Source organism: Artemia sp. Qi Xiang Cuo, chromosome 17 (assembly GCF_049724085.1).
Source record: "Artemia sp. Qi Xiang Cuo chromosome 17, ASM4972408v1, whole genome shotgun sequence".
In the NCBI taxonomy this organism is placed as follows: domain Eukaryota; kingdom Metazoa; phylum Arthropoda; class Branchiopoda; order Anostraca; family Artemiidae; genus Artemia; species Artemia sp. Qi Xiang Cuo.
Window position 1 is genome coordinate 21,792,282 of NC_142810.1, and position 144,179 is coordinate 21,936,460.

Below are 144,179 nucleotides of genomic sequence, written 5' to 3' on the forward strand. Positions count from 1 at the left end.
TAACTACATCAGCGCATTATTTAGATACAGCGGCAAAAATTCATGAAAATGCAGGAGGGAAAGTTAAGGCTTTTTCACAATTTTATTAATGAAGATACAAAAAATAGTACTTTTCAAAAATTAGGGGGCAATTTTTGTTTCGATGAAAATACAAAAAAAATAGTTCCAAAATCTAGGGAAAGGGTTGCTCTCCTTCTCCATTTATCACCCCTCTTTCGCTGAATGTTAAAGAAAACAACCGTGACTTGAAATATCAGTATGAATTTGAATTAAGTCGTGTAAATCATTAACTTAACCACCAACAAAAAGTGGTGGCGACCACCAATAGACAATAAAAAGTCAAAATGGATTAAAAGGCCACAACCCCTGCTGAAACCTCATGGCTTTCAAAAACTATACCTTTTAGTAAAATTTATCCGTCGCAGAATTCACAGAACGAATCCGTGCATGATTTCGTCTATCTTTTAGTAAATACCAAATTTAAAAAATGTTCGGTACTTATGTATTATAGCGAACCTACTCAAGATGTTCGATCTGTTTTGTTTGCGTAAAACTAGTTTTTCTATTTGCATTCGGAGACAATTAGCTTAGGTACAATGAAATAAACTACTATATAGGTATAATTAGTTAAATATTTAATATACAGAGTTGGTATTTTGGTTAGTATATTACTGACCAAATTGATTTATATTAGGCCTACGTGTTCTGGGTGGTCTACTTTCCATAATTCTTTGTTGTAGTTTTTATAAATTTGTATTTAAAGTAATATATTTTCATGATATTTAGGTATACTTCATTAGGATTAACCTAACTTCACTTCTTGAGGGGGGTCGCTATAATACATGAGCACCAAATTTTCCACTCTGTTTAACATCTATCTTGGTGCAAAACTAATTTTAATTCAATGAAGCAATTTTTCGCTTTCTGTGCCCAAGCTTGTTCATCGTCAAAATTATTTTCCTTGGGAGGGAATAAGTTTTGAAAAAAGAAGGGATTTGTATGTCAAAAATAATCAATAGGTTTTATAAATACAAAGGGGATTTACTATATTATTAGGGCTGTAGGCTACTCATAGCTTTGTCGAGTGACATCAATGGGGGGGGAGGGGACTGTGTTCATCTAGATTCTGGAAAATACCTTTTTTGGGGGTATTTTCATTGAAAAATACCTTTTTTGGTATTTTCATTGATAAAATTGGAGAAATGGCAAATTTCTCCCCATCCCCTAGTTAGTGGGGGATCCAGGGGGCGCCCCCCTAACATAGTCTAAAGTAGTGTAATTTACTTAATTAACGCAAATTTGCGTTAATTAAACTTGCTTCTAACGCAAGTTTATCGGATCAACCTATTTTGCCCCCCCCCCTTAAAAAATCCTGCATCCGCCCCGGAATCCAGTAGGCGCGGGAGCTATGGACTTTGTTTTCTACCTCTCCCCGAAAGTCCTCTCTCCCTCAATCTCTTTCCACCCCAGATGTTTTTCTTAGATGTCCGCATTCAAGCATTCAAAAAGTGCCACACAAAGATTCATTGATATTACCACGCTAATATTAACACCTAGCATTTGGTGGGCCTACTAACCAATTAGCAAACGGCAAAAAAATTAATTAGACTGGATGGACCGCCCTGTTTTCATAGGTGTGAGGATATTATGGTACAATATTCTCGGTTTACAACCATGCCTGAATATGTAACGGAAAGGACAGGCTTTGTTACATTGTTTAAGGTCAGAAACAAAATTTAACTTTAAAAAAATATAAAGCTTCAGTAACGGTTCATGAATTTTATTTTTGTAAGCCAGGGAAAAATAAGTTTAACAATAATCCAAAATGTTTCTGAGGAGAACCAAGGACTCCCCTCCATTGTCTGCGCCTGTAGTTTTTTACTTAACAAAAAAAACTATATTTTCGACGGCAATGATTGACGGTGCCCTTTGATGCTATGAAAATTTTTGAGTAAAAAAATCTTCTGGTTTGCTTGAAATATTAATTTAATATTTTCAAGTAAGGGACTATTAACCCCGCCCCACCTCACCTGCAAAATAATAAGTTTGAGAGATGTAAGGCAAAAACCAGCCATGGGTCGGAAGCATCCTCCTATGTTTACTATGGTTTTCGCCCATGATTGACAGTGGTCTTTGATGGTAGCCCATACAAATTTTGAGTCGAAATAAAACTACATTTGGTTGATTTGAAATTATAATTTAATGTGGTCTCTAATAAGAGAATATTTACCCCCCCCCCCCGGAAAAAAAATTTCGGAGATATAAGGCAAAAACCAGCAATGAACCAGTAGTCTCCGGTTATGTTTGCTCGAGTTTTTGCCCGATGTCTTCTCCCTTAATTGTTTAGCTTTAAGTATGTATAGAAGGGCTACAGCGTATTAAAATTTTACTTTAAGCTTATTTCTGACCATCCATACCACCGCTTCTTCCCTTATTCTCCACCATGTTTTTAGAAGTCACAAGGCATGAAGTCGACCTGCGCAAAATATACCATTTGATTTGCTCTTACCAAATAAGACAGTCATTGCCACACAATTTCATTTAGAATCCTAGTATTCTAGGAAAATTTTTGGCTCGGAAATTTCCATACTTTGTTTTTTGAAAGTAAAAATTCTTTTTCAACTTAATTTTTTTTACTTAAAACCATGAAACCGCTGCATTTACCTGTGGATTAAGAATTTACCTGTTAATCTTTTTTTGGCCAACATCAAAAGTGTCAATTCATATAAATCTAGGGAGAAGAGGGGGAGGGGGATCAAAATTGTAATATTAAGCTAGAAAGGGAACAACTTTGTCTTTTTAAGTTTATCAAAGAAAATTTAGGTACTGTTGCATTATGTGGGCACTGCTAAAGAAGCCAAGTTTGGTTAATGCTAATGAAATAAAATAGGATGAATATATCATAGTTTATAAACAAATTCAGGCTATATATTTGCACATTAGGGAGGGGTTGGGGGTAAAGCATACCATATATTAAATACGTAACCTAACCTAGGTACCTTTTCACCCTCCTAAACCCCAAAAACAACAGTTTAAATATCGTAAACGCAATGAAAACCACGCTTTGCATTCTATTTCTCTATAGCAGTCTCTTGCAAATAACCCGTTTGGTGGGTTTCGTCTCTCGTAGAATATATAACAGTACCTACATAATGCGCTAGTACCAAACTGAAGTTAAAAACTTAAAACGAACAGAAATTATTCCGTATATGAAAGGGGTTGTCCCCTCCTCAACGGCTCGCTCTTTACGCTAAAGTTTTTTATTGTTTTAAAAAATAAAGTTGTGAGACAGAGTCAAACTTTCTCGTAAAGAGTGAGGTGTGGTGGAGGGGATAACCCCTTTAATGTACGGAATAGGTTCTGTTCGTTTTAAGCTTTAACTTCACTCCTTACTTTCACTAAAAAAAAACTTTTTTTTTTATTTTATGTCCGAACGTTTTTGAATTAATACAGCTTTGGTCTTGGCTCAATGCAAATGAATAATTAAAACGAAATTCGCATATTAATTTTCCTTAATTTGGCTAAATGTTTTTCACGAAATTTTGTTCTAACGTAACTTACGAATTAACTTACGTAACGAATTCCTATATTCGTGTGTTTTTATTACGTACATTAGGAAGTTCGCCCCCTAGTCAATACCTCGCTCTTTACGCTAAAGTTCGAATTTTGTTAGAATCAAAAACCCCTGAATCACAAAGGCCGGTTAATTAGAATAGATAGGTCTTTTGAAATATATATACGTAATACGTAATCATTTACGTAATCATTTCTGTTTGTTTTAAGTTTTAATGTTGCTCCTTACTTTCCGTTGAAAAAACTTGTTTTTTCATTTAATTTCTGATCGTTTTTTTTATAATGCTATGAAATCTGGCGCCCCCTTCATAGAAATGTCCCTTCCCCCAAAGAAACATGCTCTATGGTCAGATATTCCCCCTTAACCCCTAATCCGACCCCCCCCCCCATCAGAAAAAAAAATTCTCCTGAAAAGGCTTGTATACTTCCCAATAACCAATACTATATGTAAACAATGGGCAAAGTTTATAACTTACAGCCCTTCCCTGGGAACTGTGGGGGATTAAGTCATCCTCAAAGACATATTAACTAGATTTTCAACAATGCTGAACAAAATGGCTATCTCAAAATTTTTATTGGTGACTTTGAGAAAAAAATGAGCGTGGGAGGGGGCCCAGTTGCCCTCCAATTGTTATGGTCACTTAAAAAGGGCACTAGAACTTTTAATTTCCGTTTGAATGAGCTCTCTCACGATATTCTAGGGCTACTTGATCGATACGATCACCCCTGGGGAAATAAAAAAAAAATAAAAAAATAAACACGCATCCGTCATCTTTCTTCTGGCAAAAAATACAAAATTCCATATTTTTGCAGATAGGAGCTTCAAACTTCTGTAGTAGGGTTCTCTGATACGCTGAATCTGATGGTGTGTTTTTCATTAAAGTTCCATGACTTTTAAGGGGTGTTTCCCCCTTTTTTCGGAAATAAGGCAAATTTTCGTAGGTGCGTAACTTTTGAAAGGTAAGACTAAACTTGATGAAACTTATATATTTGAAATAAGCATAAAAATCTGATTCTTTTGATGGATCTAATGATATCAAAATTCCGTTTTTTAGAGTTTTGGTTACTATTGAGCCGGGTTGTCCTTACTTACAGTTCGCTACCACGAACAATTTGATATATGCCACACAAGAAAAAATCTTTGGCTTTTTCTTAGCTGGAAACTAGTAAAGAACGAAACACTGTTTTTGCAAGGAAATTAAATAAAAAAACAAGTTTTTTTAACTGAAAGTAAGGAGCGACATTAAAACTTAAAACGAGCTGAAATTATTCCGTATATGAAAGGGGTTGTCCCCTCCTTAACGCCCCGCTCTTTACGGTAAAGTTTTTCATTGTTAAAAAAAATAGAGTTGGTAGAAAGTGAAACTTTAGCGTAAAGAGTGAGGCGTTGAGGAGGGGACAGCCCCTTTCATATACGGAATAATTTCTGTTCGTTTTAAGTTTTAATGTCGCTCCTTACTCTCTGTTAAAAAAACTTATTTTTTTTAATTTTTGAACGTTTTTGAATTAATGCAGGTTTTGATTTTGGCTCACCGTACATGAATAGTTAAAACAAAATTTTCATATTAATTTACTTTTATTTGGTTAAATGGCTTTCTCGAAACTTGTTTAATTTTATTTGCGAACGTTTTTATTAGTAATTAAATAATAAAAAAACAGTTTTTTAAACTGAAAGTAAGGAGCGAAATTAAAACTTAAAACGAACAGAAATTATTCCGTATATGAAAGGGGCTGTCCCCCCCTCAACGCCTCGTTCTTTACGCTAAAGTTGACTCTTTCTCATAACTTTATTTTTTAAAACAACAAAAAACTTTAGCGTAAAGAGCGAGGCGTTGAGGAAGGGACAGCCCCTTTCATATACGGAATAATTTCTGTTCGTTTTAGGTTTTAATTTCGCTCCTTACTTTCAGTTTAAAAAACTTGTTTTTTTTTATTTAATTTTTGAAAGTTTTTGAACAAATGCAGGTTTTGATCTTGGCTCACCGTACATGAATAATAAAAAAAAAAAATTCATATTAATTTACTTTTATTTGGTTAAATGGCTTTCTCGAAACTTGTTTAATTTTATTTACGAACGTTTTTATTAGTAATAAATATACGTAAGTTACGAATTAACTTACTTAACGAACTTCTATATTCATATATTTTTAATACGTATATTAGGGGGTTCACCCCTAGTCAATAAATTGCTCTTTAAGCGAAAGTTCGAATTTTGTTCCAATTCTTTAAAAATGACCGCTTAATCACAAAGGCCGTTAATTAGAATAAATAGCTCTTATGAAAGTACTAAAAAATATTTGGCTTAAAGAGCGAGGTATTGACTAGGGGGTGAACCCAATCATATATGTAATATTTTCTGTTTGTTTAAAGTTTCGATGTTGCTGCTGTTGCAGTTGAAAAACTTGTTTTTTTTATATTTAATTTCTGATGTTTTTTTAAATAATGCTGGGAAGTCTGGCATCCCCTTCATAGCAATGTCCCTTCCCCCATGAAAACTTCCTTCATGGAAAGATCCGCCCACATAACCCCCGACCCACTGCCCCCCCTCCCCACTACCAGGAAAAATCTCCCCTGAAAACGTCTGTATACTTCCCAATAACCAATACTATATGTTAACATTGGGTAAAGTTCATAACTTTCAGCCATCTCCCCGGGAACTTCGGGGGATTAAGTCATCCTAAAAGACATACTTAGAATATTTTCGAACATGCTGAACAAAATGGCTATCTCAAAATTTTGATCAGGTGACTTTGGGGAAAAAATGAGCGTGGGAGGGGGCCTAATTGCCCTCCATTTTTTGGTCACTTAAAAAGGGCACTAGAGCTTTTTACTTCCGTTCGAATGAGCCCTCCCGCAATATTCTAGGACCACTGGGTTGATACAATCACCACTGGGAAAAAACAACAACAAATAAACACGCGAATTTTGCATTTTTTGCCAGAAGAAAGATCACGGGTGCGTGTTTATTTTTTTTTTTTTGTTTTTTTTTCCCAGGGGTGATCATTAAACTTGATGAAACTTATATATTTGAAATCAGCAGTAAAATCTGATTCTTTTGATGTATCTATTTGTATCAAAATACCGTTTTCTAGAGTTTCGGTTACCATTGAGCCGGGTCGCTCCTTACTTACAGTTCGTTACCACGAACTGTTTGATAAATATACGTAACTTACGAATTAACTTACGTAACGAACTTCTACGTATATTCATATATTTTTAAAACGTATATTAGGGGGTTCGCCCCCTAGTCAATACCTTGCTCTTTAAGTGAAAGTTCGAATTTTGTTCCAATTCTTTAAAAATGAACGCTTAATCACAAAGGCCGTTAATTAGAATAAATAGCTCTTATGAAAGTACTAAAAAATCTTTGGCTTAAAGAGCGAGGTATTGACTAGGGGTGAGCCCAATCATATATGTAATATTTTCTGTTCGTTTAAAGTTTTGATGTTGCTGCTGTTGCAGTTGAAAAACTTGTTTTTTTATATTTAATTTCTGATCTTTTTTAAACAATGCTGGGAAGTCCGGCGTCGCCTTCATAGCAATGTCCCTTCCCCCATGAAAACTTTCCTCATGGAAAGATCCTTCCATATAAGCCCCCCCCACTACCAGGAAAAATCTCCCCTGAAAACGTCTGTATACTTCCCAATAACGAATACTACATGTTAACATTGGGTAAAGTAAACTAACTTTCAGCCCTCCCCCCAGGAAATTCGGAGAATTAAGTCATCCTAAAAGACATACTTATAATATTTTCGAACATGCTGAACAAAATGGCTATCTCAAAATTTTGATCAGGTGACTTTGGGAAAAAAATGAGCGTGGGAGGGGGCTTAGTTGCCCTCCATGTTTTTTGGTCACTTAAAAAGGGCACTAGAACTTTTAATTTCCCTTACAATGACCCCTCCCACGATATTCTAGGACCACTAGGGCGATACGATCACCCCTGAAAAAAAAAAAAAAAAAAAAAAAAAAAAAAAAAAACGCATCGGTGATATTTCTTATGGCAAAAATGCAAAATTCCACATTTTTGTAGATAAGAGCTTGAAACATGTATAGTGGGGTTTTCTGATGCGCTGAATATGATGGTGTGATTTTCATTAAAGTTCTATAACCTTAAGGAGGTCTTTCCCCCTTTTTTCGAAATCAGCCAAATTTTCGCAGGCGCGTAACTTTTGATGGGTAGGATTAAACTTGATGAAACTTATATATTTGAAATCAGCATTAACATCTGATTCTTTTGATGTATTTATTTGTATCAAAATACCGTTTTCTAGAGTTTCGGTTACCATTGAGCCGGGTCGCTCCTTACTTACAGTTCGTTACCACGAACTGTTTGATTAGCATGACGTCATGATGTCAAATAGACAATAATTTGTAAAATACACCAAAACAATGCAGGTTTGGTCAAACGGAAGTGTTATCAAGATAAATTAAAGCAAGAAGCGTAGATGTCAGCATCAGCTTTCAAATTAGCCCTTAAACAACTCTGCGATGTTCCAGTGCCCCTTTAGCAGTGGAGAAAAAAAAAGAAATCATTGATACACAGGCTAAAATATAATAATCTCGGAATTTTAAGATGGAGAGGGGGGCTGAAAACCTCCTGTTTTGATTATATTTTTTCTGATGTCAGGTTTTTTATTTCGTCGGTGCCATTTTCGAGTGGTTTCAAGCTTTATTTCAAACCCCCCAAAAGATTGTTTTTGTAATAAACTTCTGCAACTAGAAAAAACCGAAATAATAGTTACCATTCCTGAATCAGCCCACAATGTCAAATATTTCTCCCTGGATAATTCTTTTCAAGCATTTAAAACTTTTGCTAAACATAGACCATGGTTCACTCTTTACTAAAAAAAAGCAACAACAACGTTTTTTGTTGAAATTTCAAAAAATTGCATCAGCGCACTTCCTCAACTTAAATATCTAGCTGGTTCTGGAAAAAATACAAATAAATGTGAATTGTCAGTTTAATATATACTGATATTTAGTAATCAAAATGTTAGTATTATTTGATTTATTTAAGTTACGAATGTAAAATCATTTATATTTTTTCAGTAAATTGCAAATTATGCTCTGGCCTTGGGAAGGCATAGGGGTTTTGAGCCCTACTCATGTTAATTTCCGCTCGTTTTGACTCTGACTCGGTTATTTATTGTAATTTCTGTTCGTTTAGGGTTTCATTTATTTATCGATGCTGATTTGTGGTAGTTTCACGCTTGGTAGATTATTTGATTTTATTTTTTGCTCAGTTTTGGTTTAATGAAGTTCTTTACCTTTTCTTTGAAAAACTTATTTTGTGGAAAATGTTTTTTTTTTTAAAATTAATAATATTAAAAGGACCTACAAATAGTGTTAGCACAGGAGTAGAGGTTACGGTGGATAACTCAAGGAACAGCCTTCAAGACGTGTTTTACAGTTTCCAAGAATTCCTTTAGTTATTTAATCTATTTAGGACTAACAAGAGAGAGGGAGAGAGAGAAAGAAACCGAAAGCAAAAGATATTGAGAGAGAAAAGAAGGGGTTGAAAGAGAAAAAGCTTGTTATAAAGTGTCAAATAAAACCTCAAGGTTCATCTATTTTGCTTTCAAAACTGCGTCTTTTTGCTGTTAGCTAAATATTTCACACTTTTTTTTATCCTAACAAGAATTTATATAAATAGGATTGCCTTTCTTGATCTGTTTGAGACAACACTGTGGTGTAAAATAAATAAATAGTAAATATGTACATGTCAAACAGGAGGATTAAGTGGTTAAGAGAAAAACAAACTTGAAGTCTCCCCCCCTGCTGTTTGAGACAGACAGTGACGGATAGTTAAATAATCAGAAATGATAATAGGTTTCAAGCCTAATGCCTCATTCGAATACCAAATACCGTCATTAGCTTTTTGTTTGTTTTTGTACTTATTTTGACGTAAATACAAAAAATAAATAATTTTGAAATGCTGGTAAAGTATCTGGAGTCAACAATTATATTCTCTTTTTGTTTTTGCTCCTGGTCATAGCTCTTGTATTAAAAAACGTCCCACGTTGGCAATGAAGCTTGAAACTGTTAATTTGAAATCGGCTCCCTGTGTCTGTGAATGTACTGTCGGTTATGCGCCTAGGCTCCCCCCTAATGCCTTCGTATTATTGCAGTTGCAGCATCACTTGCAACCTAGTAAAGATCGGATTCTAGCCCCTAGTAACAGAAAATTTAAAGATACTAATGGAAATAAACTATCAAGTGAGGAAGAATTGGGATTAGGAACTGATTCAGGAATGGTAAGTGTTATTTCTATTAATCTCAATGGTAAAATTCTATTTCAAAATCAAATTTATGAAAACTTCGAAAAATACCCTGAAATTCCTTGAAAATATTATCAGATGGCGATGAATTGAAATGAAAAATTGCACCACTGGAATCAGGATGGTCAAGACCCCTTTTTAGAAAAGCTACTACCCCCCCCCCCTCTCCACCTTGAACAACAAGGAAAATCATTGCACTGATGTGTCTCCTTTTTTTCTGTTTTTTTTTCTTCACCCCTAGTGGGATACCAGACCATCATATACAGCTGTTTAAGAGCTCATTTGAAAGCTAATTTTTGTATCTACACAATTTTTTTAAGTAATTATAGCATAGGATGGCTCACTCTAAAGTCCCAGACCTCAAGCTCACCGAAGGAATTTCCGCTATAAAAAAACGTAAATAATATGTTGTACGAACCCTCGGTGCGTAAGTTTGCCATACGTGGTACAAAGAAATGTGGCGCAGTAGAAATGGGCCTAAACATGGTAAGAAGCGTGTCAAGCGTAGTGGACCAAGTAGTATTCTGATATGTATACCTGGTTGTGACGGGAGGGCATTTTCTGTCTTCAAAAAAAATAATTCAATAGGACAAGTCCTTATCATTTTTTTGCATTTTTCTTCAAATCATATGAACTCTTTGAGGTTGCATTTGTTGCCAATCAAAAAACTTTTCTTTTGGAACAAGAGGGCAATTCTTCTCATTCTTACTGATCTAAGGAACAAAAAAAAAAAAAAATGTATCACGAAAGAGAGAAAACAGAACTTTTAAGTTATGAATTCCTTTATTTACTCTTATGGCAGATACAGTACCGACGCAGAAGGTTTCCCGCAAAATATATCTACAATATATATTTATTCGACGAACTGTTACTATGTGGAACGATCTCCCAGCAGATACTATCCCAAAACAACTATCTCTTAGTCTTTTTCAGTAAATGTATAGTAAATGCTAAAAAAGTTAAAATAATAATTCTCAGGATTACCGGCAAATCGTTAGGTGATGTTGCCGTGAAGACTCAATTAAAAAAAGAAACAAAAAAAAACTGATCAGTCATTGCCAGACCCATTTTGGGATGGGTCTAGCTCATTCCAGCCATGACTGACCGTGAAAAAACATTTTTGAAAAACCATTCAAAATTATTGATTTGCGCTTTACGGGAAACGATCTATATTTTGATTTCCAGAAACTATCCTGTCTAAGTCGTGCCAATTCACATAATGTAGAACAGGGGGGGGGGGATAAACTGCATTTAATCTAATAGGGCTTTTTTTGTTGTTTTTCGATTTATTTCAACGAATACATGAAAAAAAAACATATTTTTAGAAATCTAGGTAGAAGGAAAAAATGTCTGAGGGGGATCTCCTCTCCAATTGGTGCTACCATTCCAGCTTCAAATATCTTCCCTATAGTTTCGTTGGTGTTGCAATATTTGTTATTGCATATTGAATAATTAAGTACATTAATGATTTACAGCCAAAGTTATGAACAGCGACGTCGTCAAGGGGGGGGGGCAATAATTTTGGGAAATAAACTATAACTTAATAGTTAGCATTAAAACTATTCCTTATTTTAAGTTTAAAACTTGCTCTTTACTTTGAGCAGATAATTTTTTTTTAATTAGTCCAGGCTCGTTTTTAAAATAACGAAAACAAGAAAAATGCGACTCCATTATAGAACACACTCCCAAAGAAAACTGAATAATATGTTCCACATTAATATTTTTTTCTAAACATACTGCCTTTGAAACTTTTTATCAAGTAAAAATGTGAGCCTAGTTAATGGAAAAAGTGAAAAATGTTCTATGCTTCCTGTTTTGCCGCATTTGCTCAGGTCAATTTTTTCCCTGATATTTAAGGGGCTTTTAATTCCTAAAATTTATCAGTTCAAGATTAGATTCCCTTGTTATAAAACTTTCAAAAGTGGAAATGAATACACCATCTACATCTGCAAATAGGACAGAAATGGAATCATTGAAGAATAAGAAAATAAATATACAGTGGAAATAATTTCCTGAATGAAAAAGAAATCATCGAGAGAAAATTAGACTTCGTGCGTCTTATAATGATATTGGTACTATAGCTAGATACTTCAAATCGGCTATAGTTTGGTCATGGAATTTGGTAGAGGGGGAACCGCTCCACGAATCATTTAATTTAATTTCTATTTCCAGTATTTAACTGAAAATTCAATAAAACTCCAAATTCTCTTATTTCTAATTGAATGCCTATTAAGCACTGATAAAGTCCTATTCCTTACGTTTTGGATTCACATAGTAACCCATAAATGTACAACTGCCTCTATGTATAATACCATGCTGACTTTTTGCTATTTTCGCTTTACTTAATTTTTTAACCAGCTCCAAAAAGACAAAAATGTACTAAGAATTATTATTGAAATTAGTTGCGTTTCGCACAATGCAAGCACTACTAGTGGGTTATTTTTTTCGCATTATTATGCTGAACGAAATGCCTGCTGAGAATACATAAAAACAATATTCAGCGTAACCGCCCACCGGAAATGTATACCCCACAAACCCTGATTTACACAAGAAAATCTTTTGTTTAATTTTTATAGAATTCGTTTTTTTTTTAGCAAAGATACAAAAGGGAAAAATAATTTTAAAACTCTAAGAGTCAATTTTCCATTCCAGTTGGCATCCCTGGCAATTTTATTTAATTTAAGGTTTCTGCCACAATGATGGCAAGAAATGTTTAGATTTTCTGGATATTCTTTGCCAACCAATGCCCAATGGATAAGTTAATAATTCTAACTTTATTTTTAAAATGCTTTCAAATTTGAAATACGGTCGCTATTTAAAAGCGGGGAATATCTCATAACATAGTGTTACACGATCTGTGGTAATACTTTGACTTATCCTGTACCTTTGCTTCACAGTTTATATAATATACCAGTAAGTTTACCGCAGATGATTTCTGGCTCTTCATTCTCGGTGCGAACAAAAAGCTCCTCCCACTTATTTCTGTACTTATTGTCCACTTATTGGTTGAGCCGGCCAAGTGGTTTTGTCAGTACTTGTTCCGTAGGTGATTATTCTTTGTCTACCCGTGAAAAGACCTAATGCCGCTTATGTTTATATCTGCAAAAACGTTCTCTGGAGCACTCGCACCTCGGTCCGGGTTTTTATAATGGGTGAGATAGGGAAAGATCATACTGGATAATTATATAAACTGTGCTTTGCTTATACAGTGCTATTGCACTGCCTATGATTCTTGTTTTGGCTTTTTAAGGCCTGCTGATATCAATGCTATTTATTAATATAAATAATCGAATTTACAAACAAGTCAATTTAACAAAAATAATAAGTAATATTTCGATAAATATAATACATTAAGAGTTTAGTACAACAAATTCAAACTTACAGAGTCAAAATCAATTCAAAATTACGATCAAGTGAATTATGCGATACCTGGGGCTATTAGAATAGATCTTGGTTCAATTATGAGTTGAGCATCCTGTGCTGGGTATGGGGATTTGGGAAAGTTGAGGGGGGGTATGTACTGCAGCATTAGTAGTGAATCTAGCTGAAAAAAGGCAGGAGGTATATGACCTTCACCTTCACCCAGCCAAAAGTTTGTTTATGTTATACTTCTGTCGTCTAAAGCAGTTCATTGCTGACAATTTTCGTAAAAGCCAAGCAACAGAACTTATATTTATGATTGTTTAATGCGTGTTTATAGTTTGTAATATATTGCGAAATGTTTTTAAATTCAGCAACCAGCGTTATTGTTAAATAGTTACTTTTCTTCCCTACTCCTTGAATAACACCTACTTCAATAGCCCCCCCCCACAATAAAAATACTGTAGCTACGCTCCTGTGGTTATGAAACCTGTTTATAAAAGCCGAAGAGAAGTGGTGAAAACTCATTTCTATTGTGTAGTTGGGAAGTTGGATAGCCAGCCAGTAGCAGCAGTTAAATCAGCTCTGCCCATTCCCGAGAATGGAGGGAGGCAAGGACTTCCCACGGTTTTCAAAAAGAAGAAAAATTGTCCCCGAAAAACACCAAAAAGGTATTTTTAGAATCTATAGGTTCAATTTATATTTTAAACATTGTCAATATCGTATATATCCACAGAAATCAGTATGCTGTCTGGTTTCAAATCCTGTAACCCCCATTCCCAAGATTTGGCCTTGGCCGTGCCTTCTTTCTTTTTTCTCGTACCAGGATTTTTCACTTAATTCGTTGTTGAATTAGTTTTTGATATGTTGTCTCAACAGTATTCATTTGCGTAATTACAGGAAGCCTGTATATTGCTTCTAGGTCTATATGTAGCTGAACAATTTGGAAAGCTGAACAGTCTCCCAGCAGAAGTTGTTGATTCGGCTAGTCTTCTAATATTTAAATATGAAATTGTCAACATACCCTTTTTTCAAAAGTTATTACGTTGTCTAGTAGGATGTTTTATTGCGTGCATACCCCTTCTCTTATTTCCTTGTCCTATTGTTTTTTTCGCTTAATTCTTTGTTGTATTACTTTATTAATTAGAGTCTCAAATGCAAGTGTTGTTTTTAAATAATTGGAAATATTGGACAGTATTCACTTGTTCAGTGCCATCGTTTGGCAGGGGGGAAAGGGGGTAGTTGCACCCCCCCCCCCAATAATTTGGAGAAAAATTATTATATAGCCAATGCTCCTTCACTCTTCGGATATAGACCCCTCCCCCCACAATAAAAATGCTGGAGCTGCACCCCTGCACTTGTTTATAGACTTTATATATAAAATTTAACAATTTGAACAGTCTGCCAACAGCAGTTGTTGAATCAGCTATCATTCTAATTTTCAAGTTTACAATTGGTAATAGATCATTTTATAAAATTCAATACGCTAAGGATGCTGTATTATGTGCATGTACTTTCTCTCTTTTTTCTTGTCCCAATGTTTTTGTTTTTCCCTTAATTCCTTGCTATATAATGATCTCAAGCATTGATAAAGATGTAATTTTCTCGAAAATCGATCAAAATTTATTGGTTTATAGGGCAGCTGGACAATTTGAACAGTCTGCCAACAGAAGTTGTTGAATCAGCTAAAATTCTAATTTTCAAGTTTGCAGTTGGCAATACATAATTTTATAAGAATCAATTCCCTATACGGGAGGATACTCTGGTATGTACATGTATATTCTCTCTTTTTTCTCGTCACATTGTTTTTGTTCACTTCCTCGCTCGATTAGTCTCATATAATGATCTCAAATGAAGATGTCATTCCTTTAGAAAAATTGGGAAACTAATCGAAATGCTTAGGTTTATGGGGTAGCTAAACAATTTGAACAATATGTCAACTGAAGGTGTTGAATCAGCTAGTCTTCAAGTATTCGATTTTACAACTTTGAATATTCACATTTAGAAACATCAGCTCGCTGTCTGGTAGGGTGTTCTATTGTAGGTAAAACTGCACTTTTCTGTCGTGAGACCTTTTTCGTCACTGGAAATGGCATCTACACGTTTTCATTACCATTGCACTGGTTCGATGCGATCACCCCTGGGGAAGAGAAAGAGATACATCAGTTCTACCCTTGGAAAACTGTGATTTTTCTCGTTAGTCAAAGCGGGAGATAGTAAACCTCCAGCAGGCAACAACGATTTCAGTGATGTACTTCTATTTCAATTGAACGTAATTAATAATGGATTTCAGGAACTCTTTTGAAATTGTCAAAATCTCTTGTTGTAATTACAATCACGGTTTAATTGAATCTGAATGAAAATTACTATTTCCAAAATATTTATATATGGCAAACATTTATTTCTCAACAGTGTTCTAAAAAATAATTTTTTTTACATTTTTTCTTAGAAATTTTATATCGTCAGCGTAATTCAGGTTAAGGCCTCAGTAATTAAATATCTTGCGAACTTTCTTCTGGGCCTCCAGCCCAATGGTGTTGCATAGTGGAGGTAAAGACATTTATAGGAGCTGTGTCGAAAACTATAGATGAAACCCGAATAATGGCACGAACTTTTTTTAATAAAAATATACACAAATCTGTTCCAAATTTAGGGGAGCATTTTTCAATTTTTAAATGAAAGTACCAAAAAATATTTATCAAAGCCAGGGGGCAATCGCTCCCCCCCCCCCATTGGGGCTCCTAAACCCAAATGCTTGAAAGTTTTAAACATTTTGAAGGACACCAAGAGTATAGGACAATTACAGAAAGGAAAGGTCACAGATGACACAGCAGTTAAGCCTATTGCTTCAGTCAACTACTGCAATCTAAATAAAAAGATCAAAAATACCCTGAATTTACATTTTACACTCCAAACTGTAAGAAATACATTTTTTGTCGTCGACGCATACTTTACATTATGCAGCTTTTTGATGCAACTTTTTTTATTGATGTAAATTTTTTGAATAGTGAGATTCGCTGTGCCTTGATGATTTGTTATAGATCAGGCTGACGACAGTTAGTAGCTGCGTGGGTGGCTAGCAAAAAGGCAACTGTTACCACATACAACATCTTTTCATAACAGTTTTCTTCTACAAAGGCGGTGATATCTCTAGATAATCCTGAGGACAGTACCTAGAAGTCTTAACCACGCTTCAGCTATGGACACAATCATTAACATAAGGTTACTAAGATATTACCTATTTTTTATATAACCATTTAAGGAGGGAGGGGGGGGGGGCAATGAAACGTAAAGCAGATCAATTTTAAGGAAAATAAATAAGACTGAAAAAAATCGTGATTACGGAAGGCTGTTGGCAGCCAGCCACATCTAAAAATAAATGCCAAATTGTTTAGGGTATTGAACTGTAAGTAAATCGTCCACAGTTATCACAACTCTAAAATATTTTTTTTTAATATATAGGCTATATACAAACCTTTCATGGTAATTAGCTCTAAGTGGAGAGTAACTTTTGTCAATAGTAAACAAAACTTTAATAAAAATCTTGATAATGATAGACACACAAAAATTTTCATAATGGCATATGCACCAAAAAAACTTACTTTTTTGCAGGAAAATCACAAATTTGCCAAGAGGCATTTTTGTGTGTGTGTGGGGGGGGGGGAGGGGGAGAAAGAAGGGACACTTGCCCCGGGTGCAGAAATTTTAGGGGTGCAAAATTTCAAATAAGTACACACATATATATATATATATATATATATATATATATATATATATATATATATATATATATATATATATATATATATATATATATATATATATATATATATATATATATATATATATATATATATATATATATATATATATATACTTAATTAAAAAAAGCAGAATGTACCATGACAGTAAGTATAAGTAAATTGAATTTGAAATTTTCTATTTTACCATATCTTTGTCGCCATTTCTTAAAAATAAAAGTAAGTTGGGACGAAATAATTAATAATTTTGCAGAGGCTAAAGTGAGAAAAGTCAGAATTAACTAAATGGAAAATTTAGTTAGTTAATGGAATTGTTGTTAAAATTTGGTCAGAAAATGTTCTGGAGACAGGAGGGGATCAATCAAGATTTTGCCCCAGGCGCAAGAGAGGCCAGAACCGCCACTGACTTTGCCCCACACGGCGTCAAAATACTATGAAGCAAGAACTCCATTGTATAACCACAAGTTACATAACATCCCAGGCTTAAATACTATATTGCCTTACAGTGTGAATACTTACTAGAATTTACAGAAATCTGGGGTGGAAGGGGGGGGGGGGCCAAAATTGTATTTTAATAAATTTATTTATAGTAAAAAAAAAATTTTCAATGAAAACACCAAAAAAGGGTTTTTCGTGAAAATATAGAAATTTAAGGGACAGTAAAGCCCTAAGGGCTCCCTGGGTATGTATCTGCTCTGATCCTTGAAAAATCAGAAAATGATGAACTGTGAATTCCAACCACCCTCCTCCCCTCTCACAAGACATTGTTTGTAGAGATTCGCGTCTATCAAGGATAATTTTAGCAAACTAATAGTTAGAGGAAGTAGAGAGAAGGCTCATTTAAACAATTTTTGTCGACGAACTATGAATTCCAGCCACCCCCTCTTTCTAACAAGGAATCGTTTTTGGAAATACGCGTCTATCGATGGTAATTATCAAACCAATAGTTAGAAGGAATGGAGAGAAGACTCATTCAAACAATTTTTTGTCATCTTTTGATACTTTTTTGAATCGCCAAAAAAAAACACGGACTCGAACAAAAACTAAAATCATTCAGTTTAAAGCATTTAAAAACAATAGGAAATTATGCCACTTTTCAAGACCACCCTCACACCCGGTTTTGCGTTTTATTCTTTATTAGAAAATAGCTATGAAATGTATAAAGTATTCATTTTATTGAAACTTAAAATAGACATAGATTAAGTTGAAGAAACAAGTTTTTCCTGGAAGTAAAGAGTTGCATGAACAGGTAACTGTTCATGTAACTAAATACAAACGCCATAAAATGCAAACGGTATGTATTTTGGAGTAAAAACCAGTGTTCCTATTTGTTTTACTTTATAGTTCTTGAAGGAGGTGTCGTATCGGGTCAGATTCCAGGTTCAGACTTGAACGAGGCAATGGACTGGATCTTAGACTTGGATAATAATCCTCTAAAAAAAAGGAGATCTGAATGGATTTCACCTTTTTGACTTTACAGCAATTTTTCATAGAAAGTAACTGAAATAATCAGACATGGAGCTGTGAAAACCAAATTTGAACATTTTTTCCTTTTAATATTAAATGATTTTTTTTTTTTTGCGTAACCCTTATTCTTTTACCAAACAAAATATTTGAACAAGTATACGCTATTATTTATGTGGACACTGATTTGTGTGTGGTTTATTTTATTTTTTCAACAAGGTTGCTGATCTAACTTTGTGGACTTTCTTGAAGAGGTTAAATAAAGCTAAATTGACCAGCTAAAAACGGCTAAATTCACCAATTGCAAACCAAGCAAACACACCGAAATCCAAACCCTCTCATCTTAATACAAGAAATCTTAAAAACCTATTTTACCCAGAACCACAAAAACCATAAAGTCAACACATAAAATCAATTATTCTTCGGTTTTACCCTTTCCCCGAAAAATTTTGTCTGGCCGTAAAAAAATAACAACAATACATGTAAAACAAATTGGTGTGTTTTGTAGTTTTTTGGCCCCCCTGCTCCCCCGAAAAAGAAAAAAAGGAAACCAGCTAAAATCTTTCTCCGGGGTCCTCTTCTTCTTAATCATCTTTCCCTTTCCACCTCAGTTACAGCAGATGGCTCTGCTGCCCCTTCCTCAGGAGCATTATTCATTTTATTGAAACTTAAAATAGACATAAATTAAGTTGAAGAAACAAGTTCTTACGGGGAAGTAAAGAGGTATATTAAACCTAAAATGAACATGTATTACTTTAAATGTGAGCAGGGACACTGTCCCGTCTCGGTGTCTCTCCCTTTATGCGGCTTGCTGAAGAAACAAATTTTCACCTGGAAGTAAAGAGTTACATGAACAGGTATCACTATAAATGTGAGTAGGGACACTATCCCAACTCAATGTCTCTCTCTTTACGTTACCATTTGACTCACGCTTTATTGAAAGCTTTTTAGAGCGTTTCATGTACAGAACGTTGCATGGTCATTACTGGTGAATTTCTCAGCCCCCGAACGAAGATTTTTCCGCTTCCAAAGCTTACACATTTTAATGCCTTTTTAAAGGCACAAGTTAAACTGTAGCTTAGAGATGTAAGGTACTGGGGCAAAGACGTACGCAGGGGGGCCTCCGGCCTGGGCCCCCTCCAAAATCTCACTTTTTTATTTTCCCATAATTTCTTGATTTTACTCACAGAATAATGGGTTTGAAGGATTTCAGCCCCCCAAAACAAATTCCTGCCTACGTTCCTGTAGTGGGGTCTCAACCTTCCTTAATTTTACAGTAACTTGAATTCATTTTAACTTTTAATGTTACCACTTACTTTCAATGAAAAACTACTTTATTCTTTTACTAAAAATTTTGGGGATTTTGAATATGTAACGGACTCATCAAGTTAATATAACCTATACAAAGTTGTCAATTTCATTCGCATGGAAGAATCAGACGGCATATAAAAATAGAGTTCATCATTATACAAAATATACTAACCAATTCAGCGTGTCTAAAAATCTTGGAACAGATGCTACAGTCTCCATCTACTCAAAAAAATTCCTGTGTATAGGTCTTTGCTGCTATTGTACACAAAACGTAGATTTGGGCACCCTCTCGATGGAAATATTAAAGAGTCAACCCCCCCCCCCCCAAAAAAAAAAAATAAAATTCTTCTGCCTCCCTTTTCTAGTGTAGCTTTATGTGTGAACAGAATTTATTTGCGCTTTAGGTCCATAGGCCATGGCACAAGATATAAAACAAACAAGAACTATACAGAAATTACAAAAAGTGGCCGCCAACACCCTTTCCGGTCACATCCCTTCAGCCATGGCACCCGGGGTAGCTTGTCCTTGCCCCCCGCCCTTTGAATGGCTCTGCTTATAATCACCGAATTATGTTCTTTGCCAAGCCACAGCACTTCCCAGCCATGGCACCGGAGGTAGCTTGCCTCGGTTATGCCCCCCTCCCTTTTTGAACAGCTCTGCGTATTATCACCAAATTCTGTTCCTTGGAATAAACAAATTCATATTGTCGAAAATCTATTCTTACTAAATGGCTCAAACTTATCAAGGTTGGTCTTACTCGTAGTTTTATAGTACCAGTAAATTTGTGCCAATAAAATGCTTCAGCATTTTACTGGGAGGCAAGAGGGGTCCATATTTGGATAGTCAGGGGGCACGGACTATATAATAGTTATTTTCTCCGATTTTTTTCTGGGGGGGGCAACTTCCCACCAAAACGACACCCCTGATTGTAATGAGACTCTCCATAAATCAGCCATCCTAATAGTTATTCTTATGTTGTCGAGTGTCTTCTTTCTTTTTATCATGAAAATATCCAGATTTCAGGATAGTGGGAACGGAATGCAGAGTTTCTTACTTCGTATGCGGCCAATTGGACTGCAAAAAAAGAAAAATACGGAAAAGTAGGGAGCACTTATTTTATACCAGCCTAAGAATCAGGGCTGTATCCAGGGGGGGGGTACCCAGTTTGACCTCCCCCCCCCCTAAATGTTTGTCTGACTCGTAAAAACGTAACAAAAACGGATATAAACAAATTTTCTATGTGTTTTTTTGTGTACCCCCCCCCGAAAATTTTTTTGAGTAAAACCCCCTCCGAAACAAAATCCTGGGTACGGCCTTGCTAAAAATTATTGTTAGTTTGGAACCTTGAATTTAGGCTTCTCTGCCAAGTTTTCTCGACAACCTAGTGACTTTTTACAAAACTGTTCATAGTTCTCTATAATTGTTTTGGGAATTTGACTATTTCTTGGTGTTTCAACAAATTCCCTCTCCAATTGAAATAAACTCCTACCAACCTGCCCACTAGTTTATATTAAGAGGCACGAAGTATACCTGAGACAGGGGTAGATTCATCGAATCAAGCACGCACACATGGAAAAGAGATTCAAGTTCGTGATGTGGCCTACCCCAATTTTCTCGAGGTTTACACGGTTGTCCATATAATTATTCTCTTATAATTATTTTATATCCATTTATAATTATCCTTTTATAACTCTTGTTAAACAATTATCCTTTTTAGTGTTGTTTTTTATCTTATAAGATATTATTATTATTAGTTATTGCTGCTAATACTATTAGAAATGGATAGTTGCCCAAATTCCACCAAATATTCAGATCAGTTCCATTGATAATACAGAAAAAAGGAGTTTCCGCATTTGGCTGTCAATTGAAGCCGTCACCTTAAACAAGCCTTAATTGCCGAATAATCTTAGGTCACCCAAGGAGATTGGCTGCCACTTAAACAATCTAATCATGAGACAAATGTTTGCCGTCGGCGCCGTCACCCGTCTCTTCGTTTAGCCACTGTCAATCAACTTAGCTTTGTCGGTCATAGTTGCCGTCAACAAGCGGTGGGAAGATTCTTCCTAAACGGCGCGTTCAATTACTTAAAAAATCTATTGTGTTATTCTTGCATTGAATGTATTAGGCAATACACAGGGGAGGTTCTACTGACCTGTACCCCTCCCTATAAATCTTGAAATATTTTACAATTTTACCGATAACATACCTATGTAATTGACTAATGCCAGTACCTCTTAGAACTGATAACAATCGTCTGACTTTATACAGTGGGTACCTGAAGCCACCTATGAAACACGTTACGTGTTTTTATGCTTATTGTCATATTCTCTATATTAAAAACTGGCCATTAATACATTTTAAGTTGTTTTATGTTCTTGCCCCTTTAGGAATCATCTCCCCCTTCCAAATGAATTCCCGTGAACGCTTCTGGAATAAAGTATTCAATCTATTGATAAATTGTAAAACAATCTATAGCCTAGGCAGTTGAAATCACAGAGCTCGGATCACTATCTACAGATTCTATATTTCTCCATTTTGAATTGGCACAGTAGCTGATCTGGTTTTTTTCCCCTTATATATGTTTCAGTGAGCTTTCAGAAATAATATCCGAAATAGACCAAAGAAATAAGTCAGAGCGCATGCCAGGTCCTTGCAAAACATAAGACACAGAAACTTTTGCCCTTCTACCTTTTTCGGTTTCGTCGAACCTAAGCCTAGATAGATCAGAAATTCGCGTAATTAATTAGAGGATCACAAATTCACATTACTAGCAAAACCTGAAAAAGAAAATTTGGACCAATATATATAAACTAATATTCATACAAACTAACCGTGGAAGAACTGAAGAATATGAATAGAGGAAACAGACATTTTGTACTTATCATATTTCACTACACTAAGAGGGGGAGGGGTTTAAACATTATGAAAATTCCTTCGTTTTATCGTATTATTGAAAAGTTTTTTTTTCATGAGTTTTGGCTATGAGAAGGACTTTTTAGGAATAAGCTTGAGAAATCTGATTGGATATGTTGAATAAAAATTTATAAAACTGCATATTCTTAAAAACTCTGAAAATTGACAATTCAATTTTTTATGAAAAAAAAAAACATCATATGCAGATCTAGTGTTATTGGTCGGAGCGAGCGCCAACTTAAAAGATGAATACAATTCAATAAAAGCCAAAAAATATAAGAATTAAAACCAAATACCTAACAACCATAAAAGCGAGTTGTTCGCCAATATCCGCGATTGGCGAATAACTCACTTTTATGGTTGTTAGGTATTTGGTTTTAATTTTTATAACTTTTGGCTTTTATTGAATTTTATTCATCTTTAAAGTTTTTGGTTTTTTCTTTGGTTTTTTGGTTCTTTTCACATTGACTTTCCGCGTTTGTTTTTCGTTTTTTTTTCTTAGGCACTTTCCTTGGATACATTATTTCGTTTCGCGCTGAAGAAGAGAGGCGTTTGTCCTCTCGAAATATTTGCTTTGTTGTGTTTTTCAGTATTTTCATGTGGCCTTCAAAAACCTCATTTTTTCTCGTTTTTCTTTCTTTATGTTATGTCAGGCCAATGTGGTTTAAGAAATTATCATTGGTGAAAAAATCAGAAAAATAAGCTAAAACCATCTGGCACGGTGACACCAGCACCGAACACCTTAAGAAGGCATAGCTTTCCTTTAAAGGTGGAGTTGTATTTAAGAATCAACAGATTGTTAATATTTGAATTATTACGGATCAAAAGTATTGTCAAGTTTAAACAGTTTGTTTTGCTTATGTATTTTCACGGTTCATAGTGGCAACACTGATGAAAATTTGGTAGTGCCTCTAAGTTTCATAATTTTGCAACAATTGGAAGACAAACCTCCGAAAAGCGGGATTTCATGAAAGAAAAGACCCAAGATGGGTTGGGGGGGGGGGGGAGGGTAAAAGCTATTTCCATTGTGATGCCCATGGAACTTCAAGCAATGTGTGATTAAGCATTTGAGAACAGTTGGGAAGAACTGGGCGAAAAGCAAAAAAAATACTAGTCATGAAATGAAAAATTAGCAACCTTCTAGGATATATAAACAAAAAACGATCAGAAATTGGGTTTAGGCCTAACTAAAATACTAAAAATTAAAATAAATATTTTGAGAGGTAAAGCGCATCTCTTTTTTTTAGCGCGAACAGAAAAAAAAATTTCAAGGAAAATGTTAAAAAAGACAATGAAAACCAAACTGGAAAAATCAAACAAATAAAATCCGATAAGATACAATAAAAAACAAAATTAAAAGATGAATAAAATTCAATGAAAGCCAAAATTAGTAGAATTAAGGCCAAATACCTAATTTTGGCTTTTATTGAATTTTATTATCTTTTAATTTTTATTTTTTTATTGGATTATATCAGTCTCTTTTTCACGTTGACTCGTCGCTTTGTTTTGGTTTTCTTTGTCTATTTTGGTATTTTTTTGGAAAAATTCTTTTTTTCGCGCTGGAAAAGAGAGGCTGTTGTCTTCTTGAAATATTTGCTTTGTTTTTCAGTATTTTTGTTTGGCCATAATAACTCTATTTTTGATCTTTTATCTTTATATTATGGCAGGCCAATGTGGTTTAAGAAATTATCCACCTTCTAGGTTAAAAATTATAAACGCTGTGTTATAGGTACCGACCCGCTGTTTATAATGTTAGACAGGTTGACATGATATGAACCATTTTGCGTTGAAGGATTTTAGGTTAACGAAAAGTAGGTTTTTTCATTCTGGTTGACCTAAACCAAGATTAGGATTTTCTGTAATGAGGAAAGAAGAAAACGTAAGAACAAAAATTTCTAACAAAAGAATTTTCCTAGAAGAGGATAAAGAGAACCGTCCTGAACATAATTGCTGAATAAGGAGCAGGCACAATTGAATTAACTTTAGTTGTTTTTTTTTATTTTTTTTAATAAAAACAAAAACGCAAAAAAAAAAATTTTACATCCATTTTTGTTACGTTTTTACGAGTCAGACAAACATTTCGGGAGGGGGTTCCAACCCCCCCCCCCCCCGTATTGCCTTTTTACTCTAACCAAATAGAGTAAAAAGGTTTGGTGAAAAATTCCTCAGTTGTGTCAAAGCAGATACTCTATTATTTTCTGCGTGTACATATACCGTTTTTAGATATAGGAGGGTTGACCAAAAATATTATATTTCTATGAAAGATTTACGAACAAATGAAAGCCTTAGGAATTTTTGGAAAACTAAGAAAATAAAAATAGGGTACTTGTCTAGAATCTGAGTACCCACGAAAGAAAAACCGCATCGAAATCTCAAAGCCACTATTGATAAAAGGGTATGTGAGGTGTTGCTCACTCCGTGACAAAGATTTAAACTTTAGTTTTTTGCGGTTTAGGGGGACTAATTTGGTTAGGTTAGATTATGTATTTAATATATGCTATGCTTTACCCCCACCCCCTCCCTAATGTGCAAATATATAGCCCAAATTTATTTCTAAACTATTATATTTTCATCCTATTTTGTTTTATTTCATTAGAATTAACGAAACTTGACTTCTCGCGGGCGTACCCACAGATTCTAGACAAGCACCAAAAAATAGAAAAATGGAAACAGATAAATCAAGAGACTTATTTTTTAAATATTTAAGGTTCCGGGAAGCTGGACATTGGCTCTTTCTGCCGTAATTTTGAAATTTCTAACAACTTTATGGTTTTACCTTTGTATCCTCAAATCCAGTAGTAGCCTACTCCGCTCCATTGCGTATATGTGACTGATATCTACAAAGTTAAGCTTGAATTGGCAATCTTACTCGGTAACCAGTAACCCAGCCAAAGAACAGTCTTGGTAAAACCTATTGTACCCCATAACATTGGCGTTAATTTGTAGGGGGGATTTTTTCTCCAATATTATTGTCCGCCACCCACCTTGGTCTTGAAAAATACCTTTTTTGGGACATTTTTTTGAAAATACCTGTTTTTGGTATGTTCATATTTACCCCACGCCCTAAATATTAAAAATGTATATTTAGCCCCCCCCCCCATTCCTTTAACCATAAATTATAAAGGTGGGGGGGCTCACTACCAGAACATTTTTTCAAATAATCAACTTATTCTACTGGACTCTCTCCGACTCACTCCGCCACCACAATGAATCTCTTTTATGTTCCTAATATACAAACTTTTTGCCAAGGCCGTATCTTTGGGGGGAGGGGGGTTAGGATGTTTGAACCCCCTCCCCCCCCCCCCGAAATAATTGTCTGACTCATAAAAACGTAACAAAAATGGACATAAACAAATTTAGTATGCGTTTTTTTTAGTTTTTTTTTGTAACCCCCCCCCCCTCCAAATTTTTTTGAGTAAAACCCCCTCCGGAAAAAAATCCTGGGTACGGCCTTGATTTTTGCATCTACAGACCATAGGGATTCCTATCGCATATCTACTTACCAATCAATGGAAAATCTAAAGTTGAAGTGAAAATGCTATAATTAAATTTTGGGACTTTCAAACTTTCAAAAAAAAAGGTATTTTCAAAATTCCAAACTATTTACAAGTTTAATATGTATATATGCAAAACCGTATTCAAAGGAGGGGGTACCGAATTCGACTCCCCCCCCCAAAAAAAAAATCCAACCATCAAAAAAGTAACAACATAACAAATTTTTGATGTGTTTTGTAGTTTCTTTTGTAGCCCCCCCCCCCAAAAAAAAAATCTTGGATAGGCTACATTCCTTGCTTCTCGATCGATTGGCGAAAATCCTTGTGCAAAGAAATACGTTCGATCATCTAAATAATTTACCATTTTGTTTTAACTTTCATTAAAAATTAACTATGTACAAAATATAGGTTTTTTGATAGTCTAAGTATGTTAAAAGTATTTATTTTATAAATCTCTAAGAAATTTGCACTATATCTCCACTCACCAAAGTAAAGGACAATCATCTTTTCAAAAAACGTAGAATGAATAATTAACGTTCAATGAAAGTCTGAAAGGAGGCCTATAGAAGTTACCCATGAAGCCCATATCCATATATCAAGTTGACTTTATTAGACACAAAATCACTCAGCCTATTTTACAACGACAATAGCAACACCAAATCGACCGCATAGCTAGGCGTGAACATTGTTAATAGAGGCGCCTAAGTTTCCACCTTTCTTCTTTAATTGGTTAAATTTAGCCAAAACCCCGCCTGCTGCAATAGGATTGGTTGATTTGAGCGAATAGGATTAAAGCTGATGAATTAGGCGCGAGAAGTGAAGTGATTCGGCTTCAGCGCTTCGAGTGTTGGACAGTGTCGCCTAGGATGGTGTTTAGAGTCTAGTTCAATGGTGTAAACTTAGTAATGCGATTCAGTGAAGAGAGTTCTATGGCTTTTCACCCTTTTTTAATGCAGAGACCTTCGGATTTCAGTGTTAGTTCTCTGCTTAACCCCCAAGGACAGTTACCCCCAAATTTCCCGGGGCTTCCTACCTCAATCCCAGGATTGCCCGTACCAGGTACAATAGCATTAATATTTATAGGGTTAATTACAGTTTTATTTTCATTATACTTTGAAAGGGCGTAGCAAGACATAATTTCTAAACTGAGCCGTTTCAACCTAGCCTAATGGTACTTTACAAGTAGGCCTAGGCTATAAATTCTTGAGAATCCCATAGTAGTGGTTTATGCCTCATAATCTGGGGGGGGGGATATACCACGGGAGTGTGAAAAATATAAAAAAAGAAATTTAATTTTAGATGTCAGAAAAACTGGGGGGTACTCCCCACGCCCTAGGCTAAAACTGCCACTGCAACCCCATACATTATTTATAGTATATTTGCATTCCTTTGACCTCATCTAAAATATGGAATTAAAAGTAATTATTAGTAGAAGATAAAGCTTAAAGGCTTTCTTCTTTGTCTGACAGACTTGAAGCCTTTTTAGGGTGTTAAGTACATGTTAAGTTCTATAGTTGAGAGGACTTTTAATCTCTGTCTATTAATCTAATTATATTAAATTCCCCAAAAAACTGATGAAATTTGGTCCTTACAAATTGGCTAAACGGTTGCAATATTATCCCTTTATTTAATTTGTTGCAACACTGTAAAGTTGAAGAATGTACAAACAGCAAAAATGATTTTTTTTTTATTTTTTTTTATCAAATTCTCCGTCGGCGACGACGGGCTTTAAACACTATTCCCCTCTGAACCGTAAAGAGATTTATAGTTAAAGAATTTTAAACACTTATACAAAGGTATGACAAGGTCTGTCTCCCAATAAGAATGAAAGTCGGTTAGACGTTGCCGTAAAACACCAAATCTCCATTTAATCTTCTATAAAGTAATGTGTTGGATTTGCTTAATATCTTTTTATACATCAGTTATTTTCCTTAGTTTTTAGGGTTATTTAGCTATTTAGAAATAAACATATCCTATATCGAGGGGATAATATGGCAAAATATTTAAATTCCCGATATAGGGAAAAAATCCCTATATCGAGGGGATAATATGGCAAAATATTTAAATTCAAAAATATCGTGAAGAGTTCATTTTTTCATAGGACATGGTCCCAACTATACCCCCCCCCCCCCTCCCCTTCCTCTTTATATGTGCATTTCAGTAAAATAGCCGAAGTCATATTTTACTCAGGATATTTCTGTTAGATTGTATCTTCTTGTAGGAGAGAAGATATTTATTTATTTTTTTAATCGCTATTCCAAGCCCAGAAGGGCCGAATTTTAATTTCAGTGAAAAAATAAAAAATGTTTGAAAACAATAATACACTTACAACTGGCTAAGGAATGTTAAATTAAATTGGAAAATAAATAAATCATTCATCAGTCCAGATACATGCCTTTACATTTTAACTTAACAATACTTTATATTAACTTTAGGCTACTTTTGTTGAAGCATTTATTTTCCGAACACCAGAAGCGTTAGTTGCTAAAGTTATTTTTCCGAATCATATAGGACGTATATTTTCCGTATATAATGTCCATCTTCAGATTTAAAGCAAGTAAGCAAGTTCAGATTTAAACCGGTGGGGGCTAGAAAAACAAATTCTATGGTAATTTGAATAAGAAATTCTCCAGAAATTGGGAAAAATTAGGATTTTTGAGCCCTGGGGCACGAAACCCTGTCTCCTCCTGTGTTCTCCCCTTCACATAACGATTTATATATTTCTATTTATTTCTATTCAATTAATATGGTCATGTATGAAAGTTACAAAGCCTGCTTTCGTCAGGTACATCGTCGGTAATTCATTGTTTTTCATCTTCCGTCGGTAAAAGTTAAAAAAATTGTTCTCTGAATTTTACAACGGGATAAAATTCTGTAGTCCATAATAAAATGATTTTTTTTTAGTTTTCTGATTTGCACAAGGTTATAGACATTAATGTTTGTATTTTTTGTTCGTTGCCCCCCCCCCCTCTTTTTGTAGGCAAAATTTGAATCATGTTTTTTTATCAAAGATAACTTCCATAAAGTTTGTGGCATTTTGAAAATCCATATATGCTTACAAAAAATCCCCGTTGAACACTTGGAGGGTCTTATCCCTCCTCCCCATTCACTGGTATTCCACTCAATTTAGGACCTTCTGCATGATCTAAGGCAATACATTAGGAATTCCACTCTACTCTATGTAAGTTAAGAAGTTATTTAATTTTTGTGGTGTAGATAAAGGAAAAGTTTGGGAATTTCAGACATTACCCCTCCCTCTACTTTGCAAATGAGTCACATTTCTCACGAAGCAAATTCTTGGCTTGGTTCGTGCTTAGACAAGCGCCAGGAACGAGGTAATGCGATCCATGTAGCCCAACGCATCGATCCCTCAGAGCCCCTCCCTCCAACTCCGTCCCTACCTCTACAGCAAGTATATGAGAAGATTTACGTTTCTTTTACTTCTTATGTTACAATTACCCTCAAAATGAATTGTAAAGAAATAAAACTAAAAAGAGATGGAAATTACCTGAAACTTTTGATTTGAGAAACTTTTAATAACTATGCTAATTGTATAATGCGAGGTAAAAATTATAGACTTGTGAATTATTTCCACTGGCATCAATCTGGATGGGGTTGGGCATTTTTCCCTCCTCAAGATTTTGAAAACTTGATTTTTGGTAATTTCTTTTAAGAATGACTTTTGTTCATTGAAAAAAAAAATTGTCCTCATCCCCCTGGATTTAGACAAATCCCTCCCCCTTTATTTCCATCAATTGACATCACTGCTTATTTCATTAAAATAATTGGGAAGTCCAAAAGAATTTGATGCTAGGTTTGGAAAGGGAAACAAGGAATTTACGTGTTGGACGTTTATCGCGTTTATTTTCGGTCACCTAGAAAGCGTATGGGTTTAAACGATATACTGCTCAGCATTATATACCATATATATGCATTATATACCATATTATATACGATATATATGCTCAGCATTAGCCATACCATGGGAATATCGATAACCGAAATCATTCGTACAGAGATTGAAAGTCAATTTCAATTGAAAGTCCAGTCTTATTGAGTCAAAAATTTAAAATAATAAAAAGTTTGCATAAGGAAGACTAATAATGAACATTATTCAAGGCAAATAGTTCCACGTGAAAAGCTAGCGTAAAACCTCCATTAACAAAAACAATACGGCCGTTTTTACCCTGAATATTATCATTTAGCCCGGTTTTGTACTTAGTAAAAGTCCAGTTACTAATTTTAATTAATTGATTGATTTTAACCTACTTGTTTTTTTAACCAACTAGTGTTCTCTAACTACTTCTATGTATTTTGGTGTGATCAGGAGGTAGACGAAATGATTGGTATATTAAATTCCGATGGGTAATAGTTTGAAACTTACAAAAGATGATAATTTTGCTATTCAGCGATCACAGGTTTGCTATTTCAAACAGTAAAAATTTCGAAAAATTAAAGTACACAGGTAGATTAAAAAAATGCAATGTTTCATTTAGTTGAACTATCGCCATTATTATATTATTATCGTTAAATTTTAATTTTCTTAAATTAGTTTTTATGGAATTTATACTACCTGGTCATTGCAACCTCAAATAGATCACATAAGTGCATGGCTTCGTTATCTTATCTTACATTTATATAATTTTTTATTTCTTATAATAATCTGACTCAGTGGCGGATCCAGAGGGGCGGGTTAGCTCCCCCTCCCCTAACGTAGTCTAAAGTAGTGTAATTTATTTAATTAACACAGGTTTGTGTTAATTAAACTTGCTCCTAACGCAAGTTTATTGGATCAACCTTATTTGTCCCCCCCCCCTAAAAAAATCCTGGATCCGCCTCTGATCTGACTTATGGGTATAAATCGCCATGCGGATATCAGCCCTTGGATAATTGAGCTTAATTATTCTTTATTAATTAACAATTATAATCATAGTCCAATCTTTTTTCTTGTAACACCATGGTTAACTTTTCTAAACATTTGATGTGCAATTTGAATTTTCGGATATCATGATTTTTTCCATGACCTAGTTGTATGGGCCAAGTTTGGATGCTTTTTTAAACTATAGTTTTCCCTTTGTAGTCTTAGACTAAAGTTACCAATGATAAGGGTAACAGTGGATGGGGATCTTCAGTAAAGTTGTTTCAGAAGAACTTTATCTTAGGATGTTTTAATTTACACTTTTTCTCAGAAAATTTCAAGCCAAAACGAAGAACCGTGTTCTCTTATTGTTCGCACGGGGTTTTGACTGAAAAATAGATACCCCGAAAGTTTAGGGTTTATTATAACCTAATGTTTCTCAGTTCAACAACAGCTCATCTCCCATAACCTGTTCAGTTTCGAAATTTCTAATAAAGATAAACAAATGGAAAACGGCTATTGTATCTGATTTAATTATATATAATTAAATTTTAATGGTAATACAAAGATGATATATAATCTGTGGTTCAGGTTTCTTAAATGATATTTTTGAGGACAAATTTAGTGTTTGGGCAAAGGTGTAGGAGTTTGATTTAAGTGGGATCTGGCAAATTTTGGGAGGGGGCACAATTCTAAAAAATACAAGATAAGAAGGGTGGAGTAAAATATATGAAAAATCAAAAAATATTCAGATTCTTGATGGTACAGGAAAACTCCCCTTGCCGTGAATTTAGCTGTGTCTAGGTCATCTTAAAATTTGAAATATAAAATGTAGGCCATATTCCTTAAAGAAATATATTTGTTTTTGTTTTCTGTTCTAATTGTCTTCAATGTCAAAAGTGACCTACAATATAGTGTTCGGTAAATATCTTTTTCCAACAACTTGCTTTAATACTAATATCTTGGGAATCACTCTAAGTTTGGTCTTGGTTCATGCCACGCCAGTCATCAACTACTAGCAGACTACATCGCCTATTTTAATTTAGAGTTCTTTTCATGAATTCGGGTCAGTAAATCTTTTTTTTACTGGTGCTAGTCCAGCCATGTGCCCAAAGGGAGAGGATTAGGGCTTGTATCCTTTCCCTGGGAGCAATATTTTCCCTAAGTTTCTCAAGTTTTTCTCATAATTTACCTTTTCTTGTAATCTTAACCCCCCCCCCCCCTCTCCCTGAAACCAAAATATTGGGCACGTGTTTCTTCAGCAGGATGAGCTATTTAAAACAAAGTCAGTTTATACCATCATTAACTTAGGTTGTAATTCAGCCATCACTTTTTTTTTCTTTTTTTTTTAAACTTGAGAAATCCCTAAAGATCAATGGTTTTTCTATATTACAACATATTTTATTATTGCTTTATATTAGAACCCGTTTGTATTTTGTTTCTTCCTTATGATTGCTTTAATAGCCTTTCTCATCAAATCATACAAGAGCATTTAAAAGTAGTTTTTTCCAGCTATGTTGCACAACCGTACCCGCTTTTAAAAGGTGGTTTATAAGCTTTTACATTTTTTATATGACGCAGTAACATGGTTTGTTTGCAGGGTGGCTTCGAAGTAACTATGCCGCAGAGGGAAAATAGTCATTTTTGCTTTTTCTCTTACTACTAATTCCAAACAAGTTGAGGTGTGAAGCAGCCTTAAGGGGACAACAAGGTAGTACCCAGAGAGGCCTTAGGGCCTGAACCCCATTTTAAATCTTAAATCTCCCTTTCACTTTTCATTGACATTATCAAATATTTTTTATTATTATTGAGCCTCCACCAAAAAGAATCCAGTGTTTCTTTTTCGATTGCATGGACTTCCCCTTCCCCCCTTGCAGGTTGTTATATTTAATAAAAATGGTGAAGGGACATCGTCTTTGGTCTTAAAAAACATATTCAAGTCATAAAACGTGCAGAAATTTGTTTGGGGAGGGGTATGGAAAATGCTAAACTCATCACGTTGAAAAACATGGAAAACGTTCACACCTATAACAACAAATACCCTTATATATGTCACCAAATAACAACAAAAAATCCTAAATAAATTAATCTACGCTATTCAAACTAAGTTACATTAAAAAATATTTGAATATAGATATATATATATACATATATATATATATATATATATATATATATATATATATATATATATATATATATATATATATATATATATATATATATATATATATATATATATATATATATATATATATATATATATATATATATATAGAAACTCAGCTAGGAATATTAGTGAAAATGCTTCATGTTTAATATAGAGCAGGAGGGGCTTGTACCAGAATTATTTTGAGTGATATATTATACGAAAATGAGAGGAATGTAAAGCAAGTGGAGAAAGCATTAAAATGTGAATTTAGGAGGTGTGAAGTGGAGGCCTTGGATAAAATTGTCGAACATTTAGAAGATGGAGGCAGCCGGTATAATAGTAAAATATTGCACTGGCACGTTGATAAATTGAGAGGGAATAGTCAATCTGGACGTGTTCCAGTTAAGGATAGGAACAGTGCCACAATTATTGATTTTGTGCTTGAAGGGCCCTCTTCAAAATCAAACTCAGAATTCATAAGACCACGTTGATTGGACTTAGCCTAGCAAAAAATGGAATACAAATAAAATACCATAAAATACAAATGAAACTAAAATGATGCAAACAATTAGTTGTAATCCAATAAAAGAAAATGATATTTAATGAAGTTCGACGCTCAAAATTAAAAAGCGACGCTCAAAATTATTAAATAGTGCATTCTATAGTATCAGAAAATCAATAAAAATGAAATTTGATGCTCGACTAAACGCATCAAATTTTGGGATGCAAAAGCGTAAAAATGTATTGAAAAGTAAAAAAAATGGGTCTCTCTTTGGGTCTCTTAGCAAAAATTGTAAGTAAATGGCTAAAAGAATATACAATATGAGCAAATAAAATGTATATATTGTCGCACGGTTCTGTATACGTTACTTTTAATAATATTATTTGAATTTACATTGGATTAAATTTATTTTGTAGCTGTGACCTAGATTTTCTTACCTTTATCATTTATTTTTACGTTTTACTTTTCGTCTGTCCCCGAGGAAGTACCCTGCTTTTAAGACATTTATTTCTTTCATTATATTATAGTTAGTTTATTTTTAGTTCTTGTTGTTATTTGCTCCTAATCTCTACCTTGAACTGCAGTTTCTTGGGAATAAGAGAACAAAACATATTGCAATAATTTCATATATTTTCAAGTGGTTATAGACATCTCATATCTTTCAATGAGATAAAGCAGTAATCTAATATAAATAAAGTAATTTTAGAATGAGTGTTTGCAATATAAGACGAAGGCGATTTGAGTATGATTTGCTAACGATTTCTTTGGAAATATTGATTTTCGATAAAAAGAAAAATATTATAATCAGAGCTTACAAAACAATTGAACAAAAGAATGAAAAGAACAAGTTAAATTGGAAAAAATGAAGTTCACAGCTTGAAGCTTTTTGACCAGGGCTAAAGGCAGCTGATGCCAGGGGAGGATCTACAGCAAAATCTTGGGGGGGGGCAGTGTTATAAAGGTGCCAATAATTGGCCAAACTGATAAATTTTATTCAAAAAAAGAAAAAAACAGGATAAGAGGGTGCCAGAAAAATCTTTGGGGAGGGGCAGGGTCCACCCTGGCCCCCTGGATCCACCAGTGGCTGATGCAGTTAAACGTGGCTGAAGGCAGTCGGCTAATTGGGTGCGACTGAAGACTGCACAGTAAATACTATTTTGATGCAAAGAATGTGTTTCACTTACCAGGCAAATCGAGGTGGCCATAAAATTTAACGGTTCAACAATGAAGCTTATCTGATCAAAAAAAAAGTAAAAAAAAATGTTCTTTTCACCTGATGCTATTAAATATTTCAGTGAAACTTACAAAAGGGGCATTTGATTAGTTGGTAAGGTCTTGTAAATGCCCTATGGTGACTAAGTAAAACTTGATAGCTTTGCAAACTCTGTAAGCAAAATAATTTAGAGGTATAACATATGGTTTGCTACTCGTTATTAGAAATAAAATATTTAACAGGAAAAGTAAAAGTCACCTTGTCTGTATTTAACTCAACGATATCTGTATTTAAAACATACCTTGACACGGTGGAGTGATGGAGAAACCCCCCACAATTGGTCTGAAGGACCGTCAGGGAAAATCTCGAAAATTATTGTCTTTCGTTAAGACTCAGTGTTTCCTAGGACCCAGAGTTTCGCAAATTTTTGACGCAAATTACTTGCTTAGTTTTGTCTTCTTGTTTTACAATGAAGCTTACTGCTAAATTCGCGAGGAGCTCGTATTTGTCTTGATCGATCTTCAAAATATATACGTGCATCGCCATTTCACATAGAAAAAAAGAGAGATTACAGTTCTGTATTTCCACATTAAAGCGTATGCTTCAATTCCATTGGCTTATTGTTTTGATGTGTTTTCGACAGCCAATCGTATCATTGTTTAAGCGTATGCCAGAGAGAGGAGCCAAATAATCCCACCTTTCTTACCCATTGTTGCTATGTTAACTTTTGAGTAAATAAACAGCGCTCTAAGTCTAATTGGCTCTTTGGTATGATATTTTAAGCCAATAAATGGGACGAAATGTGTTTAAGTTGCAAAATTTTTACATGTAAACTCTTTGTTTTTCTGTGCCAAATCTCTGTACTTAACTCGTTTGAATTTAGGTATGCAATTAAATAAAAAAAACAAGTTTTTTAAACTGAAAGTAAGGAGCGACATTAAAACTTAAAACGAACAGAAATTATTCCGTATATGAAAGGGACTGCTTCCTTCTCAATTCAGCCCTCGTTGAGCAAAATTTTTTTTATAGTTTTACAAAAATACAGTAGAGATAGAGTCAAACTTTAGCGTAAAGAGCGAAACGTTGAGGAGGGGACAGCCCCTTTCATATACGGAATAATTTCTGTTCGTTTTAAGTTTTAATGTCGCTCCTTACTTTCAGTTTAAAAAACTTGTTTTTTTTATTTAATTTCTGATCGTTTTTTAGTTAATGCAGCTTTTATTTACAGAAAAATTTTACTTTTTTTTTTGCTAAATGGATGTCTACAAATTAACTTACGTTACTAACTTATATATTCGTATATTTTTCTTCTGGCAAAAAATACAAAGTTGCAGATTTTTGCAGATATGAGCTTGAAACCTATGTAATAGGGTTTTCTGATACGCTGAATCTGACGGTGTGATTTTCATTAAAATTCTTTCACTTGTAGGGGAGTTTCCCCCCTCTTTAAAAAATCGAATAAATTTTCTCAGGCTCGTAGCCTTTGATAAGTAATACTAAACTTAATAAAATTTATATATTTAGAATCAGTATTATAAACACATTCTTTTGAAACATTTATTGACATTAAAATTCCGTGTTTAAAAGTTTTGATTACTAGTGAGCCGTATCGCTTGTTTTTTTATTGTTTTTTTTTTATTAAGTGTATGTTATTACGTATATGAGGGGGTTGTCCCCGTAGTCAATAACACGCTCGTTACGTTAAAAGTAAAAAAAAAAATTGATTCAAAAAACCTTGAATCAAAAAGGCCGTTTATTTAGAATAGATAGCTCTTTTGAAAGCACTAAAAAAAACTGTAGCGTAAAGAGCGAGGTATTGACTAGGGGGTGAACCCCCTCAAATACGTTATAATTTCTGTTTGTTTTAAGTTCTAATGTTCCTCATTACTTTCAATTGAAAAAACTTGTTTTTTTAATTTAGTTTCTGATCGTTTTTTAAATAATGCTTGAAAATCTGGTGCCCCCTTCATAGAAATCCCCCTTCCCCCAAGGAAATATCCTCCACGGAAATATTCTCCAGAGTAACCCCCTCCTCTAGCCCCCCCCCTTTCCCCTCCAGAAAAAAATCCTTCCTGAAAATGTCTGTATACTTCCCAATAACCAATAAATAATGCTGGCAAGTCCGGCGCCCCCTTCATGGCAATTTCCCTTCCCCCATGAAAAATTCCTTCATGAATATATCCTCCAACATAACCCCCGACCCACCCTTCCCTCCCACTACTAGAAAAAAAACCTCCTAAAAACTTCTGTATACTTCCCAATAACCAATACTAGGCCTATATGTTAACATTGGGTAAAGTTCATAACTTTTAGCCCTCCCTCTGGGGACGTCGGGGGACTAAGTCATCCCAAAAGACATATTTATCATATTTTCGACCATGCTGAACAAAATGGCTATCTTAAATTTTTTATTTGGGGAGAAAATGAGCGTGGCAGGGGGCCTAGTTGCCCTCCATTGTTTTTGGTCACTTAAAAAGGGCACTAGAACTTTTCATTTTCGTTCCAATGAGCCCTCCCACGATATTTTAGGAATACTGGGTCGATACGATCACCCCTGGGGAAAAAAAAAAACAACAAAAAAAAAAATAAACGCACATCCGTGATATTTCTTCTGGCAAAAAATGGAAAATTCCACATTTTTGTAGATAGGAGCTTGAAACCTCCATAGTAGGGTTCTCTGATACGCTGAATATGATGGTGTGATTTTCATTAAGGTTCTATAACTTTTAGGGGGTCTTTTCCCCTTTTTTTGAAAATCAGTCAAATTTTCTCTGGCACGTAACTTTTTATGGGTAGCATTAAACTTGATGAAAGTTATATATTTGAAATCAGCATTGAAATTTGATTCTTTTGATGTATCTATTGGTATCAGAAACCCGTTTTCTAGAGTTTCGGTTACCATTGAGCCGGGTCACTCCTTACTTACAGTTCGTTACCACGAACTGTTTGAAAGGTTTGCAAGCAAGGTCGGAGAGTGCAAGTAACGTCTGCAGCAGAACTCTCATACAAATCATTAATTGTAAAAAGAAGGAACTATTAAATCCAGGGGGGAGATGCCATGATTTTATCATTGATTTCGACCGGATTACACCCCCCCCCCCTTTCACCCCAAAAAATATATATATACATCATTGTTGCACCATTTCAGTGTACGTTTTTCCGATTTGTGACAACAAAATCTTACAATTTGTAATTTAAATACTTTTCAGGTCCAATGGGTTATCCTGCATCTTTACTGGGTCCAAAGTTTCCCCACCCATATACTACAGCAGAGGATGTCCTAGCTTCTGCTGCAGCGCATTTACGAGGTCCTTTGAGATCGTTGCCTCCGGAAGATGACGGGGTCACAGACGATCCAAAAGTGAGCCTTGAATCAAAAGAACTGTGGGAACGATTTCATAATCTTGGAACTGAGATGGTTATCACAAAGTCTGGAAGGTAACCTTGATAGTAGGCTATTATAGTACGAGGGAGGGAGATATGATTCCAAGAGCCCTCACGGGGGAAGGGGATTTTGAACTTTTCAAATTGTTAATTGTGCAATCTGGTTGAATCTAGACCAGCTAAGCCATTGCTTAGAACGGTTATTTAGTTGGAAATAAAATGGAAAGAGAATTGGAGGAATTTTAAAGCATCCAACAGTTGCTTTTAAATGTAATGTCTAAATAATTAAAGGTACTGTTCAACAAGGCCGTATCCAGGGGGGGGCCTACTCGGTTTGCCCCCCCCCCCCTCCCCCCGAAATGTTTGTTTGACTCGTAAAAATGTAACGAAAATGGACATAAACAAATTTTGTATGCGTTTTTTGAGGTTTTTTGTGTACCCCCCCTAACAAAAATTAGTACCCCCCCCCCCCCCCGAACAAAAATCCTGGATGCGCTTCTGCTGTTCAATTAGCTAGGCAACACGCGAGACAGCCTCTCGAGAAACGCAAAGATCAAATAGGTATTACTCGGCAATTACCATGAGACACTGAATAAACAAAGGGTTTCTCACTCTGGGAACTATATTTAAACTTTAGTTTTTTGGGGATTAGGGGGGGAAAGGTACCTAGGTTAGGTTAGGTTACATATTTAATACATGCTATGCTTTACCCCTCACACCCCTAATGTGCAAATATATAGCCGAAATTTGTTTCTAAACTATTATATTTTCATCATATTTTGTTTTATTTCATTGGCATTAATCAAACATCACTTCTCGCGTGTTGCCTAGCTAACAGAACTGTACCTAATTAAATATAACCGGTAAAACATAATTCCAACTCTTATACCAAGAAATGATGATAGTGCTTGCCCTCCTCCCATGTCTTTTGACCTCGGGACGGCGGTTACACTAAAGGGCTGAACACGCGTAGCTGATTTCGGGAACTGATTTCCAAATCAGCGCCGATTTTAAAAGAAATTGGCGTCGATTTGACCTTGAAGAGTTTTCTAGTTTTTGGCGCCTATTTTCATCATGATCATCAGAATAAAATAGGGATACAAATAAATAGTCAGCCAGAGATGTATGTGGTGAAAAACCCCGTCACTGAGCTGAGAACTAAGCTGAGATCAATCATGCATTTATTAATAGACTCCAGTTGACTGTTTGTGTCCATGATTTTTTGTTTTGAAAATCTCGCGTAATAAATTTTTCTTCCCGGTATTGTTTGTCCACTCATCTGCTGAAATCGGTTCCCGAAATCAGCTACGTGTTCCCAGCCCTTAAGTTCTTTTAAGGATATGACTGTAAGTAAGGTTTTGGTGATAAGTGACAAACATAAATCAATAGATAGAGCTACCCAGTAGTTAGAAGATTTAGAAGTTTCATGAATTTTTGTCTTTTTTTATATGAACTACTGGGGTTCTGAAAAGGAAAAGGTTTTTTTTACTACTTGAAAAATTTCAAATTATAGAATCTCGAAAACCCAAGGCTTCTGATTTTAGTTCAGAGGCTTCAGAGGCTTCGTCAATTTTCTTCTTTTTTAATAACTTTGAAACTATTAATAAACAAAGAGTGCTGCAATAAACGTCTAACTGAAATTCTGATTAATTTTTATAAACCGCTTTTATGTTTGGAACAAATATGAAAATTTTTTTAAAGTCTGTGCGTAGGTGGGGGGAGGGGATACTGATGCCTCCAAAAACTTCAATCAAAGTCAAGAGAAATTTTATTTTAATCTTTATTTTAAATAGTTAGTAAATGAACGTTGATAACCTGAGCATACAATTTGCAAACAGTTAAGTTCACCATTATGATTGACGTCGGCTGATGTCTGGAGGTGCCAGGATTCAATCAAAACATTAATTTGACGCTACGGGGGTCAACACATAACAATAACAAAATGGACAAATGTTAATATCAAACTGCAAATATGCAATTGCTGTCATGTCTACATAACGCTTTGACTTGAAGCTGAATCCGTATCCGCGTTTTCGTTTTCAAAACAACCTTTAAATATTTCTTTCTAGTATGTATTATATTCATTTAACGATATTTTTTGAATAACTTGGAGCATAAGCTATAATATTATTCAGACATTATGTCTAACTTCTACCCGGGGTATTGAAATTATTTTCAAAAATCAGCTTTTTCAAAAATAAAATCCCCATAATTAAAACACGCACTAAACCCAAATCACTTAATTATTTTAATTAAATGACTACTAAAACACTTTATCACTGCTAATCCCTAATCACAAATTTAAACAAATACAATCATAATCACTGCTTTATTTGCGATTTTTTTTTAATCCCTTCTATATGTCCTTTCTGTAATATACTACTTTTAACCTGTTCTAATTACTCTTGGGATTCCTAGACAAAACGCGAAAAGTCAGCATATCAATAAAAAAGGAAAGGTTCTTTGCCCTTATAATTTTCCAAATCAGAAATCTTCCGTCCAAAAGTCAAATCCCATTTAACAAAAATGTTGTTATATAATATATAATCTTCTTGGTCAATTGTTGAAACCTTATAAGTAGCCAGATTTCTAATTTTTTTTTTCTCTGTTTCAAAAGCTGTACCAAAATATTTTCATAGTTTTTTACTTAATACTTTTTGATTTTCAACTGCCGGAATCGCCCTGGAAGTATTCATGTAATGAAAGCGGCGTCACAAATTCGCAGTAAATTCCGGTATGTCATCCGTGCATCTTTGCTAGTCACTGTATTTTAAAAGCGATATGGATTTCTCTAATTTTCCAAATCAGAAATCTTCCGTCCAAAAGTCAAATCACATTTAACAAAAATTTTGTTATATAATATATAATCTTCTTGGTCAATTTTTGAAACCTTATAAGTAGCCAGATTTCTAATTTTTTTTTCTCTGTTTCAAAAGCTGTACCAAAATATTTTCCTAGTTTTTTACTTAATACTTTTTGATTTTCAACTGCCGGAATCGCCCTGGAAGTATTCAAGTAATGAAAGCGGCATCACAAATTCGCAGTAAATTCCGATATGTCATCCGTGCATCTTTGCTAGTCTGCTGTATTTTACAAGCGATATGGATTTCTCTTGTAGTATGCAACAATAGAGAGGGGGATATTATTTTCCTGACGCGGGGTACTCTAGACAAAAGAGATCTGGTCGCTAAAAGAATGCCGCGGCCACAGATTAATAGGTACCCGCATCTCACTTAAATCTGCTTGAATCCCATACCGCCCGTTTTTCCATTTGAACAGTTATGCAAATGATAATTCGCAAAGTTAGAAAATTGGCAAACGAACAGTTTTTCATGGTAATATTATTTTTTTGCTCCACTTACCTACTCTCAGGTTTTATGCTCAAACCTGCTCTCCTCTCCGCTATATACTTTAACTATATCATTGAATGAAATAATCTTATGTAGATGGTGTTTGAGTCGTTGGCGCTAATGTACACTCTGAAAGTATATTAGCTTCTTTTGTTATAATGGTTGGAGAAGGAATTAATTTAGTCAAATAATTTTTCTTATTATTTATTCTGCCAAACAGTCGTATTTGAAATTTCTAGTTTAGACTAGCCCCATTTCTGACATCCGAAAATGCGTTTATCTAAATTATTTACCAGGATAGAGTCAGGATGATGTTTTATTTAAGCTCTTTTTTTTACCTCCCACACAGTTTTGCAAGAGAAACACTAATCAAGGTTTTTCTAATAAGATAAAATTATATAAGGTACTTCACAGAAATTTACTCCGAGGGGGAGGGGAAGCCATCAAATAGGAACGAAAAAGGCGAGTTGATGATCAATGCAGAAAGTTCTGGGAAACTGCTAAAAAAAAATGCAAATTTGGATGGATAAGCTTTGGAAGCCTCCTACATACTAATTTTCTAACGTTCAATGCCATATCCAGGGGGGAGGGTAGGGTTTTGACCCTTCCCCCCGCCCAAATTTCTGTCTGACTCGTAAAAACGTTGCAAAACTGCATATACACATTTTTGATGCGTTATAAAGTTTTTGTTGTTGTAACCCCCCTCCCTAACAAGAATCCTTGATACGATCCTGATAATTATGAACTGCTTCTGGTAGGCTTGACCTTGTAGATGCGGCCCTATCAAAATGCTCTTCATTCAGAGTGTGTTTCTTTGGGGACGAGACAGATCAATTTTTCTTGAGGAGTGTTGTTTCTTTGTGCCTGTGGGGGTGATGGCGCGGTGTTTCCTATTGGAATCCAATGCTTGAAAATCTACTTTTTAGCAAGAATATTCAAAGATTGCGTTGTTTAACAAGCTTTCACAAGAGTTTCCGGAGGGAGGGGGGAGGATATCTCCGTATCCCGTATCTAGCCTTCTTTGCTGGTATACTTCCCATCTAATATAGAATATTTTAGCATAAAGTATTAAAGAATCCTTAGATAAATTATAGCGTGTAGTCTATATGTACTTTGAATCAGTGTTGTGTGTTTTGTTTTAGAAACATTGCAAAAAAAAAATTAAAACGTTTACAGAGAAGATTCTTTAATTAGGGAGACAAGAAAATAGCCTATAGATTAAAAAGGATACAATCAATTAGCAAGTGTTGCTGCTGTGCAAGTGTTCCTGCATTAGGAGAGAGTGGGGTCTAGAGCATGGGCGTAGGGAGGGGGGCAGCTGCCCTTCCCCTCCCCCCCTAGACCTTCAAATTTACATTAGATATGGCTGAAAAAGCAGATGGTTTGGAAAAAGCAGTTGATAAAACTCCATCACACTAGCGACTGCCCCCCCCTAGACAATATGCTGCCTAATGCTGCCTACGCTCATGGTCTATAGTCTGTAAAAATTAACCCCTGCATGCCAAAACTAAAGGTAATAAAAACAATCTTAAAGAAGATTTAAGGATAACGACCAGAGAATGTATACCCTCCTGTTCTATCCAGGAGGGGGGTGTTACCGGGTTTGAACCCCTTTGAAATTTTTTCTGACTCAATAATAAGTAACAAAAATGCATATAAACATAATTCGGGTGCGCTTTTAATTTTTTTTGTAACCAACCCCCCCCCCCCAAACACACACAAACCTCTCCCCCCACCCTAGAACAAAAATCCTGGATACCTCCTTGACCCTGGGTTATATTTTATTTACATGAATGTTAAGGAAAATGTGTTTCATCGTCAATATATCAAGGAAAGTACAAATTCCAAAGTTCAGATAACAGTTGTGCCAAAATAAATGCACCTAAATAATTTGGATGTTCAAATTAGGTGTATTCGGACACGTACACAGACTTCCAGCTCATACCAACCTGTAAAAATTTCAAGATTTACGTAATTCTTTATACTTTCTCAGTAATTTACCTATTTTTGGCATCTTTAGTCCCTCCCCCCCTCCTATGTCAAAATGAAATCCCTTGTAGATACCAGCAAATACGCTTAAGATGAACATCTGGTCATCGATTTTGATCACCGAAACCAATTTTGGTTTCTTGGAAAAAGTAATCACAATTTTTTCAGAAATGCAACTTTCAATGCATTTGTTTAAGGGGGTGTGAGGATAACTTGAAAAAAAATATAAAAAATTGAGAAATTAAATAAAAAATATTAGACATAATAGGAAAAGTCTTGAAAATATACGATTTTGTAAGATTCACTGAAGTAAAACGTATCCCCCCCCCTCCTCTGCTACTTCCATTTAATAGTGATTCGGCCCTGAAGAAATAAACCTCGTGTTTTTGTTAGAATGTTTGTGAGTAAAGCTTGATGCTATGCTCGAAAGTTTAAATCAATATGTATAATAATAATCTAACAATAATATAATTGAGGGGTCACACCCCCCTTGATTTTTTCTGGTTGAAGCGTATTTAGTAAAAATGTATTGACTTATTTACGGGGTTGTTTTCTTCACCCTTAAGACTAAGCTTAGCATTTATGGAATAAGCTAACGAGATGCATACTTTTTCCGACTCAATAACAAAGCTGTCGCTTATCAGTACATACCCGTCAGCCCGAGAATTATCCGACGCCAAAGATATACCTATGTTTACCATGTCAGCATGAAGGCTATCATTATAAGTCTAAGCCCCCTGTGTCACTACCCCTCCTTTTGTCTCGCCTTTTAAAAGAATCACAGACCCGTGAAACAGTTAACTATTGAGGGGGCAAGAAGATGACCGCTTGGCCTGTGGGTGATGCTACTATTTCCTGGATTAGTCCATCTGTCTCCACTAGTTTACCTACTGGACTATCAATTCCTCCTTTATGGATATACAGTTGGACATATTGATCTGATGCATTTTTAATTAAATTTCGTTATGCAAATATAGGGTGTTTGTAAGACAATTATTTGTAATCTAATTTATTTTTATTTTGTCTTCATTTAGTTTAAAATATTTAGGAAAAGAGAAAAAGCGAGTTTATTTTCCTTGAAATTTTAAGCCACTAAAAAGAACAAAGGGTCAAATTCCATATAGTAATTTATATTCCATTAGTAATTATAGTCTTGATACATACAGACACACACGCGTGCACACATAGATTTATACATGTGTGTGTGTGTGTTTGTGTGTGTTATTTGGTCGTAAGAAGTTTTGTTTTGGGGTTTCATCTAGCAGGGATACGGGGAGGGATACAATGTGACTCGTTAGAATTTTATCTTTGTGACTACTAATGTGAATACTAACGTTAGGATTTTATCTTTGTGAAACAGGTAACAATATCAAACAATATCAGGTAACAATAATTCCAAATAAATAGTTACTATTGGGCGTAAAGACGTACTCCTCAAGGAAAATTCCCCCAATAGAAATAAAAAAAAATGTAGTTGGTTACTAACTCCAGGTGGAAAACAAAATTTTAGTTCAACCATTTCACTGAACCCAATACTTTTGGCACATGAATTAGGTTAAATTTCAATCAAAGCATTTGATGGGAGGACTGGGAAGGGGTAGCATGGTAATAAAAACCGTTTTCATAACATTATTTCAAATTGTTTCCTTCTCTTACTGCCTTTCTTTTTACTCTTGAGGGGATCATGACCCCACTGGCCAAATCCAAATATGGTGTCTCTTCTATGGACTTTTTTTATATGCCTGTCGTCTTACTGTAGTATAATATTTTCATGTCTTGGTCCTTGGAATCGGGCGGTAATTATCAAAGCTAAGCCCCTTGCTGAGGCGATAAAGACCCATTTCGTCAATTTTGACTATGGTATTTACCAATTGGAACCATGGACAATTCAATGAAGTTCAAAAAAAATTCCAAATATGTTCTTTCTAATCGGATTTCTTTCTTAACTTTAAAGAGGATCCATTATAACTTTTTTCCTATTATTGCATTAAGCTAAGACATTCATTGTGAAAATATATGCCATTGCAAGGGATTGTTAACTTCCCTTTATAAGTGCACAGGACGGGGATACTTTCAACCATGCATTGGTCTTTTCCTACGGTTCTGCCGTTACTGTCTACCAATCTGTCTTGAGATCTATGTTCTTCCCCTTCAGTTCTACCACCTATATTAGGTGCACGAAAACCACCAAAACTCGTAACCCCTTGTGCCATCGGCGCTTTAAACCGTTACAAAACAATAGCTCTAAACCCATCTCTGTCAACAACCACTTGAGTTCGTCGCGGGGTCTTAATCCCTAAGCCCATCTGCCCATTCTCACTACGAGTGTTGGTATTAATTTCTTCTACAGTAGGATGTTACTACGACAAAGAGACCGAAGGCTTTTGTAGGCTGAGGGATATTTTCGGATGGAGGCTTAAGTTCAAATATGTGTTGACTGTCGCTGAAAGGTAAGCATTCATGTGGAAGAGAAGAGCTTTTACAACGGAGGCGACAGCATCACGCCTTAATGGGTAGCCAGATAATATCGCTTTTAAGTACTGATATCTCAAATATAAATCTAAAAGGATTGACTAAGTTTTTACGGTCTACCGAGTCGAGCTAAGTTTTCCGACAGTAAATTTTGGTTTTTAATTTTAGTGTTTTTGAGCCAGGGAATTTAAGGGGGCGGCCAAGGTAAAGACTAAAGATTGTAACTGCCAGATGCCGTACAGCATTTTTAAATTGTTTTTCTCCAATAAGAAAAACAAGAAAGTGACATAGGAATGTTCCTCTTCTAAATCAAACTGATCTTAAATATTCTTTTTTTTTCTGTTTGCCAAAAATGACCAGATATCTTTCAGTTCTTTATGAAACAGTCTATACCTGTCACCCTTCTGAGAAATAGGGAGAGCCAAGGCCATCGCTTACCACTTCCATCTCAAACGGTATTATATTTTCTTAAAACAACAGCACATAAATTTGGGCGATTTGATATTTCTTCAAGTTGTTATACCATTCGGATTTTATTCTTAAAATAACAGCACAGAAATTTGGGTGATTTGATATTTCTTCAACTTGTTACATCACTCGGTTTTTTTTTTCTTAAAACTACAGCGCAGAAATTTGGGCGATTTGATATTTCTTCAACTTGTTACACCATTCGGATTTTTTTCTTAAAACTACAGCGCAGACACTTGGACGATTTGATATTTCTTCAACTTGTTACACCATTCGGATTGTTTGAAGAAGTTCCTTCATCTTATAAGCCAAATCAGGGTTAGTAAGTGAACATAAGAAACAGTTATTTTATTAAGTGAAATCAAGAAACTAGAAAGTATTCAGCTTCTAATCTGACTTACTAAGGTCTACTTAACTATGTCCCAAAATGTAAACGTTGCCTAAAGAGCTTTCTTTCTAGAAATGCAATTAGGGTGTTATCCGCGTAAAGGAACTGAATACTACACGCACATGTACCCTTGTGTTAATTCGGATAAAGAGCCAGGAAGCGTTAATTTTATTAAGTGAATAATTTTTCAAAATAAATTAACTGTTTGATTTAAAAATACTTATTGTTCATGCTAGTTATATGAAACTTTTGTTAAAAGGTGTTAAAAATCTTCTAGTATTTTGAACAATGCTTCCTAACGTCTTCATAAAATACCAGCAGAAACTCAAACAGTCCTAACCTATATAGAAAATAGCTTAATCGGATTGTCATACTTGTTCCAGGTCATTGGCAGTTATCAGCAAGGTTTGTTTCCTGGCACTAATCCCTCACAAGGAATAAATTGAAGACCTTGTCTCAATTGAGGAATTACATACTGTTCTCATTGTGGGCGAGCCAGGACTGAGCGATGTCTTAGGAACTATTGAACGGATCTTAGGAGGGATATTAGGCTTTGATCTTGGGATTTCTGTTCATGAAGTACTATATCCTCTTCATCTTCTCCTCACCTTTTCTGTGAAATAATATGATTGAATCCTAACAAAAAGAGCTGAAAATCTCTAAAGCTGTCTTGAAAAAAAGTGATTCTGCTGGGTAAATACAAGAGCTTTATTTTCTCTTATGGGCAGAAAGAAAAACAGTTCTTTTCTAACATAGGTTCATAATTTCCTGTGATGGAAAATGACAGTTTCTGAAAATAAAATAATAATGGGAAAGCGTCAACATCTAACCGTCAGGAGCACTAACGTCATTTCGTCTACAAAATCCGTCATAACATCGACAAAAAAATCTATCAGAACCACTAACCGTCATAACATCTGAAATTTTAAAACATTAGTTTTTTGGGGTTTAGGGGGGAAAAGGTGCATGGGCTAGGTTTGGTTATGTATTTTGCAAATACTCAGCTTTACCCCCACCCCTCTGATGTGCAAATATATAGCCGAAATTTGTTTCTAAACTACTATATACTTATTACTATTATATAAACTTATATTTTTTTTATATGTTATGACGGTTAGTGGTTCTGACAGATTTTCCTTTTAGATATTATGCCGTTTAGGGGCTGTGACGGTTAGTCGAAATGGTAGCACCCAATAATAATATGCAGCAATTATACATTTTTTAAAGTCTACCAGAAAAATAGGTTGCAACAAAGAAAGGGTATGCCGCTTACTTAGATATTTGGTCAACACTTTATTGAAAGAGTCTTTAAATTGCACGAATTCATTAAAGATTCCATGTTTGATAGGATCGTTTGACCTCTTTCTTGTTACAATTGCAAAATTTAAAGTTTATTTTTCTGAAAGGTTAATAACATATATGAATAATCCCGCTTATTTTTTTTAAGGCAAATGTTCCCCCAAATGAAGTTCAGGGTATCAGGACTAGACCCAAAGGCAAAATATATCCTTTTGCTTGACATTGTTGCAGCTGATGATTACCGATATAAATTTCATAACAGGTAAGTCAAATAATTTACATTCAGGTTACAGACTTGTTACCAGCATAATACCGTTTCATCAGTGAAACTCTTTGTTTTATAGTGCGGGGTTTAAGGGGTTCCGGTAGATGGTCCACTGATGATATATACCGTACGCCGGTAGATTAGATGGAAACGTTGCTTATACAAATTTAAGAAATTTTCAAAGCTATTTTAAATAAACTATTTAAATTCAAAATCGAGTTTATACCGGCTGGAAGCATACTACTTGAAAATGCTTGAAGTGTAGTTGGTAGAGAATTAAATTGTTAAATATCGTTTGTATTTCATGTCTGGTATTTTCCAGGTCATTAATATATGATTTTCTATGTACATTTATAATCTTGAACTAATTAATTTGTCTAATAATTGATTAATTTAAGATGTAAACAATTGTATAGCGGAAAATAAATACAAATCAATTGTTTGTATATAAAAATGAATGTATAGAGCAGAAATTCTGTTCTGAACAACCCAATTCCAGCAATTGACAGAAAAATTTAGACATTTGAAAAGAAATCGCACTTTCAACCCATTCATTGTCTCATTTATTTCAACTAGCCTATTTAGTTATATGTATATTCATGTTTTATTTATATTTAGCTCATTTTATTGAATAAAAGGCGAAAACAGTCCCAGCACTCCAAAAGACTATTGATGGTGAGTCCATGCTGTGATAGTCTTGATCATTCGATATATCGCTTTATCGATGTGTCGGTCGATATATTACTTTGGTGGTTAAAGAAAAAATGTGCGTTTTTGAACTAAGTTTCCGAAACCTAAAATGTTTAAAAAATACATAAATCCTTATATTTAGAAAATTAACTGCGAATTAGCTCATTAGAACTGGGTGTAAAGTGATAATATCCGTTCTATATGAATCGATTATATTATTATAATGTCATTTTTCAAAACACATTTTATTGTTATTACCAGCTATAAGTAAGTTTATATATTTTTCTCTATAATATTAATAAAAAAACATATGTGTATTTAGGCACGTACATCGGGGCCAAGTATCCTTCGTAATCACGGAATTTTCGCATAATGGCGTGCATCTTTCTAAAGTATATTTTAAAACTGAATTTTAATATATTAAAAATTTCGTTTCATTGTTGTAATTACTTATAGACAAATTAATTGATTGGCTGATAATATAAACGTGTTTGCAACAATATAAATATATTTTTGAAAATTATTAAAATACTAAATTTAGTATGTTAGATCCTTCCTATTCAAAATTAATCTTAAAGCATCATCAGTCAAAGTTTAGCCGTTTTGCGTTTTTCATGTATTGTTTTGAAAATAGACTAATCAAATAGTCACTACAAAACTATATACTAACCAAAATATTTATTTTCATTTGTTATTGCTATGATTACGGTTAGTAGGCACTAGTACGCAGTCACTCTTATTACCAAGTTTTGTTTAAATAGCATATTTAGAATTTAAAACATGTTTTCTTTTCTTATGCTTTTCCCAAAGACGACATGAGACACTTTTCCATAATTCCGTGGTTGTAATTTAATGGTATAATTCGTAAGGCCATTTATTCCAGGAGGATACAGTTTATGTAGGAACAAATGGACCCGCCTCTTAAAGCTTGATTGGCTCACCTGTATCTTATATGAAGCTGTAATCGAATAAAAAGAACGAGAAGTTGAATTTCAGATGATTGGTTCTTCTGTTTAAAATTTTAAGCCATTAAAAAGAACTAAGATTTTGTGAGTCAAAAGACGTCCTTCTGTGGCCAAACGAATCGTCGGCGAATGGGGTGAGAAGACGTCACAAGGAAGGATTTAAAGAAAAATTTCAGTTCATGGGAGGGGGTAAAGAGTGAAGCTTTGAATAGATTGAAGTGGAGGAGGGGCGAGTGTAAATTTGCTGGCTTTAGGTGGCTTGGTGTTACTAAAACTGTCCCGTGCGTCGTTACTTCCTTGCGTAACAAAACTTCAGATTTTAGATGTTACGATCCACAATTTACTTCTAACATGAGCTTCTGCAGCACTGCTCTCGGATCGAAGGAGTGTAGCCTATCACAAAAATAAAAATTTTATTCTGGCACGAACACAGGGCGGAATTTTTGGGCCTAAACCCTTAGTAATCACGAAGTTTTTACGATTAAATAATTACTTATGTTTTACCTCGCTGTTATTTTTCTTTTAATTTGACCTCCCTTCCTCTCTAAAGACTCCTACCTCCGGTTCTGATTACCCTACATACATTGTTCCTTCAATGTTGCCAGATTCGGTACTTATCTAAAATATAAAACACACTCGAGAACTTCTATTGCGAATACCCGGTTTTTCACGGTGTCTATACCAGACAATAACCTTCGTCTCGTTGAGAAACCACATTAGAGCCTTTTCTTATTAAATATTTAGTTGATATTTTGGTTAGGTTAGGCCCCAGATTCTTTTATAAGATAGGGCAGTAAAGAAATTCACAATGTGTCAAGAATTATTTGAGCGAAAATGCCCCTAAAGTGTATTATTCTTAAAAACTTGTTTTGAAAATAGAAAATTGGATGAAGTGAATTTAAAGCATTCAGAGCTCTACTTTAAGCAGTCCCCATGTGTTAAAAACATCTTTAGACTCGTTAGGTTATGCGTTTAAGTCTAATAGTACAATGTCTTAGAGTTTGAGCAACAGAATTTTCAGCCATGATGTAAGGAACGACTTATGACTTATAAACAAAGATGTCGACAAATCGGCAAGATTTATGCTTTGAACGTATAAACTCTTTAATTAGACAACCAATTATTCATGTGACTCTTAACAGTATCAGCTCCTGGGAAAATTTTTATCATTAAGGGTATACTTTAATCGATAACTATGTACAGTCTAATTAATATTCTTAGCATGAAGTTGAAAATTTCGATGTAATTATTAATTAGTAGCTTCTTCAACAAGGTTGACCATACCAACGAATGGGTATTTAGCGGAAGTGGATAGTATTTACTTGTGGTAAATGGTTTCATTTTTGGCACTCCTATGGTAATCTTGTGGTAACTGATTCGGCAAAGAATTGTACATGTGAAGGCGATGGGACTCACACGCAAATGGAAAATATCACTCTTGAATAGCTATAATGTAAATATTGGACTTAGTAAATGGCTCTAATTACCATGAAAGGAAGCGTTAACTTGAAACTGATGATCTTCGATTTAACACGCAAAGTCTATTTATCTACAATTTTATTTCATTTTTTCAGCATCGATATTTAACTATGCATTATCGAAAAGACCTTATGAAATGAGCGTTTTCATATGCTATACCAGGGATTTTTTAAAGGATTTTAAGGGGGCAGTCAGGAGGAGGCAGGGATTTTGGATTCAAAAAGTCTAAAAAAATTTAAGAATTAATTTAAAAGGGCTTTTAATTTCGTAACGACAAGAAAAGCTCCTTTCAGTAGTTGACCCTGTCTCTCCAGTTTAGTGTTAAAATCAGTGTTAACTATGAGCTGAAAATGTCTAATATCTAGTGGATTATAAATTATGAACGGTCTTGTAGATTATAAAGGGTAGCTCATACTTTTTAATTAAAGCAAGACTTAACTAGAATATTGCGAGTTCAAGATCGTTTTTACTCATTAATTGCAGATACTTTCCTAAAGACAACAATTACTTTTTGCATTTCAGAAACGCTAATATTGAAACACCGATTCTTGCTTTTTCTTCTGCTTCCCGGTGCTTTGATGTTTATAATCTGCTGTGGTGGCTTATTCGCATAAAAGCTGTCAAAAACTGCAATAACTAGCAGTATTCTATTGAGGGAAACAGCCTTCGAAACTAAGAGGGGGGATGTATTAAGGTGGGCAGGGTAAGAACTTCACCATAATAAGTGTAAGGACTTTTAAAACTTTCTGCAATTTTGTATTTTTTAAGTAATTTGTCTGCGTTTGTGTAAAAATGGTCCCCCAAAATGCTGCCCTCCTTAAGATTACACCTGATATAAGTATCCGTAACAAGCGCAATGTAAGTTTAAATAATTATAAGGGGGAAGGTAAGTGAATGTCATTGACACGATTGTCACGCTTAAGCCCCCCCCCCCCACCAACTAATCATTCTTATTACAAAGCCCAATAATAGTATGGCTCTCCATGTGTCTAGACTGTATTCGGTTTTGGAAATAGAAGTGAAACTAGACTGAAGTTTTCAGTCTCCGAAGGTCTGCTATTCAAAAACATTGCCGATAACGCGGTTAGTGTTATATATATATATATATATATATATATATATATATATATATATATATATATATATATATATATATATATATATATATATATATATATATATATATATATATATATATATATATATATATATATATATATATATATATATATGGGCTGCTTAAAGATGACTCTGGAGAAATGATTTGTATATTTTAGTTCTATAGAAAAAAAAATCCTCTCAAGTTTTTTGGCTACTGTAATGTATTAAATAGGCCTAAGCCTTTGACTTGCTGGAGAGAAAAAAAAACTATGTTAAACAGTTTAAAGTCATTTAATGCTATATCACCAAAAGCTTTCATATTGATTTTTACACCTTGTCTAAAGAAATCTCGACGCTAAAACTTAGCTTGTTATGAAAACTTGTTTGATTTGGGACTCCTTGAAGTTCTCCCGACAGCTTTCTTTAAAAAAGAAGCCTCACTCAAAAGCTTTGCTTTTTCTGATGAACGGTTTCGTTGACTCGTGACAAAAAAGAAAGTTTAATGATAAATGAAAAAATAGCTAATATAAAGTGATCTTTAAGCTATATCTTTAGGGGGCCAATCGTAAGAGATATCGGGGGGGGGGGGTGTCCGATGACTTGAAAAATAGGCTCTTGGAAATTTTCTTGAAGAGGGGGGGGGGAATAAAATCTTTTACTATGAATTTTATTTACCCACTTCAGGGGTGTAGGTATTGGTTCCAACAAGGTGCGTTCACAGGGATTTTTTAGGGGAGCATTAATAAAATACTAAATTTTATTTGATTATTTTAAAAAGAGGGGTCCAGAAACTATGGAACTTTAGGGTTTTAGGGGAGTGAATCAGAGGGCCGCCCCCTTTACGTATATTCCAAGATTTAGAACTTGGGGCATTATTAGTTTTTGCATGCCTCCTTAGACAACGTAAGTGTCTTTCTTGAAATATATCTAAATGGTGCCCCATGAAATGTTGCACCATAGGAAAAATGCACCCCTCCCTCCCCTAGTTGAGCCATAAACCCCTACTACCCCAAGATACGCAATCATTAATCCAAGTTATTTTCTTATTAGAGTAATTGGAAATAAGGTTTAGAAAAAAAGGTAGGCTCTTTTTTAAATACGTTTTCATTTAGTTTTTTGGTTGTAATGTTATAATTTCATAGCTTAGTTTTAGTTTGTTTTTATTAATTAGTTTAATTTTATATATTTATTTTAGTCGGTGGATGGTAGCTGGTAAGGCTGACCCCGAAATGCCAAAGAGAATGTATATTCATCCAGATAGCCCCTCTACCGGTGAACAATGGATGCAAAAAGTAGTTTCGTTCCACAAATTAAAACTGACGAACAACATTTCGGACAAACATGGCTTTGTAAGTAGCCATAGCCAATTTTTGGTAATTATCTGTTTATTTGAAGGGCTCTGATTAAGTGAAGGTGCTATAAGTTCCAGGGGGAGGAATATTTCCCATTTATTGAGTATCATTTCGAAAGTTGCTTCGTTTCAAAACTCAAAACTGACTATCAATATTTCAGACGTAAGGTTTTGCTAGCAGACGAGGAATCTATTTGGTAATTTTGAATTTACTTTGAAACTTGTTATGGATTTAGCCGTAGCCAATTTTTAGTAATTATCTGTTTATTTGAAGAGCTTTCGTTAAGTTAGATTGCTACAAGTTTGTGGGGGAGGAATATATCCCATTTACTGAACATCATTTTGAAAGTTGCTTCATTTCAAAAGCCAAACCTGATTGTCAATATTTCAAACAAACAAGGTTTTGCTTCGACCTTTTCGAATTTCGAACTTATTTTGAATTTATTTTGCTTTATTGAATTTATTTTGACTTATTTTGAATTTATTTATTTCAACAACTATATATTATTTGGAGGAAATATTCAATGCTTTAAAATTTATTACTTTGTGCAGCTTCAAATTCAAAACTGAATATCAGTATTTTGAACCAATATAACTTGGTCAGTAGACACGCCTGAATTTTGGTAATTACATGTTTAATGGGTAGGCTTCAATTAAGTCTTACAGTCAAACAGTTTTCAAGGTGGGCGGATATTTTATTTATAGAATATTATTTCAAAAGTTGTCCTAGTTCAAAATTTATAAGTGATTCTTAATGTATGACCCTGTCCTGTCCCTCCCCCTCACTATAATATCTTTCAGATAAAATAAGAAAACTATCGTTGATTTGAGATACAAAACGCATAAATTATTGTAGGCCTACTTACTTAAATGATTCTAAAACATATATATCTTCACGTTCTGCTTATTTAATTTTTTTGCCAAATCAACCCGTAAAGATTTGTTTACTTAAGTAAATTCAAGCTGGCACTTAAATATTTACCCAGATTCGTTTGGGTTCAAGTATATTGACTTTGAAGGTGTTATATACGATAACAGAGGGCCTTGTAAAATGGAACACCGCCATTCTTGTACAAACAGAGCATTAAACCAATATCTTTGACGCCAAAATTTACAACCCCCTAATGAAAAATCAATTCTACAACCCGTGAGGGGGTCTTAACGTAAGCCAGTTGTGTACAATGACAAGTCTTTTGTAATACTCAGATGTTCCAACCTGTGAATCTTGAATGTATAAACTTGTTATTGCCGCTGAGAAAAACTTTCAACGATTAAAAAGAAATACCATCTTGTTTTAGTGGAATCTTAACATTTCGAGGCGTATTTACTTTTATAAAATTGTAGAAGATAAGCTATTTATTTTTTTATATGACAAGTTGGCTATTCATTGAAAAGTGGTCTTTTAAGTATCGCTCTCAACTGACGCCTTCATCTTGTCAGGCATTTTAAAAACTGTGAACGTTTATATTCACTAAAAACCTGCAATATCTTTAAACCATTTGGTATTTTTCCATTATATGGGCCCTTCTAAAAAGTCAAGTTTGGTTAATGCTAATGAAATAAAATAAAATAGGATGTTTATATAATAGTTTATAAACACATTTGGGCCATATATTTGCACATTAGGAGGTGGGGGGGGGGGAGTAAAGCATTGCATATATTAAATAAGTAACCTAACCTAGGTACCTTTTTCTCCTCCTAAACCCCAAAAGCCAACAGTTTAAATATTGTAAATTCAATGAGAAACCACGGTCTTCGATCAATTTAGATAACAAATACCCGCTTTACGAGTCTCTATCACTGCATTCATTCGACTGTCTATAGCCGAAGTGCCCATATAATGGGAAAGTACCAACCATCTTTTATTCTTCACCATGCCAGGGGAAAGATGTGAAATTTTATCAAAAAATGAACAAGCAGTAACCACTGTTACTGTGTTTGAATCGCGTGTTTGAATCCCATTCTGTTAGGAATTTGCGTGGTTTGATCGTACCTAGGTCCAGGGATAGAGAGTGAATTCCCCTAAATGCGTTACAAAGGCTCCAGGGGATGGTTGTCTTGGCTTAGCCACCCCACATTTTCTTTGCCCAATTTATATCAGTTTAAATACGGGTATTTTTTTAAAGAAAAGTAATAAGTACGTTTAAACCGTCCATTCAGCTTTTTTCCAAAAAAAAAATCGCTTCTACGAAGTATCAAAATGTGCATTACAAAGTTTTACCTGTTGCCTATGCATCGATGGAAACTTGAATCACCTGACTGTTTACTACTCGTTTTACCTAAATATAAAAATCCCTATATCGCCATCATGCCAAACATAATCAAGCATAGTTAAGAGAGGGGACTATTCTCACAATAACTCTGTTTGGAGTAAGCCTAAGCATGGAGAATTAGTGAAAAAACTTTAAATAAGAAAAATATAACTACTTCTGTACAAAAGGTGTTAATTCTGTTTTCCATAGAAAAAATTGTAAATTCCTCTAGTGGGTGTTATCCTATGGTTGCATTTCCAGAGTCGCATTTGCATTCTTTGCTTACTATGTTGAGATTTTACTTCATTGTAGGTAGGGGACACTAGACATGCTTCAGTACTTCTAATTCAAAAACTGTCTGACATAGTTTTATGGACTATATAGGTTACAAAAATAAAGCGACATTGTTCAGCTATACACTGTATTTATTCTTATTTTTTCTCTTTTTATTTAAATCCCCGAAAAAACTGTTTTTGCTCTCTGGAAATATTTAAATGAAACTTTCAGGAATGGGTCTATAGGCTAAAGTATGTCCCGTGAATGTATTTTGAAGTACCTACATCCACTCCTTCTCCCTCTAGAGGATCCTGACCTTTGATGACCTTTAAAAATTTGTGTGGTATAAAAGTATAACCTTGCAACATAAATCTTCTGCTCAAATGAAGCGCAGCAAAATTGTTTTCAGCTTCACAACTTTGCTCAATTTCAATTTACAAGGTTTTAAGATATGCAAATACCTTTTCTAAATAAAAAAAAATTGATATGGCTTATAATTCTACTCAAATAACAGGAATTGCATGTTCAGAACTAAAGCCAGAGAAAAAGAAACTGATAACCTAACTAAAAATTAAGGTAAAATGTTGTTTTGTTAAAATGTCAATAGGTAATAGACCTGTCATGTGGGCAAATTTCAGGACCCTCTTGAGGGAGAAGGAGTGGAGGTAGGTACTTCTAAATATCTTCCTGGGACATACTTTAGCCTTTAGACCCATCCCTGAAAGTTTCATTTTCCTAACCTAACACCTTTCCAAGATAGCCAAAAGTAGCTAAACTAGACTTTTACCAACAACTTATAAAAGGTGTAAAAATGATATTTCGTCGTTTCACACCTAATGTTGCATTTGATATGCTCACACCTCTGAAATAATCGCCAAAAAACCATTTGACAGGCTTTTCTCGCAGGTAGTGACGTCAAACAAGGGAGGATAAAATTTCCCCATTGATATTTTGCCCCTCCTAGATTTTGAAAATTACCTCCTTCTTCCTCATTGAATATAGGCTACCTTCTTTTGGTATTTCGATACTTGTCAGTTATCCAGGCCACACTCAAGTTCTTGTCCTGAGTAAAACCAGTTTTTGTGTCTGCATTCAGAAATAATTAGAGATAAACTACTATTCAGGCATATTTTAATTAAATATATGATATATAGAGTTGGTTAGGTTGGGTTATGTTAGGTTATAATGCGTTCTGGGCGGCCTGCTTTCCATAATCTTCTGTTGCAGTTTCTATAATTTTGTTACTCAAGAATTATATTTTCATGATATTTTGGTCTATTTCATTATGATTAACTTAACTTCAATTCTTGAGTGTCGTCGGGATAACTGACAAGTACTGGCATTTCCATTGAAAGAATTAAAAAAGACAAATATGCCCCCCTCCCCTAGATTTTGAAAAAATTAATTTTGCCACTCCCTCTCCTCCAATTTTTTTTTTAATTGATGCCACTGCTTGTAGGGAGGGTCCACTGCTCATAGGGAGGAACACAGATGAGAAGAGTCAAAATGAGATCGAACGTACATTATCCTGATAATACTTCCCTTGAGAAAAGCTTACCAACCCGTTTTTTGTGATCATTCAAAACTCAAAAGTGTGATCAAAACTTCGCACTCAAAAGTGTGAAGATGTTAGATGCAACCTTATTGCATAACAGCAACGATTTTTGCTCGCCTGTAGAGTTTAGAAAAACCAAACTTAACCCCTCTACTCATCTTGGTTGATTTGGGCTCAAAGAAATCCATTTTCGAAGCGTCAGACCCCTTACCTATGAAAAATATGCTTATCTTAAGGCTTAAATTGAGTGCACCTATAGTCATAAGTATTTAACCCCTCAGATTTCAAAGCCAGACTTTATGACTTATCATGAAAAAAAAAATCAATAGAACTTCTTTAAATACTCAAGGCGAGAGTGTAGTAAGTAGGTATACCTGACTGTATTTAGGACGTACCCCAATTATACAGTGATTGTTTGATTATACTTATTTCAGCATACCAGATAAACCGTGTCTATTTAAACAAAGGTTGTGGGTTATGTTATCTGTAGTGTGAGACCTTTGACGTTTTTAAATATTAGAACCGTGATAGGTAAGTCTGGCGTTAATTGTAGTATCGCAACTTCAGACCTGCCTAAGTTTTTTGGCCGAAGTCCACGCACTTTTAATTTCTAGTCCTAAAAATCCCCCCCACGAAAAATTGCGTATTTGGAGCTAAAATAGCTAATCCACTTTTTTTACCTCTAAGAATAAAAAAAAGTGACTAAAATATGCCAAAAGTTTCGATTTGCAAACCATAAATGACTATCTGTCAAACTACAACACTTTAAATTGGGGGGATATCTGCCCCCCCCCAATAATGTTAAGAAAAGAATTATTATATTTTCCATGCCCCTTTACTATCCGGATATGGACCCCTCTTGCCCCCTCCCCCAATACAAATTCTGGAGATCGCCCCTGGTCCTTCCCAAAATTCAATATAAATAAACTCTTTGAAATTGATTGCCTTTTTGCTCAATTTTATGTGGCGAGTTCTAGATATGGAACCCAGGAATCATACTCGAATATAAATTTTATTTTTTAGCCTATGGCCCTATTGAATTGAGCTCGGAAAATAATAGTTATCAAAAATCTGATTTATTCCACATGAGACATGCCCCCAATTTATCCCATAATACGCTGTGATCATTTGTAAATATTTATATTCACTTATGAAAACTAGGTCAACTGCCAAAACTGAGAATTACAACACCGAAAATTTTTTGACAAATATTCCCCCAACTCTCTAGACAAATTTGATAACCCTGTTAGCAAATATTGATTGGAAATTGAAGACTTCTGACCGCAAATTCGTTTATCTCTATCTGCTATGTCTCGGTAATTTATCAACCCCCACCCTCTCTAACAGATGTCATTGATATCACCCGGATCAAATAGAAAATAAAAGACAGAAGGCTAAATATATCCCCTTGGTAAGATATTCGACAGATAACCTCCATGCTTCGTGGAGTCGCAGTTCGGCGGCTAATAACACAGCTTTCAAATTGACCATAAATTTTTATCAGGAAATGTTCTTAGCGTGAATACAATAAAATAAGGTGGGTACAATAAAATAGCATGGATACAATAATAGCTCTCTATCTTTCATTTTTGTTTCTAGAACGAGTTTCCAGTACTAGAGGTAAAACAGTTTTGTATTACCTATGAACTCATCTTTTAGCGGATTTGACAAAGAAATGGAGTCGCGAACGCTTTAGCTGCACATAGACGAATAAATGAAGAATTTTTCCTTGAAGTCAGTCCGAAGGACTGTTCTAAGAAAGTTCTAGAAACTTGGGCTTAAAAAAAGGCGCTTCAGATTCGCGAAAAATCCCCTTAGATTTCCCGATCTAAGTTCGGTAGTATATACCTATAGTCGTCACGGTGCGCAAGGAAAGTACTGTTTCCTGGTACGTATGCAGGGGGAGGGCCTCCGGTCCCGGGCCCCCCGAAATCTCATGATTTTTATTTTCTCATAATTTTCTTATACTCCTCACAGAATAAGGGATTTGAAGGATTTGCCCCCCCCCCCCTGAAACAAATTCCTGTGTACGTGCCTGATCGTTTCCGACTCGATGCACAAGGAAAGTAGCCAACTGATTTGGGTCAGATAGATAATGGGTATCTACAGGGGGTCAAACTGGGCATTTGTCCCCCCCCCCCAAGGGGATTGACGTCCTGCAAGATACTAAATTTTGCCGCATTCAGAACAAATCTAACACTTATGGACAACAGCTTTTACCCCCTTTTCATAGAAGGATTGTATATTTTCCCTTGGCAGCCGCATTTTTTGTGTGGCTGCAAACGTTCAAAATTGCATAATTCAAAATCTTTGTAGATGGGAGCTCGAAACACCTACCACAGGGTTGTTTATCGTGGCGAATTTGCTAATGTAGTTCTTATTAAGATCACTTGCACGCTTAGTTTTTTTTTTTCTCCTTTTTTCAAAATCTGGCAAATTTTCTTGGGCTTGTAGCTTTTGATGTGTAACTTTAAACTTGATGGGTGTTATATATTTGGAATCACATGCTTAAGCGGGATGCTCCTTCAAGAAGAGTCATATACAAGAAAAAGAGCGATTTTAAGTCCAAATATGCAGTATTTGTATATTTTAACTTTTCCAAAGAATTTCCTCATTGGGATCAATCGAGTAGAATTGACTTGTGGATGATAAAAAAACGACAAGAAAAACAATACTAGCTGGGCTAGTGCATACAAAATTGATTTTGATGTATTTAGTTAGTTTTTTTTTCTTTTTATCTTCTTCCGCGAAAAAACTCAAATCCTCCCCACTAAGCCATTGATTTTTCTCTGTATATCCCTTGCAAATATCTCAATGAGACAATAGTTTTAAAGCTATTGATTTGGTATTAGGATATTTTCTTTTTGATATTGTTATTATTATTCAAAAAACATGGGACAAAATAGACTTATTGGATGTCAGAGATCGTTGTCTTACTGTTATTAGGAAGCCTAATGGCCGTATTATGTGCTTGCAACTTCTCATGTACTTGGAAAATGCTACTCAGAAGTATGCTTAACTACATCGTTGACATGTCATTTCACGTTTAGGAAGGTCCGTTATACTTTTCTACTTATTCTGCAAACTGCCAATACGAAGCCGGAAAAGAAGTCGCCATTGAAATAAAATTTGCAGATTGGCGGTGCAGATTTGCAGAATCTGCCAAATGGAGACTGGTTTTAAGGCAAAACACCATGGGCGTAGGGAGGGGGGGGGGAGCTTCCCCCCCCCTAGACCTTCAAATTTACATTAAATATGGCTGAAAAAGCAGATGGTTTGGAAAAAGCAGTATATAAAACTTCATCACACTATCGACTGCCCCTCCCCTAGACAATATGCTGCCTAATGCTGCCTACGCCCATGCATAGCACCCATTAAAAATTTTGGGAAACGATGTTTAAGACAAGAATTTAAACGTGTTGCTCAAAGGAAAAGCATCTTAGTTAATTTATTTTTTCACATGATTTTATTTTATATATATTTTTTGGGGCTTTTCAAGATACCAGTAGTCACGCGTTAAGTGAAGTTTCGTTAATACTAATGAAATAAAACCAAATACGATGAAAATATAATAGTTCAGAAACAAATTTGGGTTATATATTTGCACATTAGGGGGGAGGGGAGGGGGTAAAGCATAGCATATTAAATACGTAACCTAACCCAACCTAGGTATCTTTTATTCTCCCTAAACCCCCCTAAAAAGTTAAGTTTAAACATAGTTCCCAGAGAGAGAAACCCTTTGTTTTACAGTGTCTCGCTGGGTGATGCTACCTGATCTTCAATACAATTCCTGCGTGACTACTGCTATCTTGAAAAGTACTTATTTATATACATATATATATATATATATATATATATATATATATATATATATATATATATATATATATATATATATATATATATATATATATATATATATATATATATATATATATATATATATATATATATATATATATATATATATAATGATTTTTTATATATATATCAGAAGTGTTCCGTCAGAAAAATCTTCCAATCATCTACCACATGACAGATCATGACTTAGAATTGTGGGTGTGATAGTAAGGAAATTGGTTAAAACAAAAATTGAAAGAGGCACGATATGCACTTAGGCTAAATTTATTTTGGAAGGGGACTCTACACTTAGGGGGATATGTTGGTAATAATTTTCAAGATAAAAAAATGCTATGTGAAAATTTAAACTTTTATGCGACAAATCATATAAACATTGATGTCTCCAGGAGTGGGAGGGAAGGCAAAGGTACGAAGCCTTAACCCTGCCTATTTGTATTATAGGAAGAGTACGTACAATGTGTAATTTTTTGGTTCACTTTAGAGGGGGGAGGGCTCACAAAACAGTAGAACAGGAGGTTGTATAAGAAAATCATAGATAAGCGGAAATCATCGTAAAGACTGATACCTCAGGTAACTTCAGGCAAGAGCGTATCCAGGATTTTTGTTCAAGGGAGGAGGGTGGGTACTTTTTGTTGGGTTGGGGTATGGGGTACAAATAACTTTAAAAGATGCATCAAAATTTGTTTTGTATGCCTTTTTGTTATGCTTTACGGGCCGAATATTTTTTTTTTTACAGGGGCTCAACCCCGATAACTCCTCCCCTCCTGGACATGGTCTTGGCCTCAAGTATATTCTTCAAAGAATATAGAAATATAAACACCTTACTAATTAAAATTTTAAAAATAGCAAAAATACAGATTTAAATGTGAATTTAATAAACTAATAGTTAAAAACTAAAAGAACGAATAATCATTATAAAGTCAAAGTTGGTTTACCGTCCTTATTTTTGTCTGTCCCCTCGCAAAATCTGATTTAGCGCAAAGCATGATCAGTTAAAAGACGACTACATATTAAAATGTTGGTATCAGGTGTTAAAACCGAAATTGTACACCAGATTACAAGACAGAAGCCCCTGAAGGTAAAACGGCAAATGTTAAGACCGGTTCAATTTTGATGAGCTAAATATCGACTAAAATAGCTCCCTTTTTTGTGTTGTAAATTGACTTTTTCAGCACATTAAAGTTGAGTTTGTGTGTGGCAATCGTGGAAAAAAAGATTAGCTCGCTAATAATCTAAATTCTCAAGTAAGTTTCCCAAGTTTTAGGACTTCGACTTTTTGCTCTTTGTTTGGCAGACTTTGACTTGACCCATATTCAGATATGGAAAATTTATATATATATATATATATATCAGTAAACTTCGAATCTTTGCCTACGAGATGAGGCAAAAGGTTTAACAGACTGATAAGAAGAGTTGAGTTTACCATTTAAAATTGAAAAATAAATTTTCCAAACTTCAAAGAAATTTGGGTATAGTTTAACTGTTGAATTTTTGGGAATAGGAGATCTTATTTATTTATTTTTACTCCACTTAAGGTTTTTTCATCAGTACAGTAGTTGTAAATTGTAAAGTGTTGTAACCGTTTGGGTGAGTACCTGTGAGCAACAAGAGGCAATTTTCGCCCCTCATAGATTTGAAAAAAGGTATGTGATAAATACTAAAATTTATAGTTAAATTCGAGCCTAATGAACATAATTAAATTACCTAAAGACCTTTTTCTAAGCCAAGCCCTCTGTTGAGGAAAATTAAGTGAAGGCTCACGAGTAGTGGGTACAGCAATTGTAAAAGTTTGAATATAAGCTCCTACCAGTTAAACTAAAACCGGTTTTAGGAGTTATCACTCTCTACCAACGCTGTCAGATGCGCTACTCTTTTCACTGTACATCGCACATTACCACCAAACTGTAACTATCCACTCAGCGCAGGCACGTACGCAGGAATTTGTTTCGGGGGGGGGGGCTAAATCCTTCAAACCCATTATTTTGTGAGAAAAATCAGAAAATTATGGGCAAATGAAAAAAATCGTGAGATTTTGGGGGGCGGGGGCGGGCCCGGAGGCCCTTCCCCCTGCGTAAGTCCCTGGCTCAGCGCATTAGACACTTCCAACATGCACGACACGTGCCACCTGGTATGCACAGTTTTTGAAAATAGGTAATCTTTCGGGTCGGTCCAAGATTACAAAACCTGGTACTCTTATGACAAAAAATTTACAACCCTTTGATTGCTACTGCGTCCACAGACTGAACTCCGATTTTATAATTTCAAGTTTATTGTTTAATATTCAAAACCATTTTAAGTTTACCATTCAATAATAGCTGTTCAATACAATTAATATTAGCATTACTATTTTCAATAAAATTATATTAAATAATAATACGTTTAGATTTAAATCCGTCTGTAAGACGCCACTTTTTTAGTCGTCTGATTAAACGCTGATAAGGACGTGTTTATCCAAACTCTTTAAAACATGCATTTTTGTTTCGGAAGTTTTTGATCATGACAAACTTGACATTGATTTTAGTTAGCGGCAATTTTATTCTGTTTAAGTGAAAAATAATAAGATAATTAAATAAATAAAATTCTTGGATATTACTCCTTTTGCAATACTGTGAAATGTTGACACGGAGAAAAAATTATGATTTTACTATCAACCAATAGATGAATTCTCTGTCCTTTGCAAAAACGGACAATTAACTTGATATTCGTTTTCCTTACTAAGACCCAAAATTATTCGGAAGGGAGAGGAAGAGTTATTGATTTTTGGGCACTTTCCCATTTTATGGGCCTTTCTAAAAAGTCAAGTTTGGTAAATGCTATTGAAATAAAATAAAATAGGAGGAATATATAATCGTTTAAAAACAAATTCGGGCAATATATTTGCACATTAGGGTGGGGGGGGGGGGGGGGGGGGGTAAAGCATAGCATATATTAAATACGTAACCTAACCTAGGTACCCCCCCCCTAAACCCCAAAAAACAGCAGTTTAAATAATATATACGCAATAAAAACCACGCTATCATTGTATTACTCTATAGCAGTTAACCCGTCAAAAACGGGTTTTTCGTGACTGGTTTCCATGTAAAGGCCCATATAATGGGAAAGTACCTAAGTACCAATTTTAATCTGTTGACCAAAAAGGCGATTAAAGTCACAACAATTGCTCAAATTTGAACAAGGTTTTTTCAACGTTCTTTTTTTTGCAAAAAAAAACTAAGACAAATAACTTTATATTTCTTTAACACTTGAGATCTCTGGGGGGGAATTTTGCCACATAGTCCCCCTAGGTTTTCTCCAAAAACAAATAATTTGGGCTCATCTCATGGGAAAAATTTGAAATTGTAGGAAGTTCAAAATGTTTAGAAGATTGATGTTTACCGTCTACCTTGTAATTCGCGTTAGAAACATTTTAATGATACAAATAATACCCATCAGAATAGTGCATAGTAATAAATTGACCTTAAGCCAAGGCCGTATCCAGGGGGGGGTTACCCGGTTTGAACCCCGCCCCCCCCCCCCCCGAAATTTCTGATCGAGTCGAAAATTAGTCTAAAAAATACCTGTAAAGGTATTTTTACAGGTAAATACCTGTAAAAATCGGGTAACCCCCCCCCCCCCCGAACAAAAATCCTGGATCCACTCTTGCTATAAGCAACCAGTAAATTCATTCAATTTAAAAATCCTTTTATTTTCATTTTAAGTTTTGCCAGTGTTTTAGTTATGTCATTCACAAGATCTGGCCTGAAGTAGCTAGAAAATCAGTTGATGAACATTTACAGGAAAATAAAGGTTTCGAAATTTATAAACATGCAGCATATACATTGAACCATTTAAAAGCAAGTAAGCCACAGTTGTTCCTTTTCAAACAGTTCGTGGTAACGAACTGTAAGTAAGGAGCGACCCGGCTCAATGGTAACCGAAACTCTAGAAAACGGTGTTTTGAAAAACGCTCAAAAATTAAATAAAAAAAACAAGTTTTTTTAACTGAAAGTAAGGAGCGACATTAAAAATTAAAACGAACAGAAATTATTCCGTATATGAAAGGGGCTGTCCCCTCCTCAACGCCTCGCTCTTTACGCTAAAGTTTGACTTTCTCACAACTCTATTTTTTTTTAGCAATAAAAAACTTTAGCGTAAAGAGCGAGGCGTTGAGGAGGGGACAGCCCCTTTCATATTTCCGTAATAATTTCTGTTCGTTTTAAGTTTTAATGTCGCTCCTTACTTTCAGTTAAAAAAAACTTGTTTTTTTTATTTAATTTTGAATAGAGCCGGGTCTAAAATGAAAAAAAAGAATTAAAATAAGATTAAAAAAAAAACTGAATTTAGCATATTTGGGTGAGAAATAAGGCATGATTACAACCCTTTGTACAGGAAAACTAAGTTTTAAAGGTCTCGAAATTGAAAAAAATCCATCATATACAGTGAACAATGTTCAAGCCAATAAGCTATAGTCTTTTTTGCAGAGAGTTCTGGCTAAAAACGAAGGAAAGATAAACAGAAAAAGAAAAGAAAAAAAATTGTAGCTTTGGGGGAAAGACATAATTGCAACCCTGCTTAAGCCACTCTCGTGACAAAGGAAACAAACATGAGCATACTGTTTAAGAAAAACATATGGTTCAGTTTCAACAGCATCATATTTGCTTATTTTTGGGGGTATTTTCTTCAGAAAATGTATATGTGAATTCGTTGAACTTCAACTGCAAACACTCAAAATTCAATTAGCTCAAGTAACAACCGTATCTTAAACTCGGCGCCGAAAATTAATGAATTGTCATTAATATTTAACCACTGTATTTTATGGCAGTACAGTAAAATTACTAAAAAGAAGAGAAGGTAGGATAATAAAAATACCTTAAACTTTACTAATTATCTTTACACCAGCTAAAGTCAAAAATGGTTTATAACAGTCTTCCTGGGTATTTAAAAACATGATTGTAGGAAATAGACTATTTTTCAGACAGTTCTTACATTAAAGAGGTAGTATTTTGTAATTTTAGGATCAATAAAACTGTTAAATGAACTTTTATGACTTCCCACCAGTTTTAAATTCTCTACGTGAAAAGTTCACACCAGCAAATCCAATTTGTCACAGAAGAGCATCACGCTGATGACATGACCTTAGTTTTATGACGGTGATGGTGATTAACTATTTCTCGGAAATTTAGTGCTTCCGCTGTAGTTTAACATACCATTAACAGGAATATGAACCTTTAAGCACGAAGGACATCAAAATAAAATCAATTTTCCCCTCGAAACCCACATTAGCAGCGGCGAAATTTCGTCAAAATCCTGGGGATGGGGGCAAATTTGGTGCCAATTTTCCCAAATCAAGTTAAAACGACATTGCAAACTAAAAATGAACCATATAGTGCCATAAAGGTAAAGATATAATAAAGAAAACTGACCCATTTTTGTGGATGCTTGAATTATGCAGGCTTATCATAGTTTTGACAAGATTTTTGAAGGCAGTTTCCCCCTGTCCCATACCAAATTACGCCCCTACATATCAGGTCTATTCATACCTAAGAAACGGAAGTTTTTAAGATAATTCTTTTAGTTGTTTGAAGTTAAATTTTTTTAGGCCAATTTCAAACTGTCATTAGTGTTTCCACTTTGAACTGTCAAAATAAATAAGCAGAACTGAATAATTAAATTTGACGTCACTTTTCTACCATAAAAATTTAAATATCAACGATGTGTTGTTCTCCAAAGACAACTACACCTTTATTCAAATGAAAGCTAGAAGACCTTCTTAAGCAGTTCGATGCCATAGGCTTAGCTGTTTTTTTGCTGATTTTTCGTTCATGTTCATTTTTTTTTTATTTCACTAAACAATGAATTATCAATTTTTTCCAATTTAGCAAGATAGACCTATATGTAGTTGTGTAAGTTTCCACTTCCCATCCAAACAATTGGATACCGTTTTCATAGTCCTTGGTGCTTCAAGGTTTATATTCTCTGTGCAAATTTTTGGTATGTTGTTTTTTTTTGTTTTTGTTTTTTGCAGTCTTACGGCTGTAATGTTTGAACGACAATTTTGCTATCTTTCCGTTAAATAAGAACAGCTTTTTCCATCTACAGAATTTTTATGGCTCTTCTCGTTTTAGATTGTAAAACATTCGAAATAGGCAAAATATGTGATAATAGGATAATTTATGCTAAAAATATGAGTTTCTGTATTACACAGCAATTAACTGAATGTTGTTTTAGTAATAAACTTAACTTTATACAAAATATAAATAATAAAACCATAAATAAAAACAATTTTGTAAAAAAACAATTGAATAAATTAAAACAATAAAAACAACTTATAACAATTCAAAACTTTAAAATAATAATTAAAATTAACTTGAAGTTCTGAGCTACACTACATTCCATGGACAAAATATTATTTAGGCCTTTTTTCATAGATTTTTGTATTTCTTGTCCTTAAATATGTTTTCCACCACACTCAAGAGACAAAACTGGATGACGGTGATGCTTATGAAAAAAAAAATGTAGAAGATTTTCGAATAGCTGGAGCATACTTTGGGAAATACCCATTACCCAGTTATATCATACAAGGCATATAATAAGTGATTAGATGTGCAAAAACGGCATTTCTATTGTAAGTAACTACACACATTTACCCAGACATAAATAAATAAATAAAAACAATTTTGTAAAAAAACAATTGAATAAAGTAAAACAATAAAAACAACTTATAACAATTCAAAACTTTAAAATAATAATTAAAATTAACTTGAAGTTCTGAGCTACACTACATTCCATGGACAAAATATTATTTAGGTTTTTTTTCATAGATTTTTGTATTTCTTGTCCTTAAATATGTTTTCCACCACACTCAAGAGACAAAACTGGATGACGGTGATGCGTATGAAAAAAAAAATGTAGAAGATTTTCGAATAGCTGGAGCATACTTTGGGAAATACCCATTACCCAGTTATATCATACAAGGCATATAATAAGTGATTAGATGTGCAAAAACGGCATTTCTATTGTAAGTAACTACACACATTTATTAAAATAAATTATTCTTAAGAGGACGTCGTTAACACCCTTCTTTTGTCGGTGCCTGAGGTCCTGTCACTTAAGAGAGTAAAACACCTATTTTGCACAAGGAATTCTTCCCTTGTTTATGATGCTAAAAGTAAAAACTCTAGACATAGCGGAAGTATACGATTAATATATTCATTAAGCTTCACTGTGTTTCTTCTACAATTAATATTTATAAACTGAAAGTATTTACTAGCATTATACTCTTACGAAAGCTGCCCGACCGTGTAGAATTTTACCAGTTAGATATTTCTAAATAGTATGAAAAAGGGGTTGCACGATTTCCAAGTGTGACATGTCAAATATAATACAGAACTTAACATGTTGTCCATCTGTTACATGAAATAAATGAATTCTTAGGTTATACAAAACGTAACCATCCAAAATCTGAAAACATTATTTAGATGATTTATAGTCCTCAGTTGCAATATATACGGTTATCAGAAAGTACGCAAAGCTGTTTCCTTCTGCCCTTACGCCCCCGATCTCCCAAGATGTTTACCGTTTTTCTATAATTTCCAATATTTCATGTTTTTTTTTAATTTTTTCGCCCCTTCGAAACGCTGGGCTCTCCTAAAATAAATTATAATTGCCTGCCTCATGTTTAACGGTGTCTGGCGTTTACCCCGCCCCCTCCTGAGTTTACTCCCCGGAAAATACCCCCCCCCCCTCTGGAAAATACGGCTTCCAAACTTGAGGATTTTATTTGAGTTGTTTTTGTAGGGGGAAGGAATTTCGGTACTTGTGTATTATACGCCACATTTTTGCCCGTTTTAGGTTTTGATGTTGCTTCTTAGTTTCAGTTGAAAAACTTTTTTTTAATTTGATTTCTAATCGTTTTTAAATAATACCGGGAAATCCGTTTCTCTCTCCATGAAAAATTCCCGGTACTTGTGGATTATACGCCATTCACTCAAGTTTACGATGTGTAAAACTCGAGAACAAACTGGTTTCTTTGTTAGTTTCTTCGTTACTTTAGAAACAAATTTGGGCTTTATATTTGCACATTAGGGGGGGGGGTAAAGTATATCGGGTCTACATGCAAAATGTGCAAGGTACAATTATTCTGCATATTATGAAGTAAGAACGGTTTTCTGACTTCACACTGTCCAAATACTTCCCCGCCCCCATTTTGTGCAAATATATTGCCCAAATTATATATTTCACATCTATTCTGTCACTTGTCTTTATCTTGTCTCACGCTAAGCTGAAAGAAACTAACGAAGATACCAGTTTCTTTTCGGGTTTTACACAGCGTAAACTTGAGTGGGTGGCGTATAATAAGACAAGTAACAAAATTCCTTCCCCCTACGAAAAAAAAATAATCAAATAATATTCTCAAACTTGGAAAGCCTTTCCAATGGGGGGGGGGGGTATTTTCCGGGGGTGTTTTCTGAGGGGGGATTTCCACGTGTGGTATTTTCCGGGGATAAACGCCTACAACCGGGTTTATCAATCACCTTTGGCTTAATAATATGTGCCAAACAATTCAAATTGTTCAACTAGATTTAAACATGTAAAATTGCGCTGCTCTTATGACATTTTAACACTGTCTTGTAGAAATTTCGGCTTGGAGTTTGTTCGTCTAGAATTTATATTTTTGGCCTTGATTTCATAAATGTTATTGTTTTAGTATTTATTTTTATTCGTCTATACTTTTTAATTTTTCAGAAGCCAATTCAGTCCCCCTTCGAGATTTTTTTCCATATTTTAATTTGAAAAAAATTATAGTGTGTTAGTTGCAGTGTCTTAAAGTATAAAGGACAGTGAAAAAAGGTTAGATTGTGTGAATTAGACAAGCGGAAAAATCGCTATATAGGCCTACCCTAAAATAGGAAAAAATTCGGATTCAGTTTTTAACGAAAAAAAACAGCATATGCAGTTTTAGGCATCAAATAAAAAAAAACACGAAGCGCGCGTGAAGAAACAGCAAAAATTCCAAAAAAAACACGTGAAGCTTAAATATTGTGCTTAAGCTTAAACATGTGAAGCGTGAAGCACGCGTGAATTTTAAGAACGTGCAGTTTTCCTGTGAGGGTGTCTTTGGGAGTCAGCAGATTGTTAATATCTGAATGTTACGGAAAAAAAGCGTTAAAGATTTGACTAATTAGTTTTGGTTATTCATTTTCTCGGTTTCACCTGACAACACTGACGAAAAAGTAATACTGTCCTGAAAATTTCATAAATCTGAACCAACGGAAAGAAAACGTAGTTTTCAGGTATGAATAGACCTAATAAGGAACGATTGGGCAAAAAATGCTCGTATTGTTGATGCCCTTGGCGCTTTAAGTTCGTATTTCAATAAAGAATTTCTTTAGAAGGGGTTATAAGCTTTAAACGCTAAATGATTTTTTATATTCTAAGTTGTTAATAACAAATTTTAGCCCTTAAATACTAAATACTATTTTAAATATTAAATAGATGGTCAATAATATAAATTAATGATTCCCAAAGTTTAGTTTCAGAAGACCTCATTGACACCAATTTCTACGTCAGTAAGAATCCCAAGAAGTCTCAGAACGTTTATAAGATTAGTAATCATATCTCATAATCTCATAACCTTTGAAAAATTACAAAAGGCTTTTTGACCCTGAAATGCTAAATAAACTAAACATGTTTTTTTCGAAGATTTAATTATAAAACCCCTTCAATGACTCTAAAGTTTGTGTCTCAATAAGGTAATCGCGCAGAAATGAAACTAAAACCCCCTAAAAATGACAAAATTACTTTGACCTTTAACTGTTAAATGATACTTTCTTAGAGACTGAATTTGCACCTAAATGTCAGCGTTTGTCATGCTTAAGGAAATGAGCATAAAAAATCAAATCTTTGCCCTTCCATAGTTTTGGTCGCTTAAAAAGGGCACTAGAGCTTTTAATTTTCGTTCGAATGAGCCCTCTCACAATATTCTAGGACAACTGGGTTAATAAGATCACCCCAGGAAAAAAAATAAATAAAAATGAACACACATTCGTGATCTTTCTTCTGGCAAAAAATACAAAATCCCACATTTTTGCAGATAGAAGCTTGAAACCTTTGCAATTGGGTCCTCTGATACACTAAATCTGATGATGTGGTTTTCATTGACATTCTATGACTTTTAGGGGGTGTTTCCCCCTTTTTTCGAAAATAAGGCAAAATTTTTTCAGGCTCGCAACCTTTGATATGTTAGACTAAACTTAATGAAACATATATTTAGAATCAACATAAAAATCAATAATTCTTTTGATCTATCTGTTGGTATCAAAATTCCGTTTTTTAGAGTTTCGGTTACTATTGAGCCGGGTTGCTCTTTACTTACAGTTCGTTACCACGAACTGTTTGATAATAAAATCTCATATTGCATCTCTTGTGATTTTTGTTTATATGTGGAATTAGTCACTTTATTCGGTTTAAAGTCACATTTACTCACGATTTACTTTCACCCGCACAGTCTTAAAGCTAACAGGTCAATCAAGACTGACATAGTTCAAGCAACAATTGTTTTTGGCGACAGGCGGCACAGAGAGACAGAGCTTAATATGAAAACCATCACGGCACTTGAGAACAAGGCTATCGGCGCCTTGCCCACCACAGAGTAAATACCCTTTTGGGACGGTGACAAGCCAGAGGGATCATTTTGACAAACACAGCGGCAATTTTGAAATTTTAGAGGTGTGGTATTTACTGAAATTTGATACTATTTCAGGTGACAAGAGAAAGTCAGTCAAGTCACTTTAATAGAAGAATAGTAAATAGACAGTAACAAATTGAAGAATAATAGTTATGTGGAATGAACTTTTTAGCGTGGCACTTGCTTGAAATATTGAAAGCTTTAAATTATTCACTTAATTTTCATAAGCAGCTGACTGGAAGAAAATTTTCAAATGATGGATAGATTTCATAAATTTAGGAATCAAGTTTCTTTTAAACACAATATTTACAATAATCAGATATTCAAATTTTGTGTCAATTAGTCTTTTAGGCTAATTAGTCAATTAGCTAATGTGACAATTAGTTTCTTATGACTAATTAACTAATCCTCTATGTCGGGATCTTGCATAATTTAAGCCGAGTATGAGCAAATTTGGTCCTTAACAAAAAATGTATATGCATGAAGCACCAGGATACTTCACTAGCAATAATTGGAGTTGGATTTAGGGGGAGAGGTGGTGATCACCCCACTTGACGCTGGTGCAGTTTACTTTTTCTGGAGTTTTAACTTTTATTTATAAAAGTACTTCTAGAAAATAAAAGGCGTTCAAAGTTTTAGATATCCTCACAGATCCCCCCCCCCCAAAAAAAATAGAAAAAATTGGATCTGACACAGGAGTTACCGAAACAAAAAATTGCCTTTCTTTGGGAAGGTAGTGATAATTTAAAAAATTCCAGGAAGATATAAGAAAACGAACCTTCTCGAGTGATTAGTGTTGTTTCCTAAGTGAAGTTTAGAAAATATTACTTTCTGATTAAAAAAAAAAGTTTTAAGCTATCAGCCATCGGGAATAAAAACAAGTTCCCTGAAAAAAAAAAAATCGTCAGGAACCGTACACATGGTTGCCAGCCCTGGTCTACCAATTTATGACGTCTTTGAAACCACTAGGTGTCTTTTTTGTATATAGGCTAATCATGTGTGAAACCCATTATTTGTAATCATTTCCCATGCAATCTCGTAATTTCAAATCACATTCATTCGAATAATTTTTTCTCCCTTTTTTACTTAGAATGTGTTTTAGTTTTTGGACATCAATTTTGAAGTTTATATTCTAAAAGAATGGAATATATTCAATGTTGAATCGTATTAAATAAAAGAGGAATAAATGGATTTTGGACGGCATTGATTACAGTTACGATTTTTAACGTCAGGTGGTTCCTTATACTTGTCTGTGTATCTTCTTATCCAATGAAATGCTACATCTTTTTCTGTACAACATTTCCTAGCCTGTTTACGCTAGCTAAATCTCCGCTAAATGTCCTTAACGGAGATGTATTATACTACATAAATATATGTTTTCAAACACCTCTGACAAACCGGATATATAAAGAAAAGTAACGAAAATTTTCTCTTGTTCGATGGTGACCGAACATCCGTAGATTTCAACCAATCAGATGTGCGCTTTGCTGAAATTAATACCCTTGTCGGTGTGACGTCCCCCCTTTCCTGGGTATTTTATTTTTTATACCGGCTCCGTGATATCAAATTTAATCAACTTCTGTACAATATAACATGTTCGTTGAAACTTTGAAGTCTGGTGGTTAAAATTGCCTTGAGGAAAGTGTGGATAAAAGATATAGGAGTGACCAGAGGAACATTGAATTCGATATTTGTCAGAATGAAAGCTATTTCTAAACTTCAAGATTGCAAGCAGTCCTGGAATTAATGTTCTGATTTAGACGGGGTCAGTGGGAGACTGAGGATGTGGTGGCAGCAGCAAATTTGCGGCTGCCTCTTGAAGCCGTGGGTGCCTCTGGAGGTACAGACGAATATAAGGTCTAAGGTAAGGATCATCTCTTCCCTGGTCTCGCACTAGTGGGTGAAACGAACTAGACATTGAAAACGCGCTAGATGACCCCCAACAATGTTCCCCAAATAATGTCCTTGTTGAGGTAGCTACTTCGAAAAAGGAAGACGAACAAGCTTTGAAATAGTATTGCTTTAAATTGGATATGATAGGAATAGTAAATTCTTGAAAGTAAGAGTCTTGACATGAAATGAAGATGAACGGAAACTATCAATGTTACAATTACAAAACTCCTATGGTTGTGTAATGACGGTCAGTTGAAGCTAGAATGCCGGTAGATATACACGTTTTTGGGGGCGAAGATATCTTTGTTGAAACAACAAAAACAGGTGAATTATGTCAGAAAGTAGGAAACTAAAGAATGAATTGTTGGATTTCAGTGGGGAATGGACCCTCCCCCCTTACATCACTACCTGATTGAAGGTGCTCCATAAAAACTACCAAATACTTCTATGAAAAGTTTTTTTTCAATGGTTGTTTAAAACTTTAGATTATATGGTAACATCGATTGAATTTTGATTTGGCAGATCGATATATAAATCGATTAAATAAAAAAAAACTTTTCAACTTTTTTCAACTGAAAGCAAGGAGCAACATTAAAACTTATAAACGAACGCATATTATTACATATTTTCAGTTGCTCCTTACTTTCAGTTGAAGAAACTTGTTTCTTTTTATTTAATTTCTAATCGTTTTTTAAATAATGCCAGGAAATCTGGCCCCACTTCCACGGTGGAATCCCCTCAGGAATATCCACCAGACAATTCAATCCCGGTGAAAACTTACCTTGGACAACTACTCTTAACCACTCCGCGCGTAAAATTGAGACGGAAAAGAGAAAGCAAGACATAAAAAGAATTCTGTACAAGAATTTTGGCAACTTCCCCCAGTATATATTTTTTCCACTGATAAGTTCACTCCCTGGAAACTTCCTTCCCCATGGAAAATTCCCCCGTGAAAAAACTTCCAGCAGGAAATTTGTCCCACCCCCCACCCGAAAATGTATGCCTACATCGCAATAACAAATACTATGCGCAAACAATGGACAAATTTTATAACTTAAAGATCTTCCCCCTGGGCTTTGGGGGTCATGTTATACCCAAATGCATGTTATTGGGCCTTTCAACTATGATGAACAAAATGGCTATCTCAAACTTTTGATTAGACGATTTTGGGGAAAAGGGGACAGGCGAGGTAGCTTAGCTGTCCTCACAATGAGCCCTCTCCCAATATTCTTTTACTATTAAGTCATCAAGATCACCCCTGGGGAAAAAAAAAAACACGCATCCGTTATCTTTCTTTTAGCAAAAAAAAATACAAAATTCCACATTTTTGCAGATAGGAGCTTCAAACATCTATAGGAGGGTTCTCTGATGCGCTGAATCTGATGGTGTGGTTTTCATTGAGGTCACTTGACTTTTAGGGGCTGTTTCCCCTTTTTTCGAAAATCAGGAAAATTTTCTCAGGCTCGTAACCTTTGATGAGTAACACTAAACTTATTGATATTTATATATTTGAAAACAGAATAAAAAGTCGATTCTTTTGATATATCTATTGGTATCAAATTCGTTTTTTTTAAAGTTTCGGTTACTATTGAGCCGGGTCGCTCCTTACTTACAGTTCGTTACTTCGAACTGTTTGAACAGGATGCATCCAATACTCACCACACACGGTAGATCTAACTTTTTTTAAATGTTGTTTTTTATTCTTTCTTTTTTTCTAGCATATTTTTAATTCATTAGTGAATTTTGTTCCATTCCATTGCGTATTCTCCGTTGGTGTGTTTGTATATATTTTGTAAGTTAGTGTAGCCTACTGTTTACTGTGTTATCATTATTACTAGGCACCAATAAACTAGGCTTCTTGGGCCAAACAACTGTTAGTAGTGCTTGGAAAATAATGTTCTAGAATGAATAAATTGAGAGGGGTGACGAACTAAATGGCCGTTATTCAGTTCTGATTCTGATAAAGGTCAAATAGCTAAGAGAAGAAAATCAGTTTAGAAGATTACGTTTTTATTTGAAGCAGGGCCGTTTTCAGGATGTTTTTTCAGGGGGGTATTTTTTGGCGGTGGGGTATAAAAACTTTCAAACGGTGTGTTTATGCATTTTTATTACTGTTTTACGAGTCGGACAAACATTTCAGGGGCCGGGGGGGATCAAAACCCCTAACCCCTCCTTGAATACGGTTTTGATATGAAGTTGAGACTTAAAACACTAAGTACTAGTAGTTTTGATACTCATTTTAAAAATGCCCGTTGTAACTACGCCTCTTAGGGATGACAGAGACCGTTTAGTTTATAAAAAAAAAAATAATACAATACTTGAAAATAGTGCAAAAAAATATTTTATTTAATGTATTTTTAGATGGATAATCACGAAAGAGCTCCCTTAAAACTTGAGGTTCCCGTTTTAATTTCCATGTAATTCGTGTGTCTTTGGAATTTTTACCACTCATGATTGTCGAACCTCCGAAACAAAATCCATGCATGTTTGGTATGAGAATCACCTTGGAAAGTATTAGGATTTAGAACCCTTCATTGACCCCCATTAAAACTAAATCACGATAAATCGTATCCTTAGACAATTAGATTTATCATTCCCTCGTTAAATCTCTCAACGTTCATGTTATAAAATTCCCTACATGAGACTAAATTAGATCAAACCTAAAACTCAGGAAATTCCTTTCGTCTCAGCTGATTCAATTGAGTTTGCCTATTGTATATTGTCTATATTTTTACCTAAATAGATACCTCAAACTAAGATCCCTTTATTAACGCGATTCAACGGAAGTCTGTCCCAAATTCCATGGTAACTCTCTGATTGATTTAAGTACCCGTAACCTCCTGTCAACAACCAATGAAGTATTATATAAAGAGCTTGTCCCCCAGGCCGGCGCCTATAAGCCCCACCCAATATGAATTTCGTCGCGCCTTCTAACCAGGGGGGCTTGCTATCATGTCAACCCTAAATACACAGTAGTAAAATTTATGGGATATCCTTCATTATTTCAGAACTATTCCAGCTATTAAATACGTCACGGATGTATTATCAATAAACCTTAAGAGGTTATAATTTTCTAAGGGAAGGTATTTGAATTAAAAAAATTATACTATGTGCTCTAAGACTGTAGCAATTAATATAAAGAATTAATGTTATTACTAATTGTTTATTATCATCCTAATGTTGATTATTAACTATAAATAGTCCATTCATCTATATTATACCAGATATAGAGAATATGGGAGCATAAAACTAGCTAAGAACCTGTCTAAAATTTATTGGTATAAATGTTGACTAGGCGGATGAGGGGTAAACCTACCCCGCCCCGCGATGTTAGTCTGGAGGACCTCTCTAAGATCCCATTTGGAAAAACTAGCAAAAAATCATGAAAAATTCATGTATTTATAAGTTTAAAGGTATTTTTTAAACGATTCATCCCTCAAATACTTGGGGAAAAGTATATTTTCCCCCCTCCTTAGGGGTCTCTTTCCATATATATTTTGGATAATTGTCACCGTTGCGGTTTTTTTTTATATTTTATATTAAAAGACAATTTTGAACAGTAATCCCAAGCCTTCCAATTAATCCCACTGTCCAATTAATTCCAAGTAATCCCACTGTCCTGGGGCTGTATGTAATAAACTTTTTTTGCACTTGTAAAGTGTTGCAAGTTCTGGTTAAAAAAAATAATAAAAAGTATTTATTATTGTGGATTTTAATTTAGTGGATACTAATAAATTTCTGTCTTATTTCAGACTATATTGAATTCAATGCACAAATACCAACCAAGATTCCATCTAGTTCGTGCAAATGATATACTCAAGCTACCTTATAGTACCTTCAGAACCTATGTTTTCAAGGAAACAGAGTTCATCGCAGTCACAGCTTACCAAAATGAAAAGGTAAGACTCTTAAGTTTCTAAGTTGCACGGATATTAATTTGCCAGTTTATTAGCAGTTACAATTTTATCCCAGAGAAATGTTTGCAACTCAGGTCAGTGGAGGGTTCACTGTCTGATACTTATGTTGAAGAGGATTTTGTTTTAAAATACTAAAATGGCAGTTTTTTCATTAAAGGAAAGAAGGTGATAAATTAATCATCTAACAGCTTACTATTAATTAGCCATTAATTAATAGCTTACTATTAATTATATTAATTAATATTAATATATAATTAATATAATATTAATATTAATAATATTAATATTATTATTAATATTATTAATATTAATAATATTAATAATATTAATATTAATATTAATTAATAAAATTAATATTAATTAATATTAATTAATAGCTTACTATTAATTATTTGGGTCATTTATTAGCCACTGCTCCCCCACCTTTCTGGTAACCAGAGAATGCCATGTCGAAAGAATGGGGTCTTCTGAAGCAATCGACGGAGCTTATCACTGACTCACGTTTATTCAAGAAAATTCAATGGGGGGGGGGTTCCAATTTCTAGAAGGCCAAGTATGTTGCTTTCAATTTATTCAATGAAAATACAAAAAAAAATGTTTTAGAATGGAAATACCTTCCCAGATATTAAAAGATATTTTAATATCTGAGTGGGAAAGTCTAAGGGAGAACAGCTCATCTCTAATTGACAAGTGTTTTGATTAAATTAATCAGGAAGGTAAGTTCTGCTTGGGGATAGAATTTGCATCGTCAAATTTTTCCCATTGACTAGCTTAAACAAGTGTTTCGGCAAATAAAATTAAAGAAGATCTATTTGTATAGAGATTTAAGTTCAAGTTTCAAAAAAGTTGCAGAATTAGGTATATTGCGAAGTCGCAATATTAAGTTCATGCAAAACTTCACCTGATAGGTGGTGTTGCCACATAATAATCTTTGTTTCTTATTTATTTGACTTTCACGGTGATTGTAACTTTTAATGTGGAAAAGTAATAAATAAGGCTTGAATCTCGCTTGGAATAAACACCGAAGGTTCTCATAGTTGAAAAATGAGAAACGTTTGGGAGGATACTTTATAATTAAGATGAACATCTACCTATTAAATGTGACTGTAGCTAGTTTCCGTGTGAGCAATTAGCCGACCAGGAGAGGCAAATTTGCCTTCCTCTGTGAGAAAATGATCCCTTGTTTTGTCGCTGATAAACAGTGGTGCTATATGTATTATCCAAAACACACTCAAGAAATTTGTTTTGTTTGATCTGAGTAAGCCGGTTTTTCTCTCGCATTCGGTTATAACTAGCTTATTCTTTCGTAAAAGAAACTACGATGCCGGTATATTTTAATTTAATATTTAATATATAGAGGTGGTTAGTTATATAATATAATGCGTTCTGGGCGGCCTGCTTTCCATAATTCGAAACTATCCCATTTTTCGGGCCTCTCTAAAAAGTCAAGTTTGGTTGATACTAATGAAATAAAATAAAAAAAGGATGAATATATAATAGTTTAGAAACAAATTTGGGCTATATATTTTCATATTAGGGGGAAGGGGGGCAAAGCATACCATATATTAAATACGTAAGCTAACCTAACCTAGGTCCCTCCCCCCCCCAAGAAAAAACAAAACAAAAAACAACGCTTTAAATATCTTAAAACCACGCTATACAATGTATTTCTCTACAGCGGTGTATTGAATCATCTCGTAAAAACGGGTTTTTAATTGTGTCTCTCCCGTTTGACTGTAGCATCTCTTGATGGACTTCTTCAGAGAGGCCCGCAAAATGGGATTGTACCCATAATTCTTTATCGTAGCTTCCATAATTTTGTTTCTATAGTAATATATTTTCATCCCATTTTGGTATATTTCATTATGATTAACCTATTTTTACTTCTCGTGTGTGTTCTGGATAATGTGTAAGTACCTACGAAACTTTTAGACTCTAATTCAAAGAACTTTTCTTTTTTTTGTGATGCTTCCTATAATGTGTGCACACAAGAACGCTTTATCAATGGGAGAGGGAGTACTTTAAAAGATTATATATGGCATACACAGTAAAATAGTAAAACCCTTAAGATTTTAGCCCTTTTTACTTGACTAAGTCCAGCAGGGATGGATCCAGGATTTCTTAGGGGAAGGGGGCGCAAAATAGGTTGAAACTTGCGGTAGGAGCAAGTTTAATTAACGCAAATTTGCGCTAATTAAGTAAATTAAACTATTTTAGACTATGTTAGGGGGGCGCGTGCCACCCTCGCCCCATGGTCCTGGCTCCGTCATTGACGTCCAGGGGAAATTAAAAAATGTCAATATGTTGGAATTTGGCTGACGTGTGTTTGGTGGGCAATTTTTAGCTGAGAAACAAACTTGTTGAAATACGTGAGCACTGTAATTAAGCCCTTTTTGATATGTTCATTAGGCTAAAAAGAAGGAAAAACTATTACTTTGGGCCAATTTTTAGACTACAGCCCGCTTAAGGTGCTACCCCAACACTTTGGAAATTCACCTAATCTTTGTAATTAATGATTTAACTCGTTAAATTTAAATAAAAGAAATGACGAAATAAAGATGAAGTATTTCAAAAGCGTTTAATTATCTCCACACCCAATCATTCACAAATAGGCTTTCAGACACAAAAAACTCACTTCACATCCAGCACATTAAAAAGATAGTTAATTCATATTTAGTAAGTATTAGTATTCAAAAGGTAGTGGCTTTGTAATTAATAGAGCTATTTCTAGGTACAATAAAATGTTACTAATAAATAAATTTGAACTTTGTATGTAAGTCACATGAACAATTTCCACTTTAAGACTAGTATTACTAAAAGCATTAGTAATAATTTTGTATTAGTAATTTTCATCTTGGAGGTAATTTCCCTTCGACTAAATATGTTAAACATTTCGGTTAGAGGCTAAAGATTTGAGGGGGGTAGGGCAAAGAAAAATAGACAGTATATTTTAATTGTGGAAACATCGCCCATACACTAATATTTTGCGAGGATCACTGACCCGCCCTCTCCCTCCTCTACGCACGTACCTGAAATGTTGGACTAAAGGCTATAAACTATTTTAAGTTTCTCTACTTTCTTGTAATTAAAGTAATTGAACGAAAAAGCTATTCAAATAAAAAAAACATGCACTTCCCCTCCCTCAACAAAATAAAATTCCCTGCCCGATCCCTCGTTTGCACTTGAGATTTTTTAGTTGCCATTCCATGTCCCTAGCCTGAGTATTTATAGGAACAATCAAGTCTATTTAGGTTTCAATAATGTTGAAGATAGGGACTCAAAACGCGAATAACTCTGTTTTTGCAAGAGGTATAAGTTAAAGATTAGTTGCATCTATATATATTGAACCACATTTTACTCTATTTTCAAGAATATCAGACCCACATCCTGTAGTGGGTCAATCAGGGGGGCACAATCAGGTCCACATCCTGTATCAGACACATCCTGTGTGGGTCTGATACAAAATAAGAAACGTGATGTGGTGACCGTCTGGAAAAGATGATGTTTTACTTCCTTTACAGGACTTAGGGGTCTAGTTAAAAACGAAGAAGATAATGCTAAAATTGTTATTACCATTTTTTTTATCAAATAAGCATTAGTTTCATTCTTTTTTTTTAGATAACTCAATTGAAAATAGATCACAATCCGTTTGCAAAAGGTTTCCGAGATACTGGAGCTGGAAAGCGGGAAAAGAAGTAAGTATACAACTCTTTGCTTAAATTCAAGTTTTTAGTAATTCCAGATCACTTTCTTTTTTCTAAATGCAATAAAATATCCGTAACATCAAAAAATTTTTCGTCACAATAGATTATGTGCAACATCCTTGCCATATCTTTTTTTTTGGGGGGGGGGGATTCGCTAAAACAGCAAAATAGGTTAATCATATAATAATAGAATACATTGGCAGAACTCTGATAATCTTAAGACTTCAAGAAAAGATGTCGGTTCAGCGGTCCTGCTTCTGCGTCTATCGCTGTTTTCTTCTGGTATTGCCTAAATCATTTATTAGACGTCACATTACTAAAGTTTCTTTGTTTGTACTTCTTAGGAACCGATTTTTAGTTTCAAAAAGACTGAAAGCCTTAGGCCCAAAGGTTCACTTTGTGATTCTTAACTCCGTTTCTTCAACCTTTCAATTTTTAATTCCCCGCCTCTATTAATATGAAATTGCGTACATGCCTAGTATAGAAGCCCTCGGTGTGTAATAAAGGGACACATATTTATACAAATTTGTTTTAATAAAAGTGGTTTACTACTATTATAGTTGCTATAGTGCAGATATTTATATTTATCTGAAAAAAAAACATATTGAATATAGTATACCTATCCCATTTGTAATAGTAAGCCAAAGCACTTTTTTTGTTATATTATAATTAATATATAATAATTTATTAAATGCTACTTAGTATATAAATTTCTTTACCCGTGGGCAATCTCTTTGCAAGTAAGGTACAATGTCACAGCTTCTTTCGAATTAACTTTTTCATTCATTCATGAGGACATCGATCAATAACCTTAAGCTTTGCCCCTCCTGATCTCCATTTTCTTTGGTTTTGGAGAATCGAAGAAATTTCGTAAAACATGAGTATACATGAAAATCCCTTTCTCAGGTCGAAAGTTTTGTCCTCGACTCTCTGGCATGCATTCCCACTTCTCTGTTTTTTCCCCGGATAACATCCTTGATTGTGGAGTCATACATCTTCTAATGTCAAAACTTGCCCCCGTACAAAAGTTTTCCTTGTCCTGACAGCAAAAAGTTTGTAATTTTGACCCTATTGGGTTTATGTCGAATATTAAAGTAATAAATTTAATCTTATATTTACTTCAGTTAAATGTTGAGTCTTAAGTTTAGTATACAATCGATCAATTTGAAGGAAAAAATCAAGAAAAATTGTCAAAAGAAGTCTTATGATTGCATTTAAGTACTTTTTCTGCTTGAACATTACCTAAACATCGTTTTACTGGAATACTTAAAGCTTTTGTGAATGACGTTTTTCCAGTTCGTTTAATATTACAAAATCAATCGACTGCTAAAGCGCAAAAAAATTCTAAAATTTCATTAGCTTGGTAGTTGGAAATACATAAGAATAATCGACTTTTCACCAATCAATAAATTAGAAATCGCTTTTCGTCATTCCCTTGATTTCTTTTCTAAATTAGGGCTCTAAGGTATAGTCAGCCGAAGGGTGCAAGTCCTGACCATGGCCCACCAAAATCTCGCCATACCCCACCGGTGGGACGTGCGCCCCGCGTTGGATCACTGTGTTAGAGCAAGATATAAAATCATTAAATTTCGGGTTGACCTGGGTCCGTAATCCTCTTCCCCCTCGGGAAGTGTCTAATTAGGGACTATATATGAATTATCACCATTGCGCTAAACATAAGACTATAAACAAGTTAAACTAAATAAAAAAAAACAAGTTTTTTTAACTGAAAGTAAGGAGCGACATTAAAACTTAGAACGAACAGAAATTATTCCGTATCTGAAAGGAGTTGTCCCCTCCTCAACGCCTCGCTCTTTATGCTAAATTTTTTTTTATTCTTTTATAAAACAGAGTTGTGAGAAAGAGTCAAACTTTAGCGTAAAGAGCGTGGCGTTGAGGAGGGGACAGCCCCTTTCATATAATTTCTGTTCGTTTTAAATTTTAATGTCGCTTTTACTTTCAGTAAAAAAAAAAATGTTTTTTTTATTTAACAACATAAAAAAAATCGGGTTTTATTGGTTGACTTTTGCAGTTTACGTGATTAGGTAGCTATTCAAATGCTTTTGGGTTGAGGCTTGTCTTTACATTTCGGTTCGAGGAATTTTGAATTATTTTATGTTTGCATTTTTTTTTATTATTTGAGGTCTTCGCATTAATCTTGGTTTTCACTGGCTAAAGTTTTCCCTCGTTTATTACTTCGACGTTTTTTTCTTTATGTCATCAGACTATTTATAAGTAATTGCTCCCAGCAAATTTGAAAAGAGCCATAATATTTTATTAATGATCACGTGGGAGGTCAGAGTCACTCTCGAGTACAGAATAGAAAAACTGACTCAAATAACTCAAATTACGAAAGTAACATACTTGGTTAAGTGAATCAATGGTGTTTAGGAAACCTTCAAAGGCTGCCGCCCTGTAATTATGCATAGTGCATATGCATAAGAAAAATATTATCGGCAGGGAAGTCAAAGAGTAAAGGCGTTAAGGGGTATACATCAACTGATGAGAAGTTGGGAATTGGTTTCTGCAAAAAGTGTTGCGCTAAAACACACAGAACTCGATTAACGTTACCGATGTATGACCTTCTATTAAGATGTGATATTTTTGATTGCATATTTGAGTTTTTGCTTTAAAAAGTAAAGAATAGAAGTGTATTTGACATCATGAAATATATTGTTCAGCAATACTATATATTTTAATGCTAAATTGGCATAACTTGCCACGCCAACCTCTTTAAAATTGCCCCCCATTTATGGGACACTGCGGGACAAGACTAGGGCTTATACTTTCTCCGATTATTATGAACTCCCCTGAGTTTTCGCGAAAGAAAATTAGGTTCTCCAACATCAATCACAAAACTAGCGTTCATAATACCCGAACGTCAACACGAAATACATTTTAATCTTGGGACAAGTTTGGACCCGTTTTCTCCGAGTATTATGAACTTCCCTGAGTTTTTCGCAAAAGAAAATTAGGTTCTCCAAAATCTATCCCAAAACTAGCGTTCGTAAATACTCAAACGTCAAGATGAAATAGATTTTAATTTTTGGACAAATTTGGACGACCCGTTTCGGTACTTGTCTCTTATATAATTAAATAAAAAAAACAAGTATTTTAAACTGAAAGTAAGGAGCGACATTAAAACTTAAAACGAACAGAAAGTATTCCGTATATGAAAGGGGCTGTCCGCTCCTCACCACATCGCTCTTTACGCTAAATTTTTTTATTGTTTAAAAAAATAAAGTTGTGAGACACAGTCAAACTTTAGCGTAAAGAGCGAGGCGTTGAGGAGGGGGCAGCCCCTTTCATATAAGGAATAATTTTTGTTCGTTTTAATTTTTAATGTCGCTCCTTACTTTTAGTTTAAAAAACTTGTTTTTTTTATTTAATTTCTGATCGTTTTTTAGTTAATGCAGCTTTTATTTTGGCTCACCGTCATTGAATAAGTAAAGAAAATTTGCATAAAAATTTTACTTTTCTTTTGCTAAATGGCTGTCTCTAAATTTGATTCTGACGTAATTTACAAATTAACTTACGAACTTCTATATTCGTATATTTTTCTTCTGGCAAAAAATACAAAGTTGCAGATTTTTGTAGATATGAGCTTGAAACCTATGTTGTAGGGTTTTCTGATACGCTGAATCTGACGGTGTGACTTTCAATAAAATAATTTCACTTTTAAGGGATGTTTCCCCCTCTTTAAAAGATTAGGTAAATTTCCTCAGGCTCGTAGCCTTTGATGAGTAATACTAAACTTAATACAATTCATATATTTAGAATCAGCATTATCAGTCAATTCTTTTTATGCATTTATTGACATCACTACTTCGTTTTCTAAATTTTTGCTATCTGTTGAACCGTACCGCTTGTTTTTTTTTATTGTTTTTTTTTATTAAGTTTCTATTATTGCGCATTTGAGGGGGTTCTACCTTTATTAAATATCAAGATCGTTGCGTTAACAGTAAAAAAAAAATTAATTAACACAAACCAGAATCACAAAGGACTTTTAATTAGAATAGATATCTCTTTTGAAAGCACTAAAAAAAACGTAGCGTAAAGAGCGAGGTATTGACTTGGGGGAGAACCCCCTCATATGCGTAACAATTTCTGTTCATTTTAAGTTCTAATTTTGCTTCTTACTTTCAGTGGAAAAAACTTTTTTTTAATTTGATTTCTGATCGTTTTTTAACTAATGCTTGGAAATCAGGCGCCCCCTTCATAGAAATGTCCCTTACCCCAAAGAAACATCCTCCACGGAAAGATTCTCCCGAGTAACCCCCTCCTCCAGCCCCCCCCACCAGAAAAAAATTCTTCTGAAAATGTCTGTATACTTCCCAATAACCAATACAATATGTAAGCAATGGGCAAAGTTCATAACTTGCAGCCCTTCCCCTGGGAACTGTGGGGGATTAAGTCATCGTAAAAGACATGTTTATTAAATATTCGACTATGCTGAACAAAATTGTTATCTCAAAATTTTAATTGGGTGACTTTGAGAAAAAAATGAGCGTGGGAGGGGGTCTAGTGGTCCTCCATTTTTTTTGTCACTTAAATAGGACACTAGAGTTTTTAATTTCCATTCCAATGAGCTCTCTTATGGTAATCTAGGACCACTGGGTCAATACGATTACCCCTGGGGAAAAGAAAAAAAACAAAAAAAACAAACAAATAAACACGAACCCGTGAACTTTCTTCTGGAAAAAAATGCAAAAGTTCACATTTTTGTAGATAGGAGCTTGAAACCTCTACAGTAGGGTTCTCTGATAGGCTGAATATGATGGTATGATTTTCATTAAGGTTCTATAACTTTTAGGGGGTCTTTCCCCCTTTTTTCGAAAATCAGCCAAATTTTATCAGGCGCGTAACTTTTGATAGGTAAAATTAAACTTGATGAAACTTATATATTGGAAATCAGAATTAAAATATGATTCTTTTGATGTATCTATTGGTACCAAAATTCCGTTTTTGAGAGTTTCAGTTACCATTGAGCCGGGTCGCTCCTTACTTACAGTTCGTTACCACGAACTGTTTGAAACACACTCGAGAAGTGAAGTTTGGTGAATGCTAGTGAAATAAAACAAAATTATGAATATATATATAAAATATAATATATATATATATATATATATATATATATATATATATATATATCCGCGGAAATGATCAAAGTTACTGTTATGACCTGCATCAAGTTCTGGACAGCGTTGTTCGCAGTAATCTGGACGACCGCCAAAATCCCTTGGGATTGGAAACGCAGCACGCTTGTGAGGATCTTTAAGAAAGGCGATACGTCCTTCCCAGACAACTGGCGAGGAATCTGCATGCTTTCCATACCTAGCAAATTGCTGACGCACATTTTACTGCAGAGAATCAGCTCGCAGCTCGACAGACACCTTCGCAACGAGCAGCATGGATTCAGACCGAACCGTTCATGTGCAGACTTGATATTCACTCTACGGCTACTGACGGAAGAAAACAGTGAGTGGCACTCCAAAATCTGTGATTTTAATCGATTTTCAGAAGGCATTTGACTCGGTAGACCGCCAAAGTCTGTGGATGATCCTACTGCATTATGGAATCCCTGAAAAGATAGTTTCACTGATTTTTGCGTTTTATGAAGATAGCGAGTGCTGTGTAAAGACACCAGATGGCCAAACCCGTTTCTTTCGCATTCTGTCAGGAGTTAAGCAAGGTTGCGTATTGTCACCGCTACTTTTCGTAGTCTGTATTGATTACATTCTACGAAGTACACAGATGAAATCAATATGAACCCAGAAATATGCCGCAGCAATGTAGATCTTGCTGATGAAATCATCGTCTTGGGATCATGCAAGCAAAGAGTACAAAAACACCTTGGCTAAGTGAGGGAGAGAGGTGGCCATGTCGGCTTGAAAATATATAATGAGAAAAAAAAAATGCATGGCCACCACAGATTCACCCCTGAGCACCACTTGCGGAGACCAACACATATAGCAAGTCGTCCATTTCAAATACTTGGGAAGCATAATAAAAAGTACCGGATCGACCACAAAAGAATTGCTCATAAGAATCGGCCAAGCCAATGGGGCCTTCAATAGATTACGGAAAGTATGGCGGCGCCCAAAGCTTCTCTACACGGATAAAGTTACGACTCTTCAATAGTAATGTTATGCCAGTGCTACTTTACGCTGCCGAAACCTGGCACCTGAACCAGGAACAAGAGCGAAGAATACTTGCTTTCGAAAACACATGTCTCAGAAGAATTCTCAACATCCGTTGGCAGCAGAGAATAACAAACCAATCCATCCGTGACAAGACTGGCCAGCCTCTTGTGACACACATCATAAGAGTCCGCCGATGGAGATACCTTGGCCATGTACTACGTATGGACAATCTCCGACTACCAAATGCAGCGCTCCATTGGCAGCCATCGGATCCACGCCGCAGGGGCAGACCAAGAAACACCCTGCGTCGAACGTACCAGACCGATCTACATAACCTTCACACATCAATCCAACCTCTGTGGGTGGACATAATGGCAGCAGCAAACCGGCGGGAAGATTGGCGGCTCCTTCTTGATGCCCTGGGTGCCTCTGAAGGCACAGGAGGATCTAAGGTCTAAGGTAAGGTTACATTTCTACTTACTTTTAATTTCTCTCAGCTGGCTCCTGTTTCCTCAATACAAATTTTCAAATTGAGGAGATTCACCTAATCACCTTGGGTGGTTGGCTTTTGTTTTGATTCCAATAGATTCCCAATCATCACAAATCCAAGCGTCATTATAGCTTCATTTTTAGTTGGTAAGATTTGATACACAGAAAGCTGATTTTGTCGAACTTTAGACGCCGGAAGTGAAGTGTCTGTTTTCGAAAATAGGGGACTGTTTGTCCCTCTCTGAGACAGACAAGCAAAAATGTAAACTGTAAAACAGAAAAGCAAAAATTGTACATTGTCATGTCTTTACGATAATTTTTTTCTCTGAATTCATGGCAAATAAAAAAAAGTTTTGTTTACTATAAATCATGACTTTTACTAGTTTTTACTAGATTTCGGGAAATTTACTAGATCCTCTAAATTTACTAGATTTATTTTTTTTACGAGATCTAGTAAAATCCTACTGACGGTGGCAATCCTGGATCAGTGACTGTTAAGTCCAGTGCCGTATCCTTTACCTTTTACGTTTATATTGTTTTGTAAGCTTGACCAACAGGTGTGCCCCCCAAACTAAATTTGCGCATAAAAACCTGATTTTGAACACTAATCGTGTTCAAAATCAGGTTTTAAAAAATAGAAATTATTTAATGGTGTTACACCATTAAACAATTTTGTACTCCATAAAAAAAAATAAATGAAAGGACAAGGCGAAAATGTTACACTTTCACCCATATTTTTGCTATAGGGCTCCTCTGATGAAAAAGTAAGGGTAAAGACCACTAAAACTGTAACTTAGACCCACGTATTTAATAGCTATTAACTTGGGGTACAATTGTTGAATGTTGGGCCTTAGAGTCCAGCGTTTGCGCGCTTTTATACATAAGGTATTTAATTATCCACAAACTAACGTATAAATATTTGGACGACAAAAATAAAATCAAATATATCCACAAAGTCTGATATTTAATTGGACCTTTGTGCCGTTCCAACACCAGCGCTTAGGTTGGAAGCATCAGCGCTTAGATCGAAAAGAAGGGGGATATGACAAGGCCCATGTTATGCGGGAAAATTATTTTTGTCGCAAATTGAGGTGGCAGTTTGTGATCTAACTGCTAAAAATAACTTTAAGTAGAATGAATTCCAGTGGTGTAGTTTCTTCAAAGTCCTTGGGGGGAGGGGGCAAAGCTGGTGCCAGTTTTTCCAAATCAAGTGAAAATCACAGCGAAAACAAGTCATATAGTACCATAAAGGTAGAGATACAGTAAAGAAAACTGACCCGTTTCTGTAGATGCTTGAATTATGTAGGATTATCTTAGTTTTGACAAGATCTTTGAAGAAACTAAATTTCAGCTGAGAAAGGGGGGCAAACTGGGTTCTAGGAGGGGCAGTTATCCCCCCTGCCCCATAGAACATTACACCCCTGGTGAATTCTAATTTAAATTAGGAAGCTTAATGAGGATGGTCATTGTTGCTTTTTTTAAACCAAAAACAAATAACCACATTTAAAATTATTTTGCGAGGGATATAAAATTCAACCTCTTCCAACCCAACCTTGGTGCTAGTACGCTAGTATTCATCATAAATATGTTTTTACTGAATTATGTATGACCCCAGAGATAGTCACATTTTGGTAAAACCGCAGTGATTTTTTTTATATTTCTACTATCTTTGGCTTTTTTCTTTACAGTGAAGCTGTGTTTTATTCTGTAACATTTTTTGTACATTTCTTGTATTTATGGTAGTACAAATTGAATTCATACCCAAAAGGGGTGTTTGCACATTAGGGCATTCCTCTCCCATCGAAAAATGAAATAATACGCCAAGTACCACCATTTCATTCAGTTATTCAGTGGCTGAAAAATACCTACAATAGATCGTTAAATTAGTTACACCCTCCCACCTTAAATGGCTTAAACCTCGCACACTTTGGATCGCAACCCTTGGTGGAGCTTTGCATTGACTCCTCTTCCTCCTCCTCTATCAACCTTCCTCCTCCTCTTTCTGTGCTGCCACTCTCGAGCGACAAAAACTTGACTCTGGACGTAGTTTTATAGATTTGACTCGGCATTTTCCCGATATTTTGTTGAATACTTTCGTGGCTTTAAATACCCCTATCTGTAGCTATGACGAAAAAAGTTTGAATTTAACTTTCCAATTTTTTCCTTTGTTATTAAACTAAACTATCAGAAAAGTCTGTGACCCTAATTTCCTTTCTAAAGTTTTCCCTTTTTAATCCAAAGTTTTGAACAATTTCCTAGCGTAGCCGCCTTCTAAAATCTTTTTAGAAATGTAAGAACCGGAAAAGACTTTAAGACCAACAAATCACCGTCAGCGCCTGTTATAATGTCTGCTAGCAAAGATTTCCGGACTTGTTAGAACAGTCTCAGAGGCTAGTAGTCGAGACTATATTTCTTTCACTCCCCTCAGAACATTAGAGATTAGAGTCACTAGGTCAATAGCAAAGTGGACCAGAGAAATGTTTCAGCTTCTAGCACTAGTAATTTAGCTGACGATTCTTGCCCTCTGATATATTTTTTCATACCGAATGTGTATAGGTATACTTCCTTTTCCGTCTTGGTGGATTGCATTATTCACTAGTATATGGAAAATAATAATCAGAAAGGACTCCCGTTGGGTGTTTTCTAAGTGGCCTAAGAAATAAATTAAAGAAGGAAAATACAAGCAAGGGGCTTCTTAATTTCAAACATAGCGTACTGGTTGGCGCGCTGGGCATGCAGTTCTGTGTCCGTAACGGCAGGGGTTCGAGTCCTGGTATCGCTTATTATTTGCTTTGGGATGGGGGTCAGCAGTGTGACTGTAAGTTCCGCCAGAGTTGACCCATTTCCTGATGGTTACCTGGAGAAATCTGCTGGAAAACACGGGAAACGTCGGATGATTTGCCCCCACCCACATATAGCACTCCCCTCCGAAGGCAGAAAATCTGGAGATCGGTACCTGCGCTACGCAGATTTTTGTTTGCAGGCGGAAAAGTTTTTTACTTGTCTATGCACCAAAATTGACGCAAAAAATGTTGCACGTCTTTGTTTGATGCTAACACGGGCTAATTCTTTGGAGTAAGACTTTTTTCTAAGAGGAGCGAATCAAAACTCAAGAGAAAAATATTTTTAGGCCCCTATCTTTTCTTGATGAGACAGGGGCTCTTCGGGTCAATTCTTATTCCTCTCACTCTGACGTCCCTGTGTAGAAGCATTTATATACAGACACACACACAGTTGGCTATCACCTGATAAAGAATTCTTGTTTTTTTTTTTCTAAATTTGCTAACAAAACTTCATATTGCGCTCCTAGCCAGGCATCTTCATAAGAGGCCCTAGCTATATGATCTTCCGGAATTCTAAGAAATTGTGCGAGCAGCGCCACATAGTAGTGGTGGAGCCAAGTCCTGTACCTTTAATATCGTCAAAATTGTCCAATCGTTTTTCTTTTTTTTCTTTTAAGTAAATTCCCACACACACATTACAACAACAATTCTCTAATTTTATGCTTTATTTACTACATTACTCCCAAAGAAGTTATTACTTTTTGATAGAATAAAAATTGAATGATCTATAACAATAAATTATAATATTTGATTCTACATTATAATATATAGTATTTTTGTAATGTCATAAATCATGCCCGAAAACTTTTGATTGGTAAAAAAAAGATGTTAAAATAAAAACGATGTTTTTTTTACTTTCTATACAGAGTCGTATCCAGGATTTTTTTTCGAGGGGGGGGGACAACAAAACTGTAAAAACACATCAAAATTTTTTATATTCATTTTTATTATGTTTTTAGGAGTCGGAAAAACTTTTCAGGGGGGGGGGAGATTCAAACCCTCTAACTCCCCCTTCAGGGTACGGTCCTGATTCTATAGTCTATACTTCCAGATTTCCTTTTAAAAATTGTCGTGTATGTAACAACATATTATGATTATAAGATGAAAGTGTCGTCGCATCGGTTTAAAGAAGAAATAGAAAAAAAAAAATTAAATGTTCCGCCAGTCATTTTCTCCTCATTGGTTGGAATTTAATGAAATAAAATTGGGTCAGAAAGCATTGAAGATTACAGAAGAGGTCTTACTTAAACATGACCGTCCTAGAGCGTTTAATGTATTTAGATAATTTTTAACTGGAGGTATGAACTCCTGGGAAAATCTGCATCTCTAACATACTTACTACCAGGGTTGTTACCCGGTGAAAAAAATCATTAGGTCTTAGGTAGTTTTGGTGGATTTAGTGACCTACTTCAATAATCTAGCGATTTATGTGCTGATTTAGTGACTTTTTTTTTGGGGGGGGGGGAGGAGGGAATATAATAAATCACTAGGGGTGACAACCCTGCTTACCATCCCTAGGGGGTAAGCTTTTATTTATTTATTTTAAATAGTGTAATAAAACCGATACTCTTACAACCTTGAGTTCCATTTTAAAAATGTTCATGTTGTTGTTTACCTAGAAAAGATAAAAATATATTTACATATGCCGTGACTAGATAAAAGCTCAGAAAAGGGACTTCTTCATTTTACAGTATTATTGAAGAGCGCAAGGTAATATTTTGGCTACATTGTTTAAACAAGAATAGAGCTAGGGTAAGGGAATGAAATGGGAACTGGTGTAAACATTCACTTCGACTTTTAGAAGTTATTTTTAGCGTGCTTAGTTTCGGAATAATTTCTATAATAGAAATGAATCGGAAACTGAGAAAACCATTTTGCTTGCAAAGCGAAATGGCTCAATCCCTGAATATAAGAATTGACTGAATAACAAATCCCGCATTGACAAAAACCTTAAAAATGGAACTATGATTTAAAGTTAGAAACATTGAAGTGTTGTTTTTTTGCCTGCTTAGTACCTGCAATTTTTGGCACCTGTTTCGTTCCTAATCTGCAATTTTACCCTAATCCCAAATCAAATTGATAAAATTCTAGATGAGCTGCTTTTTGCTACCTTGGATAGGCGTTAGGTTAGGAAAATGAAACTTTGAGGGATGAATCTACAGACTAAAGTATGTCACAGGAAAGTTTTCTGAGGTACCTACCTCCACTCCTTCTTCTTCTAGAAGGCAAGGCCGTATCCAGGGGTGGTTACCCGGTTTGAACCCCCCCCCCCCAAAATTTTTGACCGAGTTGAAAATGAGTCGAAAATTAGTAAAACCTAAGTAAAAATCAGTAAAATTAGTCAAAAACTGAATCAAAAATTAGTACCCCCCCCCCCCCCGAACAAAAATCCTGGATCCGCCCTTGCTAGAAGGCACCGACCTTTTATGACCTAAAAAAAATCTTCGTGTTATAAAAGTGGAATCTTTCAAAATAAATCTTCTGCTTAAAGGAAGTACAAGAAAAGTGTTTTCAGCTTCACAACTTCGCTCAATCCCAATTTATGAGGTTTCAAAGATTTACAAATACATTACGACAAATTTGTGAAAAAAAAAACCATTGACATGGCTTAAAATTCTGCAGAGACAACGAGACTTAAAACTGAAAATTAAGCTATAATGTTGTTTTGTCCAAACTCCTATAGGTGCCTGTCAATTAGTGAAATTTCGAAGACTTAGAAATCAGACGGGGGTTACCATAGTAGCTGGGAAATACCTTCCCGAAGTATTCCTTAGGTCCTGGGTTCATTACCGAAAGTTTGAGTTTCCTAACTTAACCAGTTTCCAAGAGAGTGAAAAGTGGCTTGTTTAGAATTTTACCATTAATAGTTTCTAAGAAAGTTCTTAACCCAAAACTGCAGGAGACTTGTCTTTTTAGGTTGGGTACTTTAGAATGTGCAGGAGGTTAAAGAGCCCCAAAGGTTGTCACCAATGTCAGCTTAAAGTTTGCTAGTCTGTTTAACCAGCCTATGTAAAACCAGCCTCTTCTAGTCTGTAAAACATCATCAGTTTTTCTACTGATGACGGTCACTGCATATGTGACCGAAATATGTGGTATTTTTGTGAATTTCTATCACTGTTTGTGAAAAACTATCTATTAAAAGGATTTTATCCCTATTTTAACTTTTATTTAACTAGCCATGAATTTCCTAAGTTAACCTATGTGTGTTCTATGCAGATCCGATTTTGAGCTAAAGTAATTCTTGAAAAAAAATTAGTCTGGTTTATTGATTGGCTACTTACCGAAAAACTTAAGCTTTAGCTCGATCAAAATGCATATTAATAATATATATTATTCAAGTGTTAGTAATTTCTTAGGCAACGCTGCCCTTCCATTTACAATTGCATGATTTTGCCCGTTATAATATATTTGTATTACAATTGTAGTTTAATTATCAAATTATCTTTGAAAATCTATAATTTTTTTTTAATGGAGTTGCCAAACGCTGTAGCAAAAGTGGTGCTATTGTTTTTTTGTTTTTTTTTTTCATCTTTCTACGTTAAGTTGCCAAGGTTCGGGCTTTTTTCACTTTTCTGATCCTAATTTGTAGGGATATAGAAACAAGGTAGTATGGAATTCTCTAGACTATGCCATATTTTTTCAAAAAGAGTTAATCGGACACCATAAAATAGACAACTAACTTAAAAAGGACTCAGTTGTTGGACTTACCACTGTAGCTCGCACTAGTTACAAGTTACTTTTATTTAGTAAATTCACCTGCAACTACAATTTTAGGTAGGATTTCAAACAGCTCTAGATTGACTAAATTAGGCTGAAACTGACTAAATATAATTTTTCCCTTTTTTATATTGTTTATCATTGACTATTTTTATATTTACTGTTGACACAATTGACTTTTTATTGTAGACAATTGACCATGTATTTTCTTTCTTCAAATCTAAAGTTTAAGTGCTTACAATTTGCAGTTGAATTCAGCATTTTAAGTAGTTGTTAATGTTGACTATTTAAATAGAATTTACAAATAGGGGTGTAATTTTCTTTTGGGCAGGGGACAGTCCCTTTCAGACCTCGGACCCCACCCTCCCCCAGAACCCAGTTTGCTCTCCCCAGCTGAAATTTAGTTTCTTCAAGAATCTTGTCAAAGCTAAGTATATTTCAAGCACCAACAGAAACGGGTTGGTTTTGTTTAATATATCTTTACCTTTATGGTATAATATGGCGCATTTTTTAGTTTTCACTATCATTTTCACTTGATTTTGGAAAATTGGTCCCAACTCCCACCCCCCAGGATTTTGTCAAAATTACGCCACTGTTTATAAATGTAGAATGAGACTAAACTCAGTTTATCCCACTCCCAGTGCAAACACCGTTGTAAGCGGTATCAGAGGTATCTGGTTCTGAAAAAAGAACAAAAAAACGGGTTTTTCAGGTATTTAGTAAACAATACAGGATTTTCACCGTTGTGCCTGACTGGGCTCTTAAAAGAGCTGTCAAAAAGACATTTCACAAAAGTGAATAGCAACAAAAAAAAAGTTTTGTGTAATAAAAGTAAACATTTAGAGTCCCTTGTGACTTGATCTTTATCTTGATGACAGTTATGATCATAGTTAAGCACGAACGTAGGGCTTAAAACACCCTGAAACGAATTTCTTAATCCACTTCGTCCTCTCTAATTTAAGGCTCAGCTAAACTTTTCGCCTTGAAACTCAGGAATATACTCCCCCACCCCTCACCCCTGCGTATGTAACCCGAAAATTTTTTGGGAAGCTTGTTCACCTACCCGTGCGAAGGATAAGATAAGTTGCTCTTGCACGCTATCGTCTAAGGAAAGCTTATTAGAGAAATATAAGTTCTGTTATTAAAGGTTCAGCCATACGTATCTAAGTCCAATAAATTGTCTGCCTCTTAGGCGACAGAGAAAATAGATGTTGAACTGCAAACAAGGGTCTTCGTAGTTCTCTACGGCGCCAGTTTTCGATGTGTGTCACGAATCATCCCCCTTATCTTCCTGTTACCCTTTATTTACTCTAAAACTCTGTTAATCAGTGTTTCTGTATCATCTTACAACGACACAGTTTGTCAGTCGGTTGAATAAATAAGGAATGATGTCGGTTTCTCTGTGAGGTTGATCTCTTGGGATAATTTTGAGATAGCTTAAGGTTGAAAGGGCGGCCACTAATCAAGCTTTGGCGCACGGGCGGGACGGCAGTGATCTCTGAAACCGAGAAATTTTCTAAGCTAATGAAGCTATTCAAAAGTAATGAACCTAAATGGATATTCGGACGGTCTTTAAGGGGGAACAAAATAACAAGTAAATCGGATGGTGTGTTTGTTGTCTTTTTGGGGGGAATAGGTTCTCATGTTTTTTTTCTCGAATTGATGTCCCACACTGTATAAGAACTGGCCCAGCTCAAAAGGTCCTTCAAGTTATTCGTTACAAATTAGGTCCTTCGTAACATCTGAATGGACAATCACAGGTGAATTTACTACACAACTAATAATGCTTTGGACCTCGTGATCCTAGGACTATTTGCTGAAAGTTTTAAGTTTCTAGTTTGAATAGTGTAGCTGCTAACCACTGAAGAGATAAATACATAAGAACTTGAATTTAACAGATAAATCTGCTATCTTACAAATAATTACCTATTTTGAATATACTTTAAATGCATGAAAAAAATTTGTTTTTTCATAACATTATATTTCCCGTTAGTACTAATTCTCTCTGAAGTATGGAAGCCTAATTTGCATTCTCATAGTTCTAGGATTATATGAAGAAAACTTCGCTTCCAGCCAGTGACGTTATTTAGGAGGGGGCTTGGGGCCCTTAATCACCCCTCTCCTTTCAAGTATTTTGCTCTTCTCCTAGGCTTTGAAAATTACTTTTTTTGTGTGTTTGCATTGAAAAAGGGCTTTATTAGTATTTTCATTAAAAAAAAAAAAAAAGACAGTTTGCCCTCCTTGATAGAAGTATATTTTTGGTCTCCTCTCTCTAATTTACTTAAATCTACTCCACTGTTTCTAGCTTGATATATATATATATATATATATATATATATATATATATATATATATATATATATATATATATATATATATATATATATATATATATATATATATATATATATATATATATATATATATATATATATATATATATATATATATATATATATATATATATATATATATATATATATATATATATATATATATATATATATATATATATATATATATATATATATATATATATATATATATATATATATATATAGAGAGAGAGAGAGAGAGAGAGAGAGAGAGAGTATAGAGGAATCTACTTCTGAACTTCAATTTACTTTGTCTGCATATTTTACCAAAGAAACTTATGTTTGTCTCAAAATCAAAAGTACTTTGATTAGTTTTAACTTCTAATGTGCTGATTCCAAGTGCTGTACCATGGTTCTATCAGCACATCATAGCATGTGCTGATTCTGTGATGTGCTGGTTCTAATGTGGTTATACCTTTTCAGCTTTCAAAATATCTTTTACTCTAAAGACAGAGTTGTAAATCAGGTGTTGGATTGGATATTTGCTTCTTTTTTTAATCTTTAATCATGTTCATGATTAAAGTTAAAATAGCAGAATGTTTTTGTTCTTCCATTTTAACTTTAAGGCGCCTAAGTTGAAAAATATGGCTTTCATAATCAGAAATCCAAAAATAAAAGTTCGTCATACACGCAATAGTGCTTTCCAATCTTTTTTCTAAAATAGAGAGTTAATGTAAGAATTGAAAAGTTTTATTGACAGCAACTTTTAACAGAAAAAAAGTTTTGGGAAATCTGTAGAAAAAGTAGTTGCCCAAGGAAGATAATAAAGCCCAATTTTGAGTTGGCTGAGCGTGAGACCTTGAATTGGAAAGCAGATCACGGAAAGCTCGCGACGTCATGTCTTCACTGAATATTTTAGAAAGTTATATTGAACACTGAGAATGACTTTTTTGAACTCTGTGAATAATTTATCTTGTTAAAAATCAATTGTTTTGTAACAAAAATACCATGCTACAAACTTTAAACACGGATATGTTTTTATATCAGAAGGAAGATAACAAGGAATAGGGTCAATCTATAATATGAATCATTCAGAAGATAGTCTATTAAAGAAAAATAGTGAAATTCAAAAAATAAAATACCTTACTGATTTGACATGAATCGATTTCATCATTCGAGCGGAAAAAAGGTCAGATTTTTGGACGGTATAATAAAAATTGACTTAATGGCTGCTTTCACCTCTTCAAACTAGTGTAAACATAATTAATCTCCGGTATATTATTTTAAGCCTCCTGTTATTTTAACCGTGAGAAAAATATTACCGATTTTTAAATAAATTAACTGCTTACTACAAAAGAAGAGATAAGAGTAGTGGCGTAATTTTGTCGAAATCCCGGTGGGGGGGGGGGCAAAGTTGGAGCTAATTTTCACAAATCAAATGAAAATTACAGTAAAACTAAAAAATTAGCCATTTAGTACCATAAAGGTACTATTTAGTACTACAAAGGTAATTTATAGTACTACGGAGACAAATTTGTACTAAAAAATACGGATTTGCTTCCGTTGACGCCTGAATTATACATTTTTATCTTAGTTTTGACAATACTCTGTATAAACTTAAATTCTAAATGGGGAGGCAAACCCAGGTCGGAGGAGGGGGACAAACCGATGTCTGGGAGGGGATGTTTCCCCCTTGCCCCATAGCAAACTACGCCCATGTATAAGAGCTCAAATTTAAACGAGGCATGAAGCTAAAGTTTTTTTTTTTGAGAATTCAAATTTAAAAAAAATCGAACATCGAAATTACTAATATTCAGAATACTTGTTATTAATTTTTTGCTTTTAACTTTACAAAAAGTAATTTTGTTTTATCCTCTAAAATGTGTCTTCTGGTCAATACAAGTTTCTATAATATTTGTATCAAGATTCAATGTGGTTATGCGAGCCTCAGGGCTATTAGTGGATTTTCGGTTACTTTGAACTGTAATTTGATTCCACCTATTCCTGGAACCGTGATAATAATAGGCCTATATATTAGTCTGAATGAATATCCTTTCCTTACCATGATGAAAAAATTTATATTTTCAAAACAAATTACTGAATCTGTGGAAAATTAAGAGTAAAATTCATTAAAAAAAATCGATTTTAGATATACGCCCTTCGAAAGTTTCTGAAAGTGCATACCTAAAGATTTTCTCTTCTCATGCAGCTTGCGATGATAGAAAAATGGAACTTTTGTAGATTAATGGGCATTTTGACGCTAAACTGGAATATAGCCAATTTATATCCAGTAACTAGTTTTTTAGCTGTCTTCTCTAAATAATTGATTTGCCGAGTTCCACAATCTGGTAGGAATAGTAGAAGTCGGGTTAAAATACTTATTTTTTGTTAACATAAAGTTTGTAGCAATAACAATAATGTTTATTGTTAAAATACTTAATGCTTGTAAAATTAAATGAAAGCCCGTGCGAGACTTTAATGAGACTTTATAAGAACAGAAGTTTTTTAAATTTTTCTTTCCGATTGACTAAGATAAATACAATTCAATATTATCATCAACTACTACTAATAATAATAAAAATAACTAACCACAGGACCAAGCCGCTTGAGGCCAGCACAGCCTCGCCCGCTTCTCCTCCATCCTAATTTATACAAAGCCTCCTTCCTTACACCCTCCCAGGAAGTTCCTATTTCCCTTAAATCTTTCTTTACGCCATCTTCCCACCCCAACCGCGGATGACCTACTTTCCGTTTAGCTCTAGATATTTGGCTGAAAAGGACAGCCTTCGATCATCTGCACAAATATTAAATGGATTACAAAACTGGACATAAAAATGAGCGTACTCGATCTGGTTTCGTAAAAGTATAAGCTAAGTATTTATATAAACTCTAGGATTTACGGAAATAATGTGGCTAATTCTGATATCTCTCTAACAAGGAAATCTAATAAGAGCGCTCACAGGGAAGGCCAAAGGCTGGAACATAGCCCCTTCCTCCTGCTCTTCTAAAAAGTACAATATTTGTAATTTGAAAAGGAAGGAAGGAATGGGTGGATGGGGTGGTAGGGTGAATGGATATGGCAGGGAGGAACGGGTGGATGGGAGGTCGGGAGGTAGAGATTAATTTGGATTTGATAATATGAAGGAGTTTGGTTTGCTTTTTTCCCCATTTTTTAGTTTATTTAGTTGTTGTTTGTTCGTGTGTTTTTTAAATGGCTAGCCGTTTTACTGCACGTCAGCAAAAACTTAAGTTTTTTCATTAGTGCAGTAGTTGTAAATTGTGAAGTGTTATAATCGTGTTTATTAAAAAAGAAAAAGTAAAAACGTAAAATAAAAAAATATGGCAACTTTGGAAATAAATCATTTTTTAATTTTAGCCCCATCTTCTAAAGCGGTTTGAAGCCCCTCCCCCGCCTATTAACACTTCTATGTGTGTCTTTGGAGTCTAGTGTCTCATGTCAATATTATGAAAATTTAGTTCAGTAGCTGGTCATATAGCATTTATGACAGGAAAGATATAATATTTCTTCAACTGGTAATGTTTTAATCCGACGGGACTGTTTAATAGTTGTTGTTTTTCTTCTTTTTTTTTTACGGAAATAAGTTAACTGCTGTTTCGTTTCAGACGTTAGGTAGATGACATTGTAGTATTGTGATAAAATGTTTATATTACTACGTTTATGTTAATGGTCATATGTTTCATAGAAATTAGTTTTTCTAGAAGGCAAGCCATTCTGGCCACGCAGAGACCCGACGAGACAAATCAACTTCGGAGTAACTTCACTAGTCCTACCGCTGGAAGATCTAGTGCACTGGAAGACGAGGAGAAGGTTGACGTTGTCTCAACGGATGATAATCAAGCTGAATCTAGTTTCTCAAGTCAACATCCTTTAGATAGTGAGTTTTGAAATTACTTTTTCGTTTTATATTACATAGGCTATTATTTTCCTTTAAATTCAGCAGCGTAGCTAAAAAAGGTATTAAATTGGCTGCAGCCAAAAAGCGTCGAACAATTTTATTATTTTTTTTATTATTATTATTATTATTATTAGATTTACTTCCCACTCTCTAAGAACAAGTAAGTTCTATTGATCCGTTGAATCTGTATTATTGCATTTTACATGGTTTTAAGGTAGCCTATTTATGCGTTTATCCTCTCTTTTAAGTTACTAAAATACGTTACGGATTCCTTTCTCCCTTCTAGAAATGTTTTGAAATTTGAAGTTTGACATCGATTTGTTTGTAGTTTTTGGATACAAAAGCGCATTTGGAAGGACAGGATACTGGTGCGAACACCCCCCCCCCCTCTGAAAATTTGTCCGACTCGTAAAGAAGTAACACAAATGTAAATAAAAACAATTTTATGCGTTTTTAAAGTTTTTTTTTTAATTTTAATCCACCCCCTCTCGGGACAAAAATCCTGGATCGGCCTTTGTTTGGATGGCTAAAAAATGTCATCAGTTTATACGCAAGTGTATCTTAATCTCATTGAAAAAACTCTAAACGTATTTTCCAGTCCGCTCTCCGATTAACGGTGTCGATTCACGTAAACATCGGGAAGGGGGCAAAATTTGTCTGTTCAAATCTGGGAGAGGGCATTTTTTTTTTTTTTTTACTTCTAAAAGGAAAATACGCAAAAAAACATCTTTCCATGAAAATAACCCAAAAAAGGTTCATTTTAAATTCAGAGGGTCAAAAAATCTAGGGAGGCAATCCCCCTGGCCTTTCCCCAGTAGACTACACTGTCTTGTGTAGAATTGATGAAGTGTAACATAGTATTTTTTGAATTAATGCAGTCGCATTGCTTAAACAGCCGTTTTAAGAAGATATCTACTGTTTACTATGCAAAGTGAGATACGGCTGTTGTTTGAAGTTCCTAGTACTGATAAACCCAAGAAATAAAGGAGATGCGCCTAGGATAGTGTATTAATCTTTGTTTTAACACGCGAATTATCTATAGTGATAAAGTCATCAGTGCAATGCAATATCTAAGGCACAAGTTAAAAAAAAACACATTTTCACCAGTCTTCGCGCTGTTCTAATTTGTTCTTGTTCTTCTCATTGGGGATAATTATGTCATTGGGTTTATTAGTTTCATACGTATCCATTCAATGAGCCAGAATTATGATGTTACTTACGACTTTTTCTTAGAGATTGACTCCTAACTTGCTTAGAAAATAGGAAAACTTTTAACCACTTAACCATGTATTTTTTCAATAAATAAACACAAATTACACAAACTGAATTTCTAAAATGTTGTTCGGTGGGTAAAGCTGAATATCAGCTGCCAAGTGACAGCAAAATTGTGGAATTACGTTGAGAAATTAAAACCTTGGAAGAAAAAACAATATACCAACTTTTTTGTAGGGAATGTAAATCTTAAGTTTGACTGGTTTATTTAAAAAAGAAAGACAAAAAAACGCCATAATGGGATACAGTCTGTTGAAGTCAGTTGTAACACGCCAGAATATCGCTTTCGTTAAACACAGTTTGGACGGATGGAACTGAACTTTTGCAAAATTTTAAGCTTTTAGCTTAGTCTTTTGGCACTCCACTGTCAAGTTTTTTTTTAGTTAACAAGCTAGGGGTGTGCTATTGTCGAAAAGGGTTTATTTGTCATTCGCTGTAAGTTGACACCCATACCACTTGCAGAACTCAAATAAAGTATCCATATTTGAACTAGGTCTAAGCTGAATATACATATACCGTATATACATTATACGTTTTTACTGCAGAGAAACATGGATATTAGTTGTCTAAAATCAATATAAAAAAAAAAATCTGAAAACATGTCTGAACTTAGTCTTTAAGAATGAAGTCGTCAAGAGATTTGATAAGCTTCGCCTCTTAAAAATTTATTTCTAGGTTGACCATTTCTTGAGTATTTTACTTGATGGACTAACGTTCGTTAGCCCTCTTCTCCCTAAAACCAGGATAAATGTCTGTATTTGGACTGTTCTATATATTATCAATCGATACATGAAACACATGGCAATGTAGTTTTTTTTACGTTTTTTGTTATGGAAAAATTCCTTAGAAACAGAAAACTAAGTACTTTTACAAACTTCGAAATGTTCATTAAAAATTTTGGATCCCTTCGCATTTTACTCTGGATTTGCACCCGTGAATAACAGGATTCGCTGTTTCTCTTCGCGCCACTGTTTGTCAAGGCGAAATTTGGAACCATCTCCTATGAAATACACTGATTCTTTGCACAAGCGAAGTCAAGCGAAGGGTTAACAGAGGTGTGAAATGCAGCAATAAAATAAATTGAAAGACTAGCGGCATATCGAGCGTTTTTGTGTGCATGGAGCTGTGATTTGTGCAAGGTGGAAGAAGCAAGTTAAAAAAAAAAAAAATAGAAAAATGCAAGAAAACCATCTAAAATGCGCAAAAACAAGTAATGTCCAAGGCTACTATATTCTCTAAAAATGTTTGGCAAGTCACCTGCCCGAGCTGCATGTGAATCTGACTTAAGATCGTGGAAAATATGATAAATGTGTTGTGATTTCAAATTGGCAAGGCTAATAAATAGGTCCACTATCTTTTCCAATTTCCAAATGCAACGAAGGAGGATCGTAAGGAAGTCAACCCCTCTTAGGAGGTTTTTTTTTCTCAAGACATTTGAACTACAAAGGAAACAATGTTATGAAAAATAAATAAAATAATGATTAACGGAAGCATTCAAAGTATTATTTCTAGATAAAATTAGTAGTATATTGCGAATTTAGGCATTCAAATTATTTTTAGTTTATGTATAGAAATTTCCACAAAATGAGCATTGAATGGGTATTTAGAATTAGTAAGTTGCCCTATAGTATACTGCAAAGTGTTCATATATGTATTAGAACGTAAATTTATGCCAAGATAGTCAATATCTTATACTTGTTCTTTATTAAATAATTATTCAGTATTCTTAAATATTTGACAAATTTTTTGAGTGGGGATCATTGTGGATCTCTATTTTTTTGTATAATATTCTCAAGTCTTTTTATATGTCCTACATGTTCTTCTGGATATGGAAATCTTTTTAAATGTTTTTACATTCACTGTTTTGCGGTATGCTAGTCTAAGACAATTTATTTCATTTATTAGTAGGATACTAGAAGTACAACAATGGTGTTGTGTTTTGTTCACAATATTGTTTTCTTTGTTGCTGTAAAAAGCGTTTTTTCAGCCCTGAATTTTTCTAACGTCATTAAGTTAACATGGAGGAGGGGGGGGAACAGTTTGTCCCATAGCTGGTGTTGGGATAATCTACTTGTTGATGAATGCGCCATTTATCCCAGGATAACCATATTTGCAACATTCAAAGCATAGATACAGTGCAAATACAATGTCTGACGCCCTAATATACTTTAATAAGGAAGTGTTTTAGGGGAGGGTAGGGGCTATGGATAAAAAAGCTACAAAAACCAACAAAATAGAAAACATAAAAAACGAAAAAGAAAAAATTCCTAAAAGCATAAAACAAAGATGTAAGAAAACGATGATGGCAACTCGCAAAATCAGGTACCATAGGAATCGAATTGAAACAGATTGCTAATAATGCAGCCCCATTAATTGATCGCATGATGTATAGGTGGTATTTTGTCAACAAGGAAATATTTATAGGTGCTTTGAAAATTTATTGTAAAACAAAATACGAAGAGAAATATTGGCTGCTGATCAGAGTCTCAAATAGAGAAGCAAAGCAGAAGGAAACCTAAAATGATGCGCAGAGTGCAATATAAATCAACGCCTCCTCTGCTTCAATTTATCAGTAAGGTTAAAGAGATTAGTTGCTTTTTTTAGTCCAGAGGAGTTCAATAGACAGCAAAAGTGCAATTAGGATTAAGGACTTTGGACTTCATTTGGCTAAACCAAACAAAGGAAACCGTAACAGGAAAATGTTGAGAAGCCGGAATCAGATGTTCCCACCTACAATTAGCTATTTTTTTCACGGTAAAAACAAATTGTGGTGACGATAGTTACTTGAGTTAAATAAGGATCAACCTCAATCAACGAGTCGAAAAATATTCGTCTCATTTTTTCACTTAAGAGCTTGTTGGATGGTTTGAATTTTTATTCCTCCCTTGTTGTCGTCTAAGTAACTACCATCTCCTAACATGTATACGTACATGAAAATGTGTTTTTACAACTTTGAAAAGAGACTTTCCAGGAATTAGCTGCCCTCTGCAAATGCCAAGTGAGGTATCTATCCAAAAGTTCAATTTTGAATTAGAGATGGACCTCCCATAAATCCAACACTGCTAGGTCAATGAGGAAGTCAGAGTTTTTCTATCTACTACACTTTTTGAGATAGTGCCTAGTATTTACTAGGGTGGAAATAGAATTCATAGTCTTTCCTCAGCAAAACTCTAGAAATACAAATAGTTTACATCCAACATAAATCAGAGAGGCAAGAGACGGGAATAACGGCATTCGAGAAACCCTTCTGAAGAGTTTTTTCGTCTTCTTCAGTTTTTTTTTTGGTCCATAAATAAAAAAAATTATTCCTTCGTGATTTCCTTAAAAAGTTGAAAGATGCAGATGCTAGGTTTTGGCTGAGGGCACACAAAATAGCAATAAAAAATTTAGTTTTTATTAATATTATAATACTGGCAGCAGTCATTAACGACGCGTTAAGACTCAAGTTTTTGCCCTATTAATCTAGATATGGTGGTTCAGTATATTATGGAGTATTTATTGTCTTATTTCTCTTTTTGCAGATGAAATGAAGACGGAGCACGGAAGCATGTCCGACATTTCTAGTCAGGCCGGGTCGCTTCATCACATCGACTCTGACAGTGAAATTGACTTGGATAGTGGCAACGAACATTCTAGTTATAGTGTTGACACACTATCCAAAAGTGATAATAAACCCCAATCACCTGTTTCTTCAAGTATTGGGGAGCCCAGTTCAAAACTAGACGGACAACCAAGTACAAATGTGTCTGTAGGCCCACCATTACCTCCACCAAATTTTCTGCCGTACCTTTATCCTGGTGCTTTATATTCTGGTGCCCCTGTGCATCCCTTCTTTCAACCACAGAACATTACTGCAAGTGGCTCAAATCTAGCAGCCATGAGTCATAATTTATTATTAAATGCTCAGCTACAAGCACTGGCAGCGCAGCATTCCTTATTAAGTGGCGGTGGGTATCCAAACCTCGGTGCAACGCTGGCCGCCGCAGCAGCTGCAATGAGCAATCAAGTTCCAACTACAGATAGGCTGAAGAGTCATCGCTTTGCGCCATATACTTTGCCTACATCTCCTTCTGGGTCAGGTTCGTCTTTTGAAAATGTGACCAGCTTAGCAAAATCTTCTCGTGAAGCTTCGCCTCCTCAGTCAAAAATAGGCACAAGTAGTGAGCTTAAGAATATTGAAAATATGGTAAATGATTTAGGAATGGACCTGAATTCAGTTCGAAGGTCTGATAAATAATATTTGAGATAATCAAAATGTGCATTTTTTTTATTGAATGTTTTTTGGTTATTTATGCCAAGGATAGAAAGGAAAATAGTGGCTAAAAGGATTCATCAATGGAGTTTCAATCTATTGTTTAAGGAGCAGATTCTTTAAATTTTGACCGTTACGGCGTATTTTTTTTTGTTTTCCATGGGAAACAAAATCTTAGCAAAATAATAGAGCTAAACAGTGCTTATAAATATTGACAGTAGCTTGCAATTTTAGCATTATTGGTAGTAAAAATTAAAGTTTATCTAAATCATTGCAAGTTTTAAATTGAAGCCTATTTGAGGAGAAACAGAGTAAACATTTTCTCAATATAAAAAATTAGTTTTTGTTAACTTGAAAAATATTGTTGGAATACAGTCAGTAAAAGCAGTTCTAAATAATTTTGGGCTTAAATTTTTATTGAAATGGAAGACTTGTTTCATTTAAGAAACTTCCTTTCGCAAAGGAATTGGAAACTCCGTTGAAATTTAAAAACAATTTCCTTGGTTGTTGATACGTATAACAGATCTCGTTTTGGCAGTTATGTGTTTAATTGTAACTGGGACGTAATAAACAGAATCGTGGGCGTAGCCAGGACTCTCCATAGGGACGGGGGTGCCTTTTTTTTGTTAAGAGAGGAAGTATTGTTAAAAGCTCCCATTTTGAAGAACTTCCCTGTTCTGACGCAAATTTTAAACTTTGGGGGAAGAGCTGCCCCTCTTTTGCTCCCCTTGACTACGCTCATGAGAAGAGGGAAGGCTTATTGCGAATAGTAAATGCAGTTGTCAAACTTGTATTTTAACTGCCATCTATTTTATTTTAATGTCAAGCAGAAATCCTGTTGCTGGTGTGTTAATAACGTCATACTTTTTTTTGTAGCCTGCGATAAAAATTTGTTGCGCGAAAGATGCGCGTTTATACCAAAGATGTTTTAGCTGTAGGCCTATAGAGTATGTGCACTTTCTCGCGTCTTGTAGTTTGTTAATATTCGTCTGCAGCTCTTGAAACACAGGTTCTTCATAATAGAAGAGTAAAAGGGGAAATTTTTAATGGGAAGAAGGCGGGGTAAATTCAGAGGGATTAGTTACTCTTCTGAAGTTTTAAGAAATGTCTAAAGCGAGAATGAATCGAAGTTAAGCAGAAATTTTAATGAATTATTTTTATTCTTTCTTTTTTCCCGGATATCTGTATATATATATATATATATATATATATATATATATATATATATATATATATATATATATATATATATATATATATATATATATATATATATATATATATATAGTTTCCAGAGCTGCTGATCTAATTCTGAGTTTTATTTACATCACTATGTACATAATATTGTAAACTGTTATATTTGCGTTGAAAATGTTGCAAACTATGCTCTTTTTTGCAGTTGGTTAAGATTAATTGATCAATAAAAATGTGATATGAAGAAAATTGACTGCACTTTGGAAAACACCAACGAATAAAACCAGGCATGTTATTATGATTTTATATCAAGGGCAGAAGCACATGGACAAACACAAAAACAGGCGTTAAACACAACTCTATAAAGAAAATGACCGGGCCCATTCAGTATTTTATTATGAAATTTTCGCTTACATGGGTTTGATAGGCCCTTTGAGTGGACAAAGACCCATTTCTATGATAACTTTAGATTTCCCCTCAACCAGAAAAATTAAAGGAATGAAGATACGTTTTGTCCCCTCCCTCCCTTCTTGGGATCCATCTTCTTAAGGGTAAATTCAATTACCCTAGGTGGTAATAAAAAATACAGACCCCTATGATTAGTTGTAATCAAGCCTCATCTGTGTTTTCGTTTTCTGTTTAATTAGTCCCGTGTCTATTATCTTATAGCGAACAGAAACAGACTATCTGTTTTGACCCTGATTTTTTTTTTTTTTTTTCAGAAAACCGAAGCACGGGAATTTTTTTTTTAATTTACCCGAGTGATTTTATAGTGTTCCTGTTTTTCCAAACGAGGAAAGAAAGCAAAATGCATGACTTAAAGAATTTGTTACAATTTTATACCACTTCATCTCGAATTAGTTTCTAGTATTTTGTTGCAGAGAAGGTTTTTCTTATTAGTTTTCATAATGCCAATTTGATCTGACAATCAAATTCAACCATTTGGCTCCGTGTTAAGATTATAACTTTAAAATTTAAACATTAGCTTAAAAAACCTAAATACGAATCGAAACAAATATGTAATCAGGTTGATAACCTAATGTGCAATCCAACATTCAATTTCAATGTTGAATTGAGTTCTTAGTTCTGGAGATGTAGAGTAGGTAGGACATGTTAATACTATCGACCAAATATTAAATCTGTCATTAAACACAATGGCAAGATAATAACAGTAAGTTTGAGTGGCTTCTTGACAAATCGCTTTCCAGATGTCCTCGGTTGATGAAGCTTTCAAAACATTACGACTATAGTTGGGGATTATTGCTACCATTAGATACGTTATGATTGCATTTGTTACTTGGAAGTTGGAGGAGATTAAATGTTCTTTCCCTTAGTCTGCTGAAGAAGGTCGGGAACCTCATTTTATCATCATTTTATCGTTGCAGCGGTAACTAGCAACCTAGTAAGAGACGATCACGTCCAATGTTTTCCAACCTAAGGCGTAACTTGCTTCTATTATGCTCAAGAGCTTATGTCATCACTTGCCTGACTTCGTTTTTATCTTTTCTGGCGCCTTCTCTTCTATTTACATTCCTGCATTATCTTTTTGTCTTCTTCTAAACTTACAGGGTTTATGATAATTAATTAATATAGTTAATTATCTAATTAATGGAAGTAATGTTGGCTGCATAAAGTTCAGCTGAAATATAGTGGCCTGGTTTGGAAGTCTTGATTCTAGACCAGGGTCTCCGTTTTAAACAACAAAAGCGAAAAAAGAGCCACACCTTATTTCTGCTGGAATAGAGATAAAAAGGTAAAATCCGGAGGAAACAAAGATTTTTTCGAAATTAGAAAAAAAAGAACATCGAATTTTCAAGGTCTCTCAATTTTTTCATTGAGGAAGTGCTCCAAATTTACCTAAAAGGGATGAAAGAGAAGTAATAACCACAAAAAACACGAACTTCAAATCCATATCCATCCTAGGTAAAGTCGCAGTCCTCCAGAACGTTTCCATGACGTAGAGCAAGCCGAGTTTTTTGAACCAGCTTAACTAAAACGCTGGAATAAATTTTTTAATCCCAACTATGTCACAAGATTATGGTCTTTTTCTTCTAGTCTTGCCTCCTCCTCTCCCCGAGGGAGTTGAGGGATTGAAAAATCGACCAACAACAAATTAACGAGCAATACATTTAACAATGTTCCATTGCTATTTGGGAAAGTAATGTTCCCCAAGTTTTACGACTCAGAAGGTTTTAGGGCTTCATATAAGAGAAGGATTAATTATCCGACAAATAGCATCGACTTACGTTATGATTCTGTTGAATTGGATTCAGGTTTATCGTAAAATATTGTCCATATGAAAGGTGGTAATCGTATTCATTCTAAGAACTTGTTTTTGCTTCGCTTAGGGCTCTGTAAATAGCCATACAATATCCCATGACTTCAAAACTATTGAAACTGCCTATTGGCAAGTTAGGATAGGCCTACTGCTTCGGATGAGTGGGGGCCTAAAATCACGATAGGCCCTGTGGTCCCAAAAGACCTAAATCATGCTTGTAGTGTGTCCAGTAATCAAATATGGTATAAGCTATTTTATTTCAGAGCAGAAAATGGTTAAGTTCATATGTCTGAGAGCTGCAAAAAAAGAAATCAAATGTTGTTTTCTTACCTTTTGCTTTGTACACAATGGGTCACTGCATATATACCAAAAGATTAGAACCCTATGCTGGGTAGATTAAAAGGTATAAAATTGAAAGCTTTGTTGTAGCCCCCCTCCCCCCTAAATAAAAACAATCTAGAGGACCAATCCTCTTGGGTAGGAACATATATATATATATATATATATATATATATATATATATATATATATATATATATATATATATATATATATATATATATATATATATATATTCAAGCGTATGTCTTTTCATATCAGCTATAGTTTGGAATTCCACTGTAGCCAACAGCATAGAGAAACGACCAGGGTTACCATCCAGGGTACTAATGTATAATTTATGGTGGAGTGATGTGGGCTGAATTACAGTTCTTTCTGTTGTACTTTCTGTTTTTTTTATTCTTTTTTTTTTTTTCACCATAACCTAGTACTTTTTGTGTGATTAGTACTTCTGCTGTTGATGTCGTACAAGCAGCAGTGTTCCTACCTGTAGAAATAAAGCTCTTAAATAAATTTGTTTCTGCAATAAGCGCATGAATCATTGATACCGTCTACAGCAAATAGCGTGAGGATCATTGTAAGTTAAACGAGATGAATTCAAGGGTGAATTCCTCCTCAGTTAATTTAGCTATTGCCTTATATGTCTGAGTTTTGAAAAATAACGCCTCCCAATATAAAGAACTGGAGACTTATGGCCTTTTCAGCAGTAGTATGAATTTTGGAAACGCAAGAGGAGGGGTTGGGAAAAAAAAGGTGTCGAAATCTAGGGGAGGAGTAATTTAGCTCTTTTTCAATTTGTTTTTCGTGGGAAACACAGAAATGAAAATACCAAAAAGGTATTTTTAAACTCTAGAGTGCGGTAAAAAAATCTTTTGGAAAAATCCCCTCTTCACGCATTACTGTCACTGCATTTCAGTGAAAGCTACTTCAAATATATAGGGGTACATTCAATTGAAATGCCTCGTCTTGAATTTTAGTGTTTGCTAGTTGTGTGGTAATTGCTAATATTTGGTAAACTCGTTCAGCTTTTTTGAACCAACTTAACTAAAACACGGGATCTTCAAAATGACTTGTATATTGTAGCCAGGCCTTAGAAACTGAAATTTTAGTCTGACCTTCGGTTTATTTAAGGTATCTTTGTCTTATTCCTAAAATAATTTCAGTTTTCTAAAAATTTTAAGAAATATAACAAGACAGAACATTTACAAGCACATTACCTATGAGTATGTGTACACATTAATATAGAATATCCCCCAAGAACGGACTCAAACTTCTAATAGACTACTTACACAAAGATAAAGAAAGTTTAGTTCAAGACCTGTATAGTTGCAATTTAAGAACTTTTCGTTCGTTTAAGTGAAGTAGAATTTCAAACAAAAGGACCATACGGGTTTTGTGATTTTTTTTTATTATTTGCTCAAAATTTGTCTCGCTGATAATCTAAATATAACATATACTACGATAATGCGGAAGTTGTGCGTTAAAATAATGCGTAAATAACGTATATCAAAATCATATAGTTCTGGCACTAAAATAAACCAATAGAACTGAAGCATACTTTAACATAAAAGAGTACGACAGTGATCTCTCTTTTTCTCTTTCCTTCAAATATTTTTTAGCTCACAGTTTAATATGACATGCATATGTTTGTTTATTGATAGCCTATTACTTATTTTGCATTTGCCGTTAGATTCAAACGAAGAAAATAATCGAACTATTGAAAATACCTTATCTATATATGATTTGGGCTATATATCTGTCTGTTACGAGGGGGATTGGCGCAAAGTGAAGGAAAGTGATATTTTGTGATGATATATAAGCAAGTGCTTTAGGAGGTTCAAAATTATTTTTCTTCATAATCTTATAGCGTTTCCTTCATAAGTGGTCATGCAAAACACTATAGTATGGCCTCTGAGACTGGAAGGCTATGACCTTTTCGACAGTTCTCAGAACTTTTTCTCAATAACAATTTGACCCTTTTCAGCTAGAATGCTAAAATATGGAACTTTCCAGTGACATAAGCAATACTAGAACCCTATTTGAGCCTACTATTCTTAGGGTACCACGAGAAGCTGGTCACCACAACCCCCAACGCAGTTTGCATATTCAGAACCAGCATAAGTATTTTGTCTTTGCATATTTTCTTTTTTTTCCTTTTTTTTATTGAAAAGGGTTTGCTCTTTGCTTGTAGTTTGTTACTAAGAACTGTTTAATTCAAGGCTCTTTTAAAAGTGATAGATTCCATGTTTACATTCAAATCCTAGAATCGTAATACATGGATTCCCAAATTGTAGCCTAGCAATCGCTAAAAAATTGGTTCCCTTAAAATATTTTTCAGCAAAGGGGTGGGGCTCTGAAATATCCTAAATGAATTAAAGAGTTATCATTTCCATGGTTTTCAAGGAAATTCTTAGAACGAATTTTTTTTTGCAGCGATGTCTCCTATGGATATCAGCAGGGAAGGGGGGTAAGAGGGATAATGCCCCCAAGACGATCACATTAAAAACGGAAGTTGGAAATATTCCCATTGAAATCTTGGTAAAAACAAAGATCCCATTACAACTCCTCCTCTCTAGCAAATTTTTTGGATGCATTCATGGCCCCCCTCCCCGTCCCCGTCCCTTGTGTCCTGGTTAGTATATGAACATCATTTTTTATATCCCTTTAATGGTAGGAAAGTTATTACTCCGCAGCGCCTATATTACAATCTTACTCCTAAAATACTCCCGTGAATCAAAGAAGATTATATATTCTTCTCCCTTCCAAACCTCCTTCTACACTTATTTGAAGGATCAGTGATAGCTAGGAAATTTTAGCTTAAATACAGAAAACTCAAGCACAAAAACGATCTTCCTGGAACTTCAGAAACACTCCTCCTCCCCTTGGTAGTTGTGCGGTAAATTTGTTCAGCTTTTTTGAGCCAACTTAACTAAAACACAGGATCTTCAAAATGACTTGCATATAGTAGCTAGGCATTAAAAATTGAAATCGTAATCCGACCTCCGGCTTATTTAAGTTAAATTTGCCTGATGCCCAAAATAATCCTCCTCCTTCCACACGTACATGGAGATGCAACGGCCATCCTCCATAATAGTAAATGTGCAATTATATACCACACAACTTAATTTATTATTCCTCAAAAGAAGCAACTTAGGTAAATGAAGGGTACTGTTGCGCTTAATGCGAGGGGCTAATAGCTGACCGTTGCAGGTGTCCCTTCCTTCGTGCCTCCGGCTGTGCCACCGTGCCTCCGACACGGAGGCACGTGCCTCCATGCCTCCGGCACACCTGAAGCAGCGTGTTCCTGGACGCGAAGGAACACAGTTTTATCTTTGGCTTATGGAAAGCGTACGGCGCGTTTTTCACGACGGCAAACTTTCTCCTCTTGAGAGGTTATCTTTACTTGGTCGTGTTGTTTCCTGCGTTCTACATTGGAAATCCTGGGTCCTAAAAAGTGGAAATTATGCTTTGAACGAGAATTTTATTGCCACAAACTTTTACCATTGCCTAGAGATAGATATGCATTCTCTAGTGCTTCTCATTCGTCGATTCAATCGTATTGGGCTCGAACGTCTTTTCAAACTCTCCGACATGAATAGCCAACCGTGTGAAGAATTTTTTTAGGAAGATGCGGTCTCAAACCAGCACTTACAGTACTTTAATAAACTTTTCGTTCCTCCAACTTCTACATCGAATTCGTCGATATGAAAGTATAACGGATTTTGAAGCTGAATATTCGAATGAACAGTTGTCCTGGCCCAAGGCCAAGCAAGTTAGATCCATTGGTGTTGTGTCTGTCAAGTCCGATTTTTCTTTGCCCGGGGACGATGAAATCAAGCTCGAGCTAGGGCGAGCTCGTATTAAAATCCAGCGAATAATGAAAGTCTTGATACCCGACGACGTACTTTCTGCTTTCGGTCACCAAGTACCGAATGTTCGTCTTTCTGTACTTTACGACAGTGACTCAGACGATGACTCAGAGGAAAACACTCTGTCCGATATGCAGGAAAAGGCTTCCGCGACTGACACTGAATCGGGCTCGGAAAGTGACGGCATCTTTGAAGATTTGCCAGTGATTGCTCACTGTGTGAAACGCCAAGTTGAGAAAAATTGGGTTAGTGAGCCTGTGACGAACATGAAGAATTTTAGGTTTTGTCTTGTCAAGACTTCTGACGTTCCATAACACCAATAAAAAATCCACGCTAGTAGAGTAAGAGGTACCATTTTGCTTAGACGTATAGGCACTACTCTTTTCTTCTTTATTGGTTTAATATCATGAAGAAGGTTTAACGGCGATTCCGTAGATATGATAGTTTGAAGTCTGTGGAAACAGTTTGACGTGTTCGGTGAGATTACGTTCCTTGGCGTTTGATAGACATTTGCAAAAAAGGGGTAATTAGTGATTGGATATTTTTTAACGTGAAATCTCTGAATAAAATATTTTTGGAGCATGTACTCGACGATGGATAAAAGGGTTAAGGTGATTAGCAATTACGAGCAAGGATCCACTGGTTCCTGGCAGTAGGCTACGCATATCAAATTCCTGTACTGTGGGTTAGGTAACATGATTAAACACGCTTTTACAATCGGAATTCATTGATTGACATTTGCAAAAAAGGGGTAATTAGTGATTGGATAATTTTTTAACGTGAAGGGTCAATTTTGGAGGGAAAACCAAAAATACTCAGAATCGAAAATAAACGGGATCTGCCTCAAGGGCAAGGCTAAGAGGCCCTTCGTTCCTCATTTCTGAGGGCACGGGAGGGGGGGGTCAATTTTGGAGGGAAAAACAAAAATACTCAGAATAGAAAATAAATAGGATCTGCCTCAAGGGCAAGGCTCAGAGGCCCTTAGTTACATCATTTCTGAGGGTAGGGGAGGGGGGAGGGGGTCAAATGAGGAGGGACAAACAAAAATACTATGAATAGAAAATAAATGGGATATACCTCAAGGGCCAGGCTCTGAGGCCCTTCGTTCCACCATTTCTGAGGGCAGGGGAAGGGGGGGCAATTTTGGAGGGAAACCCAAAAATACTCAGAATCGAAAATAAACGGGATCTGCCTCAAGGGAATAAAGTTTTAACAAGAAATGTCTGAAAAGTATTTTTTTGGGGGGGTGGGGCGATGACAGAGTGGATGTCTTAGACTAGTTATAGTGCTGTACTCTGGCAGGAATTGCTTTCGAAAACCCGGATGAATTAGTTGAAAATAAAGTTTTAACAAGAAATGTCTGAAAAGTATTTTTTTTTTGGGGGGGGGGGGTGAGGGCGATGACAGAGTGGATGTCTTAGACTAGTTATAGTGCTGTGGTACGAATTGCTTGTGAAAAAATCGGATGAATTAGTTGAAAATAAAGTTTTAACAAGAAATGTCTGAAAAGTATTTTTTTGGGGGGTGGGGGCGATGACAGAGGGGATGTCTTAGATAGTTATAGTGCTGTACTGTGGTACGAACTGCTTGTGAAAAACCCGGATGAATTAGTTGAAAATAAAGTTTTAACAAGAAATGTCTGAAGTTTTTTTTTTTTGGTAAACACAATTGGCTGAAATAAAAGCGGAAGTCTTAAAATCACAACTCAAGTTCAGTAAATAATTTCTTTGTTTTTTTTTTTTTTTTTTTTTTTTTTTTTTTTAAACACGATTGGCTTAAAAAAAAGCGGAACTTTTAAAATAACAACAACTAAAGGTCATTAAATAATTCCTTTGTTGTTTTTTTTTGTTAATACAGAGCTATTGTAGAAAATAATCTCAAAGTACCAAGTCACATGATAGTTACTCTATTATAAAATATAAATTCAAAGTACCATGTACCATGATAGTTAAACTTTTATAGAAAATAATTTCAAAGTATCAGGTCACATGATAGTTATGCTATTATAAAAAAAATTTAAAATTACCAAGTAAAATTATAGTTAAGCTGTTGTATAAAATAATTTCAAAGTACCAAGTCACATGATAGTTACGCTATTATAGAAAATAATTTCAAAGTACCATGTCACATGATAGTTACGCTATTGTATAAAATAATTTCAAAGTACCATGACACATGATAGTTACGCTATTATAAAAATAATTTCAAAGTACCAAGTCACATTATAGTTACGCTATTGTAGAAAATAATTTCAAAGTATCAAGTCACATGATAGTTACACTTTTGTAGAAAATAAATTCAAAGTACCAAGTCACATGATAGTTATGCTATTGTAGAAAATAATTTCAAAGTACCAAGTCACGTGATAGTTACGCTATTATAGAAAATAATTTCAAAGTACCAAGTGACAAGATAGTTACGCTATTGTATAAAATAATTTCAAAGTATCAAGTCACATGATAGTTAAACTATTGTTGAAAATAATTTCAAAGTACAAAGTCACATTATAGTTACGATATTATAAAAATAATTTCAAAGTACCAAGTCACATGATAGTTACGCTATTGTAGAAAATAATTTCAAAGTACCAAGTCACATGATAGTTACGCTATTATAAAAATAATTTCAAAGTACCAAGTCACATGATAGTTACGCTATTATAGAAAATAATTTCAAAGTACCAAGTCACATTATAGTTAAGCTATTGTAGAAAATAATTTCAAAGTACCAAGTCACATGATAGTTACGCTTTTGTAGAAAATAAATTCAAAGTACCATGTCACATGATAGTTACGCTTTTGTAGAAAATAATTTCAAAGTACCATGTCACATGATAGTTACGCTTTTGTAGAAAATAATTTCAAAGTACCAAGTCACATGATAGTTACTTTTTTGTAGAAAATAATTTCAAAGTACCATGTCACATGATAGTTACGCTTTTGTAGAAAATAATTTCAAAGTACCAAGTCACATGATAGTTACGCTATTATGAAAATAATTTCAAAGTACCAAGTCACATTATAGTTACGCTATTGTAGAAAATAATTTCAAAGTATCAAGTCACATGATAGTTACACTTTTGTAGAAAATAATTTCAAAGTACCAAGTCACATGATAGTTACGCTATTTTAGAAAATAATTTCAAAGTACCAAGTCGCATGATAGTTACGCTATTGTAGAAAATAATTTCAAAGTACCAAGTCACATGATACTTACGCTATTATAGAAAATAATTTCAAAGTACCAAGTCACATTATAGTTACGCTATTGTAGAAAATAATTTCAAAGTATTAAGTCACATGATAGTTATACTATTTTAGAAAATAATTTCAAAGTACTAAGTCACATGATAGTTACGCTTTTGTAGAAAATAATTTCAAAGTACCAAGTCACATGATACTTACGCTATTATAGAAAACAAATTCAAAGTACCAAGTCACATTATAGTTACGCTATTGTAGAAAATAATTTCAAAGTATCAAGTCACATGATAGTTACTCTTTTGTAGAAAATAATTTCAAACTACCATGTCGCATGATAGTTACACTTTTTTAAAAAATAATTTCAAACTACCAATTCACATGAAAATTGCGCTAACATAGAAAATAATTTCAAAGTACCAAGTGACATTACAGTTACGCTATGATAGAAAATAAATTAAAATTACAATGTCACATGTTAGCTAAGGTATTATATAAAATAATATCTAAGTCCAAAGTCACATGATAGTTACGCTATTATATAAAAAATTTCAAAGTACCAAGTAACATGATAGTTACGCTATTGTAGAAAATAATTTCAAAGTACCAAGTCACATGATAGTTACGCTATTATAAAAATAATTTCAAAGTACCAAGTCACATGATAGTTACGCTATTATAGAAAATAATTTCAAAGTACCAAGTAAGATTATAGTTACGCATTTGTAGAAAATAATTTCAAATTACCAAGTCACATGATAGTTACGCTATTGTATAAAATAATTTCAGATTACAACGTCACATGATAGTTACGCTTTTGTTGAAAATAATTTCAATGTACCATGTCACATGATAGTTACGCTTTTTTAGAAAATAATTTCAATGTACCAAGTCACATGATAGTTACTTTTTTGTAGAAAATAATTTCAAAGTACCATGTCACATGATAGTTACGCTTTTGTAGAATGTAATTTCAAAGTACCAAGTCACATGATAGTTACGCTATTATAAAAATAATTTCAAAGTACCAAGTCACATTATAGTTACGCTATTGTAGAAAATAATTTCAAAGTACCAAGTCACATGATAGTTACGCTATTGTAGAAAATAATTTAAAAGTAACAAGTAACATGATATTTATTCTTTTATATAAAATAATTTCAAAGTAAAAAATCACATGATAGTTACGCTATTCTATAATATAATTTAAAAGTAAAAATTCACATTATCTTTACTATATTTTATAAAATAATTTAAAATTAAAATGTAACATAATAGATAATCTATTATAGAAAATAATTTCAAAGTACCAAGTCACATGATAGTTACGCTATTATAAAAACAATTTCAAAGTACCAATTCACATGATAGTTACGCTATTGTAGAAAATAATTTCAAAGTACCAAGTCACATTATAGTTACGCTATTATAAAAATAATTTCAAAGTACCAAGTCACATGATAGTTACGCTATTATAGAAAATAATTTCAAAGTACCAAGTCACATTATAGTTACGCAATTGTAGAAAATAATTTCAAATTACCAAGTCACATGATAGTTACGCTTTTGTAGAAAATAATTTCAAAGCACCATGTCACATGATAGTTACGCTTTTGTAGAAAATAATTTCAAAGTACCAAGTCACATGATAGTTACGCTTTTTTAGAAAATAATTTCAAAGTACCAAGTCACATGATAGTTACTTTTTTGTAGAAAATAATTTCAAAGTACCATGTCACATGATAGTTACGCTTTTGTAGAAAATAATTTAAAAGTACCAAGTCACATGATAGTTACACTATTGTATAAAATAATTTCAAAGTACCAATTCACATGATAGTTGAGCTATTAAAGAAAATAATTTCAAAGTACCAACTCACATGATAGTTACGCTATTGTAGAAAATAATTTCCAAGTACCAAGTCACATGATAGTTACGGTTTTGTAGAAAATAATTTCAAAGTACCAAATCACATTATAGTTACGTTATTATAGAAAATAATTTCAAAGAACCATGTCACATGATAGTTACGCTATTGTTGAAAATAATTTCAAAGTACTAAGTCACATGATAATTACGCTATTATAGAAAATAATTTCAAAGTACCAAGTCACATGATAGGTATGCTGTTATAGAAAATAATTTCAAAGTACCAAGTCAAAGGATAGTTACGCTATTATAGAAAATAATTTCAAAGTACTAACTCACATGATAGTTACGCTATTGTAGAAAATAATTTCCAAGTACCAAGTCAAATGATAGTTACGCTTTTGTAGAAAATAATTTCAAAGTACCAACTCACATGATAGTTACGCTATTATAGAAAATAATTTCAAAGTACCAAGTGACATGATAGTTACGCTATTATAGAAAATAATTTCAAAGTACCATGTCAAATGATAGTTACTCTTTTGTAGAAAATAATTTCAAAGTACCAAGTCACATGATGGTTACGCTATTATAGAAAATAATTTAAAAGTACAAACTCACGTGATAGTTACACTCTTGTAGAAAATAATTTAAAAGTACCAAGTCACATGATAGTTACGTTATTATAGAAAATAATCTCAAAGTACCAAGTCACATGATAGTTACGCTCTTGTAGAAAATATTTCAAAGTACCAAGTCACATGATAGTTACGCTATTATATAATATAATTTCAAAGTACCAAGTCACTTGATAGTTACGCTATTGTATAAAATAATTTCAAAGTACCAAGTCACATGATAGTTACTCTATTTTATAAAATAATTTCATAGTTCAAAGTCACTTGATAGTTACGATATTTTATAAAATAATTTCAAAGTGCCAAGTCACATGATAGTTACGTTAGTGTAGAAAATAATTTCAAAGTACTTAGTCACATGATAGTTACGCTTTTATAGAAAATAATTTCAAAGTACCAACTCACATGATAGTTACGCTATGGTAGAAAATAATTTCAAAGATCCAAGTCACATGATAGTTACTCTATTGTAGAAAATAATATCAAAGTACCAACTCACATCATAGTTATGGTATTGTAGTAAATACTTTCATAGTTCCAAGTCACATGATAGTTACGCTATTATAGAAAATAATTTCAAAGTACCAAGTCACATTATAGTTACGCTATTGTAGAAAATAATTTCAAAATACCAAGTCACATGATAGTTACGCTATTGTATAAAATAATTTCAAAGTACCAAGTCACATGATAGTTACGCTATTTTAGAAAATAATTTAAAAGAACAAAGTCACATTAAAATTAATCTGTTTTATAAAAAAATAACAAAGGTACAATTCACCTTATAGTTAATCTATTGTAGAAAATAATTTCAAAGTACCAAGTCACATGATAGTTATACTATTGAATAAAATAATATCAAAGAATAAATTCGCGCTAAAGTTACAATTTTGAAGAAATAATTTCAAAGTACCAATTAACATTATAGTTACGCTATTGTAGAAAATAATTACAAAGTACCAAGTCACATGATAGTTACGATATTATAAAAATAATTTCAAAGTACCAAGTCACATTATAGTTACGCTATTGTAGAAAATAATTTCAAAGTATCAAGTCACATGATAGTTACACTTTTGTAGAAAATAATTTCAAAGTACCAAGTCACATGATAGTTACGCTTTTGTAGAAAATAATTTCAAAGTACCTAGTCACATGATAGTTACACTATTATAGAAAATAATTTAAAATTACCATGTCACTTTATAGTTACGCTATTGTAGAAAATAATTACAAAGTAACATGTCACATTATATTTAAAATATTGTAGAAAATAATTTAAAACCACCATTTCACATTATAGTTACGATCTCAAAGAAAATCATTTAAAAGTACCAAGTAACATGATAGATAAGATATTGTATAAAATAATATAAAAGTACCAAGTCACATGATAGTTACGCTATTGTAAAAAAAAATTTGAAAGTGCAAAATCACCTGATAGTTAAGATATTGTAGAAAATGATTTCAACGTACCAACTCACAAGATAGTTTTGATATTATATAAAATATTATAATAGTAAAACGTCAATATTTATTTAATCTAATGTATTAATAATATAAAAGTAAAAACAAAAATTATAGTTACGCTATTATAGAAAATAATTTAAAAGTACCAATTCACATTATAGTTACGCTTTTGTAGAAAATAATTTCAAAGTACCATGTCACATGATAGTTACGCTATTTTAGAAAATAATTTCAATGTACCAAGTCACATGATAGTTACGTTTTTGTAGAAAATAATTTCAAAGTACCATGTCACATGATAGTTACGCTTTTGTAGAAAATAATTTAAAAGTACCAAGTCACATGATAGTTACGCTATTGTATAATATAATTTCAAAGTACCAATTCACATGATAGTTACGCTATTATAGAAAATAATTTCAAAGTACCAAGTTACATTATAGTTACGTTATTGTAGAAAATAATTTCAAAGTACCAAGTCACATGATAGTTACGCTATGGTAGAAAATAATTTCAAAGTACCAAGTCACATGATAGTTACGCTATTTTAGAAAATAATTTCAAATTACCAAGTCACATGATAGTTACGCTATACTAGAAAATAATTTCAAAGTACCAAGTCACTAGATAGTTACGCTATTGTATAAAAAAATATCAAAGAACAAATTAACTTGATCGTTACGATATTATCTACAATAATTTCAAATTACCAATTCACATGATAGTTACGCTATTTTAGAAAATAATTTCAAAGTACCAAGTCACATTATAGTAAACGCTATTGTAGAAAATAATTTCAAAGTACCAAGTCACATGATAGTTACGCTATTATAGACAATAATTTCAAAGTACCAAGTCAAATGATAGTTACGCTATTATAAAAATAATTTAAAATTACCAAGTCACATGATAGTTAGGCTGTTGTAGAAAATAATTTCAAAGTACCAAGTCACATGATAGTTACGCTATTGTAGAAATAATTTCAAAGTACCAAGTCACATTATAGTTACGCTATTGTAGAAAATAATTTCAAAGTATCAAGTCACATGATAGTTACTCTATTGTATAAAATAAATTCAAAGTACCAAGTCACATGATAGTTATGCTATTATAATATCAAAGTACCAAGTCACATTATATTTAAGCTATTATATAAAATAATTTCAAATTACCAAGTGACATGATATTTACGATATCGTAGAAAATAATTTCAAAGTACAAAATCACATGATAGTTACGCTTTTGTAGAAAATAATTTCAAAGTACCAAGTCACATTATAGTTACGCTATTGTAGAAAATAATTTCAAAGTACCAAGTCACATTATAGTTACGCTATTATAGAAAATCATTTCAAAGTACCAAGTCACATGATAGTTACGCTATTGTAGAAAATATTTTCAAAGTACCAAGTCACATGATACTTACGCGAATGTAGAAAATAATTTCAAAGTACCAAGTCATATGATAGTTACACTATTGTAGAAAATAATTTTAAAGTACCAAATCAAACGTAAGTTACGCTATTATATAAAATAATTTCAAACAAACAATTCACATTATAGTTCAACTTTTGTAGATAATAAGTTCAAAGTACCATCTCACATGATAGTTACGCTATTGTAGAAAATAATTTCAAAGTACCAAGTCACATGATAGTTACGCTTTTTTAGAAAATAATTTCAAAGTACCAAGTCACATGATAGTTACTTTTTTGTAGAAAATAATTTCAAAGTACCACGTCACATGATAGTTACGCTTTTGTAGAAAATAATTTAAAAGTACCAAGTCACATGATAGTTACGCTATTGTATAAGATAATTTCAAAGTACCAATTCACATGATAGTTACGCTATTATAGAAAATAATTTCAAAGTACCAAGTCACATTATAGTTACGATATTGTAGAAAATAATTTCAAAGTACCAAGTCACATGATAGTTACGCTTTTGTAGAAAATAATTTCAAAGTACCAAATCACATTATAGTTACGTTATTATATAAAATAATTTCAAACTACCATGTCACATGATAGTTACGCTATTATAGAAAATAATTTCAAACTACCGTGTCACATGATAGTTACGCTATTATAGAAAATAATTTCAAAGTACCAAGTCACATGATAGTTACACTATTATAGAAAATAATTTCAAAGTACCAACTCACATGATAGTTACGCTATTATAGAAAATAATTTCCAAGTACCAAGTCACATGATAGTGACGGTTTTGTAGAAAATAATTTCAAAGTACCAAGAAATTTAATTCAGGAAAACCGGTATTTGCTTGCCTGTATAGGACCATGCTATTTGCTTGGCTCAATAGCAATTCCCATGTTATTTGCTTATTTTTTTTGTTATTAGAAAATTGGACACTTTACTCAGAATTATTTGATTGACATTTAAAAAGGGGTAATGAGATTTGCAAAGTGAACACTATGAACGATATTAATTAATGTTTTGAATAATAGGAGTGTGAATGACTCTAATTAGTGATTAAAGTGTTCATGATAAAAAAAAAATTTTGTAGTTGTTTTCGTTTTTGCTTTATTGTTCGACTTGATGACAAAAAAACATTTTGAAACTAAAGAAAATCTTAAAATTTTGTAAATTGTCAAACAATATCAAAATGTAATCTCTTATTTATACGTTATATCTTGGAAATTAAGCCTCTTCTTATCATTATTCTGCAATTCAAATGCTTAATACCCCAAGCATATGCGAGTCAAATTTCACTTTAAAGTGCTGGCGTATCTGATGAAATAATTTAGGCACTATTCTAGTTTTTCTAAACCAGTATTGCCTATAACTTAATTTACGTTGACAATGAACGATATTAATTAATGTTTTGAATAATAGGAGTGTGAATGATTCTAATTAGTGATTGGATTGTATCAGTGGAGAAAAAAAAGGATTAAACTGATTAGCAGTTAAGGTTACCCCGAAGGAGTTGTTAACTCAGGTAATTTGTTATAAATTTTAAACAACATCAGTCTATGAAAAAAGCCTAACGACGAATCGGAATAGTATCCTCTCACATAATGGAATTTGAGGGTCGATAAAGTGAAATTATGTCACTATTCTAGTTTTTCTAAACCAGTATTGCCTATAACTTAATATATTCAAATATTTTTTGATAACTTGATACGTGATTTGAATAAAGCCCAGTATCGCATACACTATTAGAGATATCAAAATGATATCTCATTTGCATTAAGCTAACTCAAGTTCGTTAGCGTTAACAGTTTAGTTTCCGGTGGAAATTCACTAGCTCAGAATTGGGGTCTTAATCCACCAGCCTGAATAGTGGAAATCCACTAGCTCAGTATTGGGGTCTTAGTCCACCAGCCTGAATGGTGGAAATCCACAGCTTTACCTTGTCACAGTTACATTCTCTTGATTTTTCGAAGTTCATTTTGAATTTCTGTCGAGAAATGCAAGAGTTGGAATATTTCAGTAGTGTTTTGTTGTGCTTTACCTTGTCACAGTTACATTCTGTTGATTTCCATAGTTCATTTGGAATTTCTTTCATTGAAATGCAAGAGTTGGAATATTTCAGTAGTGTTTTGTTGTGCTTTACCTTGTCACAGTTACATTCTCTTAATTTTTCAAAGTTCATTTTGAATTTATTTCGAGAAATGCAAGACTTGTAATATTTCAGTATTGTGTTGTAGTGGTTTAAATTGTCAAAGCTACATTCTGATGATTTTTAAAAGTTAATTTTGAATTTCTGTCATGAAATGCAAGAGTCGGAATATTTCAGTAGTGACTAGTTGTGCTTTACCTTGTCACAGTTACATTCTCTTGATTTTTCGAAGTTCATTTTGAATTTCTGTCGTGAAATGCAAGAGTTGGAAAATTCGGGTCTTAGTCCACCAGCCTGAATACTGGAAATCCACTAGCTCAGTATTGGGGTCCCAGTCCACCAGCCTGAACGGTGGAAATTCACTAGCTGAGAGTTGGGGTCTTAGTCCACCAGCCTGAATGGTGGAAATCCACTAGCTCAGTATTGGGGTCTTAGTCCACCAGCCTGAATGGTGGAAATCCACTAGCTCAGTATTGGGGTCTTAGTCCACCAGCGTGAATGGTGGAAATCCACTAGCTCAGTATTGGTGTCCCGGTCCACCAGACTGAACGGTGGAAATTCACTAGCTCAGAATTGAGGTCTTAGTCCACCAGCCTGAATGGTGGAAATCCACTAGCTCAGTATTGGGGTCTCAGTCCACCAGCCTGAATGGTGGAAATTCACTAGCTCAGAATTAGGGTCTTAGTCCACCAGCCTGAATGGTGGAAATTCACTAGCTCAGAATTGGAGTCTTAGTCCACCAGCCTGAATGATTGAAATCCACTAGCTCAGAATTGGGGTTTTAGTCAGTGTTCAGATTGGAGCGTTGGGGTCCGGCTATCTGGGCTTTATTTGTCAAGGCCTGAATGCTTATTGACGGACATGAGCTCGATTGGGACCCCATTGTGAAAATGGAAAACAAAAAACAAAAATATATTGTTGGTATGTGTGTAGAGCATGGCATGGTTACCGCTAGGGCAACAGTCTAACCGTTGACGGTTTTAGGTATCCATGAATAAGTTCTAAGGCAAGAGTGGAAGTTGGGACAAATTTTTGGAGGTGCCCACCTCACCTGCCCAGAGTCTCAGGCAAGTGACCCTAAATTTGAAAAAGTGGAAATTGGCTCAGATTTTCTTAACTGAGCTGAGACAATGAATAGATACTATTGGGAAAGTGAGTTACACACCGCGAAGGCGTATACAGAGTGAGAGATACATGCAAAGTCGAAATAGCTTTATTTCATTTTTAAGATTAATTTAGACGAGGTTACGTGCGCGTATGTAACCTCGTCTAAATTAACCTTAAAAATGAAATAAAGCTATGTCGACTTTGCATGTCTCTCTCACTATGTATACGCCGTTGCGGTGTGTAACTCACTTTCCCAATAGTATCTATTCATTGTCTCAGCTCAGCTTAGAAAATCTGAGCCAATTTCCACTTTTTTAAATTTAGGGTCACTTGCCTGAGACTCTGGGCAGGTGAGGTGCGCACCTCCAAAAATTTGTCCCAACTTCCACTCTTGCCTTAGAACTTATTCATGGATACCTAAATCCGTCAACGGTTAGATTGTTGCCCTAGCGGTAACCATGCCATGCTCTACACACATACCAACAATATATTTCTGTTTTTTATTTTCCATTTTCACAATGGGGTCCCAATCGAGCTCATGTCCGTCGCTTAGCATTCAGGCCTTGACAAATAAAGCCCAGATAGTCGGACCCCAACGCTCCAATCTGAACACTGACTAAGACCCCTATTCTGAACTAGTGAATTTCAATCATTCAGGCTGGTGGACTAAGACTCCAATTCTGAGCTAGTGAATTTCCACCATTCAGGCTGGTCGACTGAGACCCCAATTTTGAGCTAGTGGATTTCCACCATTCAGGCTGGTCGACTGAGACCCCAATACTGAGCTCGTGGATTTCGACCATTCTGGCTGGTGGACTAAGACACCAATTCTGAGCTAGTGGATTTCGACTATTCAGGCTGGTGGACTGAGATCCCAATTTTGAGCTAGTTGATTTCGACCATTCAGGCTGGTGGACTAAGACCCCAATTCTGAGCTAGTGAATTTCCACCGTTCAGGCTGGTGGACTGGGACCCCAATACTGAGCTAGTGGATTTCCACCATTCAGGCCGGTGGACTAAGACCCCAATACTGAGCTAGTGTATTTCCACCATTCAGGCTGGTGGACTAAGACCCCAATACTGAGCTTGTGGATTTCCACCATTCAGGCTGGTGGACTAAAACCCCAAGTCTGAGTTAGTGAATTTCCACCGTTCAGGCTGGTGGACTGGGACCCCAATACTGAGCTAGTGGATTTCCACCATTCAAGCTGGTGGACTAAGACCCCAATACTAAGCTAGTGGATTTCCACCATTCAGGCTGGTGGACTAAGACCCCGATTTTCCAACTCTTGCATTTCACGACAGAAATTCAAAATGAACTTCAAAAAATCAAGAGAATGTAACTCAGACAAGGTAAAGCACAATTAGTCACTACTGAAATATTCCGACTCTTGCATTTCACGACAGAAATTCAAAATGAACTTTGAAAAATCATGAGAATGTAGCTGTGACAAGGTAAACAACGACAAGACACTACTGAAATATTCCAATTCTTGCATTTCACGAAAGAAATTCAAAATTAACTTTGAAAAATTAAGAGAATGTAAATGTTACAATGTAAATAAAAAAAAAAAAAACATTAAAAATAAAAAATAGTTAATAACTATTATATACTTAAAATTTGAACTTTAAAAAACAACATAATTTAACTTGTAATTGTTAAAGCACAAAAAAACACTAATTAAATATTACAACTCTTGCATTTCACGACAAAAATTCAAAATGAACTTAGAAAAATCAAGAGAATGTAACTGTGACAAGGTAAAGCTGTGGATTTCCACCATTCAGGCTGGTGGACTAAGACCCCAATACTGAGCTAGTGGATTTACACCATTCAGGCTGGTGGACTAAGACCCCAATACTGAGCTAGTGGATTTCCACTATTCAGGCTGGTGGATTAAGACCCCAATTCTGAGCTAGTGAATTTCCACCGGAAACTAAACTGTTAACGCTAACGAACTTGAGTTAGCTTAATGCAAATGAGATATCATTTTGATATCTCTAATAGTGTATGCGATACTGGGCTTTATTCAAATCACGTATCAAGTTATCAAAAAATATTTGAATATATTAAGTTATAGGCAATACTGGTTTAGAAAAACTAGAATAGTGACATAATTTCACTTTATCGACCCTCAAATTCCATTATGTGAGAGGATACTATTCCGATTCGTCGTTAGGCATTTTTCATAGACTGATATTGTTTCAAATTTATAACAAATTACTTGAGTTAACAACTCCTTTGGAGTTACCTTAACTGCTAATCAGTTTAATCCTTTTTTTCTCCACTGATACAATCCAATCACTAATTAGAATCATTCACACTCCTATTATTCAAAACATTAATTAATATTGTTCGTTGTCTACGTAAATTAAGTTATAGGCAATACTGGTTTAGAAAAACTAGAATAGTGCCTAAATTATTTCATCAGAAACGCCAGCACTTTAAAGTGAAATTTGACTCGCATATGCTTGGGGTATTAAGCATTTGAATTGCAGAATAATGATCAGAAGAGGCTTAATTTCCAAGATATAACGTATAAATAAGTGATTACATTTTGATATTGTTTGACAATTTACTAAATTTTAAGGTTTTCTTTAGTTTCAAAATGTTTTTTTTTTGTCATCAAGTCGAACAATAAAGCAAAAACGAAAACAACTACAAATTTTTTTTTTTATCATGAACCCTTTAATCACTAATTAGAGTCATTCACACTCCTATTATTCAAAACATTAATTAATATTGTTCATAGTGTTCAATTTGCAAATCTCATTACCCCTTTATAAATGTCAATCAAATAATTCTGAGTATAGTGTCCAATTTTCTAATAACAAAAAAAAATAAGCAAATAACATGGAAATTGCTATTGAGCCAAGCAAATAGCATGGTCCTATACAGGCAAGCAAATACCGGTTTTCCTGAATTAAATTTCTTGGTACTTTGAAATTATTTTCTACAATAGCGTAACTATCATCTGACATGGTACTTTGAAATTATTTTCTACAATAGCGTAACTATCATGTGACTTGGTACTTTGAAATTATTTTCTACAATAGCGTAACTATCATGTGACTTGGTACTTTGAAATTATTTTCTATAATATCGTAACTATCATGTGACGTGGTACTTTGAAATTATTTTCTAAAAGAGCGTAACTATCATGTGACTTGGTACTTTGAAATTATTTTCTATAAGAGCGTAACTATCATGTGACTTGGTACTTTGAAATTATTTTCTAAAATAGCGTAACTATCATGTGATTTGGTACTTTGAAATTATTTTCTATAATAGCGTAACTATCATGTGACTTGGTACTTTGAAATTATTTTATAAAATATAGTAACAATCATGTTACTTGGTACTTTGAAAATATTTTCTAAAATAGAGTAACTATCATTTGTGTTGGTACTTTGAAATTATTTTCTACAATAGCGTAACTATCATGTGACTTGGTACTTTGAAATTATTTTCTACAATAGCGTAACTATCAAGTGACATGGTACTTTGAAATTATTTTCTACAATAGAGTAACTATCATGTGAGTTGGTACTTTGAAATTATTTTATATAATAGAGTAAATATAATGTGACTTGGTACTTTTAAATTATTTTCTATAATAGCGTAACTATCATGTGCCTTGGTACTTTGAAATTATTTTCTACAAAAGCGTAACTATCATGTGACTTGGTACTTTGAAATTATTTTCTACAATAGCGTAACTATCAAGTGACATGGTACTTTGAAATTATTTTCTATAATAACGTAACTATATTGTGATTTGGTACTTTGAAATTATTTTCTACAAAAGCGTAACTATCATGTGATTTGGTACTTTGAAATTATTTTCTACAATAGCGTAACTATCATGTGAGTTGGTACTTTGAAATTATTTTCTATAATAGCATAACTATCATGTGACTTGGTACTTTGAAATTATTTTCTATAATAGCATAACTATCATGTGACTTGGTACTTTGAAATTATTTTCTATAATAGCGTAACTATCATGTGACATGGTACTTTGAAATTATTTTCTATAATAACATAACTATAATGTGATTTGGTACTTTGAAATTATTTTCTACAAAAGCGTAACTATCATGTTACTTGGTACTTTGAAATTATTTTCTACAATAGCGTAACTATAATGTGACTTGGTACTTTGAAATTATTTTCTAAAATAGCGTAACTATGATGTGAGTTGGTACTTTGAAATTATTTTATACAATAGAGTAAATATCATGTGACTTGGTACTTTGAAATTATTTTCTACAAAAGCGTAACTATCATGTGACATGGTACTTTGAAATTACTTTCTACAAAAGCATAACTATCATGTGATTTGGTACTTTGAAATTATTTTCTACAAAAGCGTAACTATCATTTGACATGGTACTTTGAAATTATTTTCTACAAAAGCGTAACTATCATGTGACTCGGTACTTTGAAATTATTTTCTACAATCGCGTAACTTTTATGTGACTTGTTACTTTGAAATTAATTTTTAGACTAGCGTAAATATCATATGACTTGGTATTTTGAAATTATTTTCTAAAAAAGCGTAACTATCATGTGACTTGGTATTTTGAAATTATTTTCTACAAAAGCGTAACTATCATGTGACTTGGTACTTTGAAATTATTTTCTACAATAGTGTAATTATAATGTGACTTGGTACTTTGAAATTATTTTTTACAATAACGTAATTATCATTTGACTTGGTACTTGGAAATTAGTTTCTATAATAGCGTAACTATCTTGTCACTTGGTACTTTGAAATTATTTTCTACAATAGAGAAACTATACTGTGACATGGTACTTTGAAATTATTTTCTATAATAGCGTAACTATAATGTGACTTGGTAGTTTGAAATTATTTTCTAAAATATCGTAACTATAATGTTACTTGGTACTTTGAAATTATTTTCTACAAAAGCGTAACTATCATGTGACTTGGTAATTTGAAATTATTTTCTACAATAGCGTAACTATAATGTGACTTGGTACTTGAAATTATTTTCTATAATAGCGTAACTATCATGTGACTTGGTACTTTGAAATTATTTTCTACAAAAATATAACTATCATGTGACTTGGTAGTTTGAAATTATTTTCTGCAAAAGTGTAACTATCATGTGACTTGATACTTTGAAATTATTTTCTACAATAGCGTAACTATCATGTGACTAGGTACTTTGCAATTACTTTCTACAATAGCGTAACTATCATGTGACTTGGTACTTTGAAATTATTTTTTATAAAAGCGTAACTATCATGTGATTTGGTACTTTGACATTATTTTATACAATAGCGTAAATATTATGTGACTTGGTACTTTGAAATTATTTTATAAAATAGCGTAAGTATAATTTGACTTGGTACTTTGAAATTATTTTCTATAATAGCGTAACTATAATGTGACTTTGTACTTTGAAATTATTTTCTACAATAGCTCGTGTTTAAAAAATAAAAAAAAAAAGTAATTATTTAATTACCTTTTTTTTTTTTTTTTTTAAAATTTCCGTTTTTTTTTACCCCAAACGTGTTTAACAAAAAAAAAAAAAAAAAAAAAAAAAGGAATTATTTAATGACCTTGATTTTTTATTTTAAGAGTTCCGATTTTATTTCAGCCATTTGTGTTTAACAAAAAAAAAACAAAAAAAAATCTTAAGACATTTCTTTTTAAAACTTTATTTTCAACTAATTCATCCGGGTTTTTCACAAGCAATTCGTACCACAGTACAGCACTATCACTAGTCTAAGACATCCACTCTGTCATCACCTCCTCCCCCCAAAAACATACTTTTCAGACATTTCTTGTTAACAATTTATTTTCAACTAATTCATCCGGGTTTTTCACAAGCAATTCGTACCACAGTACAGCACTATAACTAGTCTAAGACATCCCTGCTGTCATCGCCCCCACCCCCCAAAAAAAAACTTTTCAGACATTTCTTGTTAAAACTTTATTTGCAACTAATTCATTCGGTTTTTCACAAGCAATTCGTACCACAGCACTATAACTAGTCTAAGACATCCACTCTGTCATCGCCCTCAGCCCCCCCCCCCCCAAAAAAAATACTTTTCAGACATTTCTTGTTAAAACTTTATTTTCACCTAATTCATCCGGGTTTTCGAAAGCAATTCATGCCAGAGTACAGCGCTATAACTAGTCTAAGACTTCCACTCTGTCATCGCCCACCCCCCCAAAAAAATACTTGTCAGACATTTCTTGTTAAAACTTTATTTTCAACTAATTCATTTGGGTTTTTCACAAGCAATTCGTACCACTGTACAGCACTATCACTAGTCTGAGACATCCAATCTGTCATCGCTCCATCCCCCAAAAAAATACTTTTCAGACATTTCTTGTTAAAACTTTTTCTGATGGGGAAGGAGGGGCCTCTGAGCCTTGCCTTTGAGTCAGATCCCGTTTATTTTCGATTCTGAGTATTTTTGGCTTTCCCTCCAAAATTGACCCCCCCCCTCCCCAGCCCTCAGAAATGGAGGAAGGAGGGGCCTCTGAGCCTTGCCCTTGAGGTAGATCCCATTTATTTTCGATTCTGAGTATTTTTGGTTTTCCCTCACAAATTGACCCCCCCCCTCCCCTGCCCTCAGAATGGGGGGAACGAAGGGCCTCTGAGCCTTGCCCTTGAGGCAGATCCCTTTTATTTTCGATTCTGAGTATTTTTGGTTTTCCCTCCAAAATTAACCCCCCCCTCCCCTGCCCTCAGAAATGGGGGAACAAAGGGCCTCTGAGCCTTTCCTTTTAGGCAGATCCCGTTTATTTTCGATTCTGAGTATTTTTGATTTTCCCTCCAAAATTGACCCCCTCCCCCTCCCCAGCCCGCAAAAATGGGGGAACAAACGGCCGCTGAGCCTTTCCCATGAGGCAGATCCCATTTATTTTCTATTCTGAGTATTTTTGGTTTTCCCTCCAAAATTGACTCACCCCTCCCCCGCCCTCAGAAATGGGGGAACGAAGGGCCTCTGAGCCTTGCCCTTGAGGCAGATCCCATTTATTTTCGATTCTGAGTATTTTTCGTTTTCCCTCCAAATTTGACCCCCTCCCCCCTCCCCTACCCTCAGAAATGGGGGAACGAAGGGCCTCTGAGCCTTGCCCTTGAGGTAGATCCCATTGATTTTCGATTCTTAGCATTTTTGGTTTTCCCTCCCAAATTGACCCCCCCCCTTCCCCTGCCCTCAGAAATGAGGAACGAAGGGCCTCTTAGCCTTGCCCTTGAGGCAGATCCCGTTTATTTTCGATTCTGAGTATTTTTGGTTTTCCCTCCAAAATCGACCCTTCACGTTAAAAAATTATCCAATCACTAATTACCCTTTTTTTGCATTGTAAAAGCGTTTCCGATTGTAAAAGCGTGTTTAATCATGTTACCTAACCCACAGTACAGCAATTTGATATGCTTAGCCTACTGCCAGGAACCAGTGGGGGGGTCCTTGCTCGTAATTGCTAATCACCTTAACCCTTTTATCCATCGTCAAGTACATGTTCCAAAAATATTTTATTCAGAGATTTTACGTTAAAAAATTATCCACTCCCTAATTACCTCTTTTTTGCAAATGTCTATCAAACGCCAAGGAACGTAATCTCACCGAACAGGTCAAACTGTTTCCACAGACTTCAAACTATCATATCTACGGAATCGCCGTTAAACCTTCTTCATGATATTAAACCAATAAAGAAGAAAAGAGTAGTGCCTATACGTCTAAGCAAAATGGTACCTCTTACTCTACTCGCGCTGTTGTGGCTTCTGAGGGAAAGCTTTGAGAAGCTGAGTAGTGACCGATTAAAACGGGTGATGCTCCAGGGCCGACGAGTAGGACTACGTCAGTCGCCACAAACCAATGCAGAGGTCACTGTGAAATCGGAATTGCGTATCGGTGAATGGTGTGTTTACAGACCGGTTGGCAGGGGAAAGAGAGTATTAGTTGGGCGGGTTATACAGTTTGGCTACTTGTCTGGGCGAAGATTCGACTCTGTTGACACGCAGAATATGGCGATGCCGTTCCCTGACGACATACGAATTGTGTGCCAGTGGTTTCGGCTGAATGCTGATCTCACATTAACTGCCGCATTGGCAGACCAGGGCTACTGTGACTCCAGCCTGTATATCATGCATTCAGCAGAACCCGTTTCTATGGAAATCGGTACCAACATTGTCTTTGGCTTTGACTCAGACGTCTTCACAAAGCTAAATTTTATTATCCAGAAGAAAGGGTTCCACTTTTTGATGTCTCGTCAGCATCGCAATCATCATGTTAAAAATGGCACCTAAACCCAAAACTGACCTCATGACCATAACCACCACCATCGCCATGTTCTGTGTGTCAAGAGAAGGAATTTTGTTTAACATTTTTCAGAGGTAGTTATTATTTTTTTCCTCCCCTCCTCCTCTCCACTCGGTGATATTTTAATACAAAAACATATAAATCTTACAACTTTATGCATTATCATATCACCTAAACTTAAAAAAAAAAAAAAAAATATTATATACCAGTCAATGTGTCAGTGGACATGAAGGCACACTACCATTTAACTTTTTTCTTGCCAAATATATATCGCTCCCCCCGTTCCAGGGTGTCCTTCCCCTCTAGGAGATGCTTTTCTGGTGGCATTTTACTTCAATTTCTTAAAATTCATATCCTTCAATTTTCACTAATACGAATTCGAATTTTAAAGTTGGTCTTCCAAAAGGCTTACTCTTACAACTTTATAACTTTTTAACACAAAAAAAATTATTTGCTCTCCCGTAGACTGGGCGTCCTCCGTCCACAAGAAACCCATTCTTGCGGTGGCAATTTTTTCCTTATTTTTTTTATTTTTTTCAGCCCTTTTTACGGCCAACCTTAATGAACAAAAAAAAAAAAAAAATACAACCAACCCATCAACAAAAACCAAAAATGACCTTAATACCGACGTGCATGAGGGCACAGAACTGAACAGAATCTTGAACCATGTCTCCTACGGACGAGGAGGCCACCCATGGCGGGGCTGGTCCTTCCAGCTCAAGTGCGTGTGCCCTTCGTCCCCATTCGCTTGAGTTCTTGATATAATTTTATGAGTCTCGAATGCATTCCGAGATCTAGGGCAGCGGAAGTGATGAATACCATCGGAAAACTTGTTATGCTCAGTAGAAGACTTAGTAGTAGAAGACTTAGTGTTTATACTTGTGCTAACCGAGCTTAGTTTGATTTACTGAAGCTCATTTGCCCAGTTTCTTAGGGTTGTCATTTGAGCTGTGATTATCGAGATGACTACTGAAACGTACCAATAAATATCTGAGAAACTAGTTATTTTTGTTTAGTTGGTTGCTTTACTTAGCGCTTTTTACTAATAACTCAGTAGTAACAGTTTTTCTGACTGTTGCTTTACAGTTTTCTCTTCAAATACCCAAAGGCCTGGGTTTAATACCAAGAATAGGGCTGCGAAGCGTGACGTCAATTCTTCGGCGGGAAATTCAAATAACGATGAAACGTGGATGCGTAGACACGCGAATTGTTTTGGCCTAAAATATTTGTCGTAGATCCTACTAATCCACCAGAACGTTTTCACGTCGAAATAATACTAGAAATATTGACAATCAGTTGTTAGTTACAACTAGAAACCACGTTTCACGGTACTTTGAATTTCGCACCTTGCTTTTTACGTCATCACCGCGCAGCCCTATGTTGTATAACTTAAAAACCGTGTTCCGGGATTTTTTTTGAAATTTTAGGATTTTTTTTTAAGAAAAATCGGAATTTTATTTTTAAGCTGGTGACAACGCAGCATGTGTAATAGGAAAAAGGGATACCGTCACTGCCATCGTAGGGTTACCTAGTTTTTGAATGGATATCAACAACTTGCAGTCCTCCGTTCTTCTTCTTTAGGTACATATCACTTGTTTTCAGTCTTGGGGGTTCTTTTCCTTGCCAAATAAATCCGTAAATGATTTTTTCCAAGTTCTAAAAGATCGCTTTTGAAGGTGCTGAAATATTCGACAGATACCGAATAACAGGCAAGCTGTATATATTTACATATTGCGCCCTTTGGAATATTTTATAAGTTTCCTTCCCTGTCCATTTCTAATGCCTCTGGCATGCCTCCGGTGTGCCTCCGTGCCTCATGCCTCAGGTGTCCCTCAAAATGCCCAGTTGTTACCCCTCGGCTTAATGGTACACACGAAAGAAGTCAAGTTTGGTTAATGCTAATAAAAAAAAAAAACAGGATGAATATATAATAGTTTAGAAAAAAATTTGGGCTATATGTTTGCACATTAGGGGGATGGGGGGTAAAGCATAGCATATATTAAATGCGTAACCTAACCTAGGTACCTTCCCCCCTAAACCCCCAAAAACAACAGTTTAAATATTGTAAATTCAATGAGAAACCACGTTCTTCGATCAATTTAGATAACAATTACCCGCTTTACGGGCCTCCATCACTGCATTCCTTCGACAGTCTATAGCCGCTGTGTACCATTAAGCGAAACTGTAGGCTACCAAATGAAGCTTTAAAATAATTGTCTGTATTAACCATCTTTCTTTTGTGAACTAAAGTTGTCTCAAGGAACAAATTCATCACCGCGAGGCATTACACCTCTAAAACTTCGAAACTCAATATATAATTATTCACTAATTTTCCATCAATTGTAGCCAGCTTTGAATTATCATTCAATAGCTTTTTGGCTCTCTTTGGGCCAAAATTGTTGTTTTACGCCGCAAAATGACAGGAAACAAGACATAAATCGGGTACTATCTATTTTTTTTATTTGAATATGGCACCGAAACTTAAAATTTTCGTTCGAATGAGTCCTGTTTTGATATTCTAGGACGATCTTTTCAATCTGATCGCTCTTGAAAAAAAAATAATAACAACAAATAAATAAACACGGTTTGGTTATCAACCATTCAGAAAAAAATGTGTTTTTTTATAGATAGGGTCTTTAGACCTTCACAATAGGGAGGGTTTGAGTTTTTTGCCTCTTTTTGGAAGTCAAACCAATTTTCTCAAAAAGTTCGTACCTTTTGGTTGGTAACTTTAAATATAGTGCCGTTCTACTTATTTAGAATTATGATAAATTAGCCAACCCCTTTTTATTTCTATATTGTTATCGAGCTCCCATTTTTACATTTTCGGTTACTATTACCACGAGTCGCTCCTTACTGACAGTTTGTTACCACATAAGGTTTGGAATGTTTTTTTTTTAATTTGACAGTCCAAAAATTTCTTGAAAAAAAATTTCCTTGAGCTCACCCCAATGAGAAAACATTTAAAATGCTATGGTCAGGGCCACAAGATGCCCGCACAAAGTCCGTCTTAAGACTGACCTCATAGCAAAAATGACCCATTTAGCTAATCTCATAACCAGTTTGAGCTTGTTCCATCTTGCTGGAACTAGAAATGTATTATGTATTACCATTATTAGTATTCTCTTTCAAATCTCACAAGGTATTGTAGGGCTTTGGCTTCGTTAGCACTCACATGATCTTAAACAATACTGGGCCGAGTCTCACACCCTCTGGACTATCTTACCTATAGGCTTCATTTAGCCTCCTAAATAAAACTGGCTATTTTGAGGCTTACATAGTCATATGATTTTTCAATGTTCATTCATTTTTGGTACCTTCTCTTGGAGGGAGCCTTCTTTTATTTGTTCATTCATTTTTTGTACCTGTTCTTGGAGGGAGCCTTCTTTTATTCGTTCATTCATTTTTGGTACCTACTCATGGAAGGAGCCTTCTTTTATTCGTTCATTCATTTTTGGTACCTGGTCTTTTAGGGAGCCTTCTTTTATTCGCGGCTATATACAAATATATAGCCGAAATTTGTTTCTAAACCATTATATACTTATTTCTGTTATATAAACTTATTAATTTTTTTAGATGTTATGACGGTTTGAGGCTCTGACGGTTCGATGTTATGAAGTTTCGTGCTTGTGACGGTTCGCCGAAATGGTAACACCTCCATTTATTCGTTCATTCATTTTTGGTACTTACTCTTGGAGGGGGCCTTCTTTTATTTGTTCATTAATTTTTGGTACCTGCTCTTGGAGGGAGCCTTCTCTTATTCAAGTTAATGCACAAAATTGTCGTTGAGACTCGTAAACGAATTTGTCTTGTAGTTACGTTAAGTCGTAAGTCATTAGGTCAATCAAGGTTTCTATTCTATTTCTATTCTTACGGACGTCAAGTAAAATGTAAAACACTGTGAGAGGTTTACTTATCCGAATGGAAACCATTGTAAGACTTCTCATTGCTTCCTTACTTTTCTTATTACTTCCTTTTCCAATGAGTGTTTTGCCTCAGAATGCCCGTCAAGTTAATAACTTGTTTATTTCTAATTGCGCCAAATGTGTTTTTTCTACAATAGTGAAAGCATACGTTTTTTTCTTTTTGTTCTTTTTTCATGAGCTTCCATTTCAATAAATGGTTCATTTCTTCTTTGGTAGCATCCAAAATTTGCCCAGGTACAACCCCGGTATCCACCAATCGAGTGTCGAGTGATTTCCTACCACGTCATTTCATTACTCCTGTCTAAGAGCAGACAGACAGGGTTGCCACCAAGGAAAGTTCCTAAAGAGCTAAAATTGCCCAAGTTTGCGCGCTCCACAAAGATTTTAGGTGCTACAGTCAAAAAATTTTGTGCGTGTCGTAGCTTGCGTTGCGAAACGCGCATGGTCCATTTAAGTGTGCTTGGATTATTTTTTAGTTAAAGTTTTCGTCTGATTATTTCAAACTTAGCGCCAATCTTTCAACGGACACTGCAAAAAAGCGGTCCGGAATATTCATCAACTTTGCGCCCATCTTTCAAAAACAAATACGGGAAAAAAGCGCTCCATACTTTTGTTAATTCCTGTGCTTTTTTCAGAATGTTCATTATTTCGTCCACGACAAAAAGAAGGAATTGTAGCATGATAGCGCTACAAATTGTAGCACGAAAGTGTTAATATTTGATCATTAAGTATAGCACGCGCTACAGTGCTACTCATGAGGAATAAGTGCTAAAATAGCACTTTCGTTCTACAGGTGACAAGCCTGTAGACAGGATGCTTGTATGTACATGCTGGAAGCATGTTCCAAGCCATAAAGTAGTTCACACTTATGACATAATTCAAGCTCGGTTTTGACGGTGAGTCTTTTTGGCTTCTATTTGCATTCTTTCACTGTACTACGGAATTCTTTCTTGATTAAAAATTCTAACTAAACTTTTGAAAATAAACAACAAATCAGAATTCACATTGGGTTGAATAGCTACAAGGTAACACATACTGTCATTGGCGACAATACATTGAAGTGCAAGTTTGTTTATACCAGTGATAGCTTGGAATTCAACTGTATCTGTCTGTGGGAACTACATATCGTAGCTATATGCAAATAGAACTGGCTGATTGTATACTGGGAGGTCGCAACTTTTTTTTTCTCTGACACAACCAGTAACATACATCAGTGTCATTAGGTACATTGCAAGATAGTGATTACGAGGCGCTGAGTCGTGTATGGTAGCCCGTTTTGATGGGATCGCAAACACGGAATTTTAACTCTTCGCCATTGTTCTAGTACCGAAGACCACCGGAGTATTTGTGCCACTTTAAATGATAAGAATCTGCCGATGGGCAATTAAACCTTATCTTGTGTTTTAGACGGTAAGAAATCGCAGCGTTCGTTGAGCAGTGTTTTTGGACGGAGCTGCTAAGAACAAGAAATTACTTTCATTTTCTTTACCTGCATTTTTTTTTTTAGTCGTGAGAATTAGTGTAATATTATTTTCTCCTTTTAAATCATTAGTCTTATAACAAATAAAGGTGTAGGCATATACGCAGAATTTATTTGAGGGATGGAGGGCAATATTGAAAAAACCCGAAAAATCGTCGAAATAAAAGCCAGCATTAGAGACATCGTAGAAAAACCTATAAAAGTCCCAGTGTTTAGGGGGACTGTTCACAGAAGGGGCCGTATAAAAATTAACCTTCAATTCCCCCAAACCTCGATGCCGCATGATTTTCCCTTGTGTTTCGTGTGTTTTCCATCCAGTTACCTATATAATCCTGAGTTTTTTCCTTCGCACGAAGATCCGCTAGAAAAAAAAAATCCATTTAAAGAGACACGCCGGGATGTTAGGGAGGGGTTCAGGTTAGGAAAAAGTCTTTAAACAGCCGCCATCAGACTGAAAACTAGATGTTTATAATTTTCATATATTCTTAGAGGGCTGGATGGAAGGGAGGGGGTGTACACGTGAAGTCCTAAATGCTATCTTTTCCATGTAATTTGCCTACTTCTTGTGGTTTTTCGAGTTTGTTCTCCTTACGACAAAATTCCTGCCCCCCCTTCAAATAAAATTGTGCGTTCCTGTCCATGACATAGCCAGAGGGGTTAATTCACGAAAATATGGGGGAAAAGAGAAATTATTTCTAAAAATGTAGGGGGTAATTATGTCTTTTCAATTTTTTTTAATGAAAAGGCCAAACACTTTATTTCTCAGTGAAAATACAAAAAAAGATACAGTTTCCTTAATCCAGAGGGCAGGGGCGTCGTTTCGGGAGGGGGCAGTTGCCCCCCTATAAATTAGAGAAATAACTATTATATAGCCCATTCCCTTGACTATCGGGATATAGACCCGTCGTGCCCCCCCCCCAATAAAAATACTGGAGCTAATTCCTGCTAGAGGGGGCAAATACTCCTTATTCCCCCTAATACAAATTGACACCCCCTATACTTGATCTTTCAAAGGCTTTTGATTCTGTTGTTCATAACCAGCTTTTCTTTTCTTTGGCTTTTTCTGGTGTTAATTTTTCGGTTATTTACCTTTTACGGTTTTTGGTATTCTAATTCTTATTTCCGCCTGAAGTGTTTTATCACCAACCCTTTTCAAAATTTGTATTTCTACTGTTCTGGAAAAGATCTCAGGCACTTATTTTTCTGGTTCTACTGATATTTCTTACATTGCCTATGCTGATGACATTCTGTAGATTAGTCGTACTAAGTCTGCTCTTTCTGCGATGGTTTCCTTAGTTTCTCAGCCTTTCCTAAATATTGGTCTATCCCTGAATCTTGACAAGTGTGAATTCTTATCTTATAATCTGTCTTCGTCTACTCCTCTGGTATGTAATGAATTTTCTGTACTTTCTGTCTCTTCCTTTCGGTGGCTTGGTATTACTGTTTCCAATTCTCTAGCTCTCTTTCGTAAACAGATTGTTACTGATTCAGTAAGAAAAATTCAGTTCAGTTAATCAAAAATTGTACCAAACCGTGGAAAATATAACAGAAGAGCTTGGGCGCTTATTCTCGACCTTTTCTGATCATTCCGTGCTTTATTTTTCGGGTGTTCATTCTGTTCTTAAGCTAAAGGATTTGAAAAAGATTATAGTTGCATATTTCAAATTTTGCAAATTTCTTCTTTCTCTGCCGCCATGGACTAGAAATCGGTATCTAGTTAAAAACTTCTATGTTACGGATGTAACTCAAAAGTTCGGTGACCTACACAAAAAGGTTTGTGCAGATGCATTTTGTAATATTGGCCCTGACCACGGTCTTTTACAGTTCTTTTCTTAGTTTAATTTAATTGCTAGTGTTTGTTGATGTTCTTTTTTGTTTTTCTTTTTTATTATTATGTTTATACTCCACTTGTACTACTTGTTGTCTTGTAGTTGTGGGTAATAAATGATTGATTGATTGATTGATACATCACATTCTTATACCCTCTTTCGCTATTCCACAGCCCCTTCCTTTGTAGTTTTCTCGTGACATATTGCATGTCCAAACATAAGCGTCTTCTTTTTTTTACTTTTTACGCTTCAAATAAAGTATATGGCAAAAATTAGGTAGATCCTTAAAAGTCATAGTTTTTGGCCGGGGCTTCTTATCAGTCATGATTGTTAGTGTGTCACATAAACCAGTTATAGTATCAATTTCAGGATTGTTTTGCATACTTGTTATAGTGTGAATTCTTTTTAAAAATTCCAGCTACGACCATGTTGCGACTTGAAAAATTTGCTGTCTTCAAAATAGTGACCGGCCTCATTTATTTGTTGAAAGAAGGGGTCCAAATAAGGAAAATTATTCCTCTTGTCTGTCGTCTAATATCAAACCCATTGGGCCACCCTGCTTGATCACAATTTTTGCTAGAATTTCAAAGTGAAAGGTTGATCCTATCAGATGGATAATAGGGGCTATTATCTGATTAATTATTTGTAAACTGACGGGGTGTAAAGTTCTTATTGAAGCCTGGTAATAGATATATGGGTATGGGCACACATACATACCATTTGTTCAGTAGTGTCAATAGAGATGCTATATAAGAGATTAGTGGGGGGAAGAGGGTACAGCCCTATTCGTTTTTCTCAGAAATGGTATAATACTAGACCATAGTGCTCAAGTCACTGAAGTTGTGTCTTCGTTATGACTTTTTCAAGCGATGTTTCCCGTTCTTTCTTACTTTTTCTGGCAGCTCCAGTCTGGAAGACAGTACAAAAAAAAGACAAAAAAAAACAGCAAAACTGACACATTTGAAGGAGCTTTTATAAAAAAAAAAAAATTAAAATCCGGTAAAGGAAAATTTTGTTCACTCGACCGACTTGACCTAAAAGAACACATTGAAGACAGGTCTTTACCCAGGTTTACGAGAACTAGCAATCCTAGCTGAGAAACTTACTCTTGAAGGTACCGAGAGGTGAGAGGGGTTGAAGAATGAATATAATTCTCTCCTAGTTTAAAAAAAAGACAAGAAGTTCTTCGGAAAGGCTCTAAATGTCCTTCGCTATAGCATGAACCTTGCCCAAATTTCTTTGCATTGACAGATGTCCGTCCCCTAGCACATACTTGAGAGAAGAGATGAGTTTTACGTCCACCCGACGTCTAACCTTAGAATTTTCAATATTTTCTCATGATTACTATATTTTCCAATTTTTTTTTTTTGTGGTTTCCGAAGCCTTCCCTACTAGGATATGGAACCCAAATCGCTGTTTTTAAGTTCTCTTTATTTGTTAAAAGTGTTTTTCTTTTTTTTTCTCAATATGTTTACGGTTCATACAGAAGACTAAATAGTCGGGAGAAGGGAGTACAAGCTAAGGCGCGAGCTCAGCAAACTATAACTATGGTAAGATGTAAAACGAGTATACAATACAATCGGTTATGTGCACTTTCTAGAAAATCCAGGGTGCACTTAAGGCCTGTGGCTGTCTCCATGGCCTCTCTAAAACTTTCCGATAGATAAATAAAATTAACTGTTTTCCATATTTAGAAATAAATTTAAATAAAGTTTTGAATATTGTTCGAACTTTTGAGGATAAAAACACTTCAGTAGCGGAAAGGTTTGTCCAAATTTTTGGTAATACTTCTGGCCGACCTGGGTTACTTCAGAAAAATTTTCAGTGGATAAAGAAAATTAAGTAACGAGTAAAAGTAGACACTTGAACATCTATAGGAGTTACTTTAGGGGGCGGAGGTATTTTACATGAAAAGGATACACATACAAAAA

The 144,179-nt window shown here is 34.6% G+C and overlaps 1 protein-coding gene and 1 long non-coding RNA gene across 5 annotated transcripts; one reads left to right on the top strand and one right to left on the bottom strand.

The window, feature by feature from the left end:
* Positions 1-13,162: 13,162 nt before the first annotated feature.
* On the bottom strand, positions 13,163-26,796 carry LOC148941999 (uncharacterized). 2 transcript variants are annotated; one of them, XR_016143146.1, is made up of 3 exons: positions 26,643-26,796; positions 19,194-19,270; positions 13,163-15,354 (listed from the first exon to the last, which is right to left on the bottom strand). It is a non-coding gene; the product is annotated as an uncharacterized LOC148941999 (long non-coding RNA). The 2 variants fall into 2 exon arrangements; XR_016143145.1 differs by lacking the exon at positions 19,194-19,270.
* A 228-nt stretch (positions 26,797-27,024) lies between these two features.
* On the top strand, positions 27,025-108,315 carry LOC148942000 (T-box transcription factor TBX3-like). 3 transcript variants are annotated; one of them, XM_089103557.1, is made up of 8 exons: positions 27,025-27,216; positions 38,092-38,320; positions 48,381-48,494; positions 53,928-54,105; positions 78,339-78,485; positions 82,122-82,198; positions 101,426-101,610; positions 106,425-108,315. In XM_089103557.1, the coding sequence occupies exons 1-8, from the start codon at positions 27,063-27,065 to the stop codon at positions 107,138-107,140; spliced, it is 1,800 nt and encodes a 599-aa protein (XP_088959683.1). In that variant the 5' UTR covers positions 27,025-27,062; the 3' UTR covers positions 107,141-108,315. The 3 variants fall into 3 exon arrangements, with proteins under 3 accessions (XP_088959683.1, XP_088959684.1, XP_088959685.1); XM_089103558.1 differs by having other exon boundaries at positions 101,435-101,610; XM_089103559.1 differs by having other exon boundaries at positions 53,928-54,081.
* The last annotated feature ends 35,864 nt before the right edge of the window (positions 108,316-144,179 follow it).

Coding starts and splice junctions, on each gene's coding strand:
- LOC148942000 (XM_089103557.1), top strand. CDS start 27,063: ATGCGATTCAGTGAAGAGAGTTCTATGGCTTTTCACCCTTTTTTAATG. Junction 38,321..48,380: donor GTTATCACAAAGTCTGGAAG/GTAACCTTGATA, acceptor ATTTTTTTTAAG/GCAAATGTTCCCCCAAATGA. Junction 78,486..82,121: donor CAGCTTACCAAAATGAAAAG/GTAAGACTCTTA, acceptor CTTTTTTTTTAG/ATAACTCAATTGAAAATAGA.